The sequence below is a fragment of the Lineus longissimus genome, chromosome 15 (assembly GCF_910592395.1).
Source record: "Lineus longissimus chromosome 15, tnLinLong1.2, whole genome shotgun sequence".
NCBI classification, from domain to species: Eukaryota; Metazoa; Nemertea; class Pilidiophora; order Heteronemertea; family Lineidae; genus Lineus; species Lineus longissimus.
Genome location: NC_088322.1, coordinates 667,673 through 811,851, shown reverse-complemented (window position 1 = coordinate 811,851; position 144,179 = coordinate 667,673). Strand labels below are relative to the sequence as shown.

Below are 144,179 nucleotides of genomic sequence, written 5' to 3'. Positions count from 1 at the left end.
TCAGAGCACGCTCCCTCTTCTTCCAGTTGCTTGATTCGCCGGCCCTCTTATACCACCATCTTCTACCATTATGAATACTAGCATAATACCCGTGGCGCGGGTTGTTTTAGGGTGTTGGCTCTGTTCACCATCCCAAATGGCAATATTGCCAATTTGGCCGGACAATCACGAAAAACCCCAAATTTTGCACAAATCAGCGAAAAACGCACCAACTGGCACTGGACGGCATTTCAACACGGAGCCGACGCACATCCCAAGTTCAGTGTACACATACGTCGGCAACAACAGTATTAATGCGTAGTTTCTTGTTAGTCGCCTATTGAGTAGCGCTCTAGGTTTCAGAAACTCCAACAAAACATGTCTTTGCCAAAACAACTGCTGAATCAACGCTGACATACTGTAAGGACCGAGAAATCAATGATTTTAGGAACTACGGTTAGGGGTTGGACCTGATCCTGCATGCTCTGTTGCTCATGGCAACAAGAGAGGACCAAAATGAAGGATTTTGGCTACTGGGCACCGTGCACTGATGGTATGAAGCAACCATGTGTGCCTGAGTCATGAAGGTACAGGAAATGCGGTTTCGTCAGGAGAGACTCATCAGATGCGTGTGGCGACAAAGAAATACGGTTGGATATACAGAGGTATCCTGATAGCGGGACCGCAAGGAGTCAATTTCTCCCCTTGATTGACCTAGAGTAGATCTTGGTCAGTCCATCCAGGCAGTATGGCCCGCTGAAGGGCGGTCTGAGCCAAGCAGTTGGCAAAATGTGGGTCTAGATGGTTAAAAGTTTAACCTGTGAGCCTAAAGAAAATACGAGAAACCGGAGAGGTTGAAACAGCTGGACTGTAAAGGAAATAAGTATACGGAGGGAAATAGTATTTAAATGACGTAGCAATGTACGTATATTTACCTTGGGAACATGAACTCCACAGGGGCTGGGTGCACTGATGAAAGCTTCACGGATCTGAAGCCCATTAATAATGCACTCTGAAGTGAGTGCGGGGCCCTAGCCCCAAATGGTTGCGACAAAAATCGACCACTTACGAAGATGGGAGAGTGTGAGACTTCCTCATCACAGGCACTACAAATGTGCAGTGCCGAAGCCAGAGCACCCTCGGGTGTTCCCAGACAGTGGACACCAAGGAAATAATAACAAATGATGTTGACGTGGCAATTTGGTGTCCACTGCGCCTGCATGACCGCAACTGAATGAAGAGATCATTGTGGGTGCGGGCAGCGAAACTATCAACAAACAACTCATAGGACTCGACGGGATGATTTACTTTAATACGAATTTCTGTGTCGTCCGTGAAATCTCTATGAGTGCCTGAACTATTGTACTTTGCATAGATGTGTTTCGTTGTCCACAACAATACTACAAAAATATCAAAATGACGAAAATTCGAAGGTTAGGCGCATGCGCGAAGGCAGCGCGGGAAAACGACCCAGTTTCCGTATCCGCAGTTCAGCGTCACTTTTTGAAGATTACAAAACTGCGCTAAGGCGCACTTACATGGCTCCTCAAAATTACCTAGGGTGATTTTCCTAACATACATCACATATAAAAACACAACTTAATGTATCAAAGGCTTGAACTGAACTTCGGCAAATTCCATGAAACTGCTTAGAACGGTTACAAAAAACCCGGAATACTAAAGGATTCCAACTGTAAACAACAAAACAAATGACCAAATAATTACTTGAGAAAATGATACGAGCGAATTTGCTCCTCAACAACTCAAGCCTTGAAACACGGTCCCTCATTAAATCAAAGTCCCGATGTTCTCTCCTCTAGGGAATGACATTAAGTCCATGAAATTGCACAACGTCCAGCCCAGGACGATTTCCAGTCATTATTAACGATACTCTGTCTCCCTGAAGAACATTGGTCTGTGGTTATACTATGATAGCTTGAAACAAAATCAACATATTTCACTTGTAATGAAGGGGAGAGGTCGCCAGTACTTCACCCTTATGAAAGAGCCAACATGACTCGATTTTCACACACATAAGCGCTTGGAACCGTCGTATGCTATCCGATTTTAATGGCTCCTCATGAAACGTATGATCCTATACGTACTCCTCTGTGGCTCCTCGTCACAACTATGACTAGAAATCGTTAGTGCAGCTCTTTATGCAAGTACATGTCCTACTGCTCCTAGTCTCCTTCACAAATCAGCACAACCTTCTGTACAGGTCTTTCAAAATAAGTGGTGGCTTGAATACGTTTTCCATTTTTGTCCAGAGCGCGATCTCCTACAGCAAGACGGACTTTACGGACATGACCGTCCTCGTCCACCACGACAGCTGCTACTCTACATAGCCTCCAGAGATTGCGAGGTAGCTCATCATCTTTCATGATGACGATGTCACCGACTTTGAGATTGCGCACGTCCTGATTCCATTTTGGCCGTTCTTGCAGGTTATTGACATACTCCTTTCGCCACTGGCACCAGAAGCGATTTGCAAGATGTTGCACGCGGCGCCACCTTTTCTTTAGAAGTAGGTCCTCTCGTGGAAAGGTGCCTGGTGGTGGAATGATCACCCGAGATTTCATGGTCAATAACTGATTTGGTACTAACGGCTGCAGTGAGGTAGGATCGTAAAGATTGTCTGTAGTGAGAGGGCGCCCATTGACGATGGCCATCACCTCATACAATAGAGTGCGTAGTGACTCATCATCCAGCTGTGTTCCTTCATGTAACAGCATCCCTGCCAAAACGTTGCGTACTGAGCGTATCTGGCGTTCCCAGACTCCTCCGTGATGGCTAGCCCGGGGAACATTCATCCGGAAATCAAGATCACATTCTTCTTTCAGCAAGTATTTCCGTATTTGGTCAAAATCCATTTTTGACCAGGCCTGCTCTAATTCGTTTTTCGCTCCTACGAAGTTGGTACCGTTATCACACCTAATAAGTTGTACAGCGCCGCGGACAGCTATCAAGCGTCTCAACGAGTTGATAAAGGAGTCTGTGGACATGGAATTAAGCGTCTCAACGTGTATTGCCCTCATTCCAAGACAGGTGTACAGTACTCCCCATCGCTTAATCTCCTTTCTGCCCTCTTTGATGGTCCAAGGCCCGAAAACATCTACACCGCAATGAGTAAAGGGGGGCGCTGGTTCTAGTCGATCGGTTGGGAGGTCCGCCATCTTCTGCCCTTGCAACGCACGTCGTAATTTTCTGCAACCGACGCAGGTATGTATATAGCTTGCCACAGCACGTCGACATCCGAGAATCCAAAACCCAGCCAACCTGATAGCATTTACCGTCATCCCACGTCCTGTGTGTCCCTGGGCCTCATGGAAGTGCCGTATGACCAGGGTTGTTACATGATTGTCTCTAGGCAAGACCGCAGGATGTTTTACCTCATTCGGGAAGTCAGCCCTCCTAATCCGTCCACCCACTCGTAGTACGTCATCTCCATCCAGGCAGGGGTCCAGCTTACGCAATCTCGAGTTGTCCTTCAAGACTGGCTTCCTATCGATGGCATTTTTCTTGGTTGTGACATTGTCCTTTGTACGTCTCAACTGCTTCAATGTCTCAATCTCTTCTCCGAAAGCCAGGGCTTGTATCCTTTTCACGATCTCCGTCTCAGCCTCTTTTAGATCGGATGTGTCAAGTGTCTTGGGTTTCAGCTGTGCTCCATTGGCTTTGTCCCTCAAACGGCGTTTATACTGAAGACAGGTGGCAATCGAAGTCTTAGCTTTGCTCCAGGAAGAGAAACGTGTCAGGCGATCTGGTATGAGGCCTGGTTCTGTTTTGGTGACTTTGGTGACCAGGGCAACACTTTTCACCTCAGGGTCCTTGGGTGATAGTGCACTCTCAATGTCAGATGCGTCTGGCAGTTTGGTCTCCCAAAGGAAGGCAGGTCCGGTCAACCATTTTGTCATCTCAGGCTGTACAAATCTCGTCGCAGTTACTCCCCTGGAACCTTCATCTGCTGGGTTATTCTCGCCTTTAACGTGTCTCCACTGGTTCGACTTGCTCTTGTCCCGAATCTGTTGGATTCTATTCGCGACATAGACGTGGAAGCGTTTTGCATCGTTCTGTATATACCCTAGGACTACAGTACTATCAGTCCAGAAAGTCTCAGAGTCTATCTTGTAAGTCAGCTCTCTCCTGACAACAGCACTCATATTCGCAGATAGCACCGCAGCTGTGAGTTCGAGTCGTGGTATGGTGATTGGGCGTAAAGGAGCTACTCTAGCCTTTCCCAGGACAAGACTGCAGTGAACTCTTCCTTCTTGATTTACCATTCTTACATAGGAACATTGTCCGTAAGCAAGCTGCGAAGCATCTGAGAAATGGTGAAGACCTATGGATGTGACTTCACCAAAATCTGCTGGTTTCAAACAACGAGGGATTTTCAGCTGATCCAAGGTAAACAAATCATCTCTCCAGCGTTCCCATCTCAGTAGTATGTCTTCAGGTGGTTGACTGTCCCAATCTAGGTCAAGAGCACAGAGTTCTTGCAATATCTGCCGGCCGATCAGAAGCACAGGCCCAATTAAGCCCATTGGGTCATAGATGGTCCCAATAGTTGACAGAATACCACGTCGGGTGTTGGGGCGGTCTCGCAGGACGATCTTGAACTGAAACGTGTCGGATGTTACACACCAGTATATATCCCCAGGGCCCGATCCAGTGTAGGCTCATGAGTAGTGACATTATTGCTCTCAGTTAGTAGGCGCGTACTATTCTTAGCGGCTCTATCCTTTTCTGCTACACTCTGGATCACAGCGTCTGAGTTAGAATTGATCTTGTGAAGGTGCAGTCCTCCCTCTTTACACAGTTTCTGAGTGTTTTCAAGCAAGTGTATGACCTCTCCATCGCTTGGTAGCGATGTTAGGCCATCATCAACGTAGAAATTATCTCTGATGAAATCAGCAGCCTGGTGTCCATACTCAGCTTCATAGTCATCTGCCAGTCGCTTAAATCCAAAGTTGCAGCATGATGGGGATGATGTGCCTCCAAAAAGGTGCACAGTCATTCGGTACTCCTTGGGCTGCTCATCGAGTTTACCATCGGACCACCATAAAAATCGAAGATAGTCTCTATCCTCCTCAGCTACCTTAAACTGATGGAACATTTGTTCCACGTCACATGTGATTGCTACGGTCTCTTGGCGGAAGCGGCAAAGGACGCCTAGTAGGGAGTTGGTCAGGTCTGGTCCCTGCAGCAGATGTTTATTTATCGAGTGTCCGGCACATTCTGCTTGGCAATCGAAGACGACTCTGACTTTGTCGGGTTTCTTGGCATTCACGACTCCAAAATGTGGCACGTACCAATGCTGTGAGGAGTGCTCTTTTGATGACTGAGCATCCAATGGTACAAGCTCGGCATCACCCTTATCGATCATCCTTTGCATGAACGCTACATACTTATCCCTGTAAGCCGGTTCCCGGTTGAGCTTCAACTTCAGCTGATTTAGTCTCCTAAGCGCCTTTCCCCGACTCTCTGGTAGCTCTGGTCGGTTTCCCTTAAAAGGCAGTGGCATCTCGTAGTGACCATCGGCACGCTGCACTATGCCAGCATCAAGTATGCCCATGAACTTTTTGTCTTCATAAGACTGTGGTCCGCAACTGTCCTTGACATCAGCGTCCTTGAAATCAGACTCGAGGATGGTGATGATTTCTTTAATACGGTTTGGCATGACTAGTGTTCTTTGTTCTTGGCAATGTTCAGCGCTGGTTTTGTCACCATACGTAACAATTCTATGGCTCACACCTATGTTGTCACCCGTCATGTCGATTTGATTCGGATCTACGGTTCCTACTATACCCCATCCCAAATCCGTTCTCTGGGCATAGGGTGCATTAGCGGAGAGGGCTATAACTTCTCTTGGGGCCAAGGCCTGGGGGCAGTTGTACCCGATCAGCAGCGCGACGTTGCAATCCTGGAGTGGTGGCAATTCAGATGCAATCCTAGTCAGGTGGGGCCACACATTCGCAATCTCAGGGGTGGGAATGTGTTCCCGGTTCATCGGCATCACATCACGACTGAAGGATGGAGGCAGATTTATTTTCAAGTCACTGTTCATCCCTCTGACGACCAATCCTTTGACTTTAACAGTTTCTATGATTTCGTTTTCTCTAGACATGGTCGACAAACTCAGATGTGACTTTGTCCCAACCAAGCCAAGCGTTTTCCGAGTGTTCTCTAATACAAACGTGGTATCGGATTGAGTATCCAACATGGCGTACGATAGTATCTCATACTCAGGCCGGTCCTCGTGAGACACCCAGACCGGTACTATCATGGAGCTCTTACTGACCGATGCACTGTCACAACCGCCAACATGGTTGATTCCGCTATGTTTGACGCTGGCCCTTTCTGTCTTATCTTCCTTCAATCCACTGTCTTTTACCATACTGTTGACCTGGATAAAGCGTGTCTCATCATGTAGTGCAGTAGGGTGAGTTCTCTCACACTTTTTACATTTGGAGCGTCTCTTGCAGTCCTTAGCTTGGTGTGCCTTTTTCATACAGGAAAAACAAAGACGGTTTGCCTTGACAAATTGCTTACGGTCCTCCAGTGTCTTCGCCAAGAACACCGGACAATCATCAAGCATATGGACCTCTTCACAGCAAACGCATTTCTTCTTATCAACAAAGGAACCTGTCATAGTGGATTTTCGATGGCTGTTCATGGGTTCAGTTGTCTCAGTAGCAAGGGAAGACATCTTTTCATGGCTTCTCTTTTCATGCCCATGCGACGACCCTGTTGTAGGCTTGTCCCCTGTCCTGGCGTTACCAGTGGCACCAGAGTGAAGAGACTGTAGCGACGTGATAGGATCACAAGAAATGTCGGCTTCACGAGACATAAAATCAGCGAACACACGAAAGGGTGGAAACTGTTCAGTTACGAGCTTATAGTCTGACACTTTTCTCCCCCATCTCGATACTAACCAATCTGGTAACTTGGCCAGTATTTTACGGTTTTCACGACAATCGTCCAAAATGCTGAGATAACCAATGGAACTCATTGCTGTATTACATTGCTGTAGGAAATCACTGAGTTTCCTCAATCCCGTCCCATCACGATTTCCAACCTTGGGCCATGACTCCAACTTCTTACGGAACGCATCAGCAACGACAAATGGCTCACCAAACCGTTTTTCCAAAACCTCCTTTGCTCTAATGTATGCCTCCTCAGTATCCATGTACAGGTAACCTTCAATGGCCTCTTTGGCGGGGCCCGACAAATATCTCCGTAGGTAGTGTATCTGTTCCCTCTTAGGTATCCCTCGACCTTCTATTAGTGTATGAAATGCCGCTTTCCATGCTGGGTACATGAGGGGATCACCGCTGAAGACTGTGGGCTCGGGTGGTGGAAGCCGTCCGATCGTTATCTGGCCTGCAAACATCTTAATGAGTTCCCCAAACTGATCTTCCGAAAAGGGCGGGTTCATTGTAGGCGGTACCTGGGGAAACGGTATCCCAGGCGGGTGGCTGTTCTCAACTGTTGGTTTGAAGACAGGTGCTTGTGGGTCCAAGTTCTGCTGTGCCGATACCTCCGGTGGGGGTCTGCTAGTACTAGTTGTGTCAGCATCCTCATCCGTGGGAGTTGTCTTGGCGGTGGTACTGGCCACTGCTACGTTAGCAAGGAGCTGCAAGTTGGTTATTAACGTTTCATCTGAGTCTACTGGTTGTTCCGCGAGTCTCCGAACTTCCTTACGCTTGATTTCCCGTTCTAGTCTGAGCTTTTCAAGTTCGAAAGTCATTTCTCTCATCTGTGTTTCTATTTGGTTGCTTCTCACCATGTGCTCCAATTCTATCTGCAACTCCACTATCTCGAATCTGGCCTCGCTCTCCTCTCTACTTAGCTTCGACATCTCATCAGCGTGGCTGTCTCCATCCATCTCGATTCTTGATCATAGAGATTTCACTGTGGGTGCGGGCAGCGAAACTATCAACAAACAACTCATAGGACTCGACGGGATGATTTACTTTAATACGAATTTCTGTGTCGTCCGTGAAATCTCTATGAGTGCCTGAACTATTGTACTTTGCATAGATGTGTTTCGTTGTCCACAACAATACTACAAAAATATCAAAATGACGAAAATTCGAAGGTTAGGCGCATGCGCGAAGGCAGCGCGGGAAAACGACCCAGTTTCCGTATCCGCAGTTCAGCGTCACTTTTTGAAGATTACAAAACTGCGCTAAGGCGCACTTACAATCATTAAATACTATTTCCCTCCATATACTTATTTCCTTTACTGTCCAGCTGGTTCAACCTCTCCGGTTTCACGTCTCTTCTTTAAGCACACAGGTTAAACTTTTAACCATCTAGACCCACTTTTTGCCAACTGCTTGGCTCAGACCTGCCACGTCATTTGAATAGCATTCTCTGCTCGGAGTGAGAAAGTGAATGAACTTGAATCATGGCATGATGCAGTCACTCATGATGTTTTCTTCAGCTTGCCAGCACCTGAGAAAATTGTAACTCGTGCATATATGCTAAGAGAATGCTAATTCCAATCAAACCTCTTTACAAACCTAGACCACAACCCCGGCCAAGGATTAGGAAAACTGTTAGCACACCAGCTGTAGCCCCAGTGCTGCCAACCCCGACAGTGGATGATGTTGGTACTAACGAAGGTCTTCCTCAGGCACTGGCTCCCCCATTGCAAGTTCCAGTGATCCCATTTGTTCCACCAAAGCCCATTCGAGCAGCTCAGTTGAATACAAAGGCTACAGAGCCTAGGTTTGTTGACTCTGTTGATCAGTTTGAGTCTGTTGACAAGTCTGACTACCTGTTGAGGAATTTTCAAATGATATTTCAGATCTATTGATTATGCCCCAGCCTCTGATTCCTCAAACTGGCCAAATGCAAACAAAGCATGTGCCCAATCAGGCTTCTCTGAACAAAGTGCTTAACACTATGAACCCCAGATCTCGTATTTTTCTCGTATTTCAATCGTATTCTGTATCAGCATTGTAATATCTCGTAAATCAACAGGGGTGGCTAATCTGTGCATCGAATTCATCTCGTATTATAAGCCTCGACTGCGACGACATGCAGAGCAAAATCTCGAATTCTATCGAAAAGATTGAACCCATGGTGTTAGCGCGATAATCCCCAAGATATCGAGAATCATTGCGAATTCTCGTAAATTTGGTCCTTTATGAAGATGAGAAAATTCTATCAAATCCGATCAGAATACGAGATTCTTCTAGGTTGGCCGAGGATTTCAGTTCTGCAATGGGTTATAGGTGTCGCATTACCGGAATTTAAGCCTTACCTGTTGAATCCACAGGGGGCATAATCCGATTGTCGAACAATCTCGTATTTCAATCGCTGTTTATCGCTATTATTCGGAATGGAATCGTGTATCTCCACGGGTTAATTTCACGTAATCGAGAATTCTCGTATTTCCTCGACTTTGATAAAGCCGTAAAATACATCGCCCAAACGAATCGTTAATACCACTTCCAAAGAACCGGCATATTATGAACACTGCATGATTGTTTTTAGAAAATTAGTGTACTGTCTCAACATTGGAAGGCTAATGCCATTTCATCATAGAAAATCCGTCATTGCACGCGCCTATTAAATACTGTATATATATGTGTGCGTGACAAGCACAACAGATAGAATAAAAAAGATGAAATGGGTTGAATTTGTACAAGCCTATCGGCGTCTGATTCACGATGTGGTTTGTGAGGAGTGTCATAGTCGTCAACAGTGTAGCTTACGTATTTCGAAGACCAGTGGAATTGGCGGCGTCAAATTATTAGTGAAATTTATAATATACAAATTACAAATTACAAATCGTTTATTGAAACCGTGTAAAAAGTTACATTTTACATAAGATGAAAGTACAATGACCATAAGTGCAGTGTGGACACATTCGGTAAGAAGAAAGAGTGGGAGAAGATTCATTACCAGCAATTCCCAACCTTTTAGCTGCGCATGCGCCAAACTCCCTTCCAGAGCCAAGCATACGTTTTCTATAGCAGATCGAGGTGAGAGACATCTCACGGCTTTCTGTGTAACTAAAGCCTAGTTGCCGATAGCGTATGTGATTCTATGACTATCAAGGCATTTGCAGGCCAAATTTTGAGTTGATTGGTGAAAATTTTTCCATGTCCACCTATGGGTTGAAAATACCACGTGAATTGCAATTTTTCCTAATGTAAATTCTAAGAAAACATGAAAATTGGCCGACTTCTGTGGCCTTTTTGAATCACATAGAGTTTGCAAATTTAGTTTGCCGATAACTCCTGCAGAAGGCAGCATCATACTGAGTATACTGAAACACATGCCATTGGGAAAATTGAAAATTTTTCCATGTCCACAGGGGGGTCCAAATTGGCGTCCCAAGTGGATTTGAGGAGAGAATATATGTCCAAACATCAACATACATGAAAAGCTGGACCTCAAGTGATCTTTGAAGATATGAGAATGACTGCCCTTTGATAACTTCTTGCTTTATTTGTCCACTTTATGGCCTAAGATACCTAGCTTTGGATGGTTCAATTAAGGACACTAGGGCTGGGAAGGGTCATGTCAGGGGGGGGGGGGGGTAGGCGGGTGACCAAGCCCGAAATATTATATTGCATCCTTCTCTTCAGCATATTTGCCAAAGCTTTTGCTGTTGCATGGATTCCTCAGATGTTTGGGCTCTCTCAGCTATGTCATTTGGTAACCTCTGTCTGGGTGTTGGCTAGGTAGATAGGATGGGGGGGTTCCTGACAGTGTTGACAAGGAGAAACTCGGAAAACCGTGATTCTAGACAAAACCCTGTTCTTTTGATGAGCTGGAACACATTCAAAATTGTGAACCCACAACTTGAAGGCATAAAACTGACAAAAGGCATTGATTTCTTGTACTAAAAATATATTTTATTATTGATGAACGCTCTGATTGGCTAAATTGGGTCACGTGTCAAACTCGATCGTAGCGCCTGCATTTAGCAGCGGCATAATAAAGTTGGGGATTGCTGGTAATGTGGTGATCATAAATAGGTATGTAGTATTCAGCAGTGTTGACCTACAAGGTTCTAATATATATAGTAATCAGCTATACAGTCTTTCTTATCTGGTAAGCAAAAGGAAGTAAAATTGTCGTGGGGGGCTGGCGATTGTATTGGCTATGGCAGTTTACGGCACACGATTTGATGGAGAGAGTTTCATGCATTCATGTAAGTGTAGGACTGCAGCGTTATGCCAGCTATGAAAAGTTCGAAATGTGGCAACTATTTGAAACAATCGGCATCTATCATAGGTAGTCTATGATGTTTGTGAATTTATGATCATAACAATTTATTGCAATCAATGACTAAAATCCTTGTGGATGATGTTTAGGATGACCCATTTTCAACTAGCAGAGAATGAAGCAGCCAGCAAAAGAATGAATACCCTAATGGCTGCAGATGACTGGAGACCAGGACCATTTATTCAGCCATAAGGTTGTTTCCTGTCAAGAATTGACAAGTTGTCAAGAATTGACAAGTTGAGAATGTGTCAACCCTAACAAAACACCAAGACGAAATTTACTAGCAAACTCTACCATGAGGCTTGGCCAACCTATTCCAATGATATGAATGAACAGCCTGAGGACAACGTCACAACCTGGGTTTGAGACCAAATGCAGGGACACTTATCTTCCATATTCACCAACATGCCTGACAGTTGGTGCCATCTAGCGCAAAGCATGATGAACTAAATAACTGGTGTGACATTGTTGTGGATTTGGTGGTGTGCAGCTGGAGGAGTGGACAATGTCACAACCAGGGTTCCTATATTATATACAGTGGAACCTCCGTTAGTAGACACCTCTCTATTAAAGACAACCTTTCCAATAAGGACACTAGTTTTGGTCCCAAATTGGTTGTTTCCATTCAATTTTGACTCCTCTAATCAGTCTTTGGGTGTTCCAAATGCTTGACACATTTCGAACATGTTTTGGTTGGAAACAACCCTACAGTCTTCCACTTATGGCTGAATGAATGACAGTGCATTTTCGTGTAAGCTCGGTGACGAAATGCTGCGACACTATTCGTCACCAACATGCTTGATGGGTGGTGCCATCTGCACAAAGGACGATGAATTAAATAACTGATGTGACATTGTCGCTGCATTTGCAGGTGTCCACATCGAGGAGTAGATGATGTCACTACATGTACCAGGGTTTGTACTTTCATATACAGTGGACCTACTTTTTGTGGACACCTTTCTATTGAGGACAACCTCTTTAATAAGGACAGTAGTTTTTGGTTCCAAATTGGTTGTTTCCATTCAACTCGACTTCTCAGTTTAGGACACCTCTCTGTTAAAACAGCACTTTTCAGTCCCTGGGGCATTTCTGGAAATTTCATGCTATAGAGCAATTGGTTCAGCTAAGTGACAAGAACAGTACTATAAGACGGTTTTAAAAAGTTGAAAATAATTTATTTAAATGACATATGAATGGTTCAGCAGTAATTGGCAGTGTGCATTATGTAATGAAATATGATTTACATAATATAACATTTTTGTGACAAATAGTACAGATGATGGATAAATCGATACAGTGGATAGCTGTTAGAATATGCAATACATGCAATAGCATTTGTTTTTATTGAGATTTTGCGAGAACCAAGTGGTATTTTGACGATAAGATAATAGAAAGCCAATAACACTACAAGAACATGACTTCAATACATTGACATTGTAGTACTTGCTATACTAAAAATATTCAAAGATGGGTATCTTGAGTTAAATTACAAGATGTATGAATGAAGGAGGCACTCGGGTAAGAAATGGTGTCGCTAATGAAAGATTAGAATTAAGACATATCTCTGTATTTCATGTGGTGTACTGACAAATGGTGCAGTTTGTTAGCAATTTTGTACATAGTTGGTGTGTCATGTTTATTCATACATCTTGCTATATAAAAGCGAGTGAGAGAGGCATTGATTGTGACATTAGAGTGTTGTATATCTATAGAATATGTGACCCGTCACAGCAAAACCAGGTACATGTCGCACAGAAGATGAGCCCAAATGACACCAGGAGATAATGGAAGAAATTGATGTGCTCATATTTTACAAAAGGCAGACAATAGATAAATGAACAAACAGTCCGTCTCAACCTGCCAAGCTCAGAGCGACATGCGCCTGGTTTTGCTGTGACGGGTCACATATACAAAGTTTACATAAAACAAGATTTGTATGTTTATTTAGGAGGAGTACAAAAGTTGTATATAAAATGCCGACTTCATAATGATTTATAGGACACAAAATTTGACATGACAGCATTTTATAAAATATGAATAATCTATAATGAGAATAGTTTTGTAGCACCAATGATTTGAAAATACTGAATTTATTTATTGCATGAATAGAACACAAAAAACAGGATGATTACATGATTGTCACATGCGTGAAATATATTGTCATGGATGGGCATTGGGAACAAAAAGAATTGCTGTTATCAGCTGCATTGGTAGCGATTGCTTTAGCTGATTTTCAGAAACTGACAGGAATGAGAATGTTGATATAGTGTTGAAAAAATATTTTTATAACATACATTGCATTCAAATAACAGTAAGAAGTAGACGAGTACTAATTTCGCACACTTGAAAATATATGGACATTGACTGTCACTGGTAGTGGTAGTAGAGTAATTACATGCCATCAGCAGCACTAATTCAGACAGTTTCCGCTGTGCTTCAGTAACTGACTGGAATGACTAAGTTTGATTGTGCTGAAATGATACATAATAACGTACATTGCATAAACAAAATGATTACAAGATTTGTACTGTCTTGAAATATATGGACAGGGACAGTCACTGGAAGTTTGACATGCCATAAGTTGCACTGCTCCCGACAGTTTTCACTGTGCTTCAGTAACTGACTGGAATGACTAAGTTTGATTGTTCTGTATTTGCCTCCATTTGGATTTTGTGAACAAAAGTTACTAACCTTGTGTAATTGAAGTGTCGAATTCGCCTTGGTCGAAATGATAATACAGTAAATAAATCTATTGAATGTTGCTGAAAAGAAAACATTTACTACGTTAGAAGCCATGTACATGATAACACCACCACCACCATTATCAATATCATCACAAGTCAACTGGGGAATATGTGTGATATTTGTTCAAAACTTGCGTATATGGTATTTGCAGGTCTATTGTATTGTAACATATTTTTTCACTTTCAAAATTAACTTTTTTACTAGAAATTATGAATCAATACTAATCGTAAGAAGCGTATGAAATTACAGAAGGCCTTCGTCGAAAAATGTAATGTACTTGTACTCATTCGTGTCATTAAACCTGAAAGCAGCACAGCATAACAGTGAAATTACCGCGACATCAATGGATGTCAAACTAACGTAGTGACGTAAATTTGAATTCGAAGTGCACAATTTCACAATTAAGGTTTTGAACACATTGAGAACTGAAAAACTTCATACAAATGCTTTCACACCAATGATATGATTGTGGCGCTCCTGATGAGGTATCGCCCTCTGCCAAGCAGCTTTGGTCGTAACTAGGGTAAATGTTTTTTTCAAGTGATATGAGCGATGCAATACCTTAGTTACCACCAGCGCCACGTAGCAGTCAATGAAGTTGTGCTGGTACCCCATTAACGTCATGCTTCAAATTTGAAGAAATTAATATTACCTTCATCAAGTACGTAATATTACACCAGGCCTTTGTCGAAAATGTAGATCTCGAGGTCTAACTGTAATGAAAGAAAACATCAATGTGACAATATGGTCTACTATGTATGAGGGGGAGAACGGGTATTTTCGGGACACTGGGATGGGCCGAAAATAACTGTCGGGATTCGGGATAGACACCATTATTTAAGCGGGTTTCGAGACAAGCCGTGTTTTGCGTCACGATTCGGCTAAAATTGCGTATTGGGAAACGGGATAAGCCTTTTTTCCTAATGGGACGTCGAGACAGTTACCCCCCCCCCCCTTCCCCGTTCCGGTATCCAGTCAGAACGGCCCCTGGTCAAAACGGGCCCGCTTTAATAGAGTCAAAACGGCCCCGAGTCAAAACGGCCCCGGGTCAAAACGGCCCTTGGTAGTTTAGTGGTAGTAACTTATCTGAACTAGATAACTTTTTTTACTGCGTGCATGTAACCAGTGGTAACAAGAAAGCAAATGTTATGCACTTTTAAAACTTAGAAGTTGCGTTATCTGGTTTTTGGCCTGTTCGCCCATATTATTATTATTATTATTATTAATCTTCTCTACATTATTCTCAAAATGTAGGGCTAATGTAGGTCTACACCATGGAACTTTATTCAGGTCCGTGATCACACAGAAAAATATAAGATCATTAATTAAGCAAGGGGAATTAATCAAGGCTACTTTTCGTGATATTTGCTGAGGTTCCTTTTACCTTTAACTTCTAGACATCTATTTTGTTCAATAATTTTACATCTGACCAAATACATATAGAGTGAAGAGGGGTCGCACTGTCTCTTTAATCTTGTGACTGAGCTCATTGTGAACAGTGATCACATGCCAAAGGTGATATATATACAGTAAATGCTCAGTTACCTCGGGATAGGCCTACTTCAGATCAACTTAGTTTTTGGTATAAAATGGGGCCCAGAGAGGGTATTCATGTAAAATGTGACACTGATTTTTTAGTGAATAGAAGTGTACAGGCCTATGGTTGATTGGTTTTCTGAAAGAGGACTTGAATGAGACGTGTCCTTTGCCAAGGCCTGGGTCTATTTCATACTATTGTAGGAGAAAAAGAATTAACCCTTTCTTGTTTTTTAGTGAAATTGGTTTCAGTCATTCAATACGCAGACCTCTGACCAGTGACAATGATTACAACTTTTATCCACCTTTTCGTGTTGTTTGTACGTTTGGTTGTCTGCATGGATATGCCTAATGATGGTGAGGGTGATATGGAAGGTCATCGTCCTGGTACGTCTAGGCGACTCCATGGCTACCCTGTGGAGGCACGTCTACGGCATGCATTAGACTGTCAGCATGCTATTGAACATGGTCAGGTTTTGAATGTCGCAGAGTATGCAAGGAGGCATAGATTGGCCAATTCAACTTTGCGCGGATGGATTCAGGACATTGACCACCTCATGGACCAGGCAGAACACAATGCTCACAGTCGAAGGGTGCGCATTGATCATGATGGATTATGGCCTGAGGTTGAAGATGCCGTGCACTAGTCATTTCTTGAGAGGAGGCAGAGAGCTCTGCCTGTATCCAGGTCTGATCTTCGCCAGGATGCTGTTGTAGCCTTTGAAAATTGGTGGGGTGAGCTTCCTGTCGAAAGACAGGATGAAATGAGGCACCAGCGCTCTGAAAGAGTGAACTTTGTTGCTAGTGATGGGTGGTTGTCAAGGTTCATGGCCAGAAAGTGCATCACGTTTCGTCGAAAGACCAAGGATACTGCCACATTACCACGTGATGCTGAGGAGAGGGTGGCTAGATTTCAAGAGGAGGTACGGACTACTGTTCAGGAAAATAACGTCCACACTACTTTTAACTTTAATGAAACTTTTACCCAACTTGATTTTCCGCCAATGTATACTGCTGCAACAAAGGGGTCAAAGAACATTGATGTGCGGACATCGAGGGGGAACCCAAAACTGGGTTGTACGGTTGGACTTACAATTGGGTCAAATGGAGAGAAAGCTCCAGCTCATGTCATTTTCAGGGAACCCGGTTTTGTTAGGGAAATCAGAGCCCTGCATGACATACCAGAAAATGTAAGGGTAACGTCTTCAAGGTCTGGGTGGGAGAATGCAGGAACACTGCAGCACTGGCAGAAAGAAATCTTTTTTCCCTTTGTTGGAGACTTTAATCCAAATGAAATTTTGCTTTTGGTAGACAGATTTCGCCCACATCAGGCCGAACAATTCTGCCAGCCTCTGGTTGAAGCTGGTATTTTACTTGATGACATCCCTGCCAGATGTACATCTCTCGCCCAGCCTCTAGACCTAACCGTCATGAGGGGGTTTAAAACCTTGGTCCGTAAGTACTGGAAGGAATGGAAAACCCAGCATACTAATGCAGATGGACAGTGTGACAAAATCCCTCTCCTATCAGTTCTAGGAATTCTAAGTCATGCATGGGCTGATGTAAGTCCCAATGCAGCAATTCGGGGATTCCAAGTAGCTGGACTCATTCCACGTGAAAATGGACAATACGCCGATGCTCAGGCGGAAGGAGGTCTTCTCCTTGATGAAGATGAACTGTCTGATGTGGAAGAGGATATTGTGTTTCATGATTACAATGAAGACAGTGACTGACTTGTAACAGAAGTCTGAATTTGTCATAAAGTGTTGACTTTTCGGCTCATGAGACGCATTCCACCAATCAATGTTGAAATTTGGTCTTTTTTAGTGTTGTAATGAGTTGTCTAATGCCGACTGATTTTGACTTTTCATTCAGTGTTAGGATACACTCCAATGCAGACAAGAGTGACCTATTCACTTTTATTCTATTACTCAATGAACTCCCAAGGGGTCTGACTTGAATAAACGAAATGAGCATGATGTTCTGACTTCATGTTAATTTAAACACCTATTGAAACAGCTGTCACCATAAATAAGTGGTCAACTTTCTCTCCCCCATAAAGGCCTCACATTATGTGTTTGCAAAAATTGGCTGATCCCGAGGTAACTGAGCATTTACTGTATATATATATTTATTTATTCCTCCTATGCAGAGTAAGATATACAAAATAGTATACAATAAATTTAACAGAGTGTATGAGAAGTGAGTGCATTATTTACAGGTAATTTGGTAATTAATTGAGTGAGCTGGTTAATACCAGCACTCCATGTTGTCTTCTAGGTCGCAGCCAGGTATTTGCTTACCTAGCAATGTCTCTGTTAGATCATTGTCATTCATGTTCCACAGTGCCGCGGACACCTCTACGGAGCATTCGTCTACGGCTCTTTCCCAGAATAGGTCTCGCTTTACCGCGAGACCCGAGCACTTGCAGAAGAGATGTCGTGGTGTGTCCGTGTATGCGCTTTTACAATGTGAGCAATATATAGGCTCTTGCAATATGACAAATGTGTTCAGCTTTGCAAGAAAAGCATATCTATGTTTACTCCTCGGGTCCTTTTGGGCGGACAGCCAGAGGAGGGACGGAAAGTCCAACGTTTTCTCAATGTTCAGAATTCTGGTTAGTTCGCAGTCCTTGTTACACGCGGACACGAAGTTAACATTTTCATGAGTCTCTATGGCTAATCGTACAGTCGATTTCCAGACGGATTTGTGAGGGAAAAGAGCTGGGTCCGTGGCGGCTAGTTCTAAGTAATCCGATAGATGATATTTATATAACGTGTCCCTGAGCAAGGGAACATAGCCAATGCACTCCTTACTGCGGGTAGTTCTGTCCTGCATGGATAGGTACCTGAGTCTGAATACCGTCCACGGGAGTTTGCATGGCGCTTTACTTAAGGCTACAAGTTGACCAAGGAACTGGAGATGTCTAGCGTCCACTGAAGATTGAATACAATGGCTCCCGATCATTGCTTGAGCCACTAAAGTCCTAGTCATTCTCGGAAATCCTTGCATCCTTTTCAAGCAAAAGCGGTGTGCCCTTTCGAGGATCATCGTTTCGCGCGCCAAAGGTGATGCGAATTCACTGTCTCTTTGATATTTCGATTAACAATAAAGGAACGATTACTAATTACAGACGGGACCTAATTCAAGAATGAGTACTGTTCATTTTATCATCTCGTCACGATGACTATATAAACCCCCAAAATTCTCAAGATCTTCATCAGTTCATTCCAAGACTTCATCGCTGCTACAACTTGACGCTACTTATTTCATTAAAAACTTACGACCGAAGAGGATCCCTGCATCTCCTGCCGCAAGCAAGTGGAGAGACGACAACATGGCCTCCAGTGCGACGGATGTGACCAGTGGCAACACCGAATCTGCAATACGGGTATCAGCCAGAAAGAATACCGTACAGCTGTAAAATTGGACCAAGCGATCAGCTGGATGTGCCAACCGTGTCAACAGAAAAGTTACAGCTGGCTTAGCGTTGGGGAGCCCCAGGGAGAGAGTACACGATTGTCGCTGCCAAACGATGCTGAGTTACAAGCCGCCATGAACCAGTGGGTTGAAGATGAGCAAGAAGTTCTGGAAGACGACGAGCCAGCACCAGACGTACACTTCGACATGCCAAGTGAAACTGAGCTACAACTTATTGTCGACGAGTATATTGATGAGCAGCACCGGGGAGAACAGAGCACCAGCAGTGACCCCACCCTCGGCGAATTCGAAATTCCATCCGTTCTTCAAGAGTCATCCATTCGCGACCCAGATCCGATGCCATATGACAGAGCCGCAGCACCAACAGTTACGTACGAAATTATCCACGATGGGTCTCAAAAAGGAAAAGAAAAGCTAGCTGACAGCAACGGGTATCTTTACACAGTTAAGGCCACCAAGAGACAAAACGGAAACCGGACCTGGAGATGCAGCGTACGTAACAAGAATGTCTGGTGCAAGGCTACGGTTCTGCAAAAGGGTTCCAGTTTCACAAGAGGCAGCCAATCACACGTCCACCCCGGCAAGCTTGGCGCTGCCCTTGCAACGAATGTCGTAACAAAGATTAAGAAGTCCGCAGCTCAGGAGATTTTTATGCCCGCCGCAGAGATCGTGAATCAGGTATTCCTGAACCAAGACATTCAGACCAGAACAGAGCCCATCGAAGCGCTGCAAAATCCCGTGAATTTAGCAAGAGCAGCGAATCGTTTTCGGCAGAAGATGCGCCTAGCTGAACCAAAAGACCTACAGTTCGAACTAGACGAAACTCACATTCCCGAGGACTTCTTTCGTGAAGACATTCGAGTAGGTGGAAAACGGCACATCATGTTCGCTACAACACAGATGATCCAGTTGCTAACGGAGTCGAAAACATGGTACATCGATGGTACATTCAAGGTCGTCAAAGATCCCTTTACGCAGCTGCTGAGTGTCCACGCATTCGTACGACAAGGTGACGACATGAAGCAAGTACCACTGGTGTTCGTGCTGATGTCAGGAAAACGCAAGAAAGATTACCGGAAAGCCCTGAAGTCCATCAAACGTCCAACACCAGGCCGTGCCGTCAAGAAAATCGTAATCGACTTCGAGAGCGCCATGTGGAGAGCCATCCCAGCTGTGTTACCCGGCGTCAAGATACGAGGATTTTCGTTCCACTGGGCCCAATGTATCTGGCGCAAGATTCAAGAGATCGGTCTTGCACCCGCATATCGAAACGACGAGGTGACACACAAACTCTGCAGAGAACTACTCGCCCTGCCTTACCTCCCACATGAACATATTCGCCCGCTGTTTGAAAAACTTGCAAAACGTGCAACAACCGAACATCTGAAGACGCTCACAGACTACATCCGCTGAAACTGGGTCGACACCACGGAATGGACCCCAAAGAAGTGGAGCGTCTTTAATCAGCCCATCCGAACCAACAACTACTTTACAAAAATCGACACCTACTGAAACTTTCACTAATTATTCTCGGAAATGTACTTTATCGTTACATCAATAAATGCACATTCGAATTTCAAAACTACCACTTATTTTTGCCGTGAAACTGACCTGAGTTATCGAAACACCGTCACTACGAAAAGAGGAAGATGCAGGTCCACATTTATCGAAATATTGCTAAATATAATTGTCAAAATGTCGACCAAATTACCAATTAAATCACAATAAACTTATCAAATGTTCACTCATGCCTTTGGGTGAAAAAATACTGATTTTTCAATCATTCTCAATTTTACAAATCACCAATCACAAAAAGAAATAATGATGCAATTACCCAAAATAGATGAGATTTGACCACTGGTATAATTCCGGTTCATGCCCATTTCGCCTTGTCTTTTTTCGCCTTTTCCCATTTTGCCTTTAAAAAATATACATTTCGCCTTCTCCTTTTTCGCCTTTTCCAATTTTGCCTCTTCCCAATCCGCCTTATTCTATCTCGCCTTTGTCTCTTTTCGCCTTTTCATTTTTCGCCTTATGCTATTTTGCCTCTGTTTTATCTTGCCTTATCACAAGTTGCCTTATCCATTCTTGCCTTCGTCTCAGTTTGCCATTGTCTTAATCTGCCTTCTCCTATTTCACCTTGTCCTAATTTACCTCAGTCCTAATTCACCTTCATCCTTTCTCGCCTTTACCCGCCCCGCCTTTGTATTACTTCGCCTTCTTCCCATTTCGCCTTCTTCCTACTTTACAACAAACTTGGTGTCTTTACCCATGTTTGTCAAATCTTAGAGTTTTCCAAGTCTTTCATGGAAATATTTTGGCATAGTGTTTTGGCATTCTTTGATGAGTAAGACTTGTGACCTGGTACTATATAGGAGGGATGGGGGTGCTAAGTATTTTATTGATCATTCAAAGTGTGAGTGCTTCTGAAGTTCTTTATTATGGACTATGGTCAATAGGCCTACTCAAATCCAGCAATCTGGAAGATGTATTCCTTTAATCATTAGGGAATTATGAGGCCTTCTCACAGAACGAGTTAGCTCTCAAGAACGTCCCACGCAGTGTTCCCTTTAGATGGTTTTGGTATGTTTGATGTTCTTCATTCACAGCAATGCTATAACTTAGCATGAGATAATACAAGTCCCAAAGTTTTTTTGAACAGAATCATTAAACTACTCAAACACTGCCCCCCCCCCCCTGCGAATAATAGACCCCTTGCTCTTAACGAAGGCGGATTGATAAAAGGCGAGGTGAGATATGGCGAAACGGGAGAAGGCAAAATGGGAAGAAGGCGAATTGACACAAAGGTCAATCAAGAAAAGGCAAGATGAGATAAGGCAGGATGGAACCAAGGCAGAATAGGACAAAGGCGAAATAAGAAAAGGCAAACTAGGATGAGGCAAGATGAGAGGAAGGCGAGATAGGAAGAAGGCCAATTGGAACAAAGGCGAGATAAGACGATGGCGAAATCGTAGAAGGTGAATTGAGAAAAGGCAAGTTAGGAGAAGGCTAAATGGGAGAAGGCAAAATTGGATAAGGCGAATAAGGTTAAGGCGGAATGGGCAGATACCATAATTCCGCCATCTTGGATATCGGCATCGTCACCACCACTTCAAATTCTAAAGTCTTATTTAGGCCTTATATGTGTCACCTGCTGTGGTAAAATGGCTTGTTTTATCAATAAATAACAAAATATGATCTTTGTAAATAAAATCGGAGATCTTCTGGTGTGTTTTTATGTGAATTTATTACGAACTATCAATGCAGCGCAGGGCAGCCATCGTGTTCTCATTCGTAGTGGCGATGCGATAGCCATCCGCGGCACTGCTTTTCAAGATGGTGGCAATTGCCCAGTGCTGGAGGCGTTGTAAGAAAAATTGAGAGCAGGCCCCTAATGAATGAACTCTCAACGATATCGATATATTTTCGTAATTCCAGCACAACTGTTTAACAATGAACGTCCACCGACAATCCCACTTAACGAATATTAATATCAATTCATATCATGTATCTTAAAACGCTTTTATTTCATTTTAAAAAGATTTATCGAGTGAACGATGACCTCCTACCGTACCCTCGAAATAAACAGCCAAAATGACCACAAAAACACCTTTTTAGAAAAAAACAGCGATTTTTCCGAAATAAATATCATCAGAGACGAAACTAGACACTAATTTAGCTAGGTATGCACAGTAATAGTACCTGAAGTGATCGATTTCAAGGAGAAAATACACTGAAAGCAACTTTTCAGGAACAGAAATAAGATCACATTGTGAATAATAATTATTTGATGGAAAAAGCAGGGTGCAAATGAACGCAATGCACAATATACTACACAATGCACACACCGTAGTACAACGTGTACATGGAGTCCCCCTGCGAAATGAATTTTACCTTAGGTTGATTTTGTTGGAAATAGCTGGAATTTCCAGCTCTTGGCTGGAATAAGCTGACACTTTGAATTTAGAGAGTTTCATCGAAAAGTTATAGCTGGCAAAAGCTGACAAAAACTGGAACTTTATCCATGGGGTGGAAATTCTTGGCATTTTCTGGAACTTTACTTTTCGTAAAAGTTCCAGCGCTGGAAATCTCTGTCACTTTACTATGAGATTGTAAGAGCTGGAACTAGCTGGAAATTTCAAATTCGATGTTTCTGACAATTGTTGGAAAAAGCTGGCATTTGCTGGCATTATGCAAATTGCTATTATGTTATGCAATTCTATCATGTGGTCTTATCACCTGACCTATCCCATGATGCATTACACCTCAGACAGGAACTAGTAGGTTTGAATTTTCAAGAAATCATGCGGGAGCTCTTCTTATTTCTTGATTTTTACCCCGAATTCGATATCAAGATATCCAAAGTTTACACAAATTGAATTGGAACACATAAGGATTCAAATGAATGCCAAAAGGGTAATCTGGACAGGCCTTGGGGTTGTTTTTTTAGCATATGAAGAAGCCTGAATCAGTGCATGTGCTGTAAGCCTGTATTATTGTATGCATGATCGTGGACCCGGACGGTATCATAACTGTAAGATTTTGCATGGGAGATGTCCACAGCTCATGACTCATGTAAGTGATGGAGTCAATCAACAGTCGGCTTGCTCCATCGTTCTTTTCAAGGCCGTGCAGTGATGTTATTTGGACATCCATTTTGGACGTCAGTCCTCGACTTTAACCCTGCCCTCCAGACATCAAAGTGACAGAGTGTGCTATGTGTGGTAAACATCATGTTGATGTCACGGTATCCAGTTAAAACGGCACCTCTTTTTTATTTGGCTCACCTTGTGAGCCTATGCGATGATGTGGCGTCCATCGTCGGTGGCGGCCGTATTGTTAGCGCGGCACGTTTCGTAAAGTCTGGACTTAAAATTGGTACACATATGTTCCATGGGCCCTGGGGCAATTCACACCAATCTGGTCAATCCATGATCCTCAAACTTACGAGCCTAATATTACAATGTGAATACTTTGCACTATCTATATTATTAAACGAGAGGCAAAATTTTCCTGTCGGTGATTGTCAAAGACGTCATCGTATCAACTGATCACAATTAGCTAAGATGTAAATGACGTGCTGCCTCCAGGACGGGCATTGAGCCCTGATGACGCCAGTCGGCATTGACGAGCACTCCAACCCAGGTCATGTGGCAACTTAAACCATCTGCAATGGGGAAGTGCCCGCCTGGCAGAGGTGTCTGCAAGGAGCCTCTGAGTCAGAGTGAAGCAATAATCTTACATTTTATATGATGGGCCTCTTATGCTCGTGTAAGTCCATTCAACACACACCAAGAATGATATTTACATTATAACAGTGTGACAAGATTGTGTCAGAAAACTAAGGGATTAGGTCAGTGGCATATGCTCAAAACTTGATAATGCCACAGCAATCATGTTTGCAAGTGACATAAATCACTTGTTTGCAGAGATAATTTCAGGTGCCCGCAACAAGAACTGGTCATCCTAGCAACCACTATTGGAAGCAAAATCAACCTGCAACCTTTAATCATATTTCTGTGTGACAGAAATTGCTTGTTTGCAGTTATAATTGCAGATGCCATCAAAATTGAATTAGAATTGGAAATCGCACGGCCAGGGATCAAGCAAAATCAACATGCAATCATGTTTGCATGTGAAAAATTGCCTGTCTGTGGTGATAATCGCAGGTGCGTGTGACAAGATTGCAATCAGCAAAGTCAAAACCAAGCGATTATCGGTTTTACTCCACGACAAGAGATCTTCTTGTTGCATATCACAACGATTCTAATCATAGTCACTGTTGAGTGACAAAAAACGCCTGTTAATTAGTGTGCAGCGCTCTGATCGATTCAAAGGTAGAGCAGGTCACATACTCAATATTAAATTTCCAGCTAATGTCAACTAATGCCAGCTATTTCCAATAAATGACAGCCCTGACATTCCTCGTTGCATGCTGAATTTGTAATTTCCAGCTAATGTCAACTAATGCCAGCTATTTCCAATAAATGACAGCCCTGACATAGGTAAATCAGCTGGAAGGTCTGGGTCCAGATTTTTCCACCTAATTCCAGCTCTGGAAATTAGGTTCCAGCTAATGCCAGGTTATGCCAGCTTTTTCCAGAGCTGGCATTTTCTGGCACTGCCATTTACCAAAATACCGCCAAACTCCAGCCCTGACATTTTCTGGAATTTCCAGCTAATTCCAGCCTCCTGGCAAGGAAAAATAGTTTGGAATTAGGTGGAAATTGCCGGCTTTTGCCGACAATTTCCAGTCGAATTTCGCAGGGGGTGCATACTATATAAACCTGGGCGGGGAGTGACAATGAAGGTGAGCAAAATAACCCTCTTTTTGATGACTTTTGACTATTTGACCTTAGTGTAGTTGAAAAGGGATAAGTAACTTACATATTGTTGGTAATTCATAGTTTTGAAAGTAGGGTAAATAGATATATAATTTTGATTTTGTGAGAGAAATATGAAAACTGGGTGTTTAAAGATGGGTGCCGAATTGCAACTGTCTGAGCATGCTCAGAGATCAGCGCATAAGAATTTGGTTTAAACATCTCTGGCCAGATGGCAGCATAGACAATACATAGATAGGTTTAGAGTTGGACACCAACATATATGCATTGTTGCTTTTATGTGAATTTAATGAATAAGCTTTTATAATGTTCGCCTCTTCACCAACCGATCACGGGATGATTAAAAGGCAAAAGTTTGTGCATTTATTTTGAGCCAACCATTTGAAGGTTAGCACAGCCGGCTGCAGGGTCGCAAGGAAGGCCCTGGCCTTATTATACGATTCTGCACGTTGCGACCCGACAGCCTCGGTGTTCGGGCAGTGTTTGTGATTGAAATACATAGTCCATAGTTTCTACACTACACGATTACATCAGTCAACTCTACCAGGGATTTTCACGGCAAAGCTCAATGAGACAGTCTTCACGTTTATTAGTCCAGCAGTTCGCCATGGTTATTGTTATCAGGCGACGAAATCAAATGTACTGCGACTATCACAGATGAATCGCGTCGCATTCCTTCCCACACTTCATGACACAACGATCAGGTCGCTTCCTCTACTTAAAGCAGGGTGTACACTAGTAAAATATTAGCAACATTTTACCAACATTTTACCAACATTTTTACAACAATTTTGCAACAAGCCCTTCAAGGCCCTGTGTACACTTGCAACAAAATTGCAACAAATTAGCAACATTTTTACAACATGTTGGTAAATTGTTGCTAACTTTTTAGTGGGAACAAAGGGAAATGGGTATTTTGGAGGAAAAATGGATGATTCCTAGGAGAGAAGATGTGTTTTGAGTGCTTCTGCAGCAATTTTAGATGTCATTGTTGAGAGGCGGAAGAGGCGGCGAAATAAACCAAACAGAATATGGACCAGGCCCTGGATTTAAATGAGGGTGGATCATGGGGCATATCACTGCCTGTTAAAGGAGTTGCGGCTGACTGACAAGCCGTCATACAAAAACTTCCTGCGAATGGATGAAACTTCTTGAAAAGGTTTCACCACCCTACGAAGCAAGACACTCACTTGAGAGTTGCTATACCAGCTCCTTGTACAAGTCACATGACCTCAGGTATATCACATGACGCAAATCCTATTTCTGATTGGATGAAGAGTTTGCAACATTTTTACAACATGCAACAAAGAATTGCATTGCATTTAATTTGCAACAATTTTACAACAATTTTCCAACATGTTGTAAGACGCGTTTTGCTCTGTACACACTAACGCAACATTTTTGCAACATTTGTTGCAACTGGAAATGTTGTAAAAATGTTGCTAATATTTTACTAGTGTACACATGCCTTACCTGACTAAGATTCAGTCTCATAGATCAGTCTAGTAAGTACTGGGCTCAAGTCATACAATGTGGCAAGGCCCTGCATTTGCCAGCTATCCTCGCAATACTATCTCTTTGATGATTGCGTACTGAAGCGGGCGCTATCCATCGCGCGTGTCAAGAGCTGCTCAGCTAGACCGAATTAAGAAAGATAATCTTGACCTCGTACGCAAAACCCATAACTCACCAACTCCGATAGCGGCATCTCACTGATTAGGGAGGTAATCGGATAATGATGATGATCGAGCTTATCTGCCAGTTAGCCAATCGACATAGAACTTAACCATATTATGCACTTGACCATTATGAGCGTCAGCAGCGGTTCTACTATTCCTGCTACCATTAGTAATTACATGTACTACGTTGTCGTTAGCCCGTTACACACGAGGGACTTCTCACCAACTTAGTTGGAATTTTAATTCATAACAGGAATCCAGACCAGGTAACTGATACTTTGCCCGATTGGTTGGAGTTGCTGGTTGCACTACCGACTTGTTCTATTTCTCGACGACATCTTTTGTTTATATAAGGATTGTTTTGTTTATTTAAGGAGTGTGGGGGAGAAATTTCCCCGTGTGATTCAGTCAACAACATAGTTGGGCCATATTTTGACTCTTTATCTTTATAGGCGCCAAGGCTGTACCTTCTCATAATCCAAGATTTTGCCCAAAACCTCCTATTATCTCATCGATTTCTCCTTTTCCTCTTTTCACTGATGCTTTTTACAATAATAATAGATAAAATCTTCTTTTTCTCTCATTGTACACAACAAAATCATTGGCAGCCATGTTTCTAGATCTAAGATTTCCCCGCCAGAAATAATAGGTATTTGCACTCAGCCTTGATCAAGGTTTTGGCCTGAATATAGTGCAGGACCTAAATGTTGCTGGGATTATGTCTTTCGTGTGAGTGGGTGAACGACTCTCAACTTCCAGTCACCTGTGCACCTGTTCTTAATTTTAAAACAAACTAAGTTGGTGAGAAGTCCCTCGTGTGTAACTGGCTTTGACTTGTACACGTTGATGTTGTTTCATGACGACTGATTATTGCAGACCAGAGTTGTTCTTTATATGATGGAATACTCTACCTATTTTCATCAATACATTGAAGAGATGCCGTCTTTAACGAGGTGAAAATAACAAAATTGGTGTTTGCTTCTTATGCAGCTCATTGGCTACATAATCAACTTCCTGAGGGGAACTCGAAACTGCTGAAACTTAACCCCGGCTAATGTTTTAAAACTCCGTATTTTTTATAAGCGTTTCGCTATATATGTAGGTTTCCTTTAACATGAAATACCTCAAATTTGCTTAACATAAAAAAATGTCATGAAGGCTATGTCGAGGTTATCAATACATGTATTTTGCATGTAAATTGTACACAAATGTACACTAATGTTTCTCCTTCCGGTGAGATATGCTTCGCGCGTGTCCGTCTGCAGATTAGGAGTCTAGACTGAGATTAATTTATTTAGCATTACTTCCATTACGATATTTTGATTGAAATTAGAAGGTGATGCATACTTGTAACATAGGAAGTCAATATATGAAAACAACCATTTGGAAATATCCCTGTGATGAGATTGATAGAACTATTTGTAGACCGCCTACCAACTGTGAAGGTGAATTTTCAACTTTTGATTCTGATTGACCAACACAGTCCACGTCACAAATGACATCTGTCCTGCTTCGCGTCAGCGACGCGCAACGTACGTGTTGTGCGCCAATGACGCGCTTGTATCTCTTTGTCCTACACCCTGGGGAAAGGGATGTCGATTGTGATTTGGATTCTAGCTTGATGGCGCTGCAGTGTAAACATTGCATCACTAGCAATTTTTCACACACATGCATGTACATAAAAGCATAAGGAGTCATACTAGCCAGCTTCATCAAATATGGTGAGCCTGCGTGATAAATCATCATAATCCAAGCAGCATCCCAGTCTTATTATCAATAGCCGGTTCAAAATGTCAGTTAGTGAGAATAGCATGCCCGAATCTCTTACAAAAGGGCATCATAAGACCAGGCAAACTATTTGCCATTGGAAACAACAGTTTTTCCTATCGAAATTTGGAACCATCTCCAAATTATATTTATTCAAGTTATATTCCTCAGATTCAAGTATGTGTATGCTGGCTGACCCTTCCTAGCCAATATGGATGTTCCCATTTCCCTTCTCTAAGGCATATCCCATGATGAAATTCAAAGATTGATAAAGGATTGTACGCCGAGGCACCATCACTACGTGGGATCCGTTTCACTCATTTTTAACAACTTCGTATCTTTGATAACATTCCTTTATTTTGCATCCATCTTCTTCAACATCTACATTCCAACTCCCTATCCACTCCAACCCCTTTTCCTGGCCAGTCCAAGGCTTTGGATACCTGGCGAGGTATTTTCTACCATTCAGGGGCCAGGGGTGGCAGGTGCAATAGGTTATCAATCATTCATTTAACAATAGGTTTATCAATCATTCATTTAACAATACCCCCCTCCCCATCTTGTGTCTGCCCTCAGACACAGTGTAACTATCCATACTATAAAGAGCATAAATGCCAAAATTTCTTTGCCGTAGTCCATTTCATCTATCGTCCGAAGGAAGGGGTAGCATACATAACCAACTATCCCATAAATAAATACCTTCCTTACTATTATGACATACACACATTTCAAAACATGTAACTACAAATCTATAATACGTAATAAACATCATATATGCTATATAGTATGTATTATGAATCCACTGTATCAGGAAAACCATGATCTGATGTAGTTTAACCCAACTGATTCAGGCAATTTCTTTCAACATAACATAATATGTGCCTGGTTATGCAGATCCAAGGTACGTCCACTTAAAAACATATAGTATTTGGGGCTGTGCGGAACCACACAGAGTTCATGTCTTGATGCAATTGAAAATGATTCATGCTAATCAGATATCGAGGGTATGTGAATACTGTACCTCAATACATTTAAGCTATCAGAAACCAATGTACCAATCAGAAAAGAAGTTCCAGAAATAGTATTAATTTTGTGTGCGCGCATCAAAAATGAAAATTTTCTTTTTGCATGGGATCCCCTGATGGGTAACTACAGGATGGACCATTCAGGCTCTGTTTAGAAATGGTTTCCATAGTTATTGGTAACTGACAAACATGCTATGATTTACATTATCTAATAGCCAACCAAACTTGGGTAGATCGATTTCTCGTTTGTGGGCTGCGAAGTGTCCGTGCTAACCATGGTATGCAACAGTTGTGCAATATACAACACAGGTGGCGCATTAAGGCGCAGATGATCCCTTAAAGCTCGTTTTCCAAAGGTTGGGATTACTACCTTACGGCGGAGCTGTACATTTCTGGGTATCTCTGGTGGGTAAGATACCGAGATAAAGGCAAACCCAAAACTAAAGTAGCAGTTGAAATCTGCAAGTTTGAGATATGGTCTTAGCTCCGGTAAAGCATGATAAGGGATTTGCCCAAGTTTGATGGCTAAAACTTCATTCGCATAATTAAATGACGCCACGAAATCTGCCTTCAGGGTATCATCCAATGTCGGACTAAATACCCTTCTCAAAAGGCTGATCACCTGAAGGAAATCCCGCAGTAAGGCTCTGGCCACCAAATACATAATCGATACAACCATGAAATATTTGACAATTGTTGACATGTCGATGAGTGTGTTCATCACCAATTCTTGTTCTTTCCACAAAATAGAAAACTGGTCGGTGGAATTTATGAGGTTAAAAGATTTAACAGGTAATGGTCGCTGAATGAGTAAAAGCATTGCTGTAAGACGTTTCAGCCTCAGGTAAAAAACACCAATTACGACAAGGAGAAAACCGAGCACCACACTATGAATAACTAGCCAAAGAACTGAAGGGTTTTCAGTGTTAAGAGCTATCTTGTTATATATATCATTTATGTTTCTCTCTGATTCCGAAAGAAATAACTTGTTGCCTGTTTTGATGTTTTGGTCAGCTGTTTGAAATCAATATCTGGGATTTCGGTTAGGGTGTCGTTTTTGTCTCACTGTAATTCCGGCAGTTCTGGTATTACTACATTTGGGGGTGACGAATACACATCAATAGACGATAACCTGTTTAATAGTTTTGGGTCTAGAGATCCTATTGCTACATTTACGGTATGGGAGTAAGAAACCTTGTCCTTGTTGGGATCACATTGTTTTGGTTGACCCAAAATGAGGAAACTGCTGGACTGGAGGGTGCAGTCACAACTAGGTACATTTATTATGCAATACCGGCATGGTTTTAAGACTTTTGGCGGGGAGTCACTACACTTAAAATGCCAATCTGATCTGACGTTAGAGGCAAAATATGTTCTTTCTGAGAGTGGTATCAGGAATTCACTTGACACATGTGGTTTGTATATAACTTTACATAATTTCAATATATTTTCATGATCCGCTTGAAACAATGCTGATAAGCATGAAGGAGAGGCTATAGATTTAATTCCAAAGTTCATGTCACATGACATGATAGGCTTTCTCTTGTCGCACATTTCAAATTGTGCTTGGGACATTTCAAGATAGTGGGAGCCTTTTTCATTTATGGCGAAGTAACGGTGAGCGAAGGAGATTTGAGTGGAGTGAGATACTGAGTCATTTAAGGTTTGCGGGTATGACTCCACTGCATATAAGTGAAATATGGACGATCCCGAGGATAGGAGTATTTGAATGTTAATGAATAGATGGGAGTCAGTATTCATGTATGTGGTCGATCGTAAGTGATAGTAGGTGTCAGCGGACGGGTGAACCAACGTAAAATCTGAGTCTTGCTGCCTGAGAACTGCGGCCACTTCGTCAAGGGTATCTTGTAGTCTAGCTGGGTCTATGAAAACAGAAGGTAACCGGTGGGCTATCAGATGCCGCGCCCCATCAATCCAGCTGTCTGCTTGTGCAAGTAGCTCATCCAGAGTTTCATCCACTAGTATCTTATTCCTAAATAGCATCAGTAAACGGCTGACTGCTAGTTCTGTTTTGGACTCCCGCCAAAGCGACTTCTGCAAACTTTCACGAAGAACAATAAGGTCGGTCTTTGTCTGAGCCAAGGCGATCCTGGTCCGGTCCAGTGAATTATGGATTACCTGCACAACTGACGAGAGTTCACTCCCTATCTGGGTAATGCGTTTCGTGTTGGTTGCTTCTTGGGCGAATACATGGTTAACGTGTCCTGCCAGACGGTTCAACTGCTTGTCTGTTGCCAAACCAAAAGCAGCATGCCCCAAGTCCCCGATAAAGTCGAATAGGCCTTTCTTGACTCTTAGCGTACCTGTAGTGGAGTTGTCCAAGGGAAGTAGCAGAATGAGTTGATCTAACTTTCTCTGCAGTAACTGCAGGGATGAGCTCCTGTGAGTATTTAATAGTGTAGCGGTCTCCATAATCAAATTGTTGAGGGTAGAAGTTGAATTGTCCGGTGGAATTCTAAAATCACTGTGCAATTCATTTGGTAAAACATGTCTGACACCAAACGTATGTGACCAAACCGTGGAGGAAATGGTAGTCGATCCTAGTGCGTAAAAGATCGTGCCACTATTGAAACGTACAATAGTCTCCGGCTTCTTGATCCTGTGCTCAGCACTCGTGGCCAGGAGGCCAATCAGAAATATCAACACACTCATAGTCAATGTCATCACAGCTCGAATATTTCGCATACAATTATCGCTGTCCGTACAAATACAAATGCCTACCGCAGAAAGGCCATCACATTGAAACACCAAACATAGTACTAAAACAGTTTAGGCACTTCGATATCACTAAACTGAATGTTCAGGAATAAATGAGATCTTGTATAATGAATTAATGGACGTCACCGATCACGTGAGTTCAGATCACTTCCTCTTTAGTTTCTTCCTCTTAGCCAGTGCACACTGCTTCTTCCGACCAAAGTAGGAGTCTATGATATCCTTCTTCACTATATTATATTCGGGCTCCCATGTGGGTCGAAAGTGCATACCATCTATCGACGCCCATTTGATCAAGAACCACCTGTTGCCCCTTTTGGATTTGTGGTTCAGGATGCATTCAACATGATATAACTTATCATCAGCAGGTACATTCCTCGTTTCCTTTGGCTTACCTTGTTCTTCTGTAATCTCTTTGGCCCTTGCAACCTGAGTTTGTTTCTCCCCTTGGCGATATGCAGGCAATCCTACATTTACATCTCTAGCCAGTTGGTTCCTGGGTATCTCGGACTCGTTTAACCCAACGTTTTCTGATTCATTGGGCAAGGTTGTAGGTATGTTCAAATCATGAACAGGTGGCCGTGTCTGATCATGCACTAGTTTCAAACGATTTTGATGCACCAGCTTTTTTACTTTTTTGTTGTCCAGAGTACGGATCCTAAAATTTACCCCATTAGGTAGCTTTTCAATGATCTCATAGGGGCCGACCCACTTTCTAGATAGCTTCCTCGAGTTACCTACCTTGACAACTGGGTAATAGAGCCATACTAGATGACCGACCTCAAACTGGGGTCCCTTTACCTGCTTATCATACCTTTTTTCATGTCTTGCTGATTTTTCTTGAGGTTTTTTGTGACTGTTTCTTGTATCATGTGTAACTGTGAAATGAGCCGAGCCATGTAGTCTGTGTATGAAGTGTTCATTAGTTTGGGCGGTTGCATTGCTACCTGGATAGGCAATCGAGCTCTTACACCAAATACTATTTCATATGGTGTGAAATGTGTAGACATTACATTTACAGATGTGCGTATGGCAAAAAGGGCACAATTCAGGTACTCATGCCATTGATTTTGAGATTTGTTTGATAGCATTTTGGCTAGGATATCCTTCAGTACTCTATATGCTGGCGCTCAATTTTTCCGTTACAAGCAGGATGAAAGGCAGATGTGTGGAGGGTTCGTACACCCATGAGTTTGCATGTCTCTTTGTAGAGTTCAGAAAGGAATTGGGAACCTCTGTCAGACAGAATACTCACTCCCCCAAATGCTCCGAAACGGAAGAAGATTCCATTCACAATGTTAGTGGCTACTGTTTTGGCTGTGATGTTTTGTAAAGGCCATCCCTCCATCCATCCTGACAGATTGTCAAGAGCAGTCAGAACGTACTTGTATTGCTGCTCTCCAGATGGTTGAAAGGGTCCTACAATGTCTACTGACCATCTGCTGAATAGAGGGGGGATTGGAAGTGGTATTAGTGGGGCCTTTGAGACTTCCCTATTTGGTCCATACACTGCACAGTCTACACAATTTTTACAGTATTCTCTACAATCAACATACATATTTGGCCAGTACACTCTTTCAACCAATTTCTTGTAGGTTCTATCTGTTGTGCCGTGACCTCCTGCGTTGCTTTCATGCATTTCGTGCAGCACTTCGCCCCGAAGATGATGTGGGATTACGATTGTAGCCTGGAGTTCATAGTCTGTTTTCCTATTGATCTTGTTAACATAATGTAATACACCATCTTCATTCAAAGAATACCTATCGATTGATAAGAGGATTCTCCTGGCCTCCTTATCGCAAGGTGGTAGTTTCTTATGTTCGAGATATTCGATAATGGTCAGTAATTCCTCATCCTTTCTCTGTTCGACTTTCATATCTGGGCTACCTGTTTCTGACCACACGTGGTTCAGACTCACCTCTGGGGGATCTGAATAATACCTTCTGCTTAAACCATCGGCATCTGTATGCTGTTTTCCACTTTTATGCTCTATAACATACGAATACTGTTGCAAGGTTGTGATCCACCTAGCCAGTCTCCCTGACAGAGTTTCCTGTGCTGCCTTTTGAAAAAGCCATGTAAGACTTGAATGGTCGGTTATGATTTTAAAAGGTGTTGATCCGTATAGATAAAATCGGTTTGCCTTTATTGCCTCAAGAATGGCCAGTGCTTCCCGTTCTGTAACAGTATAGTTCTGTTCTGCCTTAGAGAGAGCTCGACCACCATAGGATATTGGATGATCTACCGCAGCTTCGTCTTCTTGCAAGAGACTGTAGCCCAAACTGAAATCTGAACAGTCTGAGTGTATCTTGAACTGTTTCTTAAAGTTTGGGTAAGCTAGTACTGGTTCAGTTGTGAGAACAAACTTTAGTTTCTGGAAGGCAAGTTCAGCCTTTGTAGACCATTCAAACCTCTTGTTTTTACCTATCAATTCCTGCAGGGGCCTTGCGATGTGAGCATAATCCTTGATTAGCTTTCTGTGATATGATGTAATGCCGAGGAAAGCCCTGAGCTCTTTCATCGTTTGTGGTGTTGGGAATTCTGCAATCGCTGATACCTTCGAGGGGTCGGCTTGGATACCTTGCTGTGTAAGAAGGAACCCGAGAAAGCCAATTGATCCCTGGCCCATGAACACTTGGACGGTTTGAGTTTTAAGTTAGCAGCACGTAACCGTATGAAGAATTCTCTCAAATGTGTCTTATGTTCCTGCCACGTATCACTCCACAAAATTACATCATCAAGATATGGGAGGGCGTTGTCATGGCCCCTTAGGAGTTGCGTCATAATTCTCTGAAATATCTGCGCTGAGTTGATGCATCCCTGAGGGAGGCGATTAAACTCCCACTGATTGTTATGAGTCACTAGGCCGAAATAATGGCGGCAACTTTCTTTAATAGGCACTTGGTAGAAGGCTTGATCTAAGTCGCAACAGGTGAATAATTTTGGGGAACCCATACTGCTCAAGACCTATTGTATTTGAGGGAGAGGAAAGCTATCGATCTTAATTTTAGAGTTGACCTTTCGTAGGTCCGCCACGACTCTCCAATTATTTGGTTGATTTGGCTTGGGGACAAGGAGTACGGGTGAACAGAATGCTGAGTTTGATGGTCGAATTATACCTGCAGCTTCCATTCTTTTCATCTGTTCGTCTAATACCTCTCTTAATGAATAAGGTACTCTGTATGGTCTAGATCTAATGGGCTCATCCGATTCAAGTTTTATCTCTGCCTCAAAGCCTGTTGCCTCACCTAACTCTGTCCAGTCAGCTGCAAAAACATCTCTGAACTCATTTAATAGGTCATTTAGTTCTATTCGCTCACTTTCATTTAGACAAGAATGTTCCAAATCATGATCGATTCGTTTACGAGTTTCATTGCTGTTAATTTGCTGTTTTGCTTCCTTTGATTTGGATACTTCGTAGTGGTATATATTTGCGTCTAGTATTGGAGCTTCCAGATCTAATGGTGTCATGTGTCCTATATACGCACCCCTACGTATGGTTATTGGTGACGATGTGCAGTTTGCCAATTTGAAAAAGACATAGCCATCATGAGTTGTACAAATTGATTTTGACCCAATAATGTTATACCGATCTTGCAGTTTTGGACTAGGTTCAATGAGGACGGTTTTATCATGGCTTATCCTTTCTCCTCCCCTCTGTACAGCTCTTATAACACACTCTGAGTACGCAGGTATCTCGACGTTGTTTCGGTTCACCAGCTTAAGTTTCATTTCAAAATGAGCATATTTCCCCAGTGGAAATGATTCTCCTGTATCAAATGTTACGGTATGGTTTCCTATATCTAGCCTAGCACCGCTCTGTCGCATGAAATCGAGACCAAGGATAATTGGTTGGGTTAAGTGTTGCATTACTTGTACAGTTGTGACATAGCTCCCACTGCCCACATTTACTTCTATTTGAGTTTTTCCTATGACATCTACTTTAGTACCGTTTGCACACGTAATGGCTATATCACTACGCTCAAGGGGAAGTGGTGCTATCTCCTTGTTGTAATTGTTGTAAAGATCGTCGGAGATGACAGAAACATCAGCTCCTGTGTCTAACATTGCTACTAGTTTCATTTCATTATGCAACATAACACAAATTTTGTTACCACCGCCATTCAAAATGGAAGAACTTGGTTCTGAACACTTACCCATCTTCTTCTGATTTCTTTTCTGTTGAGGTTTTGCCGGAGCTCTAGTGGGTAGTTTAGTCCCTAGTATAGTCTTCTGTTGAGTCCCATGAGGTTCAGATAACTTCTGGTTGAGTTTCATTTTCACTGGAGGGTCTGAAAAGTCCTGATTGTCACTTTTGTTCACCCTTGGCATCGTATCGGTCTTATCACTGCTAATTGTCTCTGTCTCAGTTGGGGGCAATTTTGTCGGCATCTGAAAATCTCCGTGCCATTGAGGTTCCATGCCTATTTCCTATTGTCCGTGGCGTCCTCCTGGGCAATCCCTGACTCTGTGGTTGCCACCACAATCGTAACATCGTATCGGCTCACCCCTTGCGTCCCGTTGATTCCTTCCTGGGGCATTTCTCTGTACGTAATCTGGGCGACGGTTTTCTATTCTGCCTTGATGCATCTTCTGCTCCATCTGTTGAATCCTCTTCGCTAGGTCCGAGATGGAAGATGCCAGTTTATCTAACTGGTCCTCCCCTTTCATCGTGGCAACTGAAGGCCCTTCTAGCTTGATTATTCTGACAGCATTTCTAGCCAGTTTTTCAGCGTCCCCAAATGTTGTTGGAATAGCTGCACATACGATCTTTTTGATTGCTGTCGGTAATCCGTCTATATATATGCTGAGTGCCATATGCTCAGGGAGGTTGAGTTCTCTGACCCGACGTCTGAGGTCATCGGTGTAAGCCTCTATGGATTCTCCTGGAAGGAGACGACGGCCTGTTAACTCGCGAGCCTTTATCCATTTTTGATCTCCATTATTGTATCTTGACAGGAACGCTGTCTTTATGTCTTCCCAGGTGTTTTTCTTGTCAATACCTTGGAGCCAGGACTGTGGTCCTTCGCGGAGGAATAATCCAAAACCGCTTACCTTGTCCTCTTCCGTCCACTGCAACAGGGATGCATACTGTTCCCAGTTTTGTAGCCAGGAGACCGCATCGTTTTGTCCTGTGAAACAATCTGGTTTCTGTAGTTGGTTGCCTTTTATGTTATGCACGTGTCTCACCGCTCGTTCTTTTTCACGTTTCTCACTATCTGGGCTGCACATCGTCGTGTCACTGTTGCAGTGCAAGGGACTACTCCTATGGAATCCTGTATGGTTCCTTAAGTCGCGGTTTGCTTCACTTGCATCTTGCACTTCATGTTTCAATGAAGAAATTGTCGAACCTAAATCCTCAAACTGCTTTCCGAATGAGCGTTCGATTCGATCAATTTGTGTCTTGAGTCTTTTCTCAGCGTCCTCACTTTCACCCGTGACATGACTTTTTATCACGGCAATGTTAGATCCCAAATCGTCGAATTGTTCTTTGAAAGCAGCTTCTACACCATCGATCTGCTCCTTAAGTTCATCTTTAGCTTCCTCATCCACTGAACGAATTTCACCTTTTAGAGAGTCAATATTTGTCCCTATTTGTTCAAACTGACGTTGAAACGATCCTTCAACACGATCAATCTGTTCCTGCAGTCTGCTATCAGACTCCTTTTTTGCGTTTTGGAAGTCTTTTTCGAACTTATCTGTTAGCAGGTCGTGGAGCGCCTGAAGGTTCGGTTCCATCATTGTCTTACTCCGTGTTCTAGTTCTTAACTTCTCTACAGACATTTTACCCGGGTCCAATCACCATTGTACGCTGAGGCACCATCACTACGTGGGATCCGTTTCATTCATTTTTAACCACTTCGTATCTTTGATAACATTCCTTTATTTTGCATCCATCTTCTTCAACATCTACATTCCAACTCCCTATCCCCTCCACCCCCTTTTCCTGGCCAGTCCAAGGCTTTGGATACCTGGCGAGGTATTTTCTACCATTCAGGGGCCAGGGGTGGCAGGTGCAATAGGTTATCAATCATTCATTTAACAATAGGTTTATCAATCATTCATTTAACAGGATATAGTCCTCGTTAATTATTCTTGTAACAAGTAATCCTTTGAAAAAAATCGAACCTCTTCTGCTCTATCATGGTTGTTTGAGTTTAGGTGTGTTTTGTAAGGGGGGGGGCACTCCTTCTCTGCAACGTTATGGGAGTCGAAAGCATTGCCGGGCAACAGACGCATGTTTTAATAGGAGAGACTCTCGTTTGCGCAGCCAGGTAATTATGCGACTTGTTACATTGACAACATCCGCAGCGAGGCGCCACGAATTAATAAATGTTCAACTGTCTGATGAGTTACCGCCTGCCTCGCACGTGCCTACCAAGATTAGGAGTCGAGACGGAGATCATTAAAGCCTGGTCTACACTAGCAAACATTCGCCAACAATTGTTGGCCAACATGAGCCAACATCATGTTGGCGAATGTTTGGGGACCCGTCCACACTATCAAACACAGGCAAACATTGCCAAACAAGTTTGACTAAGTTTGGCCGTGTTTGGCATGAATTTGAGGGCAATTTGGAGTGAAAATCAGTCATTTTTCTTCATTTTTTCTTTAAAACAATGGAGAACCACAGGAAGAAAGCATGCCTAGGTGCTTCAGCTTTCAGTTGTGATTAACCCCCGTCGCCGCCGCAACTGACAAAAGCCATACTTGTGGAAAAAGCATGCATGGGGCCTATCACTGCCTCCTTCAAGAGTTATGGCGTCAGACTTCAAAAGCCTCAAGAATTTCCTGCCGATGGATGAAGCTCTTCGTATTCCGAAATTAAGTGTTCAATTTCTTGAAATGCCATTCTCTATCTTTCATTGAGGCTGCCATTTTGTCCCAGTAGCTCCATCACATGATCCAAATCTGTTCCCTGATTGGCTGCTGATTGCCCAACACCAACCAACATGTTGTTCAGAAGTAGCATGGCCTAACATAGGCCAACATTGGCCAACAAGTTGGCTGATGTTTTCACTTGTTTTTGGACCCGTCCACACTGGCAAACAATAGCAAACATGCCTCTGCAACAAGGCCCAACACGATGTTGGCCAACATGTTGGCTAGTGTGGACCGGGCTTAAGAGTGTTTCCGCTGAACCATAATGCACAGGCGTGCTGCGGGAAGTCCTTATCTGCTGCCACGTGGCACCAACATTTTTGTTTTATTGGTCCTTAACTCCATTTTGTTGCGTTTTAGAGAGAAAATCAACAAAACTTAATTTTGATGGAAATGCACTGGAAGTGTGAATGAATGGATGAATGAATTTTTATTCAGAACTTTTAGTACTGGTGCTGGATTTTTAGTTCTGCAGAGATGACATGAGACATTCATACATGTGTGAGCATAACACCAGTCTATAGGGTGGGCATGATTGCTGATTATTGTTCATGAAGAGAACGACATATCCCGACTTTATATCGAGTTGTGGCACTGGCACTAAAATGGGGTGTGGTCATGATTGCGAAGTGTTTCCGTTAGAGACTGTCACATCCCGTCGTTACTCTGGAGTTGTGTCACTGACATAAGACTGCCACATCTTAACCAAACCCAAAGGGGTGGACAGGATTGCTGATTGTTCCTGTAGACACCGTCATATTCCTTCTTTTCTATGCAGTTGTGACCCAGATTTGAAATAGTGACAGCTGAACATAGCCGGTGTAATGTTTTTGAGTGTTTCTGTTTTTGAGTGTTTCCCCTCATTGTTTGGGAACGCTCAAAAATAGATTGACAAGTTTTTCTGTGTATCCCCCCTATTGAAAAGTCATGGTCTCTCTAGCTGCCTATTGTTTGGAAACACTGACACATGGGAAACAACCACAGATGTTACACCGGCCAAAGGTGGGCATGATTGCCGAGTGTTCCTGTTACGTAGATACCATCATATCTAGTCTTTCCTACGCAGTTGTGACCCTTACATAAGGCAGCCACAGCTCAACGTAAAACCTATAAAAGGATGGGCAAGATTGCTGATTTTTCCTGTACAAACCATCACATCATGTCTTTCCTATGCAGTTGTGACCCTGATAAAAGACAGCCACTGCTTAACGTAAGCCTGATCACGAGGGATGGACATTGCTGATTGTTCCTGAAAAGACCGTCACATCCTGTATTTTCTATGCAGTTAGTGACCCTTACCGAAGACAATCACAGCTTAACGTAGGGCCTATTCAAGGGTAGGCACGATTGCTGACTGTTCCTGTTTAGAGACCATCACCTGCATTTATTATTCACTTGTGACCCTGACAAAATAGAGCCACATCAAAACCGAACCTAAAGGGGGTCGGCAGCTGAATATTAGTGAGGTTTCGCAACCGCCCGGTTAGGCCCTTCGACGACGTTTATCTATTGTTCAGGTAAACTCATACAATAGATAAACGTCGTCGTAGGGCCTAAACGGGTGGGCAGGATTGCTGATTGTTACTGTGGGGACCGTCACACCATATATTTTTCTTATGCAGTTTGTGACCCTGACATAAGACAGCCATAGCTCAAAGGATGTGCAAGATTGCTGATTGCTTTCTGTAGAGACCGGCACATCCTGTCTTTCCAATGCAGTTGTGACCCTGACATGAGACAGCCACTGCCTGACGTAGGGCCTATCAAGGGATGGGTAAGATTGCCGATTGCTTTCTGTAGAGACCATCATATCCTGTCTTTCCAATGCAGTTGTGACCCTGACATGAGACAGCCACTGCCTGACGTAGGGCCTACCTATCAAGGGATGGGCAAGATTGCTGATTGCTTTCTGTAGAGACCGGCACATCCTGTCTTTCCAATACAGTTGTGACCCTGACATGAGACAGCCACTGCCTGACGTAGGGCCTATCAAGGGATGGGCAAGATTGCTTTTTGTCCCTGTAGAGACCATCACATTATGTCTTTCTTATGCAGTTGTGACCCGGACATGAGACAACCACAGCTTAATGTAGGGTTCATCATGGTATGGGCACGATTGCTGATTGTTCATGTAGTCCGTCACATCCTGTCTATTCTATGCAGTTAGTGACCCTTACCGCAGACAATCACAGCTTAACATAGGACCTATTTAGGGGTTGGCATGGTTGCCGACTGCTCCTGTATAGAGACCGTCATGTCATTTCTTGCTCGGCCGTGCAGATTGCACCAGACAGATTTATTGGATTTTTGTACAGCCAGTCCTCCAGTCCTCGCTGTCATTGAAGTCACTGGGACAGCGCATCCTTTTGACACAACTTTTCTAGTATCTCATTTAGTTGTCATTTTAGTATTTGGCACTGGCATGTGCTCCAAGCTTGCTCTAAATCATAAGGTTGGCATTGTTGCAACCATTTTCTGTATCATTTTGGATTTGATGGTTAATTTCTGCTTTTGTGAGACAAGTCCTGTCGTTCCACCATCTTAGTGTAGATGGCAGCGCTTTCCAGAACAGATTTCTGCTGCTAACTTGAAGACAGGCACAACACAGTTTATTTGGTAGAATTGTTTATTAAATACTTTTACAGTTCTTTTGATGATATTGTACTTAGCAAGTGGTAATATTTTGTATTTCCAGATTTTACGGCAACTACTGTAGAACAGCAACTTATTAAATCAAGAACGATCATCATGAAATGGTCACCAAAATTACCTTCTCATTTTCGTAACCTTTTATGTAAACCTAGTTCCAGGCACAACGGTTTATTTCGTTTATTTTCGGACAAATTGTCAACAACTCTTTCTATCAATTTCCTGGATGCGTCGCCATTTTATCGGTCATGTGACCTGGACGGCGGCCATCACTGTTTACAATTTTCTCGTATTTTTATTGGTTCTTCCTATCACGTGAGTGGCTGAGGAATGCCGAATGACCTCCTTTCCTACAGCACCGCCAAGGAGGATACCGCGGTGACGTCACATCACCTGATCCCGACCCATATTAGTGATCGCTATGGCCAATCAGATTCAGTCTACTGACAGCACCAGCACTGAGCACATCTCAACGTCTCACTGTCTGGTGCGCTCCTGTACACAAAAACACCAATAGACATGAAATATTGCAATACCTAGTATGGATTCTTCCTGTGTAAAATAAAATTTACAGAGCAGATTAACTTCCACGAATAAAAAAGACGTTTGGCGTGGCCAAAGTGCGGAAATAATGTCTCCGCTAAAATACACTACGAAATACACTAGGCAATGCACTACGCAATATACAGTAGAGATGCAGTTGAGTTTGTTATTGTTTTGACTTAGAAGCCCGCCCATATCTAAATACATTCATGTATTCATGAAGTATGAACTCATTTCTGTCCCATACAACTCTAAGAACAGTCAATTTCTCCTTAAATCATCACCGAAACCGCGATATCCGCGGGAAGATTTCGTTCTATTGTCCGAAAATGCATGATCTTACAGGGGCGCTAACTCGACAAATAGAGGGGATCTATGGGGATCTATGCGAGTTTTAGGTCCTCCAGGTCTCGAACTTGTAAAATCTGGAAACATGCCTCCAAATCCCATTATGATAATGAAGAGATTGCCCATATCTCGGAGACTGTTTTGAAACCATCGCTAATTTTGGAAGATCGGTGCCCGGCTATTTGGTTAAAAAAAACCTATTTTTCCCCATCAAACATCAAAACAGCACTTTTCATTATTCAAATGATAGCTATTGTCTGAAGACTTATTTCATAGCAGAAAAGTACTAATAACTCTGATTTGATGCGAAAAATCTAACTTTTTTGATGACTTGATTTTCCCTTGGCCGTGGATCGAGTTTGTTTACAATATGCAGCGCCATCTTGGAAAAGCCGTGACGTCACCGCGGTATCCTCCTTGCAGCACCGCTAAAGTCAAAATTACATTGTTACCTCTCTCACGAAAACTTCTTTTAACTTGCAAATTTGGAACTTATCTCGATTAATCGTGAGCTTATTTAATCACTCCTTAGCATGTGCCTCGAACTACGGTGTTTTAAGTTATATTCAGTGCAATCTCTGCCAGGAAACGAAGGCTTTTGTATCGGGTTGCTTGGTGATCTTTTCATATTTTAATTGGGGGTGTCTTTGTGTGCGCAGTGCATTGTGGATCGGAATGTCAGTTGAATTATCATGTGGTCATGTGGACTTCGGGTATTTAATGGGATAGCGTGGGTTTCCGAGCAGACCGGCTTAGATGCGATTAGACGCAGACGTTTTTCTCCTCTTGCTAAGAGTCGAGCGTTGGTACGTTTTTTTTATCTCCTCCTTTCTTCAGGAGTTGAGGGTACCCTTTTTATTCCTCTGTCTGTGGAGAGGCCAGTGACTTGCTCAAGTCTCTGACTGATACAAATTCTTTTTTTTTCTGCATACCCCTCGTGCTGCTGGTGGATCACTGGGGCCTTGCGGTCACTGCAGACCATTTCGAAATCGCTAGACCTCCCGATATGCGTGTTGAGCTCGCGTAATTTTCTATGGACCAGTTTTTTTGCTTCTGGCGAGCTCACCAGGTTGGACTGGTAAACGGGCCCAGAATCTCCTGTATCAGGTAACTTCAATTGCGGGAATCTTTCTGTTTTGCTGGGGCAAAACTTGTATACACCTGGAATCGAGGTGTGGTTTGATTCTTCTTGGAATAGTTTTATTCCAAGAGGTTTTTTTTAAATATTTTTCCATGCCGGTCTACTGAGGATTAACCCCTTGCCATTCTGCCTTGATTTGCAACAGTTGCTAACTGTTGCCCTGACGACGTATATCTGAAGTGATTGTATTGCCACGGATGAGTGGTCGGTCTCCCTGATGTTTTATGAGGGACCATTTATGTGCGATTGTGTTGACTATTGTGATGTACCTGTATATATTAATGTTGTAACCGGGTGTGGGTGGGGTGATTATTGAGGATAAATGCCGTATATTTAAACTGTTGGCCTGGACTTTATTTAATTGGATTACCCGCCTGATGTCAGTGTATATCAGGGGGCGTCATTTTGGCCGAGATAATTTATGACAAGGAGGATCAGTAAGTTTGGCCAGAGGCTCTGACCTGGAGGTCACCACTGGCACTTTTAGCCCCGAGGTTGTGACAATCATATTTTATCTACGGACGTTGTCAAGTTATTTCCTTTGTTTTATTCTGCCATGGGTGGACCGGTGCGGCTACACATAACAACTGTATTAAAAGCTGGTGGAAATGATTCCTTCGGGGAGTTTTTATAAGTCATAATCAGAGTCGCCTTCAGGGAGAGTAAGATAATGCACAGAAGTATCATGTAGCCTAGTTAAATAAAGGAAAATTGTGTCCACAGAAAACAGGCTTCTGCCTTCGTCTTCCTCCTATACGATCCCAGGAATGGAGCAGAGAGAGCGAGTAAAGTACCCAACCAATACGATAACAAACATGGTAACAAACTGGATTAGAGTATGTTGAATACCATTGGTAAAACAGCTTCTTTTTTTTAGATTCTTGAATTGTACACCATACTCAAATCTACATGTACAGTGGAACCTCCCTTAGCGGCCACCTCTCTATTAAGGACACTAGTTCTAAACCCAATTTTGTTGTTTCCATTCAACTTGACCTCTCTAATCAGGACACCTCTCTATTAAGGTCAGCATTTTTCAGTCTCAAGGGTGTCTTTAATAGAGAGGTTCTACTGTAGTTGCGAAATATATTTCAATAATAATTTCACCTCCAGTTGAGCAATATTGGTAATTCCTAAATGATTTGATGTAATAAATTGCAAAAACTTTAAATTGCAAAACATGAAATTTAAGCACTCAGCCCCTTTGCCAACTTAAATTTAAAGAGTAAGTAGAAAGCCTTTATTGGCTTTAAAATCGTTTGAAATACAGTTTACCCACGAGACATTCATTAACTCGATATATCACAACCGACTAAATTTCAGTGCCATAATATTGCCACAATAAATGACCTTTTTCAGGGATTTAAATCAGCAGTTCAAGAGGCAAATATCTCGGCGCCAAACACAGACGTCGGCCATGTTTTGGAAAAATGACACCATACCATGTAAAAATCCAAGGACGTCCTCGTGTTGCCGAACAGATTGGGTACTTGCGAACTTTACGCACCTCAGCGCAACATAGGTCGATATGACGTAGCATACAATTTTGTGACGTCATACAATGTAAATGGCGGCCTCCATACACCAGTGCGGGAAGAGACAAGACCACTAATGTATATTCATAGGTTGGAGGGTCGAGGCCTATCAATTAGACGAGTGCATGTTTTTAACTCTCAAGTACATATTTGGAGAGGTATTGAAAAAAATATTTGTTGTGGCAAGTCTACAGATATAAAGAAATTATTTGATGAAAAAATTAATTTCGAATTTTGCTAATTGGGTAATAGGGGGCGTGTTTTGAGTTTTTTCTGCCAGTTGGCTAAAAGAGTGGAAATATCAAAGTCTGTCTAATTTGTCGATTATCAAAAACTTTCCGTGGTCAACTACCAGTTTATTTTTCACCATTTACTTGCCCGACTGTCCGGAATAACATAATCTAAATTTCAGATTCACAACCGCACGCAGTATTTGATGCGTCGCGGTCAAACATTGACAATTTAACTGCTAAAAGGCTTAAAAAATCAATTGTGGTCTTGACTCGGAATGGCCAGCAAAACGTAAATGGGCCAATAGAAGTCATACACAACCTGAGATCCAATCAGAAGTTTCTGGGTCATTTTGAATACTCGCTGTGACAACAGTAATGAAAAGCAATGTGGCTCTAATCTACATACTCTCTAAGCTTAAACAGTTATTGGAATGTTCAAGGAATTGATACAGAACTGGAGGTATCGGTTGTATAACCAAAACCGTGAGGGTGGAGCTACCAAACTGGAGATATTGGACAGCCAGGGTGGAGCTAAACAAAACCGAGGCATAGCCGAGCGGTTTTGGCGAGACAATCAATACCGACCAAAGGAGGTTCCGCGGTGACGTCACAGCTTTTTTTCAGAATGGCAACTCCTATGAAAACAAAGACACGTGTTTCATTCGACGATTTTATCGATATAAAAATCACATGAACTACCTAAATAAACAATCACGAACTAATACCCCAAAGTGTAATCCACTAGTCGATGACTGAATTAAATAAATTTTAATTTAATAAATTTTCACAACAGTAATGTTTAAATTCATAGTCTGTGATTAGTTTTCCGACTTTTATCACGGCAGATGTTCGCATCTTATACAAATGTTGACATTGAGTGACCTTCACATTATGCGGTTGTTCTTATTGATAGGAGCAGAAAAGGGAATTTCCCAACCCTTTCCCCAAAAACAACGAACTACTGAGACAGAAACCACCATAGATCCCCTTAGATCCCCTCGTTTTTTTTAACTTTTGAGCCCTATGAAGATGACCAATATTTTGCCAACATAGTGTAAGTTGCATTAGGTGATCCGGTAGCTTGGGAAATTGACAGAACTGCACATCAATATCAATTTTTACAAAGCTGATGCCGTCTCATAACGTTTTGCGACAACTTTTTAGTGAATCTGATTGTTTAAGGCTTACAGACCTGTAACTGCCGCGTTAATGCGACGTCATCGTGACCTAGATAATTTAGCAGACTTGGCACTAGTCTCCCTGGTAACCGTCATCTTGTCCTACGCTTTCGTCTATTTCCTGCTTGGTGATGCCCCACTCTTATGTCATCGTTATCTAAAGTCATCTGAGGAGCACAAAAGAGGTAAGAATGCCGTAATAAGGCAAAATGATGAATTCTGTGAATCTCGAAACGTGTTTACGTGTGTAGAATAAAGAACTCAATGACCTTTGATTCGTTGTTGTATATTGTTGTATATTATTATATTATTATATTATTATATTATTGTCTTGACTTTAGCTGTGGAGTGACGGAAGCCGGAACAAGACCTGAAACACAATTAACAACCAACAACGTAGATTTTAATCGCTTCAATGTTGACACAACGGCCGTCATAATCTTTCTGATGGTGGTAACGTCACATGCACAGCTATAATATGGATTGCGGTCACGTGATGTGACGTCATCGTGGAACCTGCTTTGAATACCAACAGTCAGGTATCAATTTCTATTCTAAAATATATCAAATTAGACAAAGAAAAATGTGGTTTTAAATGCTTTTGACAGCTTCCACATTTTACACCAACCCAAGCGGTTATGGTTGCCTTACCATAACGGTTATGGTTGCCTTACCTAACCGCCTAATTCAAAACGAGGCTTCCTTTGTGCATAGTGCATTTACACTGTAAAGTGAGGTTCGTTCTAAATCCAGGTATTTAGAATGTGTTATCACTAAACAGATTAGCAAAGGCGAATACAGTCTTGTCAAAATGTTCCCAATCTAATAAAATAGTTGCACAGACATGATCGACTATCAAAATCTCCCGCAAAGGCCTCAAAAAATGGCCAGGGCCATTGTGCTCACCTCATGTGGAGGAAAGATGGATAAAGAGCATGGTATTGTGTCATGTAGTGTTAGGTTTGATGTAGGTCCAAGCAATTACAATTTCCCCAAAATGGCCAATTTACATAACATTCGACCTCTGTGACCTTGAAAAGTAGGTCAAATCAAAGAAGACCCGGGTGACACATTGAATGGTTGTTAGAATTAGATGTACCTATGATATAAAATTGGTGCCAATCGGGCAAGTCATTACTAGGAATAATGGCATTTTGAAGAGATTAGGATTTGGCCCCCTCCCTGGAGGCCAAACGGCAAATCAGATCGCACCAAACTTCGATACCTAAGATCACCTGACCAAGGGGTACATGTGTACTTAATTTGTGATCAATAGTCATTGCAGTTAAGAAACGTGCCATAGTTACGGCCTGACGGCGAATTTACGCCATTTGACCTCTGTGACCTTGACAAGAAGGTCAAATTAAAAACCTGTGTGACATATACTGTATGGTGGTTAGATGTACCCATGATATCAAATTGGTGGCAATCGGGCAAGAAGTTGTTAAGGAATAATCACATTTTTAAGGTTTTTGGATTTTGCCCCCTGGTGGACAAGTGGTGAATCATATTGGACCAAACTTCGGTCCCTAAGATCACCTGACTAAGGGGTAAATGTGTACCAAATTTGGTATCAATAGCCATTGCAGTTTAGAAACGTGCCATTGTTACATCCTAACGGCCAATTTACACCATTTGACCTCTGTGACCTTGAAAAGGAGGTCAAATCAAAAACCCGGAGGATATATGATGCACCTTTGCTAGAAGTACCTACCATATTTTTTTCAAAATTTCCCGACTACTATCAAGGGAGATATTGCATATTTTCACTTTTAACGTTTGGCCCCCTGGTGGCTAAACCATGAAACGAATCGGACCGAAACCTGGTCTCCAAGGTGTCATTACATAAGGGTACATGTGTACCAAGTTTCAACTCAATAGCTCTAACAGTTACGAAACGTGCCCTGCTAACGGACGACGGACGACGACGGACGACGACGACGACGACGACGACGGACGACGGACGCCACGGTATGGGATAAGCTCACCTCTGCTAAGAGGTGAGCTAAAAACTACAGTCCACCAAGTGCTTGATTAGTGTATGTTGATGCATTCTTCCAACCTGGAGACAGAGAAACATGTTTTTTCTTCAAAGTTTTGAGCATATAGACTGAAAGTTTCTGTTGAGCATCAGTGAGACCAAGTGCTGAGCACATGTTACGCAGACCCTGCATGTCAACAAGACTTTTATCTGCATAAGCTTTTGCGTTAGCTATCTTCATGATGTAGTCCGCCTTCACATCTGCTCCATTTTTTATTTCAGCAGCTAAAAACGGGAAAAGAAAACAAGAAAGATGTTACGGTCATGCCAGTATTCATGATAACGTACTGTTAGTAGATCACCCCGGCTATTCCGACCTCCAAACTGACAGGCAATTCCCATTCTGACGAGCTACCGATGCCAGATTTTATAAGCACCCAGCGATGATTTTTTCAATAGAGACCAGAAAATCCCTTTTTAAATCAAGAAATTGCCTGACCACGTAAAATTAATGCCTCCCTTCAGATCTCTGAACATTAACCAAGAGATTGGTGTTTTACACATAATATTTGATTCAGTCATTTAAAGGTAGATTTAGGCAAAAACCATGCTTGCATTCAAAGATCGATAAGACTGCTTGCTTTACAAGACGATTTTATGAGACTTTATAGAAAATCTTCCATGGGGTGTATATAAATTATGGCTCAGGCAGATCGTCAGTATGGCAGTTGCCTGACAGAATACAGATCTGATTAGCCGGGGTGCAGATGTAACAGAGGAAAAACTCCAAGGCCCTGCCGGGGATTGAACCTGGGACCTCAGTCTGGCGTCACTCTAACAACTGAGCTAAGGGGAATTTCCCTCTAGCCTAGGCCAGTAGGAATGATGCCATCACTACATAGATGAGACAATCCCCCAGTTTAGGCCATACTCTTGTTGATAAACGAATTCTTGGTTCCAGGTGGAAGTGTAATGAACTGTACATTGCTTGGCATGGTCGAATTTCACTTCATGGCCTGGACACAAGGCCTGTTGGAAATTGACCTAGTATCCAGGCCATGTGGGACCTTGTATCCATATCAGGCACTGTACATTAGATTGAATGTTTACCTGGACAAGAATTCCTAAACTCGGAGATAATTTTTGTGCTTGAAAAGCTTTCACCAAAATATAATTATAATCAACGATGGTCGAAGGCTCTACAGATTATGATTACGCACATGATTTTATACTTTAAACCCTAAAATGTTTGTCTGCCTTATATTTCTACATCCACACAGATTTAGCGCGAAAATCTAATTGAAGTTACTGTTAATACAAGCTTGTCAAAATGCTCAATTAGAACAACACCAAAGTTGCACTTTCACAAACCCGCGAAATAACATATTTCTATTAATACCTGTATTGGGAGAAATACATTTGTGGATCCCCTCTAGGCCCTATTGTAGTTTTCCCGCTTTTTCTTTATCTTTGTTGTTATCATGCCAATAACTAATTACTATGCTCTCCCAGGTCAGTTTGCACGCTGAGCTGCACTAACGTCAGCCAATCAGACTCTTCCAGCATCCTCACGTGACATGGGGAGCCAATCACGCCTTAGCATGAGCAAGCTCGGTGGCCCAGATTCCTGGGCATCATTCTTGCTCTAGATTTACACTAAGCTACTTCACGTTTTAAATATCACAATTTTGCTATTCGTTTTGCCCGTTTCATTTCGTTTTTGGCGTGTTTCGCATAGTATTATTAGGCAAGTATACAATGGCACTGTCAGTTAAGATTGTAGGGAGTAGCTTCGTTAAAAGAATAGTTTGTACAAGAGCGGGGCGAGTTTGGCCAATTTGTCGATCACCACCGTTTGAATCTTGGTCTAGATTACGAGTTTGCTCGTGTTGACATCCACGGCTTCGGTGGTTTAACTGCGCCTTCCCTTGGTTCAAAAACCAAGTATCAGGCAGTCGGTTCCTGATATCGTTGTATGTCATGCTGGCGGTAATGACCTCGCCAAACGGGATAGTCTGTCGACGGCGGCAGACATTCACGATTTCGGTGTGTTGCTCACTGAACACTATGGCGTGCAGCACTTCATTGCATGCGGTACATTGAAACGCTAGAGTATCAAGCATGATGGTACTCTGAAATTTGGTATTTCGGAGCAGGAATTTGAGGCTAAGGCGAAAGATCTTAACGTTCGTCTCAGCAATTTCATGGATGGTAAGCGGCTGCATTTTTGGGAGTTCTTCTCCATTCAAGGCCCTCGAACTGGTCCCGCCGCAATAGACTTTTCTGATGGAGTTCACCTAAACCAGCAGGGCATGAAGAAGTACTTCAGGGAGATGAGAGGCGTGATTATGAAGTACTCCAATCGGCTCCATCATGAAAATCGCTGGAGTTATCAGTATTAGGCTTCAGGCTCCATTCTTCATTAGACTTGATCCGTCGGAGGGTTCGACGACTTCCATGCGGGAGGTTGGCTTACTCTCGACAGGTTTATGTATATATATTTTATTGGGATTAAATGTATATCCGTCTTTTTGCTGGCATGTTTTCTTGCGTTGCCCGTATAGCACTTCTTGCCCCCCCCCTTACTATAGTAGTTATTTTAGCTACGATCGCTATATTGTTGGTCTTTTCGGGGTGGGGGTCTACGACACCCTCTCTTTGCATAGTTAGCCCGTATAGCAGCTACTCCACTATGCCTAGTGGAGTCTCTGCTGGCTCTGTATAGCTAACTAGATTAGCACCTTAGCTATCTACCTCAGATACTTAATGGCAGGGTCCGGTATGCTTATCGGCCACCTGGGCAATATTTTATGGTTTTATGCCACGTTTTATGGAGGTGTTCTTTAGCCCGTATTACAATTATCCCACTATGCCTAGTGGATTCTTTGTTGGCTTAGTTCAGTTACTTTTCAGGCCCGTACAGCGTCCGCTATGATTATTGGACAGTTGGCCTTGACTATATATTTTACAATTTAGCCCTTTCACTGGCTATTGTTTGCTTAGTAGCTCACAGAGGTTGACGGGTTTATCCTAAAGTTGATATTGGCCCAGTTCAACCGTTCACTGTCCGGTATGCCTACCGATCATCTGGTCATACAGTTACTTAGCATGGTTACGCTTTATGTCTTTCAGATCAACATGTCAGGGCTACGCTCGAGAATACGCCGGCAAAAAAAATACACGGGGCCGACACCAGGCCCACGAGCGCTGAGTCGGATGAGATCAGTGGTGGTGGTCACACCCCCCGTCGCGAAGAAAGTTTGTTCGCCAACTCAGGAGGAATCTCTGGACTCCATTGATAATTCGCCAACTACGAGCCCGGTCGGACAATCCCATAAATCGGCTCGTCGTAGCAAAAAAGTGAAGGACAAAGCCAGGAGGCGTATTTCTCGGACAATTAAGGAGGACTCTCGCCAACGTCCGCAGTTCCCATTGGGGCGCTGCTCCCCACCGCCAGACTTTCAGTTCACAACCCCGCAGCTGCAGATAGTTCGACCTCCACAGTTGGACACCAAATAAATCGAGGAGGCATTGTCAGCGGACATTCAGAACAATTTAGTGCCGACCATTGTGCAGTCGGTCAAGGTGCAAGTTATGGCGGCCTTGCGCAGTGAGGGAGTGATTCCAGCAAACCAACTTGGTACACAAACCCCTCCCAGTGCTTCTTCAACAGTGAGACCAATAGGTGTAGCCACTAATCCAAACCATGTTCCAACAGTCTCATTAGGTACGGGTATGTTACCCCTTCATGCTAAAGTAGCAGTATTAGAGGAGGGCGCGACCGATAAACCCCCTATACTTTTTTATTCTAAGGGCATTCCCATAGATCTTCACGTGTCAGATGACGTCCGTGCTATGGTCGTCGCTGACAAGTATGTAGACCTGGATTCAATGCTGCCCAAACCCTCCGTTTCAAATCTGGTCCCCGAACCTGGCACCTTCCAGTAGTGGACGGTACCCTGAAGGTCGTTCCATCCTCTAAAGCTCGTCGCATAAAATCCATAGAGGATTGGTGTACCGCATTCAATGTTTTTATTGCGGTGTATTCCAAGGTTCACCCCGACTCTACTGCTGGTTTGGTACAGTATGTGGAGATAGTCCGTAGTTTGGCCTCAGGAGGGGCGATTGGCTTTTTTATGATCAGAATTTTCGGTACCTCAGGTCCCAAGATCCAGTTACTTATCCCTGGTTATCCATCAACTGGGAACTCCACATGTCTGCCAATTCTAGAGGTCGTCCCCACCTGGGTTCTCGTTTTTCCACAGATACGTCTTCCGCGAGTTGCAGTCTCTCATCGGTCTACTGAACTTCGCAGTCTGTGTGGTGCCCCCTGGTCCTTTCCTTAGGCGACTCATCAATCTTACTATTGGTCTCAAGCATCACTCTCACAGGAGGCGTATCACCAAAGAGGTCAAGATGGATCTCAGCATGTGGCTGGAATTCTTATCTGGTTTTAATGGCCGTTGTTTTTTCCTCAGCGACCGATTCTATTCCTCTGATACTTTACATCTTTTCTCGGACAGTTCCACCACTATTGGATTCGGAGTGGTCTTTGGTACCCACTGGGCTTATGGCGTGTGGGAGGAACAGTATCGCTCACTCAATATCGCGATTCTGGAATTTTACCCCATTGTTTTGGCCCTTTACTTATGGTCCAAGGAATTGTCCAACAAGGTAATAGTTTTCCATACGGACAATGAAGCTTTGGTACATGTGATTAATAAGCAGTCGGCTAAGGAGCCCACTATTCTATCTATTTTACGCAGGTTGGTTCTCATATGCTTACGTTACAATATTTGTTCAAGTCTGAACACATTGCCGGCGTAAATAACGTTTTGTGTGAGTCTCTTTCTCGTCAACAGATTCAACTTTTTCGACGTGCCTCGAGATGTTGCGGGATGGATCACAGTCCAACGAGAATAGAGCCGTTGCTACATCACTCGAACTTTTTTCATCCGTGAAGGACTTGGTGAATTCCAACTTGGAGGTTACACCTCATAAGGCCTATTTGCGAGCCTTTCAAGCTTATGTTTCCTTCCTTCAGGATTCTCTGGATCAGTATCATATCTCCACTTCACCTATTTTACTACTCTTGTACATTGCCCATTAGCGAGCTAGGGACTTAAACCACCCACTATCGCATCTTACGTCTCAGCATTTAGGTACGTTTGTAAGATGCATGGCTGACAAGATCCAGGTGATAACTTTATGGTCACAACGGCCTTGTCCGGGCTTGCTAAGTCCAATAAAACATTAGATGTAAGGTTGCCCATTACTGTCCCCATTCTCTCTAAACTCCTTCACGTCACTGGCCTCGTCGTCATGGATCATTTCGACAGAAAATTGGTCAGGGCTATGTTCTCACTTGCATTTTTCGCCTTTCTAAGGATTGGCGAGATTACCACGCGTTCCGCTAGGTTGACTTCACTTTTAGAACGTTCAGACCTTCAAGTAGATTTGGCTAGTCCATCAGCCGGTATGTCCGTTGTATTTAGAAAATACAAGCACAGCAAAGGCAGTCGGCCGGTTGTCATTCAGATCTCGCCCCAAGACCAAAAGTTGCTCTGCCCAGTGGTCAACATGTGCTATTATTTGTCTGTTCGGCCTGACACATCTGGTTCGCTCTTTATGCGTGCTGATGGCTCATCGGTAACCCGGGCTCACTTCTCACATTACCTGCACAGTTTACTGCGGGCATGTTCCCTTGATCCCACACTTTACCAGGGACACTCTTTTCGTATAGGCGCCGCCTCTTGGGCGGCTCAGTCTGGCTTATCCGATCAACATATTCGTCACCTGGGTAGATGGAATTCTGATGCCTTCCATAAGCATATCCGTAACGTCTCCATTCATGTTTGAATTATACTTATTTTCACTGTTGTTATGTTTAATTGCTTTTCTTTTGGAGGGGGAGATACTTAGTGTTCTTTCATGCGGACGGATCACTCAAACATCCCCCTATATTTCCTCATCTTTTTAGCCCGACCCTTAATTTTGGTCAATATACAGGGGATGGCACGCAGTTTTCCATGCGGGCGAACTGTACGTCATCTCACTGGGTACTATTAAAAGGTTTATTCAATCAATTTGTTCTTAACACGACACTGAGTGACACACAACTAAACAATCATTTGGCTTTGGTGGGGGGCAGCCTTCGTTCCGTAGGCTTGTGGCGGTTTTGCCCCACTCATTTGCCTTTTTAATGGTCCTCATCATGCAGGTTTTCTTGTAAATAACCCAAAATACTTCATGCTGCTCATTATGTAAATATTCAAGTTTTCATTGGGCCTACAATTATCTTATTTTCAATAAATGTCACTCAGTGTCCTTATCATGTCTATATCATATCAGCTTTCTTGTCAGTTTGTATAGACCGCAACCACAGTTATTCTCTGTTAGGAATGTCACAACCTGGGGACGGTCTGGTCACAACCAGGACTCCAATTACAGTTATTCTCCGTTGGGACTGTCACAACCTTAGGACGGTCACCGCCGTCTCTCACAACCTCGAGGGGGCACCACAAAACATATTTCTATTAATACCTGTATTGGGAGAAATACATTTGTGGATCCCCTCTAGGCCCTATTGTAGTTTTCCCGCTTTTTCTTTATCTTTGTTGTTATCATGCCAATAACTAATTACTATGCTCTCCCAGGTCAGTTTGCACGCTGAGCTGCACTAACGTCAGCCAATCAGACTCTTCCAGCATCCTCACGTGACATGGGGAGCCAATCACGCCTTAGCATGAGCAAGCTCGGTGGCCCAGATTCCTGGGCATCATTCTTGCTCTAGATTTACACTAAGATACTTCACGTTTTAAATATCACAATTTCCCCCCCTCCTCTCCCTTTAAGAGGACTTGGTATATATTAGTATTGCATGTATTTACCTTGGAGTAAGCTTTCACCAAAATATAATTATAATCAATGATGGTCGAAGGCTCTACAGATTATGATTACGCACATGATTTTATACTTTAAACCCTAAAATGTTTGTCTGCCTTTTATTTCTACATCCACACAGATTTAGCGCGAAAATCTAATTGAAGTTACTACAAGCTTGTCAAAATGCTCAATTAGAACAACACCAAAGTTGCACTTTCACAAACCCGCGAAATAAAATATTACATAGTGGACAGCTTGTTGGCTGATAGTAATTGGTCCCCCGAACTCTCTGGTAAGTGGTAGTATTCATTGCGCATGCGCTGACGAACTGAAGAATTCCCTATGTCATGTGACCTTCTTATTCTTCTTGTGGGAAACTATGAAACTAAAGTTCTGACACAGTTTACAGTGAACAGTGAACAGTTTACTGTTTAGATATACTGTGATAGAGGAAAACCCATATCGACGATTTTGTGTAACTTAATTTTGCCTACTTGGGAAATTTTCACAAAAAGGGACAAAATAACGGTAAAAAATGGTCGACACTGTAACTGCCAAAAATTGGATTCCAATGAGATCTAAAGCAACTAAGCACAGAGGAGTACTTCTCTTGATCTCTTTCGCAACAGTACCCGGCTGTATACCAGATTCAGGCCAACCCACCTTAAAATCGGCTCAGTAATGCTATCCGTCCATTAAAAGAATTGGAAACGCATTGCCAGAGCGAGATAAGATCGACCTACCATCTGGTGAATTTTTTATGCATGAGCAATGTGTGGTTTGATCCACCTCAATAACCATGCACATGCTCTTGACCTATATGAGTTGGCCTGATTCGGAAGGTTGAAAACTCTGTTAGTGTCCTTTATATTTTATTGGAAATATTAAAAGACAAGTCAAAGATCGAGGATACTAAGTACTTATGTCATTATTTTCTTCTTAATAAGTTTCGTACAAGTGCGGCAATGTTAGGCTGAAGTTAAGCCAAAAACACAGTTAAGTTTGGAGCAAATAATATAACCTTTCAAATTTCTCTAGATTGAGTCGTTAGTCCTATTTTCCCATTAGAGATGGCACTTGACTGGTCCTTCTCCCGGGTCCTTCTGACTCACAGTTTTTGTCCACGCTAAGTAGAGTAAAAAAATAGTAGGCCTACTAGTAATTATCATAGCAAAAGAATATGTCATGAGTCTACTTGGGTCAATTTGCCCCCTTTGTAATGTAAGTTACACACCTCCCAAAGTTATCATTCGGGTAGTAACTGAACTGACTGGGCCAAGATACCGTACATGCCAATTAGGATAAGCTCCACATGACATTCTAAACAAAAAGACAGGTGTCAATTAGTGTTCCATACAACAAGACCACTCGTTGAATACATTGATCGCATGGAAGTGAGTACATTTTTCGGTTCAGGTTAAGGTGTAATAGACCGTTTTTAATAATAATATAATTTGCATTCAATATAACGATAAAGGAACTCCTTGGTCATGATGGTCATGACATGCGGACATGCCCAAAAATGGGGACATCGTTTCTGTTAACGGTAGGCCTAATCAGGGTATACCTGGTCTAATTATCATTGTCCCACCTTTTGTACCTAAACATTGAAATGTTTCAAGATAAACAAGCCAAATAAGTGATCCAAACATGAAATTAGGAAATTAATTACAATTTAGATAAACCGGTATCTCTCAAGTGGGATACGGTAAAAAAGGCACTGGTAAAAAAGGCACCGGTAAAAATGCCAGTAAAAAGGCACTGTTAAATGAAACGGCCAGGGGCCATTGTGCTCACCGTAAGTATTTTTAGTAGACAGTTACAGAAAGTGCTACAGTATGTAGGCCTCTCATATTTATACATGCATCTGTGACCAGTTCAGAGCCGGCCCTGGCCAAGTGGTGAATCCGAGACTTGTGGTTCCAAGCTTGTAGAGTCTAGGTGAAAATGACAGTGAAGAAACGTGCCACTCCATGACAATGGTGAATATATTTTTAACTTTGACCTCAGTGACCCTGACAGGTAGGTCAAATAACAAACCAGGGTGATATGTGATGTAGACACATCCACCTGACCATAACAATTTCATCACTCATTACACTACAGCAATCGGCAAAAAACGATTTCCAAGATGGCCGCCTAATTAAATCTATGGCACCAAATGAATCAAAAAATGAAGAAAATGAAGAAAATGTAAGATTAGAACTCAGAAAAGAAAAAAGGAAAAGATGAAAAATAAAAATATTTTTGGCTGTCCTCGACCGGGGTTTGAACTCACGACCTTTGGATTGCCACAATACAAGGAAAAACCCACAAAACATGCAATTTCGGCCATATTTGAATTCCGATCTGGCTGAAACTTGACAAATAGTGGCTTCTTAGATGCATCATTACACAAAATTAAAACTCTTTACATTGAACAACGACAAAACGTACCAAGAACGGTAAAGTTTTCAACTTTGACCTCTGTGAACTTGAAAGGTGGGTCAAATCAAAAAACCGTAAGATATGTGATGTATCCTTGCTGGGAGTACCTACCATGAAACTTTTATCAAAAACAAATCAGTAATAAGCGAGAAATCACACTTTTTGAGTTTTGAGTTTGGGCCCCCTGGTGGCCAAGTCAATAATCAGACCGAACCAAAATTCAGTGTAAAAGGTCAACTGACCTAGGGCATTCTGTGTACAAAGTTTCAAGTTCATAGCCCTAGCAGTTAAGAAATGTGCCATAGTTACACTCAAACGGCAAATTTACGCCATTTGACCTCTGCGACCTTAAAAAGTAGGTCAAATCCGAAAAATCGTGCAACATCTGAGGTAACCTTGCTAGGGTTCCCTGCCATAAAAATTTCATCAAAAACAATTTGCTAATAAGCAGGCTATTGCACTTCTTACTTTTTGGCTCACCGTAAGGGGAGTCTATATGATAGCGCTGTGTCCGTCGTCGTCGTCGTCGTATCCTAACAGTGGCACATTTCTTAACTGCTAGGGCTATGAACTTGAAACTTTGTACACAGAATGCCCTAGGTCAGCTGACCCTTGACACTGATTTTCGGTCCGATCTGATTCTCTGTTTGGCCCCTCTGTTTAGTCACCAGGGGGCCAAATGTCGATATCTAAAAAGTGTGATATCTCGCTTATTAGTGACTTGTTTTCGATAAAACTTTTGTTGTAGGTACTCATAGCAAATATACATTTTATATTATACGGGTTTTTAATTTGACCTTGTTTTCAAGGTCGCAGATGTCATATGGCGAAAATTGGCCATTAGAGTGTAAACTATGGCACGTTTCTTAAAAACTAAAGCTATGAACTTGAAACTTGGTACATATAACCCCCTATATCACATAGCCTCTGGTGCTGAATTTTGGTTCGATCTGATTCCTAACTTTGCCACCAGGGGGCCAAAAGTGGAAATCTAAAAAGTTTGATATCGCGCTTATAAGTGACTTGTTTTCAATAAAATTCTTATGTTAGGTACTGTTAGGAAGATTACATCACATGTTATACGGGTTTTCAATTTGACCTACTTTTCAAGGTCACAGAAGTCATATGGCGTAAATTGGCTGTTAGAGTGTAAACTATGGCACGTTTCTTAACCAGTAAAGCTATGAACTTGAAAGTTGTTGCATATAACCCCCTACATCAGATAACGTCTGATGTCGAATTTTGGCCTGATCTGATTCTTTATTCGGCCACCAGGGGGCCATAACTGAAAAAGGAAGAAGTGCAATATCTTGCTTATTTGAGTGAATTGTTTTCGATAAAATTTTATGGCAGGGACTCCTAGCAAGGATACATCACATTTCCTATGATTTTTGGATTTGACCTCCTTTTCTAGGTCACAGAGGTCAAATGGCGTAAATTGACCGTTCGAGTGTAACTATGGCACGTTTCTTAACTGCTAAAGCTATGAACTTGAAAGTTGGTACATGTAACCCCCTACATCAGATAATCTCTGACACCGAATTTTGGCCTGATATGATTCTTGATTTGGCCACTAGGGGGTCAAAACTGAAAAAGTAGGACGTGCAATATCTCGCTTATTAATGACTTTTTTTCGATGAATTTTTTATTGCAGGGACTCTTAGCAATCACACGATATTGATCTGATTGATGTCATAGACAATTATTGGTTGGATCATAAACTTATATATACTGCCCTGTCTTATTACTTGACATCAATACACATCTAAAAAAAGTCTTCATGCCTGATTGTGTTCACCATATTCACCTCTAAACTAAGCATGATCCTGCCTACTAAATGATGTATACGGTGAGCACAATGGCCCCTGGCCGTTTCATTCTGTTTTGGCCCCCTGGTGGCAAAGTCAAGAATCAGATCAGGCTGAAATTCAGCACCAGAGGTTATCTGATATAGGGGGTTATATGTACCAAGTTTCAAGCTCATAGCTTTGGTGGTTGAGAAACGTGCCATAGTTACACTCAAACGGCCAATTCACGCCATTTGACCTCTGCAACCTTGAAAAGTAGATCAAATTAAAAACCCGTAAGATATATGATGTATCCTTGCTATGAGTACCTACCACAAAAGTTTGATCGAAAACAAGTCACTAATAAGCGAGATATCACACTTTTTAGATATCCACATTTGGCCCCCTGGTGGCCAAGTAGAGAATCAGATCGGACAGAAATTTAGTGTCAGGGGTCATCTGACCTAGGGGGTCATGTGTACAAAGTTTTAAGTTCATAGGCCTAGCGGTTAAAAAACGTGCCACTGTTTTTGAACTAGGATACGACGGACGACGACGACGACGACGACGACGGACGACGGACACTGCGGTATCGTATGGACTCCCCTACGGTGAGCCAAAACAGCACAGATGAAAAAGGCACTAGTAAAAAGGCACAGAAAATTAGGGGGTAGGTAAAAAAGGCACTACCGCCGAAAATGCATGGCTAATTGTACATGCTTGTTATGTGGCATAAATATGATGCTTTACTTTCATTGATAACTGCATATTTCCAAACATGTTTTGACATTTTTAAATGAACTTGCACTCAGTGTAATGCGCGTTGGGACAGAGCTCTCTTGGGCCAGGTGGTACACCCAAGCCAATTCCGCACAACTGGACTTTGAACATTTATTTGATCAGCTGAACATGGCCGTTACAAACTCTTCGGTCGTTTTAAAGCAAACGCCTGCTTGAAAGTCACTGATCTCTATAAAACTATTTAGATATAATGTCAAAGATAACATTTATATGAAAAGAGATATGCTTCGTATTTTGCTAACTTGTTTTTTGTCACACGCGCGCAAAGTGGTGCATGTTCTACCGTTCCAATTTGTTGAACACGCAATTCGGCTTAAACCTTTATGCTGTGTACATCAATTTTTGAGTCACCTCATAAGAAACAATTTACACAGTATATTGCCGTTGATTACAACCTAATTATGGATTTTTTTATTAGTAATTGCAAACAGATGAGAGTGCACATAGTTAAATTGTGGTTTAAACTAGAAATATATAACGCAATTGGGGCAAATTGCGAATGTATGCCCCCGCTCTGGTGTGTTCGGTGTGTTAATATGTTCATTGCGCGCATTATTTAGCCTATAAATATGAAATTGTGGCTATAAGCGCACCTCGAATATAAGCGCAGTGCGCTTATAAGCGCATAAATACGATAATATCTTCTCTGTGGCTGTTTATGAAATTTTGTGGAGGCTCTCAAATAACATCCACAATAATATGGCTGTTGACTGGGCTAGTTGGTCTGACAATAGACATGCACGTGAACAGCAGAGGTTGGTTTTCCCATTTACTCACAGAGGTGAAGCGTGGTCTATACTATTTTCGTCGTTGTCATCTCCTTGATCTTTTAAGTTTTTGCCATTTCCAAGGCGATTACCTGCTAGCAATTTACACAGAAGATCAGTGGGCAAGGTGTTGACCCTGTTACTGGAACAGCATCAATTATGCGATCGCCTGGAATCAGTCACAGAATATCTGGTACTCAGGAAGTTAAAGACTAGTCACTGCCGGGTAGCTAGTGCAATCTGCTAGAACCAGTCACAGAATATCCATTGCTTACATGCTAATAAATAACAACTGTCAGGCTATTTATCCCTTCTCCTGGTGTCAGTCACAGAATATCCAATGCTCGGATATCAATGAATAGGAATTGTGTGTAGACATGCGTGGCTATTTATCTCATCTCTTATCTTATCTCATCTCAGCAAAAATCTAAGATGGCGGCTGGAGGCCATTTTGGATTCTGGAATGCGCCCAAAATCGATAGAGAAACTCCCCTACTGAAGACCATTATATTACACCACAAAAGTTTGAAGTGTGTCAAACCTCTAGTTCTTCAGTTAACAATCTGAATACCAAAATCTAAGTTGGCTGCTGGCAGCCATATTGGATTTTGGAACACGCCCAAAATTGATAGAGAGCATCCCCTGAATGACCATTGCACCACAAAAGTTTGAAGTGTGTCAAACCTCTAGTTCTTCAGTTAACAATCGGAATACCAAAATCTAAGTTGGCTGCTGGCAGCCATATTGAATTTTGGGTCAGGACCAAAATCGACAGGGAACCTCCCCTACACAACCTCATCACACCACATAAGTTTCAGGTCTGTCACTCACTTGGTTCTTGAGTTACATGTCGGAATGCGAAAAACCAAGTCGGGCCTGGCAGCCATCTTGGATTTCAGATCGGGCCCAAAATGGATAGGGAACCTCCCCTACACTAGGTAATAACACCACATAAGTTGGGGACCTGGTGACCATCTTTGATTTCGGGTCTGGCCCAAAATCGATAGGGAACCTCCACTACCATAGACCATTACACCACAAAAGTTTGAAGACTGTTGGACCTCCGGTTCTCCAGTTAACGAGCGGAATGCGAAAATCTAAGATGGTTGCTGGCGGCCATCTTTGATTTCGGGTCGGGCCCAAAATCGATAGGGAACCTCCCCATTCATAGATCATTACGTCACAAAAGTTTGAAGACTGTTGGACCTCCGGTTCTCCATTTAACGAGCGGAATGCGAAAATCTAAGATGGTGGCTGGCGGCCATCTTTGATTTCGGGTCGGGCCCAAAATCGATAGGAAACCTCCCCTACCATAGACCATCACACCACAAAAGTTTGAAGACTGTTGGAACTCCGGTTCTCTAGTAAACGAGCAGAATGCGAAAATCTAAGATGGCGGCTGGCAGCCATATTGGATTTTGGAACGCGCCAAAAAACAATAGGGACCCTTTGACACACTAGGCCTACACCCCCTAAAAATTTCAAGTCAGCCGAGCAAGGGGTTCTTGAGTTATAGTCTGGAATTCAGTGGGGCGGACGAGGCGGACGACGCGGCGGCCGGAAACCACCTAAGAACATAATGCCCCCACTTTAGCGGGGGCATAATAATTGTTATGTTTGGCAATTAGCAGCTAATCAACACATCAGCCTAAATTCCTATATTGTTCTCATCAATAATATAATTGCATGAATTTTATTACCCGGTACATCATCTGTGCACCTCATGTGAAGAGTAAATATTTGTTGTTGAATTTTGATCGTTCCATCATTGTTTTGCACCTCAGCACAGTTTGTAGCTAGCTGAATTAGAAAGGGCTTCATCCTTATCCATAGAAGTGACAAACACATGGTCACTGGAAAGGCTGGTCAGAGACAAGGGAGTCACCAGGGGAGAAGGGGCCAAATCTTCTCTCCGTGGGGACAGGAAGACAGTTAACACCCAGCTTCTTACAGGGTCTATGACATGGAGCGGGCTAAGATCCCCACACATTGCTCTGAAAGTGGAGTGTCCATACCAAGACCATTAGGGTTGCCAAATGAAAAGTATTTATCGAAATAAGATGAAATGGCCAGGGCCATTGTGCTCACCTCATGTGGAGGAAAGATGGATAAAGAGCATGGTATTGTGTCATGTAGTGTTAGGTTTGATGTAGGTCCAAGCAATTACAATTTTCCCAAAATGGCCAATTTACAGTACATTCGACCTCTGTGACCTTGAAAAGTAGGTCAAATCAAAGAAGACCCGGGTGACACATTGAATGGTTGTTAGAATTAGATCTACCTATGATATAAAATTGGTGCCAATCGGGCAAGTCATTACTAGGAATAATGGCATTTTGAAGAATTTAGGATTTGGCCCCCTCCCTGGAGGCCAAACGGCAAATCAGATCGCACCAAACTTCGGTACCTGAGATCACCTGACCAAGGGGTACATGTGTACTTAATTTGTGATCAATAGTCATTGCAGTTAAGAAACGTGCCATAGTTACGGCCTGACGGCCAATTTACGCCATTTGACCTCTGTGACCTTGACAAGAAGGTCAAATTAAAAACCTGTGTGACATATACTGTATGGTGGTTAGATGTACCCATGATATCAAATTGGTGGCAATCGGGCAAGAAGTTAAGGAATAATCACATTTTTAAGGTTTTTGGATTTTGCCCCCTGGTGGTCAAGTGGTGAATCATATTGGACCAAACTTCGGTCCCTGAGATCACCTGACTAAGGGGTAAATGTGTACCAAATTTGGTATCAATAGTCATTGCAGTTTAGAAACGTGCCATCATTACATCCTAACGGCTAATTTACACCATTTGACCTCTGTGACCTTGAAAAGGAGGTCAAATCAAAAACCCGGAGGATATATGATGCACCTTTGCTAGAAGTACCTACCATATTTTTTTCAAAATTTCCCGACTACTATTAAGGGAGATATTGCATATTTTCCCTTTTAACGTTTGGCCCCCTGGTGGCCAAACCATGAAACGAATCGGACCGAAACTTGGTCTCCCAGGTGTCATTACATAAGGGTACATGTGTACCAAGTTTCAACTCAATAGCTCTAACAGTTACGAAACGTGCCCTGCTAACGGACGACGGACGACGACGACGACGACGACGACGACGACGACGACGACGACGACGACGACGACGACGACGACGACGGACGACGGACGCCACGGTATGGGATAAGCTCACCTCTGCTAAGAGGTGAGCTAAAAACAGAACAGGCTTGGGATAATAATCATTACCAATTTTGTTATGCTTTATTTTTGAAACTTTTCAAAGTGTAGATACTAACCAGTGTGTTATGAAATATCCCTTGTAATACCATTATCTGACGAAAGCAAATCAATGCCTCCACTCCCTGCGGCTGCAGAGAGCCATCTCAATTGCGTGAGAATAACCAGAAGCATGACGAGGCCTGAATAAAGTTAGAAAAGGGCCTTGTATATTGTGCCTCTTGAATATTAAATCACTTCTGTTCGTATTGTGATCAACACTATTTGAACAGAGAATGTTGTATTTAACCAACCTGACAACTGCAAAAATGTTGTTGGTTCTTTCTTTTATAAAACCAGTAAACTTCCGCGATTGCCATAGGATGGCACATTTGCCACAGGTTTTAAGATGTCTATGCAGGGCGCCTAGTCAATAATAAGGCAATCAAAATTTAAAGTTAGGGCTGGGTACATTCAGGATAATTCTTTTTTGGTTAAAAGCTCGGAGTATTGTGATAATGGCTCACCAGCACCGACCTACTGTAAAGGCCTAGCCCCCCCCTCCCTCCCTCCACCCCAACACATCCAGACCTACACATGCTGAAGGCCTGTGCTATACACAGCCTTGGAGCATTGACTGGTTGGGCTCAATGGAGTGAAAGGCTGGTGTGAATACATAAGCGAGTTGATACATCCATGGTGTAATTAAATGAAATGGCCAGGGCCATTGTGCTCACCTGTCGATAAGAAAGGGAGAGTATGAGGAAGAACTTGTCATTTTTAGGGGTTAATCATGCAATAGTTGTGGGATGGTGTGGTTTGTCTTGAAAAAGTGGAGTTAGTCGTATTGTTTTCCGTGTGCACATGTTACTGACGTTGGAATAAGTGAATCGTTATTTGCGGGAGAAGCTGAGAGATGTTTTCTGGCCAATTAAGACGGGTTTACATGTGTCTTAGCTATTCAGTGACTATTGAAAATAAACAGCGCATTTACATTTTGTAAAACCTGCTGTCATTGGCCGAAATTTCAAATGAATGGGATGTACCTGTGGAATTGCGTGTGATTACGCTATCTTGAAAGGAGTATTTATCCTCGGCTTGCGATTAGAGAGAAATGTTGAAAAATATGATACAAGAACAATTGAAGCAAGGAATGCACAGTATAGAATATGATGTACTGAGTAACTATGTAGCAGTTTGTATTCATTTTTGAGACAATAACATAGTTACAAGACAGCCCTATAGTCGGATTCATAAGTAAATGTCACTGCCCTTTTGGGCCACTGCGCAAAAACTACTGGGCCGATTTCTTCAAAGTTTGGTTTTTCTTGAATCTAATTTCGGGACCCAAGAGGATTTTCATATTTCAGTAACCATGGTTACGAAATAATTTTTTTGTATGTATTGGTGTACATTGACATTTTCTCCTCTGTACTGCTTATTTCTGGATGCATTTTGCTGAAATATTCAGGTTAATTTTTTTTCGTGTGTATCTTTAAAGCTGCCAAGTTTCATTTAGAACTATCCATCAAAAAAAATCGGGCCCTCCAGATTCCCCCAAAATGGCCAGCCCAAAGGGCTCCAAAGTTGACAATTTTTTTTTACAATTTGCAAATCTGTAACCTGGAAATTGTGTTGGGTCCCGAAATTAGATTCAAGAAAAAACAAACTTTGAAGAAATCGGCCCAATAGTTTTTGCACAGCGACCCAAAAGGGCAGTCTGTGACATTTTCTTATCATCACTGTTGACACACTGACTGACTCTGACTGTGTACATTTCTACAGCGACGAAAAACGATCACAAAAATGGTTCTTTTCAAGCACTCGTGACATGTTTACAAAAATTAAAGCAAGTGTTTTTAGTAGAGGTTTACCTAATGAGTAGCGTCTGGGTGATTATAAACCATTAACTTGTGTTTAAAAGCCCACATTGTAACGAAAGGTTCCAGCTTGACGCTAATCTCCAATGATTCACGGCAGCCGCCATTTTGCCATACTCTCGAAACTTTGGGATCGTCAAATGCAATGGAAATCACATAATTTCTGACACACACTGCTACAATTCATCATTTTATTGTTCTTTCACAGTATTATTACGCCACCCCGATTCGCTAGGCAGCTTGTACCAACTGGCTCTGCATTGACTATCCCCATTCCAAGCCGAAGAACAGTGTGACAAGTTTCTCATTTTACCTTCCAATCACAGTCAAAATTTTCTAAAACAACAGGCAATGAGGACAAACTAATGATCTCAAACCAATCACAAGAATGTAATCAACACATACGACCTCATCCGAGGAGCGGATGATTGAGTTTTAGCATTGATTCAAGGTGATTTAATTCCTTCTTTGTCTCGCTTCAAATTCATAAAATGGCTGTCTTCCATACTTGTAGTATGCAGATCTAGAGGCGCAGTACAACACTGCTCATCTGGGATACCCCGACGGATTGCCTCGAACCGCGAAATTCAAAACTGCTGGCAATGTACCAACTGACATTTTTGCACAATACCGCCACCTAGTGATATCAAACGAAATTAATCTATTTAATATCAAAACCTCTATATCAGGCCAACCTCTAAAACTTCATTTCAAACTTCAATCTGCTGGAATAAAGAAAATGGGCTTTTTTAACCTTGACCTACTTATACCTGAATAGTAGGTCACACTGACCTAAATCTGTGTCAACATGTAGAGATGCCCAATAGGTGTCTACATATCAAATTTAGAGAGTCTATGACCAATAGCAAATGAAATGGCCAGGGCCATTGTGCTCACCTCATGTGGAGGAAAGATGGATAAAGAGCATGGTATTGTGTCATGTAGTGTTAGGTTTGATGTAGGTCCAAGCAATTACAATTTCCCCAAAATGGCCAATTTACAGTACATTCGACCTCTGTGACCTTGAAAAGTAGGTCTAATCAAAGAAGACCCGGGTGACACATTGAATGGTTGTTAGAATTAGATGTACCTATGATATAAAATTGGTGCCAATCGGGCAAGTCATTGCTAGGAATAATGGCATTTTGAAGAATTTAGGATTTGGCCCTCTCCCTGGAGGCCAAACGGCAAATCAGATTGCACCAAACTTCGGTACCTAAGATCACCTGATCAAGGGGTACATGTGTACTTAATTTGTGATCAATAGTCATTGCTGTTAAGAAACGTGCCATAGTTACGGCCTGACGGCGAATTTACGCCATTTGACCTCTGTGACCTTGACAAGAAGGTCAAATTACAAACCTGTGTAACATATACTGTATGGTGGTTAGATGTACCCATGATATCAAATTGGTGGCAATCGGGCAAGAAGTTAAGGAATAATCGCATTTTTAAGGTTTTGGGATTTTGCCCCCTGGTGGTCAAGTGGTGAATCATATTGGACCAAACTTCGGTCCCTGAGATCACCTGACTAAGGGGTAAATGTGTACCAAATTTGGTATCAATAGTCATTGCAGTTTAGAAACGTGCCATCGTTACATCCTAACGGCCAATTTACACCATTTGACCTCTGTGACCTTGAAAAGGAGGTCAAATCAAAAACCCGGAGGATATATGATGCACCTTTGCTAGAAGTACCTACCATATTTTTTTCAAAATTTCCCGACTACTATTAAGGGAGATATTGCATATTTTCACTTTTAACGTTTGGCCCCCTGGTGGCCAAACCATGAAACGAATCGGACCGAAACTTAGTCTCCAAGGTGTCATTACATAAGGGTACATGTGTACCAAGTTTCAACTCAATAGCTCTAACAGCTACGAAACGTGCCCTGCTAACGGACGACGGACGACGACGACGGACGCCACGGTATGGGATAAGCTCACCTCTGCTAAGAGGTGAGCTAAAAACGTGCCATGATCAAAGAAATTTTAGAGTTCGACCTCTGTGACCGTGAAATGAAGGTCAAATCAAAAAACCCGTGTGATATGAGATGTACCTTTATTAGATACACCCACCATAAAATTTTCATCGCTCTAGCTTTAACCATAAGCTTCAAAATGACCAAAATAATAGGTTTTCAAAGAGCACCCCCTATATGGCAGACCAGCAGTCAAATTGCGCTGGTTTTCATTCTGAAGGAAGTCTTGCCAAGGGGTACCCACACACCAAGTATGAACTTTCTGGGTCAAGCGGTTAAGAAACGTGCCACGATTTTGTCAAAAGTTAACGACTGACGACGACGACGACGGACGCCAGACGCCGCGGTATTGTATAGTGGAGTGAAGTTTTATCATAACAAGTTTATTTATTTTAAAGTTGAGGACACCTGCAGTTGGACTAGTTGCTGCAGGTGCGCCCTCTGCAGACCATGATTTTAATGCAGTATAATGAAAATGCTAAGTGTAAGGGTTTTAAATCAATTTGTAATTTATGTATTGCCATCCGTTCTTGTACTCTCGAACTATCTTGGTGTGGGCTTTTAATATGTATTCCTACCGCACACACCATACTGTATTTTAATTGTATATATGTTCTTTGTACAATAAAGTGAAGTTTAGATTTTTTTTAAAATATATTAAAAAAATAAAATTGAAATACAAGTCAAGTGAAGATTATAACTGAGCACCGTGTACTATTGTTCAGTGTAACAGCATTTTTTTGGATGACGGCAATTGCCCACATCCTCTCTTACTGCAGCTCCGTAGAGTATAATAATTGATTATATTTGTTTTTATTTCCGCGCAAAACTCAGTACAGCATTTAAGAGATTAGCTTGCAGTTGAATTACATGTAATAAGCTAAGTTGTTAAGTAGTAACACACAGTATGAATTCAGTTGCTGGTGTCAAAGAGTAAGCTATGCGTGGTTACAATCAACTGTGATGTGCAATTCGCCCAAAAAAATGCTATGCTTGGACGCAACTGTGCTCGCCAGTCCACAGAGCGACGGTTTATAATTGTAGGTAACTATGACATAAAATTGTTGGACATCAGAAATTATTAGCTAAAAAATTTCCAAATTTGATTGGTAACATTTAGGTCCTGTGTAGTTGGCCATAGTTTGAGTTTTTCTGAGGGAAACTGATTTGAGGGCCACCTACCCTCGTGCTTTCCTTATGCTACCAAGATTGATTTTGAGAAAGAGAGAAAGTTTCAAAGACAAGTGCCTTTGCTCACGAGCCAAAGTTAAAGATTTACAACCATCACAGAGGTAAATGACGTCTGGTACTGTAGAACCCATATTTTGTGGTGTCAAGCCCTTTGGCCAGAATTATGGACTTTGTCCATTGTCCCGGCGAAGATTCACAGTCATGTTGAAGACCGTTTTCAGCCTCCGGTGTCTCACTTCAGATCCCCCTAGAGCTGTTTCCTCACTTCTGTGTAAGATTTTAGGCCATGTGCATAATCCTTAGACCTCTTACGTGTAAGATTTTTGGACCCAGGTGGCAGCATACACTGGACTTTCATCAATATTGTGCATTTATGCACAGCTTTGTTGTTTGAGTAAAGTAATGAAACTTAGCACACTTCTGATTTGTATATTTACAGATTTTACATGGACCTGATTGGTATTATAGTTATGAGAGCATAAAGCTAAAGAATTCTTGAAATATCCACGACTTAGTCGAGTTCCTCAACTAGATAGTCGATAAAGCCGCTACAAAAGTAGGGCTTGGCACACACTTTGTTTACCTGTGTCTCCACGGACATCTTGCAATCAAACCATGCACCGAGATTGCGGACACATAAGACTGGTTGGATATCTGTCCCTCCATATTTGATTGATGCAATGCTCACCTTGCCAAGATGTTGCTGTGTTCCAAAGATGGCAAAGTTGGTTAGTGTAACTGATCATGAGTTCATTTTCAATATACCATGCTCTAATTATGCATTGCTCAGTGGCTTCCACTGCTTCAGTCTGGGATGCAAGTGTCATTGGTTTAAAGGCTAGGTACAACTGATTGTCATCTGAGAAACCGTGGGCAGTGGGTAAATGGTTTGAAATGAGGCTGTACATTCTTGACACGTAAAACAGAAAGAGCAGATTGCCCAGACAGCTCCCCCACGGCACACCATATCCAAGCGAAAAGTCCCCCGACTCTCCTTCAGGACAATAATGGCATAACCTTCCTATTAAGGAAACCTCTCTATTACAGACACCAACACCCAGTCGCATGGATATCCGTAGTAGAGAGGTTGTACTGTATGATACTCACCCTCGTTTATTAAATGAGCAACCTGACGTTTGGTTTCTTTTTCTTCAAGGGCATGCGTCTGCTTGAAGTGTTCTGTGTCAGCCTTCACCTAAAAAAAACAAAAACCTGAGTGAGGGCTGAAGCTCAATTACTGTACTGGCAAGAGTGCTCAGGCTGCAGTCTGTGTATATCACACCTACACTCCCTCAGTAAGAAATATGGGAGGAAAAGGGTTTTTTTTTTTGGTTTTTTTGTCAGGCTGCAGAACAAAAGAGCATGTACACTCATGGTCAAAAGTTTATGGACACCAGTTTGCCTCAATTTTCTCAAAAAACCACTGGGTCAAAATTTGCCTGGGTACTATCGATATGTAGAGAAATTCCTAGGCTATCAGATGAGGCTAAATATACTGACAGGTATTATGATGTAATGATGCTGTGATGTAATTTGTATGGACACCCCCAGGTCAACTTTTTTATTAACCACATCTGTTCTGGTTTTCTTTCACCAGAAGGAACATTATGTTACAAAATACAGTTTAAGACACGAAATCCCGGGTTATTCTCATTACATTGGTCTACGTTTCCCATATCTGTAGCTTTTCGCATTGAGGCTCTTCACTGCCTAAACATAACCAATGACATGGCACCTTGTCCTCATTTTCCTGGCAGGAACTTAAAGCCCGTAGCACACTAGCCGCCAACTTCGGCGTTCACAAGCGTTTTTTGCCCCAAGAGTCCTGAACGCCTGAAAATTCCCTGGTCTGCTAGAACGGCGTCGGCGAACGCGACTTGCCGCCACTTGCCGCAACAAGACGCCAAATATCTAACATGTTTGATTTTTGACGCGTGTCGCCGCGTTTGAACGCAAGAAGAAGCCTGGTGTGCTACGGATTGCCGCCTGAATTGGCGTCGGCGGCGAGGCTATGGCCAATCAGTATGCGTCTTGATGTCACATGATTTCAAAATGGCAGCCTAAAGTGGCGGAAAAGACGCTTCTGGATGTCGATTCTGGGCAGGTGTGCTCTGACCGGAATCCACTGGCTGCCAACTTCGGCGTCGAGAGGCGTCAGCTGAACGCTTCTTGTCGCCAAAGTTGGCGGCTAGTGCGCTGCGGGCTTTACTCAATGTGAACATGAATAGGGAAACAAGTGTTTGGATGACCACAGTGTGTCATATTTATAGGGCTAAGACAGGATATTTTCATAATTCTAAGTTGTGAAGTAAGTCAAGCCAACAGACAGTGATTTGATTAGAAATGAGTATTATGAGTGTTTATGTAACAAGTGTCCACTATGGGCGGTTATTACCGCAAATAAAGACAAACCAAAGCAAAGACACTTGTGTAGCATATCAAGGACACGTAGATTGATACTCCTATGTGTGCCACATCAAAGACATCTGGAATGCATGTTTTGTTTTTGTTTGATACCTCTCTGGGATGGACAGTTGTTTTCATGAGCCACACACAGCACAGATAAGACATGAAGGCAATACCTCTCTGGACCATACACCACGTCAAAGATAACGATGCGAAGTCACCGTCTTGGGAAAAGTAAAAAGTTGAAGGAGGTTGACACAGTTTTCTAACTTATCTCTATCCATGGTTATGATATACTAGTATGATTGATGATGTTGAAAAGAAAGGGGATCTCAAAATACGACAGTCTACTACGAATAGATGCAATAGTGACATAACAACACATGTGCATTTTCCCGCTAGTCGCTTATATCAACAAAAACCTGAAGTTTTAGACATTTTGGTGTGTCCATTTTATCAAGATTGGCCTAATGACCGAAGGGATTAGCCGTTCAGTTTGTGTATCTCCGAAATATTTCCTCTCCACTAAAGAAATAAACAATGAAATATTGTGCAGCGTCACTAATGGGAACGAGACAGTTTGCCAAACAATATACATTGATCACAAATAGCTCTTTTAATTTTGACGTTGACTGAAGAATAACGATTTTTAAGGCTATTAAAGTAAGGCTTTTTTATGATCTTGCCTGGTTCTCATCATTCAATGAATCGTCATAATAATATATAATAAGTCGGTCATTTATATAGCGCTTCCCAGAACGTTTCAGCAGTTAAAGCGCTTACAGCTGATTTTTACCGATAATGTCCATTGAACAGCCAAGTCTTCAAATGCATTCGAAAAGTGTCTTGATCCTCAATCGCCTTTATGTCATTGGGAAGTTTATTCCATAATCGCGCAGAGGACACTGAAAAACTTCGATCACCAAAGATTGTTCTTGTTCTTTTTACGGCCAGGTTTCTTGAACTTACATGCATAGAACGTGTGATGAGTAATATCCTGATGTTTCACAAGCTGTTCTAGGTAAACGGGTGCCCTTCCATGCAAGATCTTATGTGTCAGATTGATAATTTCATACTCGATGCGCAAGGCCACTGGCAACCAATGAAGGTCTTTCAACACTGGTGTAATGTGATCCCATTTCCGCGTTCGACTAATAAGCCTGGCTGCTGAATTTTGCACTCTTTGCATTTGTGCGATGACTTTCTTAGGAAGACCATGCAAGAGAGCATTGTTGTAGTCTAACCGGGAATTAACCAAGGCATGTACCAACTTTTTGGTGCTAGCTACATCGAGGTATTTACGGATGCGCCCCATGGAATGCAAGCTTGCGAATGCGGCTTGGCAGACCTTTCTAACATGGACAGTCATGTCCATATGACTGTCCAGCCAACCACCAAGATCCCTAAGGAAATCAGAGCTCTTTATTTCCACACCATCTACAATCATACTTGTAATAGATGGAGATCTTCTGGCGGATGAGATGGCCATGAACTCTGTTTTTGGACCGTTGAAGCATAAGTTGTTAGCCACGAGCCACCTTCCAATGCTCTGAATGCACAATTCAACATTTGCAACACAAGACGTACCCTGTTCAACATTTCCACAGGGGAAAACACCAAGCAACTGGTTATCGTCTGCAAACATTTCGTAGGTATGCACATCATGGACCTTTATCACATCACCAAGTTGCAAAGTGTACACGGTGAAAAGAACTGGTCCCAATACGGAGCCCTGGGGAACACCAGTTGACAATGCAACACTTTCTGAAGCGCATCCATTAACGCACATGGAGACTTTGCGGCCACTCAGATATGATGTAAACCACTTCAATGCGCACCCAGAGAGTCCTAGTCTGTCCTGCATCCGACTTAAGAGGAGAGCATGATCCACCGTGTCAAATGCCGCCGATAAATCTAGTAGCATGAGCACAGCTTCTTTTTGAGAGTCGAGAGCACAGAGAATGTCATTGACCACTTTCACTAGCACAGTTTCAGTACTATGGCATTCACGGTAAGCCGACTGGTGTGGCTCATATAAACCTTCTGACAACATGTGCTGCTTTAGCCGCAAGGCTACCACCCTCTCTACTAACTTAGAAAGGAAGGTTAGGTTTGAAACCGGTCGGTAATTTGCCAGTTCATTGTGAGCAAGTGATGGCTTCTTTAGTAACGGTGTAATCAGAGCATACTTCATTGATGCAGGGACTTCACCTAGTAGGAGCGACTTGTTTACAATGCGAACAAGTACCGGAAGTAGTACACTTAGACATTTACGAAGGAGCCAAGTAGGAATAGGATCTAGGCGGCAGGACTTGGCGGGTGATGCCATAAGGATTTTTCTTAATTCCTCCTCGGTACATGGCTGTAGCACACTAAGCCCCTTGACTGAAAACTTGTCTGGTTCACTTGGTATGTCGTTGTCCTTCCTTTTCTCCTTCAGCCGATCATGGATTTTTTCGATTTTCGCGGTGAAAAAACCATTGAAGTTTTCGGCGAGATCTCTAGAATCAGAATGTTCTGGTAGAACCACATTTTTACCCTTGCCAAGGATGTCATTCACTGCACTGAAGAGCTCTTTCCCGTTTGAGCCTTCAATCTTCTCTCTGTGGACAGCCAGTTTGGAGTCTTGGATAATCCTAGATACATGACAGCTCTGTGCACGGTAAAGCTGCTTGTTGATCACTATCCGATCCTTCTGCCACTTCCGCTTCAGCCGATGTCTAATGCGTCTCTCGTAGATTATTTCATCAGTCAGCCATGATGGTTTTTGACGGTCAGTCACGGTACGAGTGATCAGAGGCGCATGTTTCTCAAGAGTGTCTTTCAAACAACTATTATATTGTTCAATGAGTGAGTCCAGATCATCGCTGGGTTGTTGCACTAGAGAGGAGTTACCGATATCAGAACAAAACGCATCAATGTTAATGTCCTTGTACTTCCTATAGCTGATCACCTTTTTTCCTGAAGCTAAAGGCTTGGATACTCCAAGTGAACAAAACACTGCGAAATGATCTGGGGGCATGGACGGATCAACAACAATGTCAGAGACAAGTCCACTGTCACCTATGGAAACCACAAGATTGAGAACATGGCCTTTAATGTGAGTGGGCTCATTGACACTTTGAATGAGACCGAATGTCTCCAACAGCTGATGAAATCTCATTACAGGGGATTCATGCTGCTTATCAACATGAATGTTAAAGTCTCCCGTTATCACTAAGTTCGTCGATGTTGGCACTATACTCTCAAGAAGAGTCGAAAATTCCTCCAAGAACTCACCCATAATTCGCGGATATGGGTCCGGCCTATAAATTGCTATGATCCTCATTGTACCACTTGGTGAACATGCAGATACATCCATGTGTTCAAAGAATCGATAGGTTTGAGTTCGATGTTTTGTGAATTGAAAGTCTCTTCGTAAAGCAACTGCAACTCCACCTCCTTGGCGTGAGGTTCTCGGCTCGTGAATGAAATGAAATCCAGATAAATCCTTTGCTATTTCAGAGATGATGATATTGTCCGACTCATTTCCCCACATCCAAGTCTCAGTTAACACAATAATGTCAGTGTTTTGGCTGATCGAGCTTCAGTGAGAGACGTCACCTTTTCCTTGATTGACCTGGCATTCCAGGTCATTAGTTTCGTAATCGATTTTGATGTCCCAGGTTTACACTTGGTATGTAAGCCAGCTCGCTTACCCCTCCGAGTAGAAGTCCTTTTGTAAATGTTTAAATCCTTTAAACACTTCTCCAACTCAGATGAAATAGACGACTTTCCAACCAAGTCTTGTATGCTGTTAAGCTCATTCTTGGAATATGACATTGTTCCACAGAAACAAACTCCCAAACACAAACATGTGTACAAGAAGTACAGTTAGTTGTACATACACCATGTCCCTGTACATTGTAAAAACATCGCTTCCTGGTTTTCAGGAACTTTTTTGGTATACCAAGTCCATAAGAATTCAGATCAAAGAAACAGTCCTTTTCACTTCAAGAGCAACCGATACGATCCTTGCACTTTCATGAATGGCACTACCAAACCCTGGCTGTTGAAGAGGGGTTTATCCTGGTGAAAAATCAGATGATTTGAAGAGCTGAAGGAGCAGCTGCTGAGCGCTCACTTCAATTTTTGCCATTGGCTTTGTCAATCAGTTTGCGTACGCCTGCCTCGAGCAAGTCAGTGTTTTGCGCATCCAGACTGTTCAGTTGCCACACGCAGTTGTTACAGCAAAACAGAAAATATTTGAGGTATAAAATTTTCGTGAAATGCCTCATGATGGACATATTGGCAGGAGAATATTTTTGTGAGTGAAGAATTAAAAAAAACTAGTATTGGGCAATTCGCCTAACAGCAAATTGCAGACCATATCACTGGTGAAAGTATTTTGTCATGTTGAGAAATTAGGTTTGCACCAGGATATAACCAGATAAATCAGAGGCAAATAACCCTGAATAACCAGCTGAATTAGGTTGTGACAGTAGGTGCATCATAAATACTAGAATTAGCGATGGTTCTGGGACTGCAACAACTCAGCATATGGATGGTCAGAATCCAGCAGACAACAAGCAAATGTAATCTGAATCTCAACATCTTTCGTATCTTTTGTTTCTGGTCGAGTGAGGGAAACCAGTTGGCCATCTGATATGGCTGGTGGGGATGAAAGCTCCCAATGTTGGGACGACCAATAATACATTGCGTCTCCACAGTATTTGTATTATAATACCTCCCTCCATGCACACATGGTTCTGCTGCCAATTTTTTCTTCAAATGATCTAGGTGTCAATCAAGCACTTGTGGGTACTGGCACCACGTAGGAAACTTCTGATCTGATCTTAAGTGGCAGGTTTTTGGTGCTTTGTCCTGGTGCTCATTTTTAAGATGACAAAACACTTTCACCAGGGATATGGTCTGCAATTGCTGTTAGGAAAGTCACAACCTGGGGACAAAAAATAAATGTGATTTAAACTTCGCATTCCTTTGAAGTGTAGGTTGCAACATCCCAGGCCATTGATGCATGCATGGTCACAACATAGGGGCAACCGGGAATCATGGCAAGGATTTTTACAACCATTCTTTTGAGGTGTAGATTGTGATGTGAGGGAAGTGTCTTGATCTCTACATAAAATTCCTTCGACATGGTGCAACAAACCAGTCCAGTAGATATATACATGGTCATAGCATACGGCATCGAGACAACCAGTATGCAAGGTTACGGCCAGGCCCAAGGGGTATGACCGATCAGCACTAAGAGTAAAAACGTAACATGCAATAATATCTTTTTAAACTAACTGCCACAGTAGGTTTATTTATTCAGTCTTTTTGAAGTAAAAGTATTACAGTGAAAAAGAACGAAATACGGCTGGAATATTATACTGGTTTGTCTTCGGACAGCAAATTCAGCACTGCACCGATGTCAAGGTTAAGACGGTTATACGACTTTGCCTCATCAGCTCCTCCTGGTCAAGGCTCCTATATCCGTGACTGATGCGGTCGCAGAACAGAACAGATACTGATCATCCCCGTCACTGCGTCAGGCTGTAAAACAGAGCGAGGAAATATTTTAACTTCACCAGAAGTTTTATCATTCATTATTCAGACCAACAGACACTGACTACCTGCTAATAGTCTATGAATTTCATTGTCATAATTCAGAACAAACACTTATCACCTTTGCTGACAATATTTTCAGAAGGTGTGTACATTCGTGTGTCCATTTACACTGCACGTGTATACATGCTTTACTGTACATTTCTACAGGAGTGAGCAGGATGTACAGAAAAACGATCTCCAAAACTGTTGCTTTCAGCACTTGCGACACGTTAAGCGAGGTTTCAGCAATTATTTTCAGTGAAGGTATATCTCATGTGTAGAGTCTGGGTGATTTTGAGACATTCTTAGGTGTTTAAGGCGCACAGTTTGATGAAACTTGCCCGAATTCGTAATTTTTTTGATGAATGTATATCCGCCATTGCAGGGATCTGGAAACTTTCAGATGACAAGTTTGCCTCAAAAGATGGACGTGCTCCCTATAATCACCCAAACTAACAGCGAATATATATTCTTAAGATCCTTTTCTTGACCTCTGATGAGTTAATTTTGTCTGATGCAGTGTTTCAACACAAATTTGAGGGCGATTACAATCACGAAAAATTCACACTCACCCAGTCTAGAATGCGTAGACGAAATGTCTGTTGGCTCTTCCATGTAGCGGGTATCCTCCCACCTGTTCAGGTCGGGACAGATCAACGTTGAGCAACTTGCCTAATCGGTAAAAACGCGGGAGGCAGTGCTATTACCGGAACGGTTCAGAACCGGCGATTTTCATCAAAAATCACCCGAAAACTAAAAAAGTAAGCAACGGCTGCAAAAATAAAGTACATGTTGTTCGTTAGCAGGTTATGAAACGCAACCTAACCAAATTTCAGGTCGTTCCGTGTGGCAGATTCGGAGATACGTGTCGAAAACCACATCCCTCGGGTCCTGGTGATCGGCTCAGTAAAAACAATAGACCATATCCACGGAGTTGTGGATATGGTCTAAATAAATTTAAACTGTCTATTTTGACTCTAAGCTCTTAGTGTAAGGGGACTGTAGTGTAAATGTCGCCTATAAACATATTCAATTTCAAGTATGATAAGTGCTAATTGCATGGGATATACACGTACGTTGGGCCCAGCTGTATGCAGTGCCTCTGTGGAAACATGGCAACGATGACATGGATTTCAAGCTAAAAGCAAAAGATTTTTGCGGCAGAATATTTTCGCGAGCCAGATGTACATTTCTATTGTCGAATGACAACCGGGTGATCTACTGAGTGGCTCAATGAAAATGTTACACTTACAAAAAGGGGTATTATCTCTTATAATTTTGGCATTTACCTCAAACATACATACGTACTTAAAGAGCAAGCTCTCTCGATTAATTTGACACCAGTAGATTCAAAATCCTTCCATGGTTGACTGCGCATGACAGATTTTATTTACTCCTGTGAAATCTGACTTGCGCCAATCTTTCAGTGGTTGAACAGGGCAAAGGACAAAGAGGAAGCAATCTTTAGCATTTTTAATTTTATTCACAGTTGAAGATTGACATTTAACAGATTCGTTTTGTAATTTTCGTATTTATGTATCAAACTCACTCTAAGTACTATGCAAGTGCCAAATGAAACGGCCAGGGGCCATTGTGCTCACCGTATACATCTTTTAGCAGGCAGGATCATGCTTAATTTAGAGGTAAATATGGTGAACACAATCAGGCATGAAGACTTTTTTAGATGTGTACTGATGTCAAGTAATAAGACAGGGCAGTATATATAAGTTTATGATCCAACCAATAATTGCCTATGACATCAACAAGATCAATATCGTGTGATTGCTAAGACATCAACAAGATCAATATCGTGTGATTGCTAAGAGTCCCTGCAATAAAAAATTCATCGAAAAAAAGTCATTAATAAGCGAGATATTGCACGTCCTACTTTTTCAGTTTTGACCCCCTGGTGGCCAAATCAAGAATCAGATCAGGCCAAAATTCGGTGTCAGAGATTATCTGATGCAGTGGGTTACATGTACCAACTTTCAAGTTCATAGCTTCAGCAGTTAAGAAACGTGCCATAGTTACACTCTAATGGCCAATTTACGCCATTTGACCTCTGTGACCTAGAAAAGGAGGTCAAATCCAAAAATCGTAGGACATGTGGTGTATCCTTGCGAGAAGTACCTGCCATAAAAATTTTATCGAAAACAATTCACTCAAATGAGCAAGATATTGCACTTCTTCCTTTTTCCATTATGGCCCCCTGGTGGCCGAATAAAGAATCAGATCAGGCCAAAATTCAGCATCAAAGGTTATCTGATGTAGGGGGTTATATGCACCAAGTTTCAAGTTCATAGCTTTACTGGTTAAGAAACGAGCCATAGTTTACACTCTAACAGCCAATTTACGCCATCTGACCTCTGTGACCTTGAAAAGTAGGTCAAATTGAAAACTTGTAAGACATGTGATGTATTCTTCCTAAGAGTACCTACCATAAAAATTTTATCGAAAACAAGTCACTTATAAGCGAGATATCACACTTTTTAGATATCCATTTTTGGCCCCCTGGTGGCAAAGTTGAGAATCAGATCAAATTGAAATTCAGCACCAGAGGCTATGTGATATAGGGGGTTATATGTACTAAGTTTCAAGTTCATAGCTTTAGTGGTTAAGAAACGTGCCATAGTTTACACTCTAACGGACAATTTACGCCATCTGACCTCTGTGACCTTGAAAAGTACGTCAAATTGAAAACTCGTAAGACATGTGATGTATTCTTCCTAAGAGTACCTACCATAAAAACTTTATCGAAAACAAGTCACTTATAAGCGAGATATCACACTTTTTAGATTTCCACTTTTGGCCCCCTGGTGGCAAAGTCGAGGATCAGATCAAACTGAAATTCAGCACCAGAGGCTATGTGATATAGGGGGTTATATGTACTAAGTATCAAGTTCATAGCTTTAGTGGTTAAGAAACGTGCCATAGTTACACTGAAACAGCCAATTTACGCCATTTGACCTCTGTGACCTTGAAAAGTAGGTCAAATTAAAAACCCTTATAATATATGATGTATCCTTGCTATGAGTACCTACCACAAAAATTTCATTCCAAACAAGTCATTAATAAGCGAGATATCACACTTTTTAGATATCTACATTCGGCCCCCTGGTGGCCAAATTAAGAATCAGATCGGACCGAAATTTAGTGTCACAGGTCATCTGACCAAGGGAGTCCTGTGTACAAAGTTACAAGTTCATAGGCTTAGCGGTTAAGAAACGTGCCACTGTTTTTGAAACAGGATACGACGACGACGGACGACGACGACAGACGACGGACACTGCGGTATTGTATAGACTCCCCTACGGTGAGCCAAAAATGATGGTCATAAAGCACAGTTCATGTGCCCATTTTGATTTTTGAAAAGGCACATGAAATGAAAAAAATTGATTTTTGAACCTATTTTTGAAATGTTTCTTAATGAAGGGATGGAACTAGGTGCGTCCAAATATAGCAGATATATGACCAACTAAATATACCATACTCTGCATAAAACTGCATTCAAATATTGGCTCACTGTTTATAGTGACCCGTTAAAGTTGCATGGGTTTTTTAACTTCATTTTGCGATAACCTCGTTTGTCCATAAGGGCTGACCGATTCGGGCGCAATCGGCATCATTGGCTGTGTTTGGCATCATAGGTGTGTCTCGTGAAGTGATTTTGGACAACAAACCATCGTATATATCTGTTTTTTTCGTTTTTCCATGTAATTTTGCCACGCCCCTTTTCCAGGGTGTTATTTATATTGATTTATTATGGTCATATGTACGTTCATTCGTACAAGGGGACAAGCTTACTATGTTCCAACAAATCCAGTACATTCGCAAAATGTTGATTTTTTGGAAGCGTGTGAGTAGTGCAAATCGGCCACAAACAATTTATTCCATTTGATTCCATTTGAATCCATCGACAAATATTTAAAGAAAAGAACGAATATCGTGCTAGTTCGATAGTTTCAGGTTTGATCAGTAAGGTTTGATCCGGGGGTGTGATAATGATATGCTACATTAGCCGATAATCAACCTGGGATCGATGAAGTATTGCAGGTGTATGACTGTATGCAACTAAGCTTATGGTGAGCATTCGGAACGAGGTAATCACGCTTCTTCATTACACCCCGTCATCCATTAATGTTTACATCGTTCACCGCTTGCTTTCCGTACAAAATCAGTAAGTTTTAGATGTCGAGGTGATGGAAATACTCATCGAAGTGTCAATTAGTTGTCTGTGAATCGATGGCAGCATTGGTATGACCTGGTTTGGGTGACAATGACTGACAGAGTTGCACTTGCAGCCTGATACGGATGGCCGGTGAATTCGGAAGTCAACGTATACGTATAGGCCTACTGGTAATATTATCAGTGCAGTGCCCTGGTAAGCGCGCAGCGCCTTTAGGTTGGGGGGAAACTCCCCAAACCCCCTGGTTGGGAACCTGCTATAGTTCCTTCCGCCAATTTTTTGTTTTGATAGACAGTTTTCTCCGTTTATCTCTTTAGCAGTAACTCAACTCCATCATCATCAATAGCCAGCAAAGAAATGGAAAATGTCCCCCCCCCGAAAGGTGTCCGGACTAGATAGTCTGGCACTCTGGCAGATTCTAATGTAAAGTGCAAGCTCTATTGAACTCGCCCAACTGTCGACATGGAGAGCCCCCCCCCCCCCAACCCCCATCCTTCTGACATGTTTTAGCTAGTGCATTGGGGGAAAGGCCCCTCAACCCCCGTATTGGCCTCTCAATAAGTCCTTCTGAGCTGCTTACCCCGGGGCGCTTGAGTGTAACCTCCAAACCTTCATGATGGTGCAGTCATTTGACACGTTTAACCCAGAGCGAGGAAGAGGTACTCCTTTGATGGTACCCTTACTGCAACCCTCAACCACCATTACCCTTCCTTTTCACTGGCATGATATTGGCAAGACTACCAAGAGGTCGTACTGGTGTCTTCCTTGAGACAATTGCTTGTGGTCGTACCTGGGCAACCAATTCAAGGGGGTCAGGGATCAGGTTTTTCCCCCACCAACGTGTTGCCGAGTGGTTAATGCATAAAAAATTGGTTGGAAAGGGTTTTTGCAGGCCAAGAGACTGGAAGACCCTTGACTCTTGATGAACACCAGACTGATGAACAAAGAACCTGAGGAACATAGAACCCTCTTCATACCTGGGAGCATAAAAAGCCTGCTAGCGAATATTAATTATTCTTTAGAAAAAAACAGAAGATCTGCAAAACCAATGGTAGGCCTTCCCCATAAAAGCATACATTCCTCCTTAAGGTGTCTTCGGATCAAACCACGGCCCATTTGGAATTCGTTCAAAAGGTTTATTGAAATCTCAAAATAAAATTTTTTTTTCTCGAAACGCCTGCCCGTCTTTTGCTTCATTATTTCAGGATTATCTCCATTTTAAGCATCTTTTGGATATTATTACTAAAGTATCAAAAATCAAAACCCCCTGAAATTGAAGTGTGATTAAAAAACAGTGTGAATATTCATGTGGTTCTCTCTCGGAGCTCAGAATAGTCGAGTTGCTTCATTTGCGCGTTTATCTCTTCTGGTGGCCATTTTAAGTCAAATTTAAGCCATTTGAAACGAATCCATGGACTTGAGAAACATTGTTTACATTGGATACGTCGTACGCACGTTAACCATAGTAGCGCTTCGGCTTTTCTGCTGCGCGCTTATCATGACGACATGGACATGGTCAAGCAATAAGCGCAAGGCTATTGGCCTAGCCATAGTCGAATCGCTAACAGTCACACACCTGCTCACACTGACCCTGTAATGTATTGTAACCAGGCAGGTCAATGAACAATTCATTATTCATATAGTTATGCAGTTGCTGTTTGCATGAGAGGTAGCCTAGGCCTAGGGGTAGGCGAGTTTGTAGCAAAGAAGCCAGAGCGGCAGAGGCACCGCCAGCTTTTCACACCCGGTCGGCGGCAACACCATGTTGCGACATCAATACGGTAACTGATTAATCCCATGGGAATAATCAAAGAAAAAGAAAACAAGAGGCCCAAGGGCCTGGCGCTCAGCTGAGTTAATATCATTAATATCTTCCCGGTGTTTAGTTCATTATGCATGAAAATGGCATGCTCCATGGTATTTGATATCCTTTTGCGTTCACTACAGTACCAATGTTTTTGGTTGACATAATTATGCCACTGTTCATTCCTCAATCCTGACCATAATTCAGGTGAAATCATCGTATGAAAATGTTTACCGAAACATGAAGTTTATGCCATGAATGAGGATACTCATTGTCATAGCCTCGTTTACAAGTACGAAGTATTTTCCCGCGAATATTCAAAACTGCTTGGCTCCTTGCCAGTTAAATAACATGTGACTATACACAAAATAGAAAACTTTGATTGAAATTGTAAATCATTTTTTTATCTATCAGGGGAAACAAGCTGATGATGATCAAATAAATCATTCATGAGAAATCGTTTTGTTGCTGAAGCTTTCGTGACGAAGTTAATGCTAAACCTTTTCTTGTGCTCTACTGCGCCACCGTAGTTTTCTATTTAGACCAGCGATGACGTCATTTTTGGTGATTCCCTACGTTGTCCAATGAGCGCTTATTTAAAATGTGCCATTTGGTATTGTACAGTATGCAATGTATTTTTTCAGCGCTGCCAGTTGCCGAACAGAATGCCGTAGCTCCCTCAATTTCCAATCAATTTTTATGGGAGTGACATTATTGTATTGCTTAGGGATCACGTCCAAAGTCCGCGCGCGATATTCGCCGGCGAAATTCAGCCTACAGTATTTCGCCTGCGAAATCTGTCCGAAAATCGACCGGCGAATGCGAGGCGATAATATGAAATCGCCGGAATGTCAGATGCGAAATTCGCCCACAATCGCGCCAATTCTTCGATTTCGCCCCAAAAATCGCTCCAGGCGATAATGGAGCGATTTTACGAAATTGGTGGCTCTTGCATGCTTGTCCGATATTCGGAACGATTTTGCAACAACTTTTGTCTTGTTTTATTGGCGGAAAAGTGCAGTCACGTAAACAAATCGGGTCATACTAAACAGCGCCCACCAGGTTTAAACACATACATACATACATTAAAGCCATCAAAGTAAAATCTAATGGTCTTAAACGAAATAAGCATGACATTTTTAGGAAATATATTTTTTATGGCGTACGTATTATGTTTTGGCCACAAAATTTTATTTTGATGACTTTATACCCGACTTTAAACCTGGTGAACGCTGGTGGGCGCTGGTAGACGCTGTTTAGGATAACCGGATACTACAACGATCTTGATTGGTTGGCTGAGACTCGAAAACATAAGCCTAACTATGATTAGCTGTATGATTCGGTACATTCTGCCGCAATCCTTCGGAATACATACCATTATACTAAGAACCTCAGACCTCTGTGCCAAATTTGTGTAGGTCCTTGTGGATAGATGTGATGTATATGATTACTGCAGTCAGGTTGACCGGGAATTCCAGTTTGTGTTTTTGTTCGGTCTGCTATCAGCTGATGTCGGAATAGGCATACTACAACACATATAGGCCTCTAATATTCGCTTCGTTCCGATGGTTGGTGAGAGCAAATTAGGCGCGATTATTATTTTCGCCTGCGATTTTTATTCAGTCTGAATTTTCGCCTGATCATAATAGAATCGCCGAAGCAGGGAGCGATTTGGAGGCGAATGAGTTGTAGTGGCTTCCTATCTACATAAGATGCGTACCTCTCCAATAAGAACAGACTTCTTATATACTCAGATGAACCAGAAGTATTAAGGTAGCAGGAAGGGTTGGGCGTTTGTGGTTTCTGAGTCTGAGGGGGTTGGTGTCTGTTGACTGTGCTTTAAGAGAGACTAGGCATGGCGCCAGTCTCTCTTAAAGCACAGTCAACAGGCATTTGGTCTCAGTATTTGGGTTTTGATTGCCATGACTGTACCCCTGTAAAAGTCAGAGGAGGAGAAGTTTGGAATGATGAAAGCATTGAAGAAGAAGAAATGTTATTATTGAGGAAAGCAAAATTTATTATGAGACTAGAAGGCAGTGTCCTGACTTGATTATTTTGAAAATGGCGGTCTGAACACATTAAAAGGTGGAACATGGCATTTTATCGACTTTGAAGTGCTCCGCAGTTAAAGGGAGACTATAGGCAGCAGCTAGGTAGGCAAGATAAAGTCATTCAAATTTGCCAATAGGGGTCAGTCATATCTCTAGGCATGGCGCCAGTCTCTCTTAAAGCACAGTCAACAGGCATTTGGTCTTAGTATTTGGGTAAGTACAGAATCAAGGCAGCTCAGAGAGCAATGATTGAACGATGCTGTGGACAAGTCCAAGGATACTGCATCAGTCACGACCAACTTCTCATCAGAAAGCGTCACCATCAGCATATTCAATGTTCAGTTCCAACCTGTACCAGTCCAATGCACGCCTGTCATGGTCAGCAGTGGTCAGCTTAGCGCGATATGGAACATTCTTCCGAAACTCAAGCGAGGGAAGTCTGCTCATTTGCCTATCTCGCGCACTGCTCCTTCTTGTCAAACATCGTAGTGAAATCGTGGTACAGTGGGGCGTCCTCGAGGATTGCAGCTGGTCGGACAGACGTGAGGTGGAATGTGGGCGGCTGCACTTCTTCGTTGATGTGCGATGGCAGATAGCACAGTTGTTGCGTTGCATGACAGCTGAAAGTGAATGTGATATCATAGAACTGAGGCGTTTGCAATGAGACTATAGGTGAAGTAGAAGCAAGGAGTGAAATGGGCCATCTTCCAGTGACTAATATACAGAGTAAGGGCCCTGGGTGTTGTTAGATTCAGCATTGAATGTATTCCTCGTACAAGCGTGAATAGTGTGGACATACAGTGAGAGGTGAGAGACCCCTATTGACTACTTCTTGTAACTTTATCTTGGATATTATATTAGTATTGAACTTCTAGCCATGGAATATGAAGAAATTGAAGTTGTAGGCATGGAATATGAAAAATTATTCAACGGTGAAAGACATTATTCCATGAGGCTTTGCCGTGATCGCAAAGGACGCGACGTGATTGGTTCACATGCTAATGAGGTATGATAATGATAATTACCTCTATAATGCTACTTGGATAGCGACTGTGTCATTGACTGCAACAGTGGTCTATGTCAATGTGTACCTGTAATGTCAATGAAGTATGATGAGGTGATGACGATAGTGCAATTATTAAATATTGGCAAGAGATCATACTGCAACATAGGTCTTGTTTTTGACAGATGACTGTGCGACATTCCCATTGGGTCTTGTTAGAGTCAGCGCTGCATGTATTCCTTGTACAAGCTTGAATAGTTGTGACGGACTTTGAGGGGTGAGAGACCCCTATCGGCTACTTCGTCTAACTTTATCTTGCCTACCTAGCTGCTAGCAATAGTGCCCCTTTATCAAGACTGAAACCCACTGTGTGGGGCTAAGAAATTACCTTTATAATCCTAGTTGGATAACCACTGTGTAGATGATTTGAAGAGTGCTCTGTGGATGTGTGCCTGTAATGTCAATGAAAGTATGATGAGGTGATGACGATAGTGGAATGACGAAATATTGGAAAGAGATCTATTCCTAGAAGAACATATGTCCTATTTTGACTAGGTGGCGCATTTTAGAATCAGCAGTGAGCACTGTGTGTAACATGGTGGAGGCAGCGGAGATAATAACTGTGTCGAAAGTATTGTTATAGGGCCTTCCCTAGGCCCATGGGGTTAAATTTACAATCCACGATTGAAAAGACGTAGTTTGATCGCATTCAACTATAAATCCATTGAACAGTTGTGTTCCTTTAGTCAACCGATGACCTTTTGTTGGGCCATGATCGGGGATTGTAAACTGTAAATGTATTATGGACTGGGAGACGGGGGAAACACAAGTGAAATAGACCAAAACAAGTGATTTTGGGGCTTTGGTTTAGACGCATGCCCCACATGCGCCATGCGGGATTATACGGTTCATGTGAACTTGTTGACATCTACATGATCTGGTGCTGTTATTGGTCATGGTACATGGTAGGCCTAATCATCATGGCTATATGTTTCAGGAAAAGCTCGGAGTAAAATGAACTGCCGATGAATAATGATGTTGTTCATGTTTACCATGTTTACTAGTACATAGCCATAGGGTATGCACTGGCCAGTGCACTTTCTGCACGTCGTCATGGTCATGTACGTGATACCGTAACCTTGCATATTTTGTTTTTTGAATGCACATGCTTTTTGGGCAAAATCACTTGTACCAACACTAATGAATAATGTCTTCTTATCCCTATGACTCCATACACAGTGAGGGCATTGTCCCATTCCCATCAAATGGTAACTTATTGTACCGTATTAGGGTGGAAGTTGGGGAGCAGATACCTACCGTTGCACGCCTGTCATAATCAGTAGTGATGAGCTTAGCGCGATATGGAACATTCTTCAGAAACTCAAGCGAGGGAAGTCTGCTCATTAACATATCTCGCGCACTGCTCCTTCTTGTCAAACATCGTAGTGAAATCGTAATGGAAAACGTCTGGCTTTGCACCAGACGTTGAGACTAATAAGTGAAGAACTGATAGGTAAAGAACTTCTACTTGCGCGAGACTGCTCTGATAAAATTATCATTGCAGAGACTACGGTGACGTACACATATATTTTTTACAATCAAAAATGCCCTCAAAAGACGACATGGAATGATTATTTTATTGATATTTCCTACTATATACCTTCCAATTATCACTTTATACAAATAGATCGGCGTTAGGTCGCATGCTTTTCTTTCCTGGTGACACTATAAAGCAAAATAGTTGCAACCCCGTAAATGCGCTATAAGTCCAATAATAAGTGACGGTGACCCGTTATAAATGTTTCGCCAGCTTCGCTTTTTTGCCGCTACGCGGCGCGTTGGGCCCTTGCGTCTAGATTTAATCAAGCTTAAATCATAACAAATATTGACCGGAACACGCCATTTCTCCGAAGCCCCGACCCACGCATGCGCAGAACAGACCAAAGCCGAGAAAACCCCAAGATGAATCTTGGTGACTACTACATCAGTATATAAGAAGTCTGTTCTTATTGGAGAGGTACGCATCTTATGTAGATAGGAAGCCACTACATAAATGGCGCCCAACGTGGCTATAAAAGCGAACTTTTGTAGCAGTGCAGACCATTGTTGACAGGCCCCGCTGTCAACCACGCCGGCCATTTGTTTCAATACAGTGTGTACATGCCCCGTGTACACAGGTGCATCACCCAAGAGGTGGATCACATCAACCCGGACGTGGGTTTCGTCGTTGCTGGCGGCGGCTACTCAGCTGACCCAGGCTGTAGTAGATCTAGTCGAAACACAAGGCTAGGATTTTTCGTTTTCTTCATACTTTCGGCTGTGTTGCTGTTTAATTTCGGGACTCTTTTCCGTTTTCGATAGTGTCGAATACTACGCCGGTTGTGTGATGTCTCATCAAGCAAAAGTCGAGGTCGACTTGGCCTATCGAGGCCAATACTTACGTAGGTTTACGAATGAATACATCTGTCAGTTGTGCACATTGAACAATTTAGACATTTCTAAGTTGAAGGATAAAGAGGCCAAGATTGCTGCACTAGTGGACGTGCCACATTTAGTTGAACCAGTGTCGCCAGGTGCTGTGCCTGTGGCAGACCCGCCTATGGCCATGGCAGGTGCTGGTGTCGAGGAGCTGACGGTGGTTCTCGGGCAGCTTGTCGAACATTTTAGTCAAGTTCGTAAGGAGGACAGTGCGGCGTTGTTGCATACAATGGGAGGCATGATAGACTCCATTCCAAAACCTAGACCCCCTCGCCCTACCTTGAAGGACATGCCAAAGTTAGCTGAGGGAGATGACATTTTGTATTTTCTAATGACTTTTGAGAATGTTGCGCACCGGAAGGAACTTCCTCGTAAGGAGTGGCCTACGGCTCTTGAGCCGTTTCTTACTGGCCCGGCCCAAAAGGCCTACTTTTCTCTCTCTGTTACGGACCGGAATGATTATGAGAACGTTAAAGAGACGATTCTACTCCGTTATCGACTTACGCCATCGGCATACCGTTCGAAGTTTAGAAGGGAGGTCAAGAAGGCCTCCGAGTCATTTTTAGATTTTGCGGCACGCTTGGAACTATATTTCAAGATGTGGCTTAAGCCGTCGGATGATTTGAAAGCCAACAGAGAAGCTAAGGGTATTTTTGATAAGTTGGTAGCCGACCAATTTATTCAGACGGTACGGGATGAGGCGTTGCGTCTGAAACTCATCGAAAAGGAGGAGTGCTCACTACGAGAGTTAGCAAGGTTTGCAGATACATACGTCCTTGAACGTAGACTGGTTGCGACGATGCAGAGAGAAAAGGTGGAAAGCCCAACGAGGGTAAACCCAAGCAGGAGTCGCCTGGAAATACCGATTCTAAGGTTGTCAAAACGGACAAACCTAAGTGGAACAACTCGTCTGGTCAGAGTAATAGTGGTGCTAAATTTTCAGACGCGTGTTATAAATGTGGCCAGCTTGGTCAAAAAAAGCGTGATTGTCCGCAGAGAAAATCTGGGTCAGGTTCTTCTGATTCTAAGTCGAGTCCAGTTCAATTTGTTTAGCATGCTGAGTCTGGTTTGAATGTGTTTGCGCCGGAATTTGTTCCGATTCAGAAGTCATTTCTGATTGACAGCGAAGGGCCATTGTTGAACATTTCATTAAATGGGCATAAAACTGTTGGATTGGCTGATTCTGGCTCGGCTGTTACGTTGATACGTGAGGATCTGGTCATCCATTTGGAACTAGGCGGTGTAAGGGACTGTAACAGGAAGTTGTCGTGGTTTGAAGGGTCTGAGATAACAGCAAAAGGGTGTGTTATGGTAGAGATTGAATGTTGTGGAGCCAAACGTGTAGTTGAGTGTGTGGTGATGGAGACATTACCGACCCCAGTACTCCTTGGTCGCGATTTCATCTCTGCTATTGGTTTGACTCTGGATTTCAAAACAAACAGTTATTGGTTGGAGGGGACAAACCCGACAATCAAGTGGCCTATCTTGGGCTTGAAGAACGACAGAACCTGAACTTACTGAGGAGGAAACACCCGCTGGTGTTGATCCCCCTCTTGCAGAAATTAGTGCTAGTGAGAGGACTGAGTTTGAAAGCCTTCTATCACAATATGAAGATGTTCTAACTGAGACTCCAGGTCGTACTAATGTCATGGAACATGTTATTGAACTTTATGATTACACTCCGATTGCTCAGAGACCTTATAAACTATCACCTGCCAAACGCGTCAGTTGCAAACAGGCGCTGGCGGAGATGCATGCGATGGACATAATTGAGGAGGCCCAGTCCCCCTGGAGGACTCCTATTGTGATGGTGCCGAAACCAGGTCAAAATAAGTATCGTATCTGTCAAGACTTTCGTTTACTGAATCGTCGTACAAAGATTGACGCTTATCCGATGGTCAACTTGGACCAACTTTTATCTTCATTGCATGGCGGAAAGATTTTTTCAACGCTAGACATGAAATCCGGGTTTTACCAAATTCCTCTTCGGAAAAAAGATCATGACTTTACGTCTTTTTCTGATGGCCAAAAGCTTTATCGGTATAAGGTCATGCCCATGGGTGTGGTAAATGGGCCGGCATCGTTTAGTCGGTTGATGGAGAAAGTTCTCCATGGGTACATCGGAAAATTTTGTTTTGTATATCAAGATGACATTGTTATATATTCCAAAACTGTCGCGGACCATTTAAGACATTTGAAAATGATCTTTCAACGGTTGCGTGTGGCGGGACTTACTGTCAACCCGCAGAAGAGTAAACTGATGCGCACATCGGTGCATTTTCTCGGACATGGTATTTCGGAGGCTGGAATTGCAGTGAGCCAGGACAAAGTTTCAGCAATTAATGACTTTGCTGTGCCGCGAAACAGAAAAGAATTGGAAAGGTTTATGGGTATGGTAGGTTGGGTGAGTAAGTATATTTCTCACCTGGCTACTAAGATTGAACCGCTTAACCGTTTGCGCCGTGACAACGTTGTTTGGGAATGGACCGCAGAGACTCAGTTAGCGTTCGATCAGATCAAGAAAGACTTGTGTTCTGCTCCCGTGTTGGCTCACCCTGATCTTAACGGTGAATTTGAAGTCCATACAGATGCTAGTGGTGTTGGTCTTGGCGCCGCGTTACTCCAACGTCAGGAGGGTAAACTTCGAGTAATCGCTTATGCTAGCAGGACTCTCTCTATGGCCGAACGCAGGTATAGCACAAGTGAACGGGAAATCCTTGGAGTTGTGTGGGCATTAGAAAAGTGGAGAAATGTGGTTGAAGGAAAAACTGGGACAGTGGTAGTTACAGATCATCAGGCCTTGACTTGGCTATTTTCATCTAAGAAAGAGCTCAGTGGACGGTTATTTCGCTGGGTACTACGCATTCAGGACTTCATATTTGAGGTACAATATCGTCCTGGAAAGGTGAATATCATTCCTGACACATTGTCCAGGGACGGACGTTTTGACCCTGTTCTTATGGTTGGAGTTATACCAGCAGTTGTGGCCGATGATACGGGTGATGACAAGTGCGCATTGCCAGGATGTGCTGGTGCTGTTTCTGACTCTGTTGATTGGGTACAATGCGACCGTTGTGACCGTTGGTTCCACGATAGCTGTGTTGGGATTACCCCAGATACAGCACAGACACTTGATGAGTACATTTGCCCTATGTGTGACAAATCTCGTGGCTGGAGTACTTTCCAGTATGACAATGGGGACTCTATTCAGATTAGTTTAGTTGAATTAGTTTCTGCGCAGGAGACTGATGAGAATACTAAGTGGTATGTTAAAATGTTAAGAGACCAATTGCCAATAACTGAGGTTCCAGTTAATGTTCGGAAACGTGTGAGCGCAACTGCTGACAATTTTGTGTGGGACAAGGCCCTATATCATTACGGCAGGGACAGACCAATGCGAAAGTTGGCGATCCCGGAAAGCTTACGGAAACGAGTGATATTTCAGTGTCACACAGATCTGACTGCGGGTCATGGAGGTCGGCATAGGACCACTGTAAGGATTGCTCGCTATTTTTGGTGGGAACACTTGTCTCGTGATGTTAAAAACTTTGTACGGGCATGCCGCACTTGCCAAGTTGTAAAACCAGTGTATAGAAAGCCACAGGGGATAATGCAGCCAGTCAAGTCTACAAGAACATGGGAGTTAGTAGCTGCAGATCTGGTAGGCCCCCTACCCAAAAGTCATGTGGGACACACTCAGATCTTTGTGGTTAGAGACCATTTTTCGAAATTTGTAGAATTTTTTCCTTTACGTCGAGCAACCGGACAGACAATTTCTACAATCCTCGTAAGAGAACTCTTCAGTCGTTATGGACCCCCAGAAAAACTCTTAACGGACAATGGATCGCAGTTTACTTCAAAATTCCTGAAGGCTGTGTGTCAGCATTGGGGTGTAGAACTCATTCACACCACTACCTATCACCCCTAGGGAAATTTCGTTGAACGCGTTAATCGAGATTTGAAAGCTATGCTCGCTTCTTATGTCTCGGGTAAGGACCACCAGTCCTGGGATACACATTTAGCGGAATTTCGGTTAGCTGTGAATACAGCTGTTAATCGCACTATCGGCTGTAGACCGTCTGAACTCATGCTCGCGCGAGAACTCAGGAACCCTCTTGCAAATGCCTTGGTTCGACCCCAGGATCAACAAACGCAATACCGATACGAGGAAAAATGTGAAAATGCGAGGAGACTACATGAGGACGCTGCGAACATTCGGGCTAAGGGATACAACAAACGCAGAAGGGAGTCTGACATTAAGGTTGATGATCAAGTCTTTGTGAAGACGCACTACTTGTCTGATTCTAAAAAGGGCTTTACTGCGAAGTTAGCGCCGCGATATGAGGGCCCTTACAGGGTTGTGCGTGTGGTGAATCCAGTGAATGTGCAGATAGAGGTTGGTGATAAGATTGTCACCAAAAATGTAAGCCAATTGAAGCTGTGGTAATCACAATATTCATGTATTATCTGGTACTTTTCTCCCTTTCCACGTTGTGACGTTTTTGTGGGGGAGGAGATATTTAAGACACACACCAATGTTAGTGTTCTTACATGTATGAGTCAGTTCAATCCATAATGTCATAAATCGAGAAGCGAAAACGTTTTTGAAATCTAGTGTTGCTGCCAGGTTGGTGTAAAATTGATTCAGTGATTCAAGGATATCTATATAATCCGTTTAAGTTCTACTCACTGTGGTTACCAGTGTAGTGAGGCCAGAATAATGCCTTGGTACCACATTTGGTGTTGAGGGTGGTCTACCCCTCAACTCACTTTGTGTGTAATATAAGTATTCTGAGCTGACCTGTGTGACATTCAGGTGTGTTGTGTTTCCATATGTTCGTTTGTTGATTATTAATCATTTAGTGTTTGGTCTATGCAGCCAGGGAAGGGTTAAAGACTCTTGGACTCTTGGAACATTGCTTAATCCTTGGTTGCAGTGTTGTGGATGGGAATTCCTAAGGTTGTGGTTGTTAGAACAAAACCCTGTTTGTTTAAAGTTAGTGTGAATCAATATATAATGATGTTAAGCCTTTCTCGAAGTGCATCTCCAGGATTTAAGTCAAGCTTAAAGGGGGGATGATGTAGTAGTCACCAAGATTCATCTTGGGGTTTTCTCGGCTTCGGTCTGTTCTGCGCATGCGTGGGTCGGGGCTTCGGAGAAATGGCGTGTTCCGGTCAATATATGTTATGATTTAAGCTTGATTAAATCTAGTTCATCTGAGTATATAAGAAGTCTGTTCTTATTGGAGAGGTACGCATCTTATGTAGATAGGAAGCCACTACAGAGTGTGGCGATATTCGACCAGGCGAATTTTCGCCCCGATTCGGGCAGCGAATATTCGCGTGCGGACTTTGGACGTGATCCGTTAGAATGTCTACTTTTTACTCATGAAAGAATCGTAGAACTAAAACTTAATAGGCGAACAGAATCATGCCGATTCACTGCACATACTGTGGGAATTCTCCACTTCAAAATACATCGGCGATGTCATCGCGAACAGAGCATGCACTTCCGATATCGTTTTCACAGAAATGTGGCCAAATTTTCAAGAACTAATTTCTGAAAGTAGTCCCTAAAGACCTTATGACTACCACTGAAACGAACTAGCGATAATATTGCCTACCAGACTCCTTTTTAAGCAGAAAATTGGGTACTTGAGTGTCATTGAGCTCCAAGATTATTGCACATGACTTAAACAACATGCCTCCATTTTGTCTCCGCTTCGGTATTTCGTACGCCGCTTATAATGCACATTCTCAATTAAAACCAACATAATAAGGCCTTACATCGTTGATTGAATAGGAACACCACACAAAACACAATAAAGTGGGGGTACAATCGATTACGAAGCTGAAGTGAACAGTGATTTATTCCTGGAGCTACTGCTTTTGTTGTGTAGCTGCCATGTTTTGAGAACTGGCAAATAGGAGACTTCATTGATGGCTGACGTCATCGGGCGGGAATTTGAATCGGCAGAAATAATTAAAAGGCAGGTAGCGCCCTCTCCTGTTAAAATTTTGAACTTTTTCTCAATAAAATAGATTTTCAAGAATTTTATCTTAATATTAGAGCATATTGTGACTAATTCTGCTGCTCCTAGGCCGATATAGGCCAGTTTCCTTCATGCACTCTCGCTCGCAGGAAGTAGGTCGAATGGCGACAAATTTTGTTTTGAAAGTAGAGTTTGACCAGAAGTATCCAGAAATGCAAAATTGAAGTCTCTAGGTCTTACGGTTACAAAATGTGCACCATGGGTTTAACGGATGGACGGATGGATGGATGGATGGATGGATGGATGGATGGATGGACAGACGGACGCCACTGAACAACTTATTTGACAAGCTCGGCTGACTTAGTCAGCTGAGCTAAACATCAATACCCCGATTGTAAAACAATGTCCTATCTGCCCATCTTTGTCACCATCAGCTTTACCATTTGGTATGGTCCTAAATAACTTCACACAAGTTCTCCAGCATGCAAGTCCACCAATGTTACATTCTTCGAGGACATAATCAAAGCGTTGTGATGTTCATAACATTTGAAGATGATCAAGGTACCAAAAAAGATCTCCTGAGAATCAACTCCTTCATATCATACAATGTAGATCTAATCATAACAAAACTGAGACAAAAGCAATTCATGATAAGTAATACTTTATTACATTCACCAGTACATGACATTCACATTCAATTCTAACTTGAGACTACTAGTAATCAAGTACCTCACATGAACTGCCACACCCTCATTTCCCATAGCAATTAACTCTTGTCCCTACTTGCCACCTATTAACAATAACATGGAATCTTAACCCTTTCGCTGCGCCGCTCAAAATTATTTCAATATTGATTCCTTGCTGCCCCCAAAATACTGTAAAAGCCAATTTTAACATAGGTAACTTTGAGGCCAATATACAGCCTGAAGGAGAAGAGATAGAGCTTTGGACTATTGGAAAAGGTTGTTGGGGACAGCATTGACTTTCAAATTATGCATTTGTCAATCACCTGAAATTATGTTAATTAACTAAATAACGCTAATTAGTAATAATCAACGAGGAGAAAAACACCATTTTTCATCTTGACCCAGGCTATCACTATCATCCCCCTCGGACCCTGAATCATGCACACTTTCCATCCCCATGCACGCTGTGTACATCGGCATTATGTTCAGAATCATAATCACTAATCAGACTCGTCTTCTAACGCCTCGAATTCACTATTTCATCAATTATTGATTCTGCAGTTCATCGAACACGTGACTGAGGCATTTAAATTTGTTTACAAAACTTTGGACTCAAAATATCGCCTAAACTTTGAATAAAAACACCGAAGTTTTCACCAAGAAATCGGAAGTTCTAGCGGTAAACAACATGGCAGGACACCTAGCGACAAGTTACTGTACTAATTTGCTATTGAAAACATCGTCTGATTCAGGTCTCTCCCAAGTCGCAGTTCTGCGTACATCCGCACAGATCGGAAATTTTTTTTGGTCGCAAAAATGCGTACATCCGCAGCGAAAGGGTTAAAGAATGCCAAGAGTCCATAATTCATTACCACACCTGTCATCAACACTGTATTCTTAAGGAAATGCTGTGTATTCTGCTTGAGACTGCCAACAAGCCTTGCCACTGCAGTTCTACAATCATCATGCTCCACCAACCCTGCAAAGTAAAACGTGCAAATAATTTACCAATCAAAAACATTTCAAATATCCGCACATCCCACTACAACTTCTCATATGATATACACAATGAATACCATATTACATACTTCACATGACAAAATAAACAACAGTCTTTACCACCAACAAGTATCACCTGCTTATACCAATGCAAAGCAATCATATAATCTACTATTATAATTGACGAGTTGCACTTAGCGTTGAACGCCTTAATAAGCCTGGTTTTACCTCTACTGTCATCCATTATCAACTGACATGATGTAGTTTTACACAAGGGAGGTTAATAGGTATGTTTGAGTACTTTGAATAAAGTCATTGCGACAATATCATGCATTTTGTAGTCCAGTTTTCATGATCACGGTAGGCATTTTTTCCTGCACCTTAGAGGCATAGTCACGTGACATAGTTATAAAAATAGATACACACGTGGCACTGTTTATCTGTCACATTTTTCGCGGGAGTTCAAAATGGCGGAAGAGCCTGTCATTCAGCCTCAGTGGCAGGCCTATTGGGATCATGATATTTCTTTATATCATGGTCTTATTCAAGTTCATGAGTATTCTAAAGATAAAGATCGAATGAAGGAGGTCATACGGTCGTATGAAATTGCCAATGCATGCAAGTTCAGTATGTGGCACGAAGCACTAGACCATCATTTCGGCCAACATACAAGTCAGAAAGGTATGTAGTATAGACCGTGTACATGATGTACATGCCTGTGGTCCTGTGTGACATCTGTATGTATGATGACTACTTACATGCAGTGTAGGGAGGCTGGCTATGACAATTGTCATGATGATGTGCATGTTACAGTCAGATAGGTAGGCTTCATGTAGGCCTAGCGGAGAAAATCTCATGTTTAGGCTATATACTAGCTAGGCTAGGCCTAGGGCAGGCCTAGGCTACATACTTGTTTTATATCACTTCTCTTCCACATTATGCCTACTGGCAACATGAGCCTATGATGACGTCCTGTTCAACTAATTGAAAGGGCAAGTTTTGCAATTTATCCTAAGTTAACACCAGACGGCGCTACCTGCGTAATTCTCGTAGTCCAGTCATTCTTTCGTGAGGAAGCGAACAGCGCAGACCTTATCTAGGACCTCACTTGTAACAAAAAGTATTTAAAATAATAAGTGGTTCGCTTGGTAATCGGACCAAAGATATGAAATAAACTAGTCTGCTGGGTGGTCAGACATTAGAGAAAATAATCAGAGATCCGCTGGATCGCACTAAAGATAAAATAGTCTAGTCTGCTGGGTGGATCAGACATTAGAGAATATAATCAGGTTCGCTGGGTGTTCGAACCAAAAATAAACATAATCTATAAGTCTGCTTGGTGCTCAGACAGAACTATAATGAAAAGGAGAGTACCGTAAATGAGCAATTCTCGATCTCGAAATGTCTGGGTGACTATCGGTGTGAACTCGATTCTTATTGTCTAAAGAGCTAAATATTGTTTAAATAGCTCACCTCTCAACTCAATGTTTTAATTCTGATATGTTGGAGGGCCCACAGAATTTGTTCCTTTTTTCCACAGAGTTTACTTATTAATCTTATCTTCAGAAGGGCCAAGAATAGTCTGCCGGGCGGTCAGACTTGGAGAATAACTTGTAATATAATATAAATTATAGGCAAAGCCTAGGTTCTAATTGGTCTGTCCCTCTTATCCAGGACTTCTAAGTCCCAGTGAAAATTCACGCGGATAGGGCGGACAAGATTGATTGGAACCTAATAAAACAACCAACGCCCAATAGACATAAAGCACGCAAAAGAGCCTCAAATTTATTAAATGGTTGCATCACTCCTGGCACAAACGGTAGGCGTAACCGCACTCCGTCCTAGGCAAGCGCTGAATGAATAGGTTCCACACCATTACATCAGCCAGGCGGGTTCAAGTCAAACCTTTCAAGGGAATGAAAAGATTGACGTAATCTTTCTCCTCAAATGTCGACAGCCAACACAGACGACCTCACTTCTACTCGTATTGGAGAACAGTCAACATGGCGTGCCACGATGACCAGCAGCAGGCAAGCAGCTTGAAGCCACGCCTGTGGCTGAACGCGAACGCTAACCTTCACGGGAAGGACTTGCTACAACTGATAGGGAAAGTCCGGGCGTATGACGAGACAGCAATCGAAGCATCACTCCGTGCACCTGAGCTCCTAGCTTCGTTTAAAGAAAAACACCTTCTCCACAGCTACAGTCCGGCCGAACTATTTCAAGAATTCAAAAAATTAACAGCCTTTGACCTAGAGGTAAGAAACAAATTCCTTTAAAAAATCTTTAGAGAACGACTAACCTCGGTATCAATAAATGGCAACCTAGAAAAAGAAAAAGAAAACAGCCTTATGAAAAAAGATTGGTAACTAAATATCGAGTCTTTACCTCATGTAAAGTCTGAACTAAAGCCGCATAATTGACTTTATGGATCGGCAGGCACCTTCACGGTTTTTAGGAGCAAATGAGATCCGTTAAAAATTCAACGGCAAGCTATACTCTTTACTCTAACAAAAATTTTAATCGCCACAGGCCACTCTGCAAGCTATAGGGCTAGAAGACAACATGAACAACAGGAGACTGGTGTGTCATGCGGCAATCATATTTGCAAACGAAGAGGCCACCCTGCCGGCAATTTGCCCGTCGGACCCGCCACCGAAAAAATGTCTATGCCTAGGCCAACGCAAGCACATAAGCAAAAACAGCCCCAAGGGAAGAAGGACCTAAACGAAAAGGCCAAGCCTGACGAGGAAGCTCATAAAGGGGAAAAAAGGGTGAGTAAAACAAAAAAAAAAAAAAAGAAAAAAAAAAGTGCGTTAAGCGTGCTCAGTTAAAACAGACTTGAATTCATTAAAACCAACGAGAACTGTAAACGAATTAATCAAATCCAAGTCCATAAATGCTCAATGGGATGATGGTGGTTAATAGGAATCGTACAACGCTTGCAGATCAGGGACAGCCCATTCAAGCTTTAGACTGAATTCTTGTCAGCAATTATAAATGGAAGCTGAAAGAACAGAAGCCGGGTCAATTCTACTCCCATGAAACAAATTTCGGCCAACAACTCTACACCATCATACTCAAAGTAACAATCAGAATGTTAAACCACTAAACGTTAGGTAAAAACGTCCTAGGCATGTGGATTCACTTGCTCATATTAATTTCAGGCTGAAACAGAGGAAAGTGCGGATGCCACAAGCATAAAACGACTTGCTGTTTTAGAGCAACAAATGAAAACGTGGAAGGAAACCTCCGGAAAGGTTACAGTGGACACGGCTCTAGCACAGGTGAGAGCATTAGCCGACAGGACCACCACCACTAACTCGGCCCTTATAGCAGCATTGGAAGTGCTTTACGAAACTGCGGTGATTCACAATCATGCCGAGAAAGAACACTTTAAAATGGCCCTCAAGGCCGTCAGAGCTAAAGACAACATGAAAGTCCCGTTGCATGGGCTAGTCATAAAATTGATTGGTACGGATGTAGCTAAGAAAATAAATGCCAGCGTTGACAGTTGGTTGAAAATCAGCAAAAAAGTGTCCTCGCCCTCAACAAATGTAGTCTCAACTCAAGATTCAAATAATGAATTCACAAATAATTCTAACCCTTCAAGCCCGAACAACTACTGGCAACCTCAAAGATGGTGGGCCCCTCCACCACACTATGGCAACAATTTTAATGGTCCAACGTGGGGGAGAGGCTTCCAAAACAGGGGTAGGAACAATTTCTATAGGGGAAGTATTAGTCGAGGAAACCCAAGGCCAAGGCAATGCTATGTCTGTAAATCCACGGAACACTTCCTGGATAAATGCCCAAAAATCGCGGCTTTATCGGCAAATTCTGAGGAAAAATAACCGATCATGAAAAATTTAAAGAAAGATAAAATTCTTAAACAAGAAACTAATGGGGAAATTAGAACCTTCCCTCTGAGACACTAGAGAAAAAATAAATAAATAGATAAATAAAAATAGTTCAAAGGTCCTTCCCAAAATAATCAAGGACTCTCCGAATCTCACTTCCAGGAGCTCCTAAGCTCCAGAAGCACACGCTTCGCGGGAGTGGGGTAAGGGGTGTCCCCTGCAAAAATAAAAATAAAATAAAAATAAAAAAAAAATAAATAAATAAAATAATAATAATAATAATATAAATAATAATAATAATTTTTTTTTTCTTTTTTGGTTGTTTTTTTTAGGTAATCCCCGAATGGGAAACCAACCCCGACTTCGACCCCATAAAAGCATCAGCACAGAAAAACGAAGTGACATGGAAAAATTGCAGGGGACACCCCCTCCCCACTCCACCCGAGAAAAAACTACCAATTGAAAACGAAGACCTCACAGAAAGCAACTGGGAAACACTGCTACAAGCTTTTCCTCTCAGAGATCCAAATAGTTTTGTTGCTGGCATGTTGCACTCTCAAAAAGAAAATTGGAAATTTGTTACTGACTCAGTTGATAATGACTCGTCCAAACTCGTGATGGATTGGATAAACAACGGTGTAGACATAACGAAAAACTTTAAACACTTCAAAGGAAACTTCAAAGGGAAGTCTTATAATCATGACACTCCTCCTCCAGAAATCTTCAACAATCACAAATCCTGTGAATCATTCAAGGCCGAAATCACTCAACAAATTACTGAAAAATTGAAGAATGGGTCGTTAAGACTGTTGGGGAAAGTTGGAGAAGTAAATCCACCACATTTAGTAATGCCCTTGATTATGGTTCCACAAACCAACAAAAACAGGCTGTGTCACGATGAGAGATTTCTTAACTTATTCATAACCCCAATTAGCTTCAACTTAGAAACACTTCCCATTATTCAGAAACAAATCTCCAAGGGAGATTTCATGGCAAGTACAGACGAAAAATCCGCCTACGACGGCATTTCATTATCAGAAAACTCCCAAACCTATTTCGGAATAGAATGGGGTGGCTGGTATTTCATTCACACAACCCTTCCTTTTGGATTCAAACTGAGTCCATATATCTACCAAACCACAGGCATGCAGGCTACAGAATATTTAAGGACTAGGGGCATAACTACGTTTCAGTACTTAGACGACAGATTCCTTGGCCCCTCGCAAGTAACAAAATCCCCATCCCAGTTCAATAGCACGGGTATATCCTTATACACATCCACCGCCACCCTCTCGTTGCTAGGATATACTTTCGCCTTTTATAAAATAACCTGGGTTCCTACTCAAGTGCTAAAACATCTTGGCTTTCTGCTTCATTCGGTGGAAATGCATTTCTCAATTCCGACCGCGAAATTAGAATCCTTCAAAAACCTCATGAACACATTGCTCGCTCAGTCCACGGTCCACATTAAGATCATACAAAGGTTTATGGGGAAATGCATATCTTTCCAGCTATGCATTCCAGGCGCAAAACTATTCATCAGAGAAATGGCTGTCGCCATCTCTGTGGCAGGCAAATCTTCAAGACCAATCCCGATATCGGACAAACTGAGAGAAGAGATCGAAGCGTGGAAGTTTATATTTGAGGAAAATGTTCGTCTGCTTCCCTGGAGAAAAGAGCGACACTTTTCAATCACTCTTGCCTCAGACGCTTCAAAATTCGCATGGGGTGGCGTCATTGGCGAGATGAAAATTGGCGACTTCTTTCCCAAAGAAGACAGCAGACCCATTCACCTCAAAGAAGCTGAAGCCCTTCTCAATACGTTGATCTCAGTTTCAAATCAATTAAAAGACAAAAGGGTAGATGCACACGTGGACAACATGGCGCTCCTGAAAGCATGGGAGCACGAAGATGCAAAAGACATAAACCTAAACAGGTTACTAAAGAAAATATTTGAAATCACGGTATCAGCAAACTGCGACCTAAAACTTCTTTTCGTACAATCAAACAAAAACCCGGCCGACACTCCCTCACGCAAGCTGTCCAAACTCGATTCCATGTTGTCTCCACATCAATGGAAAATAGTACAAAACAGATACGGACCACACACCTTTGACCTAATGTCCCTCGATTCAAATGTACAATTAGACGACAAGGGCGAAGCCCTGCCACATTACACTCCGTTTCCTCTACCAGGCAGCGCGGGAGTGAACTGTTTTGCCCAAATTCTGGATCCAAAAGAAAACTACTACTGTTTTCCCCCACACGCAATGGCCGGCCCACTAATAAAGTTCATTCTAGAAGAATGCCAAAGGCCAATCAGACTCTCTCTGGTCATACCACATATCTCACCCCTACCGCCATGGTGGCCTAACCTTGAAAGAAATGCAGAATTATCCGTACTGGCTCACAAAGGTGAAGAATGTATCCTTGCCCCATCCCAAAACGGTTTCATTTCCAGCACTATAACACACAACCTTTATTTGGCAAGGTTTCAACGTACTTAAAGCGAAATATAAAGTGAAATGTAAACTTCTTTCTCAAAATTCAGTTCCAGAAAGCCAGTGCTGAAATTAATCTGTCAAGGCTGCACGAAAGGGTACAATCGATAAAACGCAGCTTTCAGGCCACAGCATATCAGAGAAACAAATGTAAGCTTTTTCAAGACTTGGACTACTTCGTTAAACAAATTGGCAAGGATATAAAAAGCTGCACCCCATATGATATATGCCTTTATCTCGCGTGGAAAGACAACAACGGGAAAACCATAGTGCATAGCACTTCTTGCCCGGAAATCACGGCAAAAAATCCAAGCTGTAAATGTCCCAGGAGATTAGCATTCGGTACAGTAGCGGGGAAAATTTCCAACTAAAACGAATTTTCCAAAAGGAATTGGGTCGTGAGAAACCTTGGGATATTTTTGAAAAAAACGGTAACCCAGCAAACTCACAGGAGGTCGCTGATTTCCTGAAACAAATAAAGAACGAACAGAGCATCGCACACTCCTGCCCAAAACAGGCGGTGCCGCTCTTTATAAATGAAATGGCCAGGGCCATTGTGCTCACCTCATGTGGAGGAAAGATGGATAAAGAGCATGGTATTGTGTCATGTAGTGTTAGGTTTGATGTAGGTCCAAGCAATTACAATTTCCCCAAAATGGCCAATTTACAGTACATTCGACCTCTGTGACCTTGAAAAGTAGGTCAAATCAAAGGAGACCCGGGTGACACATTGAATGGTTGTTAGAATTAGATCTACCTATGATATAAAATTGGTGCCAATCGGGCAAGTCATTACTAGGAATAATGGCATTTTGAAGAATTTAGGATTTGGCCCCCTCCCTGCAGGCCAAACGGCAAATCAGATCGCACCAAACTTCAGTACCTGAGATCACCTGACCAAGGGGTACATGTGTACTTAATTTGTGATCAATAGTCATTGCAGTTAAGAAACGTGCCATAGTTACGGCCCGACGGCGAATTTATGCCATTTGACCTCTGTGACCTTGACAAGAAGGTCAAATTAAAAACATGTGTGACATATACTGTATCGTGGTTAAATGTACCCATGATATCAAATTGGTGGCAATCGGGCAAGAAGTTAAGGAATAATCACATTTTTAAGGTTTTTAGATTTTGCCCCCTGGTGGTCAAGTGGTGAATCATATTGGACCAAACTTTGGTCCCTGAGATCACCTGACTAAGGGGTAAATGTGTACCAAATTTGGTATCAATAGTCATTGCAGTTTAGAAACGTGCCATCGTTACATCCTAACGGCCGATTTACACCATTTGACCTCTGTGACCTTGAAAAGGAGGTCAAATCAAAAACCCGGAGGATATATGATGCACCTTTGCTAGAAGTACCTACCATATTTTTTTCAAAATTTCCCGACTACTATTAAGGGAGATATTGCATATTTTCACTTTTAACATTTGGCCCCCTGGTGGCCAAACCATGAAACGAATCGGACCGAAACTTGGTCTCCAAGGTGTCATTACATAAGGGTACATGTGTACCAAGTTTCAACTCAATAGCTCTAACAGTTACGAAACGTGCCCTGCTAACGGACGACGGACGACGACGGACGACGACGACGACGACGACGACGACGACGACGACGACGGACGATGGACGCCACGGTATGGGATAAGCTCACCTCTGCTAAGAGGTGAGCTAAAAAGCTGGCTCTGATCTCCATGTATATCGACAGACGTCTGTCAGATACTCAACAAAAATCGACTTCAAAATATATCTTGGCACGGGACCAAGCGATATTTAAAATGATGTTTTTTGGCGGAGATCGGGCCCATGATGCTGGCATTATGCTCTCGCAAGAGGTAAAGTCCCTCCCTTCTAAATCGGGCTATATGATAAAACACACCTGGGGAAAAACATTCCGTCTAGACAAAACAAACGTCTTCTCCCTCTTTCGCTGCAAAGATGAAATGATATGCCCGGTGGCAGCATTGGAAAAGTATTTTGAACTGACTCAATCTCTGAACATAAACCTCTCCCACGGTTACCTCTTCAGACCAATAAACCAATTAGGAGAAGTTGAAGACAAACCCCTATCATACGAGGCGATATACGTCAGGTTAAAACACTACCTGTCTACTCTGAACTTGGACGAAGGCGAAACACCACACAGCATAAGGGCAGGCTGTGCCATCTCCTTGAGGGCATTAGCTAGACCAGACCCCTCAGCAAACCAACAAATAAAACGTCACGTTGGATGGTTCTCAGACTCTTCGGTAAACCACTACACGCGCAGCAAACAGGTCGACCAGGCAAACGACCTTGCCAAGGCCATGTCCAGCATTAACCAAGGCCAAAATAATGAATTTGTGGACTTTAACTGTCTTCAGTCAGCATTCAGACTGGATAGCTAGACAATAAATTTCATGGCATCTGTTTGAGTGAAACTTAGGATAAAGCTATTCATCTTCCAATGTTCATCTTCAGGCCTACACACCTTTGCCGTCATATTTCACAACTGGCTGTTTTACAGTATAGAATAATCCAAAAATATAACGATCTCGAGAGTTAGGTCCTCAAACGTCCTCGGGGACTGGGCATGTCGCAGCAACACTAGGGTTGTAGAACTAGCACCCCAATTATAAAAGTCTTCACTAACCAGCACTCGTGCAAAGAAGCAAAGAAAATAAAAAATAAAAAATAAAAATAAAAATAAAACTAATCACCAGGACGTTCAACAACCATATACATGTATAAGTTGGAGTAAAGGCCTCGCAGCATGATGGTCTAAATTTGATCTGTGTTAGTTTAGTTTGAATATTCTGTGTACCGGTAAGCTTGAAATCAGTTGTATCGTATTACGCACCATTATATTAATTCATTCAGTCAATTTGAAATAAAAACCACTATGAAAAAATCTTTTCGCTGTCTTTTCTTTCGTCTTAGAATTGAGAGAAATTTTCCTTAGGATGGGGTCCTTAGTTCGGGATAGACGGAAACTTACTCTCAATGCTAATACAAAGGGACCAACATCTAGCTACTTGTGGAAGGAAGGATAGAATATTCCGCCCCAAACTGAATGAAGCATGAAGGGAGCGCTCATGGGTGTTCACTTAGGATACGTAGTTATCCTAAGTTAACACCAGACGGCGCTACCTGCGTAATTCTCGTAGTCCAGTCATTCTTTCGTGAGGAAGCAGTAGGCCAAAACTTGGTTAGGTTGAAACTGAAGACTGCATCATTCTTTGGTAAGGGAATCTCTCCCCGTATGGCAATACACCAAAGAATGATAACCCATTTTTCAACACTCCCACCCGCCCACCCTCGGGAACAGGTGACACCTGTGAATGCTCAAGTCATGTCGGAAGAATATTCCGCCCCAAACTGAATGAAGCATGAAGGGAGCGCTCATGGGTGTTCACTTAGGATACGTAGTATTTGTCCATCCAGAACAGAATTGATCATCACATCGCCACTCGAATCACCAGCCCCCCCCCCCCCCCCCCGCGTATTATACTCGAAGGGCTGTACAAAGCCCTGTAATAATAGTGTGGGCTGAGAACTGCCCCCCCCCCCCTCCTCCCTGAGACCTCATGTTTTCTATGCAGATTTGGGAAAAGAGGGGTGTGCCCCCCCCCCCCTCATAATGGCCCTGGACCAATGGACCATGATATACAGACCATATACAATCCAAAACACTCATTTTGTTACATTCATTATGGTTTACCCTGTACTAAATGTTTCTGAACTGTCATTGCGCTAAGCACGTGTTTTTGTTGCCGGAAGACTTATCATTGATGCTAATTCGTCGAGCCTTATTTGGAAGAACCAATGAAAATTGAGAATGACGTCATGAATATAAATTAGTATGAATATTAATCGACTATGCCTCTAAGGTGCAGGAAAAAATGTCTTCCAGTTGGTAGTTGCAGCAGTTGTGTGTTGTTGTTGTTAGAAGTATAAGTAAGTAGGGGATTCCAGTAAGGCCGCATTATAGTTTACTGTTAGCAACAACAACAACACTGGAGACATTTTACACAGAAAAACAGTGGAAATTTTATGACTCTGAGTAACATATCATCTATCAATATCAATATACCACTGTCGCCATTGACGTAAATATAGATAACGCCCGGAGATTTTACTCACAAACCAGCACCCCATTTACACCAAACCCACAACATACCAGCACCCACACAATCCGATTTTTATACCTCGAACAGCCCGCGCCACGGGTATATTCTAGTAAGATACAATAATTAATTGAATCAAACTAAATTACAGCAAACATCCAATGAACCTAAACACTCAAAAATCTCCAGAGAATAGATTCAACTTGACTAATCATAGTTAGACTAATATTATTCTATTATGACTGCTACAGATCGCCACAGGGAGGAAATATACACCTACCAAAACTGCTCACAATCACCCGACATATGGCCTGCACCTCTGCACACTTGACAATAAGTATAAGGATACCGCACAGAAACATCACCAGGCTTGGACGAACGCGCGCCAGGCAGTTTTAATGCTACCTTCACCAAATGTGTCAACAATTTACAGCCTTCTTGCGTTGGATGCAATCCATCACGGCTGCTAACCAAATCCACTTTTGCAGGTCTTTCATCATGAGTGAAATCCTTTTCAACTCTCGATCGACACAACACACGCTGAAATTTTTTTTAAATTCATAATAACTTGCAAATCCAATTATTACATAAACAAAAACACACAAGTTAATTTATATGTGCCACAAGCGACTACCATCACCATTGCTACCCAATTTCATCTTCATCATAACTGATATTGATATAAACTGGATAACACAGAAATCAAATAACGCACAAGAAACCAACTTTAAAACCAGCTAAATATCATACATGCCACCATCTACCCTCAATACAACCACAGCCACATAACTTTCATCAAAATGCATTGAATACTTACACAAACATTACAAATTTTCACCCCATACTTTCTCTTCAAAGTCTTAATAAATTTATTAATTTGCTTTGCCTTCCTCTAGGCCATGTCGTCCATATTCCGTGGCGGAAGAGTTGAAACAGTAACACTTGCATAAGGACTATCGCTTGTAACATGAGATACAATTTCCTGAAAAACCAAAAAAGAGATATCAGATATGACATCAATCTAAAAGAAAAATAACAACCTAATTGAAAACGATATATAGTGCAACCAATTTGGCCCCAGGCTTTGGCCAGGCTTATTTGCCTTCTCTTCCCAACAGCGATGGATATGAAAACTCCCTGCACTCCTTCGTGTAGGTGGTGAAGTCTTTTCAATGTATTTCACTATGTTTAAACAAAGATTAGATTGCTTATGTAAACTCATTCTTATCATGTACATGTATTTTGCAATTAACGTAGCGAGAAGTCACCACTATAACAGATAAAACTTACATCAATACGCCTGCATATTTCACTGGTAGAGTAACCTGGCCCACTAGCACTGGCTCCACCATGTCAACTTGCACTGGAACGACTACAACAATCGTTCGTGCCAACCAACAAAAAAATGTCCGAAAACGAAGACCATCTAATCAGCCGACATTTTTCTAACAAGCCGGCAGTTTCATAACCCTGGTATGCAAAAGTTATATGGCTCTTGAACGAACTCCCCAACGCCTCATTATCCACGTACTTCAAAATTGATGCGGAAAAAATTGCAGTACGCTTCTCGTTCTCCGACACTCCCGCCATTTTGGTTTTTTTCTTCCATAACCTCGGCGGACTAATTCCACATCGCCCGCGGAATGCCGAAAACATTAGAAACCTGCACACCAAACATCGTCGGCTAACTGTACACCTTAGGACTTTGCCTCCAGACGTAATATTATAGTAGGAGGAGTACACAGCTTCACACCACAAGTTTGTTGTGGCAATCTACGTCATCATGTTTTTAGTGGCCGCATCAGGGACACCATGCTAAGTCACATAAATTGTGTCGTGGAAGTGTGTCCGCCAGACTACCGCGTGATTGGTTGACCTAGTTGATATCTGTGTCTATTCGTTGTTTTTGCGACGACCAATAATGACGAATCATCAGCAAGAGTATTGACTTGTCGTAGTGGCCGGTAAGGGCGATGGGACGAGGCCTTATCACTAAGTCCGTAGTGTAACTAGTTGTAACAACCCTTCTTGGTTTATGCACATTTTGCAGTATTAATACCCTTAAAGAAGCAAATGCTTTCAACACATATAATCTGTGCCTCTTAATGATTCAGCGATATCTAGAAATCATCGCGTGTTTCCAGGGAATGTGAAGATTTTTTTCATATTTTTGCATTTTTCTCCAAATATAGGGTTTAACCCTATAACACCTAGAGCCACTGCCAGCGCAAGTGCTTATTCCCCTATGCCCCGACGTGATTGTACCTGGAAATCAATTTTTTTGCGATGGGCCCAGTTTTTTACAAAATGACATAGGTGAACTTCCAAATAATGTATTATAAGTCCCGTTTATTTAAAAGAAGATGAAATTCCCTATTAGATAGGGTACATCCAAATCGGAATCAAACAAACGATACATTTCAGTAATTCAAATGTCCAACCTGAATTTACTGGCTTGAAGAGAAACAAAAACTTAATCGTCAAATATCTCAAAAACTTCTACAGCAATCACCATTGTTCATCCGGGCATTTGAAAGCTTAAGTTTCATAGATTAATAATAGGCGGCGCTCTGAAGGAGATCGGTAACTAAGCGCGCGAAATTTGAATATGGGTGTGCGGGCGTCATAGGGCGCCTCCAGGGGGATCGGCGGCGGGCGTCATAGGGCGCCTCCAGGTGTTATAGGGTTAAAATGTGCCTTAGCCTGATTATACTTCTAAGCTCTTCAATTAGTACTCGCATTTTAGTCTGGTGGTCCGCCATCTTGGATTCAGTAAGTGAACCAATTGGTCCAGTCCCTGTACACATTGACAACATTATAGCAATCATTTCTTACAGTGAGCCATTATCGCCGAAGGGCTTGTCTTATTTTATCTTTGTTACATTTTAAAAAACGGTAGACTTAACTTTCTGGAAGGACTGTACATATGTATGTTTGAGGGTTAATGCCAAAATAATAAAAGATATTAACCATTTTGTAAGTGTAACATTTTCATTGAGTCACTCTGTATTTTTGGACAGAAAAAACGGCATGGCTTCTTTCCTCTTCCTGCTGGAAAGGCATGGTTATCGACATCATATATTGGCTCCTGCTCTAATATTTAAATTTAAATCAGAGAGCACACAGTAGTAAGGCAAGTATTTATTGGGGCGGGGAATGATCTGATGATGCACATTAATTGTCAGGAAATGGCGGGGCCGCCCGGCCCAGTAGGCCTAAGGAAGGATGTTTCACATGCACACAATCACAAAATCCAGGTCCATTTGTATTATTAGAAAGTCAAACAACTCATGCTACATGAAAGTATATAGGTCAAACCAAAGTCGGAATGACATGTGATGTATCCTTGCTTGGAGTACCTACCATAAAAAAATCATCGAAAACAAGAAACTAATAAGCTAGATATTGCACTTTTTACCTTTTATAGTTTTGGCCTCCTGGTGGCCAAGTGCAGAATCAGATCGGATCAAAATTCAGTGTCAGAGGCTAGATGTGATAGGGAGTCATGTGTACCTGGTGGCCAAGTCGAGAATCGGATCAGACGAAAATTCGGTGTCAGCGGTTATGTGACGTAGGGAGTCATGTGTTCCAAATTTTAAATTCATGGCTTAAGCGGTTAAGAAATGTGCCATAGTTACACTCAAACGGCCAATTTACGCCATTCGACCTCGGTGACCTTGAAAATCAGTTGAATCGAAAACCTGTATGATATGTCATGTATCCTTGCTGGGACAACCTAAAATAAACATTTATCGAAAATGAGTCACTCATAAGAGAGATACCACACTTTTTAGGTTTCCACTTCTGGCCCACTGGTGGCCAAGTATAGAATCAAATCGGACCGAAATTCGGTGTCAAAGGCCACCTGACCCAGAGGGTCCTGTGTACAAAGTTTCAAGTTCATAGCTCCAGCGGTTAAGAAACATACCACTGTTTTTGAAACAGGATACAGACGACGGTCACTGCGGTATCGTATAGACTCCCCTACGGTGAGCCAAAAACACAACAAAATATTTGGATTTTCAATATCAAAAGAATTTATCAATTCTTATGTAAATTGATTGTGGCAAAATGATTAATACGCCTTTAGTTGCCCATTTATTTTGAAACAAAAAATATCGTCCAAATGACACCATCCTCTGCATATAGCATATAGTATACATCACAGGGCAATGTTCCAAAGTCGAGCTGGTATTGGACAGACTGATGCCGTTTTATAGTCCTCGCTCGTCTAGCGACGGGGGACAATCAAGCTACAGTAGAACCTCCCTTAGCGGACACCTCTCCTAGGCGGACACCTCTACATTACCGACACGTCCAGCCAGTCCCGATTTTTTCTAAGTCATTTCCAATAACAAAAACCTCTGTACGGCGGACACCTCTCACTCCGAATTGCGGAACGGGCGATGGCCAATTTTTCGTCTCATTCCCTCCCAATTACGGACAGTAGGTAAAAACAATGGTTTCGCACGTGCGTTTGGAGAGTCAGTAGGCCCGACAGGTGTGATATTTGCGTAATTGATTACCCCATGGCATTGTGTTTTTGTATCCTGATTAAGCCCCGGCATTTGTTTACTCATCTTTTTAACTTATCACAAAGGCCTATTGTGTCAACGGACACTCATAAATCCATGCGGTTTTGTCAGTGTTGCGGCGAATATGCGTTAGTAGAGAAATTAGAAAAAATTAATCAAAGGTGGCTGATGGACAGAAATTATGGTGTTTTTTCACACATTATGACATGTCGAGAAGATTTTGCAATAAAAGGGGCTTTTACTAGAGAGATTATTATTCTCTGAGTTCCAAAGTAGCTCACGTCATTCAACACAACATCACAAGCAAATACCGATCAGCCAACAGGTTTAAAGTTTCTATACTAGATGTCGACACAGAGAAAACCAAGACCTGCAAGGCGGGAACTTCAAATCCACCTATCGGCTGATTTGGCATAACCTCTCTATTGCGGACACCTCTCTATTGTGGACACCTGGGCCCAGTCCCATGGTGTCCGCAATAGGGAGGTTGTACTGTATTTCATTGGATGACACACACATCGCAGGGCACATCCTTTCTGTCTACCCCGGCTTGCCCACTGTGCTCGACCGATCAAACTAGTTAAAACGAAATGTTCTTGAAAAGTGTGCTCACATGGAGAAACCAAAGATTGAATGAATGCTCCTGACTACTGTCATCATATTTCTAATTCATTTCAATCAGGTAAAAGTTGAAGACTGTCACTGCAAATATTGACCACTGTGACCTTGAAAATTAGATCAAGTGAAATGATCTAGAAATGAAGAAAAAATAATAAACTAATGTAAACTGTCCACCACTTCTTCAAGAACACATTGTGTAACTTACATATAAGAGTGCAGTCGTGAGTAATATTGACGTCACCTGTGATGGCAGAATTATGCCACCAAAGTTGAAATATCGAATATCAACATAGTAACCAGGGTAACAAGAGGATCTGTCACTGTTACATCCGCTCACACAAGTAGGATGGTTTTGACACGCATCATCACAGCAATCGGGACAACAATCACCTGCAAGTGGAACATGGAAATTATTGAAAATCTACAATTTATAATTTGATAATTTTGCCTGAAAAGTAAAGATCGACCTAACTTTTGTCAGAAATATTCTCTATTACATTTTTCAGAAGGAAATGACAATGAGATTTCACCATGGGACACTTCTAAACCAGCAGCTAATAGTTTCAACACTCCCTTCCTGATTTAGGAAAGTTGGTGATCACAGCCTCTTGAGTATTAGTTTTGTTAAGTATTGCCCCCCCCCCCCCACCACCCCAGATCAGATAAACTCCACACCTATTCTATGCATAGTGAAAAAGCTGAGCGCCAGACTTCTGACACTTTTTACCAAAGATGGATATCTTTCTGGGAGGAACTAATTTCATCCTAGGTTTCGAGACCCAGGGGTTCAACTTTTTCACTTCCTTGTGAATGAAAGGCCAGGTATTCAACATGAGGATATCAACATTTGTAGTTCTAGTGTATGAACTGTCCAGCAATTGTTTTGTTGTCAATTGGTTGTCAATTCAAGTATAACCCCGGACCAGAGGGGTACAGAGTACAAGTACATGCTGACTGCTGCACTAGAGTCCACTCACCTCCTAATTTTTGCTGTAGATCTTTATGTAACGTGTTCTCAACGTAGCTTCTATTCAGGCGTATATTCTCCAAGGTGAACTTTGTAGTGGTAGCCTTGAGTGTACTGACCGCTAATTGCTTCATCACCGGTTCAAAGTCCATGTCAAACATCTCATGCAATTCGCCAACGCTTTCCTGCCTACAAGTAAAACTTTGAAATTAAAAGCACTGCTCACCATCCTACCAGTCTTGCTAGATATGTCAATCTAGCTAGAGATATTGAAATTAAAAGCTTTACTGCAAGTGGTATCAGACATGACATGTTGAAAATGTTCTCATGAGCAATAGGCCATGAACAGTATTTTCACAGAATGCAGTGAGAGCATATAAGTGAGAAAAAAAACTAGTTTTTATTGAACTAACTGCGGTTCTTACACGCAGGTCTGAACTGATCATCACCCACTGACTCGATCAGGTCTGCACCATTTAGATTTGAAAGCAAAATCAAGAAGCCAGCCAAACATTGATCGTAATATGCCATCATTAAAGCTGAACTGCATGCACAAAACCAGAGCGTCCCATGTGGCAATAGTAAGAAATTCAAACGATCGAAAGGTCCTTCTGAATATGGCCTGAAACATGATAGACCTCCAATGCTTCGATGCGCTTGATTTCACAAACCAGCAAGCCACAGGATGATGCGGACAGTCTCGGAGAATTATGGAAGAGAAAAAAATCAAAATCTTCTCCAGGGATTCAAACCCGGGAACTCGGGCTCAGAATACGAACGCTCTAACCATCTGAGCTAGGGGGGCTTTCTTGTGAACTGCTGCCAGCAAATATTTCTTATATGAATAGCAATTGTGCTTTATTTTTGAGAGATGAACCAGAAATTTTCTCATGTCATAGAAGAAGATACCAAGACAAAGGTGAACATTGCTAAGAGAAAACGTAGACTCTGCATACATAATCACACACAGCAAAGAAAAAAATGACTTTCTCCCTGCAGTTGCCCACTGGAAGCCGCTCAAAGATGTTGAACAAAGATAACACACAAATGTTTGCACATTCTATAAAGGTGTATAAAACGACAGGCATTTCAAGCAGCCAAGTGGCCTTGAGGATAAGAGTGTTGGCAAATGAAACCAGATGTCCCCTGGCTTGCTGGTTTGTGAAATCAAGCGCATCGAAGCATTGGAGGTCTATCATGTTTCAGGCCGTATTCAGAAGGGCCTTTCTGTCGTTTGAATTTCTTACTATTGCCGCATGGGGTGCTCTGGTTTTCTGCATGCAGTTCAGCTTTAATAAAACGGCCAGGGCCATTGTGCTCACCTTTCGACATGGAAGGGAGAACCTGAAGAAGAACTCTTCATGAGAAATGTCAAGGAGATAATCATGCAATGGTTCTGCATTATGGTATAATGGTTATGGTAGGCAAAAATGGACTCTGACATGACGGGTGCTTTTGACTTCATTGATGATTTTTTAACTTTGCCCCTTGGTGGCCACATTTGTAATTGAATCTGGACTGTAGTTGGTTGTTTAGATAGGACTTACCTAGAGGCATATCTTTACTAGTTCATAATGATCAAGGTCACATAGTGAGAAAACGTGCCATGTTTGTTAAAATTTTCAAAGTTTACCTCTTTGACCTTAAAAAGTAGGTCAAATCAAAAACCCAGGTATTATGTCATGCATCCTTACTAGGTGTTCCTATGATAAATATTTGAAAAGGATCCAGCCTTTAGTTCAGGAGAAATAGCACTTTTTGTGTTTCAGGTTTGACCCCCTGGTGGCCAATCAATAAATCAAATCAATTGGAAATTTAGTCCCTGAGGTCATTTGACCTAGGGGTACATATGTACAACTACAAGACTTCAAATCAGTAACAACAGCAGTGACGAAACGTACTGCTATTACCTAACGGTGATGCCGATAGCGAACTTTGACCTCTGTGACCTTCAAATGTAGGTCAAATAAAAAAACAAGTTATATTTCAAGCACCCTTATGAGATGCATCTACAGTAAACATTTCATGATTATAGCTAGCAGCGTTCATAAGATATAGCAACAAGAGGCCCAAGGGCCTGGCGCTCAGCTGGATGACCTATTAACATAGGACTGAGAGTGCAAAGTAGTAAATATCGGCTTTATACTACTGTTTGAAGGTCAAGAGAACACGTTATACCACTAAAATTTCCAATGCAGAGTTGCCAGCTGGATGAAATATGATTGAACTAATCAGCCATGGTATGTAAATATTACAGGAGGCAACGGAATATATCCCACGGTAGCTTTACAGAAAAGAAGTGTCAGAGAGGATGAGACTTCTCCATGGACAACTGTGGTATGTCCAGGCTGGGTTGTACAGCACAAGGATACAAAATGCTGTCTGTAATTGAGAGGTATCCTGATTTAACAGAGGTCAAAATAAATAGAAATGACCAGTTTGGGACTAACACCACTGTCTTTTTTTTAATAAGGTAAAGATTACAGGAGTCAACAAACTTAATTTTATTGAGAGAAATTGACCTGTCCTGCAGGTGGTTGGAATTTAAATACAAAGGGTCATGACATTGTGCTCTACTGTATATCCCTAGTGAGTCGATCTATCCTTGGCGCAGACAGGTTCAAATTGGCTACATCTTGAATAGATTGAATTGTGATGAAAATCTAATGCAATAACGGAGCAATATCGAAGAGACAAATTAATCAAACCAATTGTCCACAGACTCGGACCCTGAAATGGCGTGATGTATGCGTGCATATAAAAGTATATCAATTGGTCCGATAAAGATGATGAGGCAATGTCAATATGCCTAGTCAGCAATATGCCCCTTTTTATACGGAGAAGAAGGAGAACCCAGATAGGCCTTCACATGTCGGCTTCCAAATGGCTCGAACCAACTGTACTATCACTACTATAAATTTAAAATGCGTGCTCCTCCTACATGTAGCAATGTCCCGGCCAAAAAGGCACTTAGTCGACAGGCAAGCTAGAAGTTCAGCACCGTGAGGAGCTCCTTGGTAAGGCCATGTCAGGTTCCGCACACCTCTTCATATACATCAAGTATTAAAAGCTGTGGTGAGCACATAAAAAGACCATGGTCACCTTAATTTGAAAATCCCTTCATAATCAAGGGCTACCTCTGACTAAAACAGCACCCATAAACAATTGACCACCAATTTGACCCCAGCTCCTAACTGCGGGAAAACCAAAGTCCAGCAACCAAAAGTACCAAAAATACATTTTTGTTTACATTTGAACTGCACACATGCGTTTGTTTACAATTTCATTTCCCGCGAAATCTCGAAAATCAGGTGACCTGCAATCGTGGATTGAAAATAACATTAACCTGGGTTCAGTAGGTCAGCAGGTATACCGGCTGTTCCAATCATCCCCCTACAGCCAGCCGTTCAAAAGGTAATGTTATTCACCCCACAGGGAGTGCAGGTAATTGATAAAGCCCCTGCATAACTTAACACTATAACAGCAATGGCTTTGCTTCTGCGGTAAGGAGAGCTGACAGTTTTTTTACGGGAGTAGCCTAACATCATTGTGTTGCTTAAAACGTCTACTTTTTACTCATGTAAGAATCGTAGTACTAATAATAACTTCAACTTATTTTCCAGTTATGATAACACGCATCTTCATGATCATGATCTTTCTAAAACTAACTCACTGGAATGACCTAATCGCCTTGGACGCACAACCACATATCAATCCGCCCCGACGATCAACAACAAAGTTTTCGTGCTTTTAGCTGTCAACATCAATGGCTATAATATACTCCTGCAGAATAGTAGAATTAATAGAACTAATTTCCGAAGTTTCCAATAGTTTGAACACAAATCAGAACATCACCCATCAGCAGGACTCAGATCTGCATAAATTACGATAAATAATGAGGTCGTCGCTTCAATTTCGCAAAGAAAGTTGACTCCATTCGAAGGTTGTTTTGACAAAATTCTGTTGAACTCATCGTTATGAGGGCATTTGAACACATTCTCGTTGATCTTTTCTATAAACGTGTGAAGTTTCGTACCAAAATACATTTCCGTAAAGGCTTAAATAAGAAAATTTGTCACTTACAAATCATCGCTCCGGTAGAAATAAAAAGGTCGCCGCCATTTTCTTGATGATAGTTCTCCAGGCCAGGTAACCTCGGCGGGAAATTTAAAGCGGGGTCATCCGGGGTCAAACAACAGTTTTGCTCACTACCGCCAACTGGTGATATAAATCGACACTAATCTATTTTATATCAAAACTTCTGTATCATGAAGACCTTTTCAACTTTATTTCAAGCTTTTATCTGCTGGAATAGAGCGTCAAAAAATTGTTTTTTCATTTACGCATTTTGCCCCCTTGGGAGCTGAATTTGAGTCGAATCGCCCAATTTTTTTTCCGTAAGCAACATTTTCTGCGGTGTTTATAAGCAAGACTAGATTTGAAGTGCCTCGGTTGTATGATTACAAAATGCCCAACTTTGTCTACAGATGGCTGGATGGAAGGATGGATGGAAGGACGGACACAAATTGAATAGCTATTTGACTAGCTCCGCTGACTTTGTCAGCTGAGCTAAAAAATGGTTTTCAAAGAGCGCCACTTATATGGCAGACACAGGTCACATTACGCTAATTTTCCTTTTGAGGTAAGGTCTTGCCGAGGAGTTCCAACACACCAAGTATGAAACTTCTAGGTCAAGTGGTTAAAAAATGTGCCACTCTTTTGTTAAAAAATAACGACGGACGCCATGGTATCATATAAGCTCCGCAAAAAGGTGAGCTAAAAACCTAACGTCACCATTGCGTCACTCGCCAGATTTATGACATCGCTCTGCCAAAATGAAGACGTCGTCCGCGGCATGCCATGAAAATGGCTTCCCGGGAGGACTCATGAAAATTATGAAAAAATTATGGAATGTTTTTTTAGAGAGCGGGGTAGTATCTATCTTTGAGAAATCCCATCCAAAATCATTTAGGTTTCCTTAATTTATTAATGATGAGAATGAATACCATAAAAGTGCCATTTGTTATCATTTGGCTAAGCCTTTTATCAATGTCGCTAATGAACAGACCCCCCCCCCCTTAAATGCTTGCCACCGTTAATTTTCAATATAGCTGGTGCTGGCGCATTTAGCAAAATATAGCGAATGAATAAACCTTAAAATGAATCGAAAACTGATCATGGTCGCCACAGAGGCAATGGTAATTTCAAACAATGATAACTGCGTCGCGGTATCACTAATCAGGCCATGCTTGTGTACCGTGACGCTCAATTGGTAGGTATTTGTATATATCTTAATTAAACAATGTATATGGTGAAGATGAGTCTTTGACTAAGGCAACATGAATGGTCCAAAAATCAAGGAAATTGCATCGTCATGACGCTGTCCGACGTCATGAATCTGGCGAGTGACGCAATGGTAATGCTAGTTCTTTATAAATTTGAAATTTGTTATAGGGTTTGAAAATTTCCAATTACGTAAATACATACTAGATATAAATATCAGCATTGCCTTTGTGTAGACAGATCTCCAAATACTACACTGGAATCTTAGGTTAATAAACAGCGAAATGCTACGTATTGGCCTAGGCAATCTTGATGTAATCTGGCGTGTGTATTGTGTTGACTATTAAGTAAACGATGTAAAGTTGTATTGGGCTCTGCCCTGCATGGTTTATACACCTTTCCAGAAATGGGGCGCTGAGTGTCCGAAATAGTGATGTAATAAGGGGAAACTAGGCCTTATGGTGGAGGGACAAAGGTGATAGTCATGGTTGACCAACACACTTGAATGCCTTTAATGACGGACAAGGGGGAAAAAGTTTGTTCCAATGCAAGCCACCAATTTCGGGAAGCATGTATACTAGGAATAAAGTCACTTCACATGTGTAGGTCAAACTAGGTAGTTATGAGTTTCTTGTGCCCAAGAGGAAACAGAATCTGGAGAAAAGAATCTGATACAGATTACAAATTTGGTGCCGTGATCAGCTCTTCTGTTCCCTTGAGGATGCCAGGAGACTCGGAAGACCCGGCGAAGTCCGACCCAAAGGCGCTCGTACCAGTTCTAAAACAGCAGCGAGCGAATAAACGACGCAGCTTCATGATCTTGTCGAAAAAGATAGCTGACATAGTCTTAAAGGACGAACCTACATCGGACGATATTGAACCGTTGAAAAAAGTTTTAGCAGTTCTCGAGAAGAATTTCGCCGAAATCGATGAATTGAACACGAAAATCTGGCTACTACTCTTTGGGATTGACCAGGTTGAAGCTGCCGACAATGCAGACAAGGCGTGTGAGAAGTCAGTTGAAAATCAGCGAAACATAATTGTTGCGAAGAACTTTCTTGATCAATTCAAGGCAAAAGCAGCAAAACCAGCAGTTGCAGCATTAAAAACGTACCTCAAAGTTGCCAAAGTGGTCATTACCCCATTTTGATGGCAATTTAACAGACTGGCTGTCGTTTTGGCAACGATTCACATCGGAGATCGACGAGAATCCGACCCTAATGAACATCAATCGTTTCGACTATACCTTTACGGTCTGCTTGATGGCGAAGCTTTGGACTCTGTTCGGTCACCCATACCATCGGCAGACAATTACCAGGTTCTTAAGAAAACTTTACTTAAAAACTTCGGCAAGGATCCCAGGATTATTCGTGCTCATGTGTTGCAGATGTTTCATATGAGGGACCAACCCCTTTCTGGTGCAGGACTGCGTTCATTCTATAATCAAGTAATGACTGACTTGCGGAGTTTGAAAACTCTAAAAGTTGACGTTGATATGCCGCTGGAATCATTGTACCGATTCTAGAGGAAAAGTTGCCTAGTTTAATTCATGGGAATATGGCTGATCTTGACAGAGCCGACAGGAACAATCTTCAGACATTCCTTGACGGTCTGAAGCGTCAAGTGGAGCGTTACGAAACTGAGACCGATATTGACCTAGGGGGTCAAAAGTTCCGTAGAAGTCTGCTAAAAGACACCATTTTCAATTATAGTTTCATTTGCTGCACACTCGAGCATTTGCGCTATATGTGGTTCAACCAGACATGACCCAGTCAGTTGCTATCTCTCAGCAGACCAGAAAAGGGATCTGGTTATGGCCAAGGGACTCTGTCGATTGTGTTTGATGCCAGGCCATTTTTCGCAGAAATGTTCGAGTTCGTTGAATTGTTCAATTTGTCATGGATTACATAACACGTCATGCATGGAGTGGATTTTGTTTAGGTGACGTGCTGAATGAGCTGCTCCCTTTCACAGCTCCTCTTTATTTGTCAAGTTTTCCTATAGTCGTGTTTGCAACCAAGACAGAAATTGGACATTAGTTTTATGAATGTTGCTGGACTACTCTCAAATGATTGGATTATCATGTTAGGAACTCTACTTCAGATAGCAGCCACCGTTGGGTTCTTGGTGCCAGGCAAGTCAAGGGAGGCCATTTTCCTTCTCAACGAATGTACAGTGGATGTACATGACTGTACATTAGGTGTGGCAGCACACATTCAGTGGAGGACTTATCGAAACCCGATCATGTGTCAAGGTGGAGCAGTCAGGCGGTACAGTTCAAAGGAGCTACTTGCGTTGAGGACAATGCCTTTGCTGAAACCGACATCGCAACCAACATTGAAATCAATCAGGAGACACACTAGAAGTGGCAAACATGTGAAAGGATTTAGAAACTGGAAACCGACAGGACATACTGCTGCAAATGTGATAAGTGTTCCTATGGCTATGTCAGGAGTAAACAAGGACAATCTACGTAATCTACGGAGAGTGACAATGAAAAGGACTGGTGCAACAGAAAGCGAACCACCTTTTCCAAAAGGGCTGTTAATAAACACCCAATCCATCTGTAACAAGACTACACGTGTCTTGGAGATTATTCACGAACATGCGTTGGACTTTGTATTCATCACAGAGACCTGGCTCTCAAGCGACCAACGTGACGATCCAATACTTGCAGAACTGTCACCAGAGGGCTATACTTTCTGCAATTTTCCGCGTCCAACAAATGGCGGGGGTGTTGCAATTATCCACAGAAGTGATATCAAGGTCACAGCCGTTGGCTGCAAAAAGTTTGAAACCATCGAATGGGCTGAAATCACAATTTCGAACGCAACCAAAGTCGTAATGGTTTATCGTCCTCCGCCAAGCAAGGCCAACACATTTAAATTTAATGGCTTCTTGCGCGATTTTTCAGAACTCCTGAACATGTATGCGATTACAGCTATCTCTTATGTCATAATAGGAGACATCAATGTGAAAGTGAATCGTTTGGACGATCCTGAAACAGTGAAATATCTGGAACTATTGTCTACCCATGGACTCACCCAACTTGTGAACGAACCTACACACGTATCTGGAAACACACTTGATCATATCATCTGCCAGTCATCCGGGAACCTTAAAGTGCCATTGACTGTGGATCCATTGAAAAGAATATCAGACCATTTTCCAGTGTTTTTCCACATGCCTTGTGTTGCAGATGCCTCTGCAAAGGGACCCCCACAGCGAAATGTTCGCAAGTTTAAGAACATTGACACTGCTTCATTAGCTTCAGACATCGAGCATCAATTGCAGCTTCAGGATTTCCAAGTGGGCGTGGACAATACAGTGTCGTTGTACAACAACATCATCTCTTCCCTTGTCGATAAACATGCGCCACAAACCTCAGTTTGCATTAAAGTTACTAACAACAACAAGGCCTGGTATAATGACGAGGTCCATGCCACTCGTAGAGTTCGGCGCAAGTTTGAGCGCATGTTTAGGAAATCTGGCTTGGAGGTTCATCGACAAATGTTTATAAACCAGAGCAAGGCTGTAGTTTCATTGATCGACAAGACTAAAGCAACATTCCTTCGACAAAAACTGGCAACTTGCACACCGAAAGACATGTTTCGCCAAGTAAATGGCCTTCTGTCAGGCGACCAAGGGGGAAAACTCCCTGATGTTGATAACGAACTTGTCCTAGCAAACAAATTCGCCATCTTTTTCGATGAAAAAATCGAAAATATTCGCAAAGACTTTGGTGATGCTAGCTTGTGCCAGCCATCCGCTAGACCAGGCAATCATTGCCTTTCGACGTTTCGAGCTGTCACTTCTACCGAACTGGAAAAGATCATAAGGGGCTGTCCAAACAAGTCCTGCGGGCTGGATCCTTTGCCTACATGGTTACTGCGCGACAACAACATCCTCGAGACTCTACTGCTCCTGTTAGTTTGCTGGTTAAATGAGTCGATTCTGTCTGGTAACATGCCCGACTACCTGAAAAGTGCTCTTGTTACCCCAATCTTGAAAAAGCCGAATCTTGACTGTAACATACTGAAAAATTACCGGCCTATCTCAAATCTGCCCTTTATATCCAAAGTCATGGAAAAGGTTGTTGCTAGGCAGCTCGTTTCATTCATGAACATGCACAAGCTAAACGACCCATTGCAGTCCGCCTTTAAGGCTGGACACAGCACAGAAACCGCGCTCTTATGTATTAAGACTGATATAGACACTCCACTTGACAGTGATAGGGGTGTGATCCTAATATTGCTTGATATGTCAGCAGCCTTTGACACCATAAGCCATGAGATCCTACTCTCACAACTAGAGCACAGGCTTGGTGTCAAAGGCAAAGCTTTCAGCTGGTTTAGGTCGTACCTTACAAACAGGGCCCAAACAGTCAGTGTGCGAGGTGCCAAGTCATCACCGGTAAAGGTAGTTTCTGGAGTCCCCCAGGGATCAGTTCTCGGACCTTTGCTTTTCTCAATATACATAAAGTCACTTGGTGACATCGTAGACAGTCACGGTATGCTCAGACACGGTTTTGCAGATGATGCACAACTGTATGACTTCTTTGAATATACTAAACAAGGGCTAAATGCAGCCATTTGTGAGGCGGAGAGTTGGATTTTTTTTTCATTAGAATTGGATGGTCAGCCATTGAGCCCTCTGCACATGTGCGAAACCTTGGTGCCATTTTTGATGAGCACATGTCAATGTCAAAGCACGTGTCGAAAAAGGTGCAAAGTTGCGTCGCTTCATGGACGAAACCACGTGTGCAAGAGTTCTCAATGCGCTAGTAACATCAAGTCTAGATTTCCAAGGGACCCTGCTACTTGGTCTACCAAATGTCCAAACAGCTAGACTTCAGAAGGCGGTCACGCATTGAGTACCGTGTTCTCCTGGTGATTCACAAAGCGCTTCACCGAGAGGACAGCCCCATGTACTTGAGGGAGCTCCTCAGCTTGCAGACACCGGGACGCCGTCTGCGGTCCTCTAATGATCTTTGGGTCCTCTCGCTATCCCGCTCGAGAGGGACCTACGGCGACCGCAGTCTGGGTGTCTTGGCTGCAAGACTGTTGAACTCCCTCCCCACCAGCATGCGTGAACTCATGGGCACTCAATCCTTCAAAAAACAACTAAAAACTCACCTTTTTACCAATCACTTTTGCTAATTTTAATCCAGTTTTTAATTTATGTATTAATATTATTGTCATTATGTATCATATCATTGTTTTTAACTAAGTGTAACCATGTACAGTGCTTAGAAAATGTTTTACCATTATTGTAGCACTTTAAACTGAATAAATTATTATTATTATTATTATAAATACACACGGTTTTTGTTATAGAAAAGATCGAATCGAGACACGGCTCACAGGAATAAGAATTCGACGAAGGAGGTTACGCAAAACGATTGTTTGCAGTTTGCCGGCTCCGGAGCTTTGCATGGATACATTAGTTGGAGATCCATTACCGGATACTGTTACGTCAGCGGTCATAAGTGATAACCTGGTGCTGGTGAAAACGGCTGGGTCTAAAGCGGATTTTAACGGGACACAAGTTGATGTACGAATGTTGATGTACGAAGGTTCAATGTTGAGTTACTTGCGTCATAATATCGCGCTGTTACATGGCATTCAGCAGCCTAGGAGTTATGTCGATCTTGGAGTACATGGGTTTTAGAGTTATTCCAAGGATCGTTACGGCTTGGCTAATAATAGTTTGATGACGTCGGATGGAATGATTTGCATTCCAGTGTTGATCTCACGCGAGATAGTTGCACCCATCAATCAACAAGCTTGGTCTGAGTCGTTGACACTACCCCACGTTCGAGGATTGGAGTTGGCAGATACGTTTCAAGAGAAAGCATTTGTCGTTGATTTTTTTATTGGTGCTGACAATTCATGTCAATTTATGAAGGCAGAGACCATTGAAGGAAATGGACCAACAGTGCAGTCGAATTTAGGTGCATTGTTGCAAGGACCACTTCATAAAGATCGGCCTATGGTGGCAGCGAATACCAGTTCCATGACGTGTTGCATCGGAATTCCACCGGGCGACGTGGACTTATGCGAAATATTGTCTAACACGGATTTAGACAATAGGTTGTCGGCATTAATTAAGAGTAGTGAGATGGGTGTCGGTGACGTCCTGGAAGATTTAGGTGAAGTAGACGAGGTGTTTAAGACTGCATATTGTGACAAGATCAAATTCCGAGATGGGAAGTATTTGGTACTTCTTCCCTGGAAAGAGGATCATGACGAACTTCCATTTAATCTACAGCTGTGTAAAAGCCAATTGGAACAGGTTGTTGGTTGTTTGAAGAAGACGGGACTGATGACGCTTACTGTAACGTCATGTATGGGCCGTGAAAACCGCAAACAAGCGGTCGTACCTCGAATAGACGTTGGGTGGCGCTTTACATGTTTTTCGGTGCGCGGTCGTGCCTCAAATAGACGTCTTCACATGTTTTTGTAAGCGGTCGTCGCTCGCGCAAACTTGTCTTGCATGTTTTTTGTGAAAGAGGACATCGGAGAACGCGGTCGTATATAAAAACAGACGTTAGGTGGCGCTCGAGACGGCTCGTTCACATTTGTGGAAATGCGGCTAAGATGGAGGAAGTGCTACCAATTTTGAACATTTTAACAAAAGTACACTAAGTACCGGTACTCTTTTTGAATGTCCAGTGTTTCATTCTTGGCCATTACACAGCGACATCTTGAGTTGAGTTGAGAGTGAAATTCACCTTATTGTTGGATTTTCCTAAACTGTTTTTTTTTTAGCTGGCATGCAGAAATCATAAATCCGTCGCCCTTCAGTGCAATATCTCTCTTGCTTGTGAAAATAAACCCTTTATGAATTTCTGCATTTACTTTTATTCAATGTTATCATAGTACATGTAGTACTTTTTTTAATTACCGGTAGATGCAGCAGTTTTGCTTGTTTGTTTTTTGTGATTATTTAGCCGAGGAAGGAAACTTCCACATGTTAATTGAGATGCGAGTATGCTCAGGGTAAATTAAGCACATCACAGGCATGATATCCTTACAGTCGTGGTGTCAAGGTGAGGTCATGCTCTGTCAATGCATCTGTTATTAAAGTTAAAATTGTCATAGTTCATGCTCACAATAATTGATTAATATAACATCCTTGTTCAGTCCATTATAAAAATAAATTCCTTATTTTCTTATGAAAAAATACCTTTTGCCATTTATTTTTGTTTTTGCGCTCTCATGACTCTGCAGCCTGGAACCTTGTGAAGTTTAAAAGGGAAAACTCATAATTTTGCTATACCCCAATGAGTTGTTCAAAGTATTCCCTTGCAATGTGACCTCCATCTTCACCCATAGTAGACAGGCCTTTAATGAACAACTGCCTTGGTGTCATCTGCATCATCACTCATGTCACTTGACAATATAACTAGGCTATCACTATGCTAAACAACTGCTGTGCTAATCACGAAAATACTAGTAAGAAATTACCGCCAACTGCGCTTACAACACAAAACTATATTAAAGCTATTTTTCTTCTTCGCTAAACTAGAGCAAAACTTCCTCCATCTTAGCCGCATTTCCACAAATGTGAACGAGCCGTCTCGAGCACCACCCAACGTCTGTTTTTATATACGACCGCGTTCTTCGACGTCCTCTTTCACAAAAACATTTGAGGCAAGTTTGCGCGAGTGCCACCCAACGTCTATATGTGATACGACCGCTTACAAAAACATGTGAAGACGTCTATTTGAGGTACGACCGCGTTCTCCGACGTCCTCTTTCACAAAAACATGCAAGACAAGTTTGCGCGAGCGACGACCGCTTACAAAAACATGTGAAGACGTCTATTTGAGGCACGACCGCGCACCGAAAAACATGTAAAGCGCCACCCAACGTCTATTCGAGGTACGACCGCTTGTTTGCGGTTTTCACGGCCCATAGTCATGTGTCAACATATAGAAAAGGGTTACGTGGAGGAAGTTATAGACAATCCATGGGATATGAGTGAGTCGCACTACATGCCACACTTCTTTGTTCTGAAAAATTCGGAAACCACGCCATTGCGTATTGTGTTCGCGGCGAACAGCGGTCGCGTGAGCTTGAATGATCGTCTATTCACCGGACCATGTTTGTTGCAAAATTTACACCACTTGCTGGTATTGTTTCGCATATCTCGCATTGCATTAGTGCCAGACATTGTACGTGCCTTTCTTTCAATAGGCTTTGTAGAAAGGGACAGAAACTATGTCAAATTCTTATGGTTTCGGGATAATGACCCTTCGAAAGAAGTCAACTCAGTACCGGGGCAGAGGATGTGGAATCCTAGGTTAATAAACAGGGAAATGCTATGTACTGGCCTAGGCAATCTTGATGTAATCCGGCGTGTGTATTGTGTTGACTATTAAGTAAATGATGTAATGCTGTATTGGGCTCTGCCCTGCGTGGTTTATACTAGGAATAAAGTCACTTCACATGTGTTAGTCAAACCAGGTAGCTCCACAGAATCTGGAGAAAAGAATCTGATACAGTTTACAAAACTAAAAGCCTATTGACCTCAGGTTCACAATTGGATTGGTTAAACCACAGGCCACTGACACTTTGGTACTGTTTTATAGCTTGATAAACTTTTGGTACATTGCCATTGCCAATTGCCATTCACCAGGTATTGACCTAACCCATGAAAAAACTCTAGGTCACATGACATACAAAATGGTGTATGAACCAGAAATGTAAATGAGATTGCAACATGAAAATTGTCAACAAAAACACCTTTACGGACTTAAAGATTGGATACATAATTTAAAACACGGGGATGACGAAGGTATAGTTGTTATTAACAAGAGGCCCAAGGGCCTGGCGCTCAGCTGAGTTAATATCATTAATATCTTCCCGGTGTTTAGTTCATTATGCATGAAAATGGCATGCTCCATGGTATTTGATATCCTTTTGCGTTCACTACGGTACCAATGATTTTGGTTGACATAATTATGCCACTGTTCATTCCTCAATCCTGACCATAATTCGGGTGAAATCATCGTATGAAAATATTTACCGAAACATGAAGTTTATGCCATGAATGAGGATACTCATTGTCATAGCCTCGTTTACAAGTACGAAGTATTTTCCCGCGAATATTCAAAACTGCTTGGCTCCTTGCCAGTTAAATAACATGTGACTATACACAAAATAGAAAACTTTGATGGAAATTGTAAATGATATCTATCAGGGGAAACAAGCTGATGATGATCAAATAAATCATTCATGAGAAATCGTTTTGTTGCTGAAGCTTGCATGACGAAGTTAATGCTAAACCTTTTCTTGTGCTCTACTGCGCCACCGTAGTTTTCTATTTAGACCAGCGATGACGTCATTTCTGGTGATTCCCTACGTTGTCCAATGAGCGCTTTTTAAAATGTGCCATTTGGTATTGTACAGTATGCAATGTATTTTTTCAGCGCTGCCAGTTGCCGAACAGAATGCCGTAGCTCCCTCAATTTCCAATCAATTTTTATGGGAGTGACATTATTGTATTGCTTAGAATGTCTACTTTTTACTCATGAAAGAATCGTAGAACTAAAACTTAATAGGCGAACAGAATCATGCCGATTCACTGTACATACTGTGGGAATTCTCCACTTCAAAATACATCGGCGATGTCATCGCGAACAGAGCATGCACTTCCGATATCGTTTTCACAGAAATGTGGCCAAATTTTCAAGAACTAATTTCTGAAAGTAGTCCCTAAAGACCTTATGACTACCACTGAAACGAACTGGTGATAATATCGCCTACCAGACTACTTTTTCAGCAGAAAATTGGGTACTTGAGTGTCATTGAGCTCCAAGCCTAAACAACATGCCGCCATTTTGTCTCCGCTTCAGTATTTCGTACGCCGCTTATAATGCACCTTCTCAATTAAAACCAACATAATAAGGCCTTACATCGTTGATTGAATAGGAACACCACACAAAACACAATAAAGTGGGGGTACAATCGATTACGAAGCTGAAGTGAACAGTGATTTATTCCTGGAGCTACTGCTTTTGTTGTGTAGCTGCCATGTTTTGAGAACTGGCAAATAGGAGACTTCATTGATGGCTCACGTCATCGGGCGGGAATTTGAATCGGCAGAAATAATTAAAAGGCAGGTAGCGCCCTCTCCTGTTAAAATTTTGAACTTTTTCTCAATAAAATAGATTTTCAAGAATTTTATCTTAATATTAGAGCATATTTCGACTAATTCTGCTGCTCCTAGGCCGATATAGGCCAGTTTCCTTCATGCACTCTCACTCGCAGGAAGTAGGACGAATGGCGACAAATCTTGTTTTGAAAGTAGAGTTTGACCAGTAGTATCCAGAAATGCAAAATTGAAGTCTCTAGGTCTTACGGTTACAAAATGTGCACCATGGGTTTAACGGATGGACGGATGGATGGATGGATGGATGGATGGATGGATGGATGGATGGATGGATGGATGGATGGATGGACAGACGGACGCCACTGAACAACTTATTTGACAAGCTCGGCTGACTTAGTCAGCTGAGCTAAAAATAAAAGCAATCTGATGGACCAAAACGCTACCAGAGTAGTTTCAATATTTAGCTTTCAGCCCTTCAATTCAAATTTAACCGCCTTGAAAACTTAGAAGACGGTTCGCACTTATGAAAATCAATGACACAATACTCTATAGAACAAATCAAAATTGTCCTCAAAAATAAGAAATAAATTACAATGAACATATAAAACGTGCACACATGATTTTTGGCGAAAAACAGCAGGTTTGTCAATCACGTTCTATTTTACAATTCGGCATTCTCAATGGGAAAGGTTCTAATTCATGAAGTGAATATACTCTCAACAAGGTTGACATATAGATCAATACCTGGCGAATTCCCGCATAACTGTTCAACAGTCAACGTCTAACGACAATCCCACTCGACAAATAGTAATATTAATTCATATCAAATACCTTAAAAAAATGTTATTTGATTTTATAAGCAGTTATCGATTAAACGGACAGCACCCAAAAACACCTTTTCTAAAAAAAAATAGGGATTGATACCAAATAAATCTGACAGGAGACAAAACGCGATCAAAATTTATCTAGGCTATGTAAAATAATAAGACCTGTACTGATAGATTTTAAGGATTAAATCGGCGAAGTAAATAAAGGGAGGCAAAAATAAGGAACACATCGTGAACAAATAATTACCAAGTTTTACAGCGAATTCGTATGCATTATAACTGCACTGCAGCATTGTCTATAACTGCAGTTCAAGTTCAAATTGATAGGGAACCTCCCCTAACCTATTGCATCTCAGCAGGAGGTTACCTGGCTCAGATAAGCTGAGAGCTAAAGTCAATAAACTATTCCTCAGAAACACTCCCCTCATCAAATATCCATCCCCCGGCATCTAAGGCATTTTCCATTAGTTGGTGGAGGATGGTTAGGAGATAAATTGTACAGGGCTGGTTTCCTCATGACTAACACCGTTGTTGTGTTGACACACTGACTGACTCCGACTGTCTACATTTCTACAGCGACGAAAAACGATCACAAAAATGGTTCTTTTTAAGCACTCGTGACATGTTTACAAAAATTAAAGCAAGTGTTTTTAGTAGAGGTTTACCTAATGAGTAGCGTCTGGGTGATTATAAACCATTAACTTGTGTTTAAAAGCCCACATTGTAACGAAAGGTTCCGACTTGACGCTAATCTCCACTGACGGCAGCCGCAATTTTGCCATACTCTCGAAACTTTGGGATCGTCAAATGCAATGGAAATCACATAATTTCTGACACACACTGCTACAATTCATCATTTTATTGTTCTTTCACAGTATTATTACGCCACCCCGATTCGCAAGGCAGCTTGTACCAACTGGCTCTGCATTGACTATCCCCATTCCAAGCCGAAGAACAGTGTGACAAGTTTCTCATCTTACCTTCCAATCACAGTCAAAATTTTCTAAAACAACTGGCAATGAGGACAAACTAATAATCTCAAACCAATCACAAGAATGTAATCAACACATACGACCTCATCCGAAGAGCGGATGATTAAGTTTTAGCATTGATTCAAGGTGATTTAATTCCTTCTTCGTCTCGCTTCAAATTCATAAAATGGCTGTCTTCCATACTTGTAGTATGCAGATCTAGTGGCGCAGTACAACACTGCGCATCTGGGATACCACGACGGATTGCCTCGAATCGCGAAATTCAAAACTGCTGGCAATGTGCCAACTGACATTTTTGCACAATACCGCCACCTAGTGATATGAAAAGAAATTAATCTATTTAATATCGAAACCTCTATATCAGGCCAACCTCTAAAACTTCATTTCAAACTTCAATCTGCTGGAATAAAGAAAATGGGCTTTTTTAACTTTGACCTACTTATACCTGAATAGTAGGTCACACTGACCTAAATCTGTGTCAACATGTAGAGATGCCCAATAGGTGTCTACATATCAAATTTAGAGAGTCTATGACCAATAGCAAAAAAACGTGCCATGATCAAATAAATTTTAGAGTACGACCTCTGTGACCTTGAAATGAAGGTCAAATCAAAAACCTGTGTGATATGTGATGTACCTTTATTAGATACACCCACCATAAAATTTTCATCGCTCTAGCTTTAACCATAAGCTTCAAAATGACAAAAATAGGTTTTCAAAGACCACCCCCTATATGGCAGGCGAGCAGTCAAATCGCGCTGATTTTCATTCTGAAGGAAGGTCTTGCCTAGGGGTACCCACACACCAAGTATGAACTTTCTGGGTCAAATGGTTAAGAAACGTGCCACGATTTTGTCAAAAGTTAGCGACGGACGCCAGACGCCGCAGTATCGTATAAGCTCACCTGACAGGTGAGCTAAAAAGGTCTGCGAGGTATTGTTTTCCTATATGGCAGACCAGCAGTCAAATTGCGCTGATTTTCATTCTGAAGGAAGGTCTTGCCAAGGGGTACCCACACACCAAGTATGAACTTTTTGGGTCAAGCGGTTAAGAAACGTGCCACGATTTTGTCAAAAGTTAACGACGGACGACGACGGACGCCAGATGCCACGGTATCGTATTAGCTCACCTGACAGGTGAGCTAAAAACAAGATGGTAGTAAGACGCCATATGACGTCCTGGCCTAAAGGTTGTGCATTGTATAAGACGTTATATGGCATCCTATGTTTGTGACTCCCCTAAGCCAAGGCCACACTCCAAAACTCAATGGGGAATCCTCTTAGATCGTCAGCACAGTGTAGTTTAGTTTCAGAACATTACGGACTGCCACTGGCACCAGTTTTTGAGCTGAATCATGGAGCATGCTGAATCACCTGGGGAATTGAATCCTGTGTACAAAGTTTCGAGTTCATACAGCACGCAAGATGGCTGTTAGATGAGGAAGTTCTAAATATAAAAAAAATACGTGGTTAACCCTTTCACTGCCGGTAGCTTCTAATTTTTAGCTACCTCACCTGCCGGTAGGTTTCTTTGTTTTAACATGATTTTGAGTATGGATATTTCTCCACCCTGTAGAGAGAAAGCCTCTGGAGATAGAGCAAAACAATGTATATAAAAGTTGTTCAGTGTTGCCTACTCTTCAAAATGGGACCATAATTTGCCCTAATTTGCATACCGCCATCTTGAATTTATAATGAGGACGACAATTTTTTTGAAAAAACTATGTAGGCTATATCCTGTGTGTCACTATACACACTCTCATTATCGCTAATTTGTTCATCATTTACATCAAAGTCAGGATCTAAATCATCATCATCGACGAACTCCTCACCAGAGTCCGAATCGTTCACTATATCCAGCTCATCAAGGACCTCAGACACAGTCAGTTTCTTGGTCATTTTGACTTCAAATTACTCGATAAACTTCCATACATCGAAATATAAAACCATCCGCCATGTTTTGCTGAACCATCTATACTACCGCGCCATCTATCAAACTTTACGCTAACTACGCTCAATAACGAAATTTCAATGGTTTTATAGTGTATGGATAATTGTCGCAGAAGTGCGCCTCCGGCAGTAAAGGGAATAATATTGATTGTCGCAGAAGTGCGCCTCCGGCAGTGAAAGGGTTAACAGGTTAAAGGCAAGAGGTCCCCTCCATTTACCTTATGAAATACTGGAGGTTACAATCAAATGATACCTCCATTTGGTCTTTCAGGAAACTGGAGACGCTCGCAAAATCTAAAGTCAAAGCCGAGGTGTTGAAGATCTTGAGTTCAACGTCAGGTCCAAGGACATGGCAGCCTGGGTATACCACATCTTTTCTGTTCACATAACCAGTAGATTTGGTTCGCATGAGCGCCACCTTGAAAACAGACAAGCGTAGAGGATATAAATAATTCGGATGGTAGTTTCCTTGACAGGGTTAGGCCATTACATTTTCATACATCTTTAAGGTCCTCAAGTCACCCAAAAGCTTGCGATATGGCTAAATTGATACTTTAAAAGAGTTTACAGCCAGGTCCACAAGTATGTATTGCATCATACTGTCTTCTAATCGGTTCCTGGTCGGTCTGTAACGCTATTATTTAGAGTACGACATGACCACGAACCGACAAGCATTGACCAGGGCCCCGGTCCCTTCATCGCGCAACAGAATGACAGATGACGTTCATGGGAAAACTACTGGTGAAACGGACGGGTGGCCGATTATACAAAGGCCCTTTATCTTACCGTTTTTAAAATATAATCCCCAATCTAATCCCCTGCCAGTATCTATCCAAAACAGCCCATCCAAAATGATCGAAAATAATTCTCTAGTCCAAGCCGGTATTCTCAGCCGCGCCGCCCGCCCAAACAAAATGCGTTACACAACACATGACACAAATCAATGCGTGCGTACATTTTTTTCCAGCAAAATTTGAGTGATCTCTTCTATCACAACATATTTTCAATGATGCATTCCACGGAACACACAGGTACACTTCACTCCAAGACGAACTGTCCAAAAAATGTGCAGTGTATACCCACCGAGCAACCAAGCTATAGGTCGATTACTCTGAGGCACGCATCATAATGATAAGATACAGGTGTTTATTTGCATATTGGTTAGCATCATAAAGACCAACGCTGGCGGTTTTCACTTCTTTTCTGTCAACAAAATTATTTCATCTCAAATATTTGTTTTGAGAAAGTCTGCAAATAAAATTTGGGTGAAACGTTTACTATTCAACTACTTCTTTAAATAGATATGGGTAATTCATTCAAAAAAGAAGGAAAGTTGAATTTCATGTGGCCTGTCATTAATTTACAGCTGTCTCCTGACGTCATGATCAGTAGTGAAAGCTGATTAGTCACTCAGTATCAGCGGCAAGCGCTCCGATGATTTATAGCGGCGAGTCCATTGATGTGTTCGCAAGATGTTGAAATTTGATACGACTAACTCCTAAACAATGAAGGCCAAAATATCCCTGTGTTCTGAATTAAATAAATGTCTGCCCTGTCCGCCCAGCAATACGTCATTGGTGAGGATGAGGTCCGTCACCTTTTTCCCGGTTCGTGTAAGTTCGTATCATCGTCGCGTCACGTCAGATCCCGACGGTCAATGATCGTCGATCAGTACTCTAAATGACCTATGTCCGTAACGTAATTCATTTCCGTTTGTGAACTGCAAAACCTAGGTCATCGCGGCAATAGATCTGAGGTACGAACCCCGCAATACATGAGGCGACTATTGGTCTCTAAGCGGTTCCTTTTCGGTCTGTAACTGCCAAAACAAATACACACTTCTGGACCTGACTGTAGTTGATATCGCTTGATCGATCGATCGATCGAGCATTTGATTGATTGATTGATTGATTGATTGATTTCAAAACCACATCCATGGTCGTGGCCATTTTGAGTCTGATTACATTGTAAAATGTACAGTCCTACCAGAAAGTAAAAATGTCTATATAAATGTTTTTTAAATATCTCAGAGATAAAATAAGATATTTGAATGCGGTTACATTAAAATTAACTCGCATTAGATTTCCTATTATGAATTGAACAAGACTAAGTAAACACTTCCTACTTTTGTGTGGCCATCAAAAATAAAAACGGTTGAATCATTGGCATGTCAGGTTTGTTTGGGAATCAGTTGCAAAATGAAGAATTCAGCAGGAATTTTCTAATGAAAAAAAACCTTTCATGCATCATAGTTCACCCACACATTGTGAAAAAGAACGAAAAAAAAAATATGAAAAGACCAGGGGCCATTGTGCTCACCATATTGATAATTGGTGGTAAGGAATTCATGCTGGTTAAGAAACATGCTTCATGTATAGTATATAGGTCAAATCAAAGTCGGAATGACATGTGATGTATCCTTGCTTGGAGAACCTACCACAAAACTATCATCGAAAACAAGTCACCTAAAAACGAGATATTGCACTTTTTACCTTTTCAGTTTTGGGGCCCTGGTGGCCAAGTTGAGAATCATATTGGACTGAAATTTGCGGGCCAGATGTTATCTGACCTTGAGGGTCATATGTACCAAAATTCAAGTTGTCAGCTTAAGCGGTTAAGAAATTTGCCATTATTGTTACACTTTAACGGCAAATTCACGCCCATTAACCTCTGTGACCTTTTACTCTATGTCATGTATCGTTGCCAGGAGAACTTACCATAAAAATGTTATCGAAAACGAGTCACTCATAAGAGAAATATCACACTTTCTTGGTTTCCACTTTTGGACCCCTGGTCAAGAATCCGATCAGACTGAATTTCAGTGTAAGTGGTCACCTCACCTGGGGAATCGAATCCCGTGTAAAAAGTTTCGAGTTCATAGCTATAGAGGTTAAGAAACGTGCCACTGTTTTTGAAACAGGATTCAGATGTCAACGGACGACAATGACGGACACTGTGGTATTGTATAGACTCCCCAACAGTGAGCCAAAAAAGTTATTTTGGATATTTTTTAAATTGCTTGTTTCATAATGAAACGGCCAGGGGCCATTGTGCTCACCGTATAGATATTTGGTGCTTTGGAATTCATCCAGGTTAAGAAACATTGTACATGTATAGTATATAGGTCAAACCAAAGTCGGTATGACATTCGATGTATCGTTGCTTGGAGTAAGTACCATTATGGTAACCATAAGAATATCATCAAAAACAAGTCACTAATAAACGAGATATTGCACTTTTTACCAATTTTAGTTTTGGCCTCTTGGTGGCCAAGTTGAGTACCAGATCAGATCGAAATTCGGTGTCCAAGGTGACATGACGTAGGGAGTCATGTGCACCAAATTTCAAGTTCATAGCTATAGTGGTTAAGAAACGTGCCATAGTTACACTCAAACGACCAATCTCATATGATATGTGATGTATCCCTGCTAGGAGAACCTACCATAAAAATGTTATTGCAAACGAATCACTAATAAGCGAGATATCACACTTTCTAGGTTTTCACTTTTGGCCCCCTGGTGGCCAAGCCGAGAATCAAACCGGACTGAAATTCAGGGTCAGAGGTCAGCTGACCTAGAGGGTCCTTTGTACAAAGTCTCAAGTTCATAGCCTTAGGGGTTAACAAACGTGCCACAGTTACGCTAAAATGGCCAATTTAAGCCGTTTGACCTCTGCGACCTTGACAAGAACGTCAAATCAAAAACCCATATCATATGTGATGTATCCTTGCTAAGAGTATCTACCATAACATTTTTACCAAAAACTAATCAGTAATAAGCGAGATATGGCACTATTCAAATTTTTTGTTTTGGCCCCCTGGTGGCCCAGTTAAGAATCAGACCAGACCGAAAATCAGTGTCACAGGTCATCTGACCTAGGGAGTCATGTGTACCAGGTTTAAAGTTCATAGCTTTAGTGGTTAAGAAACGTGCCATAGTTACACACAAACGGCCAATTCACACCATTTGACCTCTGTGACCTTGAAAATAAGGTCAAATCAAAAACCGTAGGATATGTGATGTATCCTTGCTCTGAGTACCTACCATAAAAATAGAATTGAAAACAAGTCACTATTAAGCGAGATATTGCACTTTTTACTTTTTTAGGTTTGGCCCCCTGGTGGCCAAGTCGAGAATCAGATCAGACTGAAATTCGGTGTCAGAGGTTAAATGATTTAGGGAATCAGGTGCACCAAATTTCAAGTTCATAGCTTTATTGGTTAAGAAACGTGCCCCAGTTACACTCAAATGGCAAATTTACGCCATTTGACCTCTGTGACCTTGAAAAGTAGGTCAAATCAAAAACACGTACGATATGTGATATACCCTTGCTAGGAAAACCTACCATAAAAATTTCATCAAAAACAAATCACTAATAAGCGAGATATCACACTTTTTAGATTTCCACTTTTGGCCCCCTGGTGGCAAAGTTAGGAATCAGATCGAACCAAAATTCAGCACCAGAGGCTATGTGATAAAGGGGGTTATATGTACCAAGTTTCAAGTTCATAGCTTTAGTGGTTAAGAAACGTGCCATAGTTTACACTCTAATGGCCAATTTACGCCATATGACCTCTGTGACCTTGAAAACAAGGTCAAATTAAAAACCCGTATAATATAAAATGTATATTTGCTATGAGTACCTACAACAAAAGTTTTATCGAAAACAAGTCACTAATAAGCGAGATATCACACTTTTTAGATATCGACATTTGGCCCCCTGGTGGCCAAACAGAGAATCAGATCGGACCGAAAATCAGTGTCAGAGGTCAGCTGACCTAGGGCATTCTGTGTACAAAGTTTCAAGTTCATAGCCCTAGCAGTTAAGAAACGTGCCACTGTTAGGATACGACGAAGACGACAACGACGACGACGATGGACACGGCGCTATCATATAGACTCCCCTTACGGTGAGCCAATAAAGAGACAGGATTAGCTGGGCCCAAATACAACAGATGAACAAATTAATAGCATTCTCGGCTGAAAACCGCATTCAATTATCTTATTCTATCTCTGTGATATTTCAAACTAGTGGCCTGGCGGAATTGAATTGCAAAGAATGAGATGAATGACAAGAGAATGGAACAAGTAGTATATGCATGTACCAGAATGTAGGTTTATGGTAGATAGGGAGATTTGTGGTAGATGGACAGACTAGATAGAAATCAAACTTAGACAAATAGGGCCAAATTGATCAAGGGCGTTAAGCTTAAAACAGCGTTTAACTACTGAATAGACAGATTGAGGTCCTTCTTTTAAATCATCACAGAATATGAATAGGCCCCTTAAACTAATTAGGGAGAAGTTACACACGTCTTACCTTTTAACGCCCTTTATGAATTTGGCCCCTAGGGTGGATGACAGTTGTGAAGGTTTTATTTGAACTGCAGTGAAAAAAGTAGTTGAGGGGTTCTTTTGTCACATCCGCACTTCAATACCTTCAGTGCCTTTGCTCCAACAGTGTTTAACCCTTTCGCTGCCAGGCTCGTTTTTGCCCAAAATCCCTACACTGCCGGGCATGTTTTGGGGGTTTACAGTAAAAACAGGTAGTAAATTTTGGGCCTTTCTAGCTCATAAACTATCAGAGATAGGAAGTTGGTGTAAAGGAAAAGTTTGTTGAGGTGATACTAAAGTTTCATTATAAAGTGAAAAAAAATTTTTTTGACTAATTATGAATATGCTAATTAGCTAATTACTAACGAGATACAAGATTTTCTGAAGAAATGACTGTTGTCACATTAAATCCCAGGGTTTTTTTTACAAAATATGACTTTACACAATGCTTTGAACTTGCCAGAGTCACTACTTCATCAATTCAAGGGCATATCTATTGGTTTCTTCAGCCCAATCTCGATAAATTCCAGTTGGAAAAAATTTTGAAAAGTACACAAAGGGGGGAGCATCACCCATATCAGGTATGACCCCAGGGGTATCATGAGCAGGGTGAAAATCAGGCCCAAAGTCATTTTGAAACCTATCACCTTGACCCAATCTTCTCCAGCCATATTTGTTTACAAAGTTCAGATGTTGTTTACTCCAAATCTTTGAGAAGCAACATACAAAAATTTTCGCGGAAATATAAAGCATTGGCTGTGTACAATACATACATGCAGCCACCAATTCGGTATTTAGTTCATTGGTCTTTGGAGAGATGGCGATACTTGCGATAGTGATCTGTCGATGATCGTCGACGGCCGGCAGTGAAGGGAAACTTTTTCCCGTCGATGATCGTCGACCAGCGGCAGCGAAAGGGTTAAGCAGGTCAGTGCAAAACTGCTCTTTCAATACCTTTAGTTTGATACCATTAACGCGACTTCCTTCCTCTAACGGTGTTTAAGTTGTTTAGTAGGTCATAAAAGTAGATCAGGGCAAACCTACTCTTAAACACTTTTATTTTGATATCAAATACAGACAACACCTTTAGATTTAAACGTCACCGAGTACGTCAGTTGGTAATAATGGGCTAGCACAAACCTACTGTTCATTACCTTTAGTTCGATACCAAACACGACTACTTTAGCTCAGAGTCATAAAGAAGGGCAGAAGGTCATAAAAGTAGGTCAGTGCAAATCTCTCCTTCATCACCTTTAGTTTAGATTAGTTCTTGTGACACTGCCCTATTCCTTCCCATAAGGCTACAATGAAGTCTCTTGATTGTGATATGAGGCATGATAACGTCACTTACACCACCCTCTTCTCTCATATCGATCAGGCTACAATGCAGTCTCTTACTTGATTGTGACATGGGGCATGATAACGTCACTTACACCACCCTCTTCTCTCATATCGATCAGGCTACAATGCAGTCTCTTACTTGATTGTGACATGGGGCATGATAACGTCACTTACACCACCCTCTTCTCTCATATCGATCAGGCTACAATGCAGTCTCTTACTTGATTGTGACATGGGGCATGATAACGTCACTTACACCACCCTCTTCTCTCATATCGATCAGGCTACAATGCAGTCTCTTACTTGATTGTGACATGGGGCATGATAACGTCACTTACACCACCCTCTTCTCTCATATCGATCAGGCTACAATGCAGTCTCTTACTTGATTGTGACATGGGGCATGATAACGTCACTTACACCACCCTCTTCTCTCATATCGATCAGGCTACAATGCAGTCTCTTACTTGATTGTGACATGGGGCATGATAACGTCACTTACACCACCCTCTTCTCTCATATCATTCAGGCTACAATGCAGTCTCTTACTTGATTGTGACATGGGGCATGATAACGTCACTTACACCACCCTCTTCTCTCATATCATTCAGGCTACAATGCCGTCTCTTACTTGATTGTGACATAGGGCATGATGACATCTCTTACATCACTCTCTTAGCTTATATCTATCAGGCTACAATGCAGTCTCTTGATTGTGACATCAGGCTTTGATGCCATCTCTTACATCCCCCTCTTCTCTCATAATCAGGCTACATTGATGTCCCTTACTTGATTGTGACAACTGGCTATGATGCAGTGTCTTACATCACCCTCTTAATCCGGCAACAATGCAGACTCTCGCCTGGATGTGAATGAGCCAAATCTTCACCAGCTTGGCTCCAATGGTCCTTAATTACTGTCACAAGGTAAGTACGTCAGCTGAAAGGTACCTTCATAACCGCCAGTTTGATACTAGCAGAGATTGTCCTTTGTCAACTCTTAGGAATGTTCAATGCTGTATTGATTGTTACTGGTGGTCTGTAAGCGCAGTTCCCACATCCACCAAAATTTTTAGTCTTACCGGGTGATGAAACTCACCTTTCTTTAGTTGTCATTTGCATATGTACACGCACGAAGCCTACAACACCAGCACTGAGACAGATCAGCCGCTTCATGACTGCGGTTTTATTTGAAGAGCAGAGTTAGAGGGGAAGCATGCAATGGTTAGGAGAGCTGCAGAATTAGGCCTACAACCTGTAAAGAGAAAATATCAGAAGAGAACAAAGTTCGGAGTAACCTTATGGGCCCTGATTAGTCATGATGACCCCAAAGACTACCAGTAGTCAGAAATCCTCCTTAAAAACTGGCGCATCTGACCCACTCCACCTTGTCTAAAAGTAACACGGCAACAGCTCTGCCGACTGTTGGAGTGCACTAAATTAATGATCAGCTCCACTTGGCAGTTGGGGTACTATACACGTAGGACTATAAATCCATGAAAGCTCCACCCAGCTCAGGCTAGGTCCAGCAGCCTACCGACTGATTACCGATACTTACACATCAATATTGAGTCACCACATTGGGACGATGACAAAGGACGAATTCCCAGGGGAAAATGCGGTACTGGATGAAATATTTCATGCATGCAAAGTGCTTTCATGTGATGTCATCATGTGCCATGCTGGATGACAACAGACAAATGAATGCAAGCCCATATGACCATGACAGCATTTGATTCAGTCAAATCAGACACGTGACGATGATGAATCATTGTCCTGCCCTCGAATATGGCTGGTCGGGAAGGCACTCTATATTGGAATCAACTGGTCCAGCATGGAATACAAACTATATTCTACACATTACCAACCGTTTTGGTACACCGTCTTTCAGGGGAGACCAGTCTATTATAAATGCAAGCAACAATCCAGTTGATGCAGTGGCCAGTCCAACACTTGTTAAAAACACACAGTAGTCTTCATGTGAAAGTTCAGTGCTAGCTAGGACTCAATGCCAATGTTTCATGGCGTTACATCCAAACACACTCTCATCTACATTGCAGACAGGAAGTGGGATTCTACAATGCCACCAATCCCAGGACCTGAATCTTACTAATTAAACTGTAATTAAATTAGTTATTTATTACCAATTAATTACTGAGATAAATTAAATATTGCTAAAATTTAAATTACAAGAATCTGATAAGAAAAATTTTAGTCATTTTTTCTTAGTAAGAAACTATAAGAACAAAATTACTAAGAAATTAATAATTGACTGAAATCTTACAAGATTTTACAAAGACTATTATTGGTAAGAAATTAGCAAGAATATAATTCATAATAATTGTCTTAACAAGAAATTGGTAGTTTCTATCTTCCTAATTTTTTCATTAAGAAAAATATTGGTAATAAATTGTTAAGACAAATATTATAAATATGTTGTGTACATTATAGTAAGATGTTATTTAATTATAAAGGCTCTATTATCTACATGTGTGTGCATTATCATATACTAGGAGTATGGAACTATACTTGTATTTGAGCGTTTTGAGTAAATTCATACCAATAACATTGATTGACAGAAGGCTGCACAAGAGAATAGCTTTATACTGCAGCCCGGGTGTTGCAGTCGGCATGCCAAAATTCCACTAATCTGTGTTTTTAGGGGTTTCTAGCACCACACATTACACGTGTGTGTGACAAAACTAATAATACATGGGAGGAATATCTTACAAATATTACTTCTGGACAAGAATGATGAATGGTATTGTAAGTTATTTTCAAGTGAAAGTCTTTTTAAAGATACATGTTAAAAAAAAGAAATATAATCGCAAAAAAATTAGAAAGAAAATTTTTTGATAATAATAATATATTATTGCAGTGCTTATGTAGCGCTTCTCAGACGATTGCTGTTAAAGCGCTACTCCCCATAAAACTTCCTGAATAACCAGGTCTTTAACCCATTTTTGAATGCTGCAGTGGACTCCTGGGAAGTTATGTTTTGTGGCAGCTCATTCCACAAGCGTGCAGCACCGACAGAGAAACACCTGTCACCATAGGCGGTTTTGGTGCACTTTACATGCAGTTTGTTACTGCTTGTGGAACGAGTCTGCCTTGGACCAGATTGAAACTTAACTAGCTCATTGAGGTACACAGGAGCTCTTCCCTGCACTACCTTGTGTGTTGTGGTGAGCAGTTTGTATTCAATACACATTTTGACTGGGAGCCAATGCAGAGAGTGCAGAACCAGCGAGATGTGGTCACGTTTGCTGAACTTCTAGCTTGCCTGTCGACTAAGTGCCTTGCCCGAGATCATGCTACATGTAGAAGGAGCACGCATTTTAAAGTTATAGTAGTGATAGTGCAATTGGTCGGAGCCATTTGGAGGCAGACATGTGAAGGCCTATCTGGGTTCTCCTTCTTCTCCGTATAAAAAGGGGCATATTGCTGACTGAGGAACGAGGCATATTCACATTGCCTCATCATCTCTATCGGACCAATTGATTTACTTTTATATGCACGCATACAGCACGCCACAGGGTCCGAGTCTGTTGACAAATGGTTGGTTTAATTTGTCTCTTCGATATTGCTCCTTTGATATTGCTCCTTTGATATTGCATTAGATTTTCATTGCAATTCAATCTATTCAAGGTATAGCCCATTTGAACCTGCCTGCACCACGGGTACAATGCTAGTAATGATAATAATTGTCATTGTAATGTAAGGCGCTTTTCTAAGGTTAAAACACACTCAAAGCGCCCCTCTCCAATCCTCAACAAGCAACGTTTAGTTTTCAAATGTCTCTTGAATATATCCAGGTTTTTTTTCTGCTCGAATGGTTTTTGGCAGTTTGTTCCAAAGAAACGGGCTGCACCTCGAAAAACTGCAGACGCCATACATGTCATTAGTCCTTTGAGATTTTAGTACATTGGCTCCAGAGGATGTCCTGGTGACCATTGTTTTGGGAGTTTCGTACAGCAGTTCTTTGCGATATGCAGTACCCAGTCCTTGTATTACATTCCCTGGAAATGGTTTGGTCTTTTTGTATTCTAATGGATTATGGTGTATTCTTATAGACTATGTTCGTCAATACCACAGAGATAAAAGTATGTTAAATATTCATTTGTTTCCCAGACATTCCACTTTTGGATATTTAACACTTACGTCGGTTCCCGTTAGTAAATTTGAGCAAATCCCGAATCCCGCTGAAAATGGCCTTGCTGAGAGTAAGTCTCATCTTTAAGTGTTTGTAGTTTTGTTTCTTTTGAGGCAAAAACTGAAAACAAAAAGGGCCATCCAAAAAAGTTTTTGTTGATGCTGTGTATAAGTAAAACCATGAGAGTTGGAATAATGGATAATGCGATGACGAATTTCAAAAATCGTTTCTTGTATAGGCTATTTGGTTTGAGTCTTTTAAATGCTGAATCATAAACGTTTTCCATTGCACTAGTAGTTTGCAGTCATAATTCTATAACCTCTAATCTTAGCTCAAATGCACTGGACCAATATATATCAAGCCATCCAGTCTAACTTGGCGTAGATATCAACATGTACTTTGGGTGATTAGCTTTTCGCTGATTAACTATTCGAAAGAAATAGTGAGATGTACTGAT

The 144,179-nt window shown here is 42.0% G+C and overlaps 3 protein-coding genes and 1 long non-coding RNA gene across 4 annotated transcripts; all 4 read right to left on the bottom strand.

Moving 5' to 3' along the window:
• Positions 1-2,162: 2,162 nt before the first annotated feature.
• LOC135499945 (uncharacterized) lies at positions 2,163-4,262 on the bottom strand. The gene has a single exon (XM_064791015.1). It carries the CDS (start codon positions 4,260-4,262, stop codon positions 2,163-2,165), a length of 2,100 nt encoding a protein of 699 aa, XP_064647085.1.
• Positions 4,263-4,615: 353 nt separating this feature from the next.
• LOC135499944 (uncharacterized) lies at positions 4,616-7,867 on the bottom strand. The gene has a single exon (XM_064791014.1). The coding sequence runs from the start codon at positions 7,865-7,867 to the stop codon at positions 4,616-4,618; it is 3,252 nt and encodes a 1,083-aa protein (XP_064647084.1).
• A 34,125-nt stretch (positions 7,868-41,992) lies between these two features.
• LOC135499500 (uncharacterized) lies at positions 41,993-133,308 on the bottom strand. The gene is made up of 5 exons (XM_064790280.1): positions 133,115-133,308; positions 113,737-113,915; positions 112,965-113,149; positions 71,042-71,129; positions 41,993-49,277 (listed from the first exon to the last, which is right to left on the bottom strand). Exons 1-5 carry the CDS (start codon positions 133,303-133,305, stop codon positions 49,024-49,026), a joined length of 897 nt encoding a protein of 298 aa, XP_064646350.1. The 5' UTR covers positions 133,306-133,308; the 3' UTR covers positions 41,993-49,023.
• Positions 86,272-87,646, bottom strand: LOC135499278 (uncharacterized). Its single transcript, XR_010449282.1, has 3 exons — positions 87,365-87,646; positions 86,999-87,064; positions 86,272-86,593 (listed from the first exon to the last, which is right to left on the bottom strand). It is a non-coding gene; the product is annotated as an uncharacterized LOC135499278 (long non-coding RNA).
• Positions 133,309-144,179: the final 10,871 nt, after the last annotated feature.

What these genes read in the sequence shown, in the direction of transcription:
- LOC135499945 (XM_064791015.1), bottom strand. Translation starts at nt 4,262, where the DNA reads ATGGTAAATCAAGAAGGAAGAGTTCACTGCAGTCTTGTCCTGGGAAAG.
- LOC135499500 (XM_064790280.1), bottom strand. Translation starts at nt 133,305, where the DNA reads ATGCGAACCAAATCTACTGGTTATGTGAACAGAAAAGATGTGGTATAC. An exon ending in AACCTCCAGTATTTCATAAG is followed by an intron (nt 113,916 to 133,114) that starts GTAAATGGAGGG and finishes TTTTACTTGTAG; the next exon opens with GCAGGAAAGCGTTGGCGAAT. An exon ending in TGCTCATTTAATAAACGAGG is followed by an intron (nt 49,278 to 71,041) that starts GTGAGTATCATA and finishes TCCCGTTTTTAG; the next exon opens with CTGCTGAAATAAAAAATGGA.
- LOC135499944 (XM_064791014.1), bottom strand. Translation starts at nt 7,867, where the DNA reads ATGGATGGAGACAGCCACGCTGATGAGATGTCGAAGCTAAGTAGAGAG.